At 35.9% G+C, this 125,840-nt stretch overlaps 14 protein-coding genes, 1 non-coding gene and 3 pseudogenes across 27 annotated transcripts; 7 read left to right on the plus strand and 11 right to left on the minus strand.

Annotated features, from left to right (window-relative positions):
• The first annotated feature begins 6,731 nt into the window (after nt 1-6,731).
• LOC125194242 lies at nt 6,732-10,468 on the plus strand (annotated as a pseudogene).
• Nucleotides 10,469-11,408: 940 nt separating this feature from the next.
• Nucleotides 11,409-13,133, minus strand: LOC125194243 (abscisic acid receptor PYL3-like). Its single transcript, XM_048092359.1, has 3 exons — nt 12,856-13,133; nt 12,082-12,297; nt 11,409-11,935 (listed from the first exon to the last, which is right to left on the minus strand). Exons 1-3 carry the CDS (start codon nt 12,952-12,954, stop codon nt 11,708-11,710), a joined length of 543 nt encoding a protein of 180 aa, XP_047948316.1. The 5' UTR covers nt 12,955-13,133; the 3' UTR covers nt 11,409-11,707.
• Nucleotides 13,134-24,363: 11,230 nt separating this feature from the next.
• Nucleotides 24,364-31,930, plus strand: LOC125193476. 3 transcript variants are annotated; one of them, XM_048091269.1, is made up of 9 exons: nt 24,364-25,248; nt 25,985-26,173; nt 26,751-26,843; nt 26,961-27,143; nt 27,231-27,333; nt 27,421-27,606; nt 28,042-30,461; nt 30,693-31,288; nt 31,369-31,520. In XM_048091269.1, exons 1-9 carry the CDS (start codon nt 25,021-25,023, stop codon nt 31,406-31,408), a joined length of 4,038 nt encoding a protein of 1,345 aa, XP_047947226.1. In that variant the 5' UTR covers nt 24,364-25,020; the 3' UTR covers nt 31,409-31,520. The 3 variants fall into 3 exon arrangements, with proteins under 3 accessions (XP_047947226.1, XP_047947225.1, XP_047947227.1); XM_048091268.1 differs by having other exon boundaries at nt 24,365-25,248; nt 30,690-31,288; nt 31,369-31,519; XM_048091270.1 differs by lacking the exon at nt 31,369-31,520 and adding an exon at nt 31,530-31,930 and having other exon boundaries at nt 24,367-25,248; nt 30,690-31,288.
• Nucleotides 31,931-32,310: 380 nt separating this feature from the next.
• LOC125196127 (DEAD-box ATP-dependent RNA helicase 31-like) lies at nt 32,311-38,072 on the minus strand. Its single transcript, XM_048094505.1, has 11 exons — nt 37,936-38,072; nt 37,073-37,831; nt 36,458-36,564; nt 36,087-36,142; nt 35,670-35,894; nt 35,299-35,505; nt 35,145-35,231; nt 34,129-34,224; nt 33,159-33,374; nt 32,877-33,059; nt 32,311-32,775 (listed from the first exon to the last, which is right to left on the minus strand). Exons 2-11 carry the CDS (start codon nt 37,714-37,716, stop codon nt 32,548-32,550), a joined length of 2,049 nt encoding a protein of 682 aa, XP_047950462.1. The 5' UTR covers nt 37,717-37,831; nt 37,936-38,072; the 3' UTR covers nt 32,311-32,547.
• Nucleotides 38,073-46,117: 8,045 nt separating this feature from the next.
• Nucleotides 46,118-50,411, plus strand: LOC125196332. 4 transcript variants are annotated; one of them, XM_048094811.1, is made up of 9 exons: nt 46,118-46,493; nt 47,480-47,609; nt 47,901-48,059; nt 48,172-48,277; nt 48,420-48,602; nt 48,870-49,035; nt 49,143-49,459; nt 49,566-49,655; nt 50,001-50,411. In XM_048094811.1, exons 2-9 carry the CDS (start codon nt 47,595-47,597, stop codon nt 50,069-50,071), a joined length of 1,107 nt encoding a protein of 368 aa, XP_047950768.1. In that variant the 5' UTR covers nt 46,118-46,493; nt 47,480-47,594; the 3' UTR covers nt 50,072-50,411. The 4 variants fall into 4 exon arrangements, with proteins under 4 accessions (XP_047950768.1, XP_047950769.1, XP_047950767.1 ...); XM_048094812.1 differs by having other exon boundaries at nt 46,118-46,413; XM_048094810.1 differs by having other exon boundaries at nt 46,118-46,339.
• A 10-nt stretch (nt 50,412-50,421) lies between these two features.
• LOC125196331 (long chain acyl-CoA synthetase 4-like) lies at nt 50,422-54,824 on the minus strand. 3 transcript variants are annotated; one of them, XM_048094809.1, is made up of 18 exons: nt 54,647-54,816; nt 53,841-54,173; nt 53,589-53,652; nt 53,402-53,491; nt 53,165-53,270; nt 52,923-52,999; nt 52,801-52,840; nt 52,630-52,724; nt 52,379-52,546; nt 52,188-52,298; nt 51,998-52,085; nt 51,846-51,912; nt 51,674-51,749; nt 51,478-51,595; nt 51,150-51,395; nt 50,907-51,046; nt 50,657-50,839; nt 50,422-50,577 (listed from the first exon to the last, which is right to left on the minus strand). In XM_048094809.1, exons 2-18 carry the CDS (start codon nt 53,993-53,995, stop codon nt 50,422-50,424), a joined length of 1,980 nt encoding a protein of 659 aa, XP_047950766.1. In that variant the 5' UTR covers nt 53,996-54,173; nt 54,647-54,816. The 3 variants fall into 3 exon arrangements, 2 of the variants coding, with proteins under 2 accessions (XP_047950766.1, XP_047950765.1); XM_048094808.1 differs by having other exon boundaries at nt 54,627-54,816; XR_007171881.1 differs by having other exon boundaries at nt 50,437-50,577; nt 50,969-51,046; nt 54,627-54,824.
• A 972-nt stretch (nt 54,825-55,796) lies between these two features.
• On the minus strand, nt 55,797-60,201 carry LOC125196334 (annotated as a pseudogene).
• A 371-nt stretch (nt 60,202-60,572) lies between these two features.
• On the plus strand, nt 60,573-65,793 carry LOC125196333 (annotated as a pseudogene).
• On the minus strand, nt 63,050-65,514 carry LOC125196330. 2 transcript variants are annotated; one of them, XM_048094807.1, is made up of 2 exons: nt 64,920-65,514; nt 63,050-64,590 (listed from the first exon to the last, which is right to left on the minus strand). In XM_048094807.1, the coding sequence occupies exons 1-2, from the start codon at nt 65,512-65,514 to the stop codon at nt 63,182-63,184; spliced, it is 2,004 nt and encodes a 667-aa protein (XP_047950764.1). In that variant the 3' UTR covers nt 63,050-63,181. The 2 variants fall into 2 exon arrangements, with proteins under 2 accessions (XP_047950764.1, XP_047950763.1); XM_048094806.1 differs by having other exon boundaries at nt 64,908-65,514.
• Nucleotides 65,794-66,270: 477 nt separating the features above from the next.
• Nucleotides 66,271-68,311, minus strand: LOC125197148 (putative RING-H2 finger protein ATL21A). Its single transcript, XM_048095858.1, has 2 exons — nt 67,633-68,311; nt 66,271-66,862 (listed from the first exon to the last, which is right to left on the minus strand). Exons 1-2 carry the CDS (start codon nt 68,309-68,311, stop codon nt 66,453-66,455), a joined length of 1,089 nt encoding a protein of 362 aa, XP_047951815.1. The 3' UTR covers nt 66,271-66,452.
• Nucleotides 68,312-69,010: 699 nt separating this feature from the next.
• Nucleotides 69,011-71,281, minus strand: LOC125192358 (probable F-box protein At3g61730). The gene is made up of 8 exons (XM_048089898.1): nt 71,193-71,281; nt 70,444-70,643; nt 70,318-70,362; nt 69,897-70,061; nt 69,766-69,813; nt 69,451-69,621; nt 69,235-69,342; nt 69,011-69,093 (listed from the first exon to the last, which is right to left on the minus strand). The coding sequence occupies exons 1-8, from the start codon at nt 71,279-71,281 to the stop codon at nt 69,011-69,013; spliced, it is 909 nt and encodes a 302-aa protein (XP_047945855.1).
• A 2,048-nt stretch (nt 71,282-73,329) lies between these two features.
• LOC125192235 (probable F-box protein At3g61730) lies at nt 73,330-75,655 on the minus strand. The gene is made up of 8 exons (XM_048089748.1): nt 75,567-75,655; nt 74,880-75,079; nt 74,753-74,797; nt 74,374-74,538; nt 74,224-74,271; nt 73,835-74,005; nt 73,609-73,716; nt 73,330-73,488 (listed from the first exon to the last, which is right to left on the minus strand). The coding sequence occupies exons 1-8, from the start codon at nt 75,653-75,655 to the stop codon at nt 73,406-73,408; spliced, it is 909 nt and encodes a 302-aa protein (XP_047945705.1). The 3' UTR covers nt 73,330-73,405.
• A 7,508-nt stretch (nt 75,656-83,163) lies between these two features.
• On the plus strand, nt 83,164-95,668 carry LOC125193768 (protein REDUCED CHLOROPLAST COVERAGE 1-like). 3 transcript variants are annotated; one of them, XM_048091642.1, is made up of 26 exons: nt 83,164-83,295; nt 83,585-83,674; nt 83,756-83,817; nt 84,372-84,464; nt 85,191-85,263; nt 85,375-85,746; nt 86,262-86,332; nt 86,417-86,548; nt 86,957-86,998; nt 87,085-87,609; nt 87,703-87,860; nt 88,094-88,622; nt 88,702-88,764; nt 88,846-88,947; nt 89,168-89,485; nt 90,044-90,136; nt 90,239-90,340; nt 90,592-90,696; nt 90,845-90,978; nt 91,398-91,581; nt 91,877-92,008; nt 92,198-92,310; nt 92,529-92,619; nt 92,803-95,098; nt 95,204-95,281; nt 95,438-95,668. In XM_048091642.1, exons 2-24 carry the CDS (start codon nt 83,614-83,616, stop codon nt 94,924-94,926), a joined length of 5,679 nt encoding a protein of 1,892 aa, XP_047947599.1. In that variant the 5' UTR covers nt 83,164-83,295; nt 83,585-83,613; the 3' UTR covers nt 94,927-95,098; nt 95,204-95,281; nt 95,438-95,668. The 3 variants fall into 3 exon arrangements, with proteins under 3 accessions (XP_047947599.1, XP_047947597.1, XP_047947598.1); XM_048091640.1 differs by lacking the exon at nt 95,204-95,281; XM_048091641.1 differs by lacking the exon at nt 95,204-95,281 and having other exon boundaries at nt 83,177-83,295; nt 83,607-83,674.
• A 664-nt stretch (nt 95,669-96,332) lies between these two features.
• On the plus strand, nt 96,333-96,405 carry TRNAA-CGC. Its single transcript has one exon. It is a non-coding gene; the product is annotated as a tRNA-Ala (tRNA).
• A 347-nt stretch (nt 96,406-96,752) lies between these two features.
• On the minus strand, nt 96,753-102,273 carry LOC125195780 (dynamin-related protein 5A-like). The gene is made up of 16 exons (XM_048094011.1): nt 101,978-102,273; nt 101,245-101,308; nt 101,036-101,140; nt 100,662-100,766; nt 100,349-100,399; nt 100,174-100,235; nt 99,865-99,955; nt 99,581-99,645; nt 99,199-99,393; nt 98,952-99,071; nt 98,718-98,788; nt 98,392-98,617; nt 97,930-97,980; nt 97,475-97,703; nt 97,249-97,388; nt 96,753-97,084 (listed from the first exon to the last, which is right to left on the minus strand). The coding sequence occupies exons 1-16, from the start codon at nt 102,104-102,106 to the stop codon at nt 96,956-96,958; spliced, it is 1,833 nt and encodes a 610-aa protein (XP_047949968.1). The 5' UTR covers nt 102,107-102,273; the 3' UTR covers nt 96,753-96,955.
• Nucleotides 102,274-103,591: 1,318 nt separating this feature from the next.
• Nucleotides 103,592-110,103, plus strand: LOC125196155 (sucrose nonfermenting 4-like protein). 3 transcript variants are annotated; one of them, XM_048094550.1, is made up of 14 exons: nt 103,598-103,976; nt 104,075-104,392; nt 104,492-104,579; nt 104,833-105,006; nt 105,342-105,449; nt 105,552-105,611; nt 106,430-106,519; nt 106,910-107,044; nt 107,864-108,008; nt 108,082-108,255; nt 108,678-108,741; nt 108,846-108,915; nt 109,484-109,601; nt 109,899-110,103. In XM_048094550.1, exons 2-14 carry the CDS (start codon nt 104,268-104,270, stop codon nt 109,988-109,990), a joined length of 1,443 nt encoding a protein of 480 aa, XP_047950507.1. In that variant the 5' UTR covers nt 103,598-103,976; nt 104,075-104,267; the 3' UTR covers nt 109,991-110,103. The 3 variants fall into 3 exon arrangements, with proteins under 3 accessions (XP_047950509.1, XP_047950507.1, XP_047950508.1); XM_048094551.1 differs by having other exon boundaries at nt 103,598-103,972; XM_048094552.1 differs by lacking the exon at nt 108,846-108,915 and having other exon boundaries at nt 103,592-104,392.
• Nucleotides 110,104-110,694: 591 nt separating this feature from the next.
• LOC125197298 (probable linoleate 9S-lipoxygenase 5) lies at nt 110,695-117,119 on the minus strand. The gene is made up of 8 exons (XM_048096025.1): nt 116,752-117,119; nt 113,599-114,141; nt 112,788-113,129; nt 112,631-112,716; nt 112,448-112,555; nt 112,066-112,370; nt 111,689-111,952; nt 110,695-111,611 (listed from the first exon to the last, which is right to left on the minus strand). The coding sequence occupies exons 1-8, from the start codon at nt 116,948-116,950 to the stop codon at nt 110,858-110,860; spliced, it is 2,601 nt and encodes an 866-aa protein (XP_047951982.1). The 5' UTR covers nt 116,951-117,119; the 3' UTR covers nt 110,695-110,857.
• A 2,938-nt stretch (nt 117,120-120,057) lies between these two features.
• On the minus strand, nt 120,058-122,885 carry LOC125196001 (protein AUXIN RESPONSE 4). Its single transcript, XM_048094335.1, has 2 exons — nt 121,605-122,885; nt 120,058-120,436 (listed from the first exon to the last, which is right to left on the minus strand). Exons 1-2 carry the CDS (start codon nt 122,808-122,810, stop codon nt 120,185-120,187), a joined length of 1,458 nt encoding a protein of 485 aa, XP_047950292.1. The 5' UTR covers nt 122,811-122,885; the 3' UTR covers nt 120,058-120,184.
• Nucleotides 122,886-125,840: the final 2,955 nt, after the last annotated feature.

Here is a 125,840-nt window from a genome sequence, read left to right on the forward strand (position 1 = left end):
AATTCTATTTTTTTGGAAATGGACTAAAAAAGAAAGAGTTTCTATTTTTGAGGACGTAGGGATAATTAACAAACTTGAGAAATAAATACTAGTACTACTACTAATAAATAAATAGTAGTACTACTTATTTAGTAAAGTTTCTATTAATATTTTATAATCTAAATTTTTAGTCCAAATTTTATTCATCAATGACTTACTTTTTCAGATGTGAAATTCAATGTAAAAATAAAAATATTTCGACAATACATTTCTAATAATATGTGAGATAAAAATTCTACTTCCGCTAACAAAAGGCAAAAGTAAAGTTTTATAACAACAATTATCATTCTTTTCAGAGATATTTTTAAATTTTACATCAGACTTAAGTGAATTTAGTTGTTAGGTAACAAAATTTGGACTATGCTATGTCGAACTCTGGAGAACCGAATTATTAGCTATTGAAATTTGGGCAATTTCAAATTCCAAACCTTCTAAAAAATAGTAATGTTTAGTTTATACTACACATAAGTTAATTTTTCAAATTCTCAAATATTAGTATTGTTAAACATTAATCATGAAAATATAAAATTATACAATAATGTACTTAAATGTTATCAAAGAGATCATAGGCCCAAAGGTCTGAATGTGGGGTCGTTTCCTGATAATAATATGCAGTATAATTTCGAAGGTGTATCTATTTATAATAGAGATTAATAGGGCCCATTTCCTATCATATTAATATTGATATAGACGAGGAAATAGACGTTGAACATATCTTCTTTCAACCAGTCATTTTTGGATTTGTGCTTGCAATTAAAAACAGAGATAAAACGTAGTACAAATTTTATACTCGTCATGTTATTTCAGATCCACGCAATTACTACTTATCATCTTACTATTTTATTTAAATATTTAGATGTGTTGGTTGTCATGTAACTAATTAAAGGTTTCCTAATGGTCAAAATTGGATAGATATGAATATGATCATTGATTTGATTTATAGTCATGACCCACTTCATTTATTGGTAATTTTATAAAATTAAAAACCCAAATTGTACGAGCTTGAAATAAAACAATTAAATGTACCGCTGATGTGGAGACATACATATGTACTGTTTTTTTTTTTTTGGTCAGAGTTTTTTGTTGTGATGCGGCTACTTGGGTGAGTCTAGAATATTGTTGGTTTATTATGGTGTGCTGTTATTGTTGTTTTGGATATCTGCTCGTCACTGCTTCTTCCTACTATACACTTCGCTCTAGGTAATTTTTAAGTGGACATAAATTTTAATACATAATTATTAAAGTAAGATATAAACAAAAACAAGTAATTGAAATATTTTAAGTAGAGAATGAGTTTCACCTTATTAGAGAAAAACGAATATCTTATTAGAGAAAAACGAATATCTTATTAGAGAAAAACGAATGTCCAAATTTATAACGTATATATTTTCAGGGATAGACTAAAATAGAAAAAAGTACATATTCTTATAGGACGGGAGAGTAGTAAAATTTATTCAAGTTGTAAAACTTAGATGTTATTGTTAGAAGAGATTTTGGGTTCAAACCATCTACTCACTCCGTTACATAGTAATAGAGTCATTTCCTTCTTTAGTAAAAGTCAACACATTTTTTCACACATATTTTACTCTCTCTTACTTTTTTCTCTCTTCATCTTTCTACTTTTTTTCATTTTTCAATTTATTCTCCATTTACTTAACTCGCCTAACAATTTTTCTTAATCTTCGTGCCGAAAAAAAACGCCTTCATTACTATGAAACGAGGCTAAATTCTATAAATATGTGATTCTGAAAAACTGCTTCATGGATATGTGGTTTTTTTTCTCTTTCTATCACTGGGTGTTACGCATTCTAACTTATAATATTTTGAATGAACAATCTGACATACGAGCAAAAATTCCATGGTCTTGACATACCCAGTGGCAATATGACTTGGTATGTCCAACTAATAATATTTTGAGAAATGGAATTATGAAAGTATTATGTGAATTAGAAACTAATTAGTGTATATATAAATAGATTCATTACTTTTTAATATGGAAATTTCTCCCAAAATTGCCGGAACTTATACAATTTTTATACTGATATGCAATTATAGTACACACTCTAAATTTGGGATCTTATGCATACCTTTATATATTTTTATTATGTTTTACATATGAACGAAAAATCTTGAAATATACTTAGGTACAAGTTTTTTTTATATTAAAATTACGTACTCCAACAAGTTATCAAACCATCCATCTCATCATTATCAATCAAATTAATTATTTGTATTACAAAGACTTTATGAATATTTCATAACTTCGATGATTTTATTTTCTTGTTTTGAATATTTTTTGAAATTTTGACACGCTACTGAAAATGCATAAAACAAGTTAAAATCTGAAATCAATTAATAAATATTAAAACTGTATAAAATTTAATTTACGGTCATATTTTATTAATTGTGTAGATTTTTAGTTTATATATAATGTGTAGAGGAGGATGTAATTATATACGTGTATGTATATATTAATGCAGATGAGGAAGGTTTAGAAAATTGTGGAGAAATTTCCATATTTTAAAACAATGGATCTAATTAGCTTCACAACCATGCACATGAAATATAATAGACTAAAGTCTTTTTTTGGTCCTTAACATATTGCGATTTTTTTATTTTGGTCCAGAACATTAACTTTTGAATTATTCGGTCCTTCACAAATAAAAACGGGTCACATTTGGTCCGAATTTGACGGAACTGTTAAAATTTAACGGTCAATGGATTTTAATTACATTTTAACTGAATTAAGAGTTAATATTAGAATTTTAAATTTTTTTTAAAAAAATGAGGAAAATGCAGCAGGAAATTGCTCTCAAATCGGCGTGGATTTCTTCGCTGAGGGAAAATTTGATGAATGCTCCGTTCCAGCATGGCGATTCCGTTCACAATTAACAAAATTATTAATACAGCAAGGAGATCTAGCACATTGAAGCCTTAACGAAGGAATTAACCCTAAATCAGAGGAAATCGGGATTACTACTGAAGATGCTAGCGAGATAGGAGGACCAAGTTCGCCCTAATCCGGCGGCGCCGATGAGTCCTTCGAGCAAAACGTTACCGGTGGCATGAACGCGATGAAATCCCCTAATTCGAGGCGGAGGAAGGAGGAGGATCCACCACCGACGGGGATCTCGACGGCGAATTCGGTCTAGCAGAAGACGAAGAGGAGAGCGGAGAGGCCGGAGACTGCGTAGGAGGCGACGATCGCGGGGCAGGCAGTGTCGCGCATCTCCAATTCGGTAATGCTAAAGATGCCGGAGCCGAAGACGGAGCCAGATCAGGTCCTACCAGGCGAGGCACTTCTTCATCTCGTGCTCGGATTGCTTCTTCGCCTCGATGAGCTCGTCGGATTCGGAGGCGCGGCCGAGGAGGCGGTCGCGGAGGCAGCGGTGGGGTAGCGGAGAGGTAGGCGGAGAAGCTCTGGAAGGAAGGCTCCGGGAAGAAGTCGTGCTTGCTGAATCGCGATTTTTCTCTGGCGGTGAGGGGAGAGATGTGAGGTCGTCGTGATTTTGATTTTGGTTTGATTAGTGTATCCCATTTGTGGAAAGTGATTGAGATTTCTTGTAACACAAGAGTAACTGGAGGAATTGGTGGATTTGGTGAAGAATTGGTGGATTTGGAGAGGAATTGAGTTATGGATTTGCATATTTGGATGAATCTTTTTTTCTTTTCTTTTTTTAAATAATTAAAATTCTAATTAGATATTAGACATTAATTAAACATAATTATTAACTTAATCCGGCCAACATCGAATTAAAATTCGTTGACCGTTAAATTTTAACAGTTCCGTCAAATTCGGATCAAATGTGACCCATTTTTATTTGTGAAGGGCCAAATAATTCAAAAGATAATGTTCTGGACCAAAATCAAAAAATCGCAATATGTTAAGGACCAAAAAGGGACTTTAGTCAATATAATATTTTTAGAGTTCTAGTTGTCAAAATGTTATTAGTAAGTCATATTGCCACTTGGTATGTCAAGATTATAGAATTTTGGGTTGAATAGACTTATACACATGAGATATAGTATATAGTATATGAATGAATGCTAATTACTCCCTCCATCCCCGAATAAGAGTTACTAATTTTCATTTTGGTCTGTCCCCAATTAAGAGTAGCACTTCATTTTTACCATAAATGGTAAGTAGGTCTCACATTCCACTAACTCACTTCACTCACATTTTATTATAAAACCAATACAAAAAAGTGGATCCCACATTCCACTAACTTTTTCAACCAACTTTTCTTTACATTTCTTAAAACTCGTGTCCGATCAAAGTGTTACTCCTAATGGGGGACGGAGGGAGTAATATACTGCCAAAAATACATTGATTTAGCAAAGTGAACTTAGTAGTAAGATGAACTATGTTCAAACGCATGACCTAAGTAATCACAAAGGTAGTGTAGTGGGGTAGTCATATAGTACTCCTTCCGTCCTAAAGTAAGAGTCACTCTTATTGTGGACACGAGTTTTAAAAAATGTAAACAATAGTGGGTTGAAAAAAATAGTGGAATATGAGACCCAGTTTTTAATAGTGGTTTTATAATAAAATGTGAGTGAAGTGAGTTAGTGGAATGTGGAAATATGGTAAAAATGAAGTATGACTCTTATTGTGGGACGGACCAAAATGGCGAAGTGTGACTCTTATTGTGAGACGGATGGAGTAGTACTACTAAATGTTTGAAGGGGTTCATGGATCTAGAGATGCCCAAGGTTTTCGGTTTCGGCGGTTAACCACGGAACTGTAACCGCCGATTCCAGTTTCGAACCGGAACCGTGACATTTTTTACGAACCGGAACCGCGGGCCTGTTTCGGTTCAAGATTTTACTAACCGAAACCGTCACCGAACCGCGGGTTAACCGGCAGTTTCACGGTTCCGGCAAGGTATTCGAGGCGTTAGCCGTTGGCAGCCAAGGAACAGCTTTTTCAGACGGTTTTTTGACCGGAACCGGCGGTTAACCGCGAAAAACCGTCGGATTTGTTCGAAATTCAATTATTTATTTATTTATTATTTTTTTTAATCCCAATTTTTAATTCAAATTGATCCATCCCCCCCCCCCCCACCCATTTTTATCTATAAATACCCCCTCCTATCCTCATTTACATTCACCCCATTTCATGTTTTTTTATTAATATTCCGACGACACTTGTTAATTATACACATTGTTGTACTCTCTCCGTCCCAAGATAAGTGACTTGTATTCCTTTTTGGGGTGTCCCACTATAAGTGACCTATTTCCATTTTTAGCAAAAAGTCATCTCTCTTACTTTATTCTCCACCTACTTTATTCTCTCTTCTCTCCTCTACTTTTCCCTCTCTCATACTTTACTCTCTCCACTTTAATTTATTTAAATACCATTCCTTAAATCCTGTGCCCAAAAGAAGTAGGTCACTTATCTTGGGACGGAGGGAGTATATGTTTTGAAAATTGTATTGTATTGTTGTCCGTTACCATTCAAATTCAATAAAATTGATATAATTTTCACCTTATTCGTCTTATTTCAATTTAAATTATCCATTGTCTTGTTCCAATTTATTGTATAAGTCCAAAATTCAAATTACATAGCAAAAAAATATATATATATTTGAAAAACCGCCAAACCGAACCAAAACCGCGAGGAACTGTCCGAAAACCGGCGGTTCGGACCGAAACCGCCGGTTTTTTACCAAAACCGGAACCGTGAAATAGCCTCAAGGTTCGGTTCCGATTCCACATTTCCCGAAACCGAAACCACCGGTTTACGAATCGTGGGCATGTCTACATGGATCCACTAATTCGAATTTTGGGAAGATTTTTATATAGAATTAATTGAGTCTTTACATTGACGGTTTGATTTGTTAGAGAAAATAATTATGAAATGTAGTCAGAGTTGTAAGATTATTTTAGTTAGAGGGAGTGACTGAGACTAATTATCACATACTCTCTCCGTCGGTGAATAGGAGTCTCATTTCTTTCTGGCACGGGTTTTAAGAAATGTTAAAAAAAGTGGGTGGAACCGTGGAAGAAAGTTAGTGGAATAAGTGTTTCATTTGTGTATATAGTAGTATTAATTAAAATGATATGTGAGTGAAATGAGTTAGTGAAATGTGGGGCCTCTTTATCATTTATAGTAATTATGAACCGAGACAACTATTCGCGGATGGACCAAAATGAAAAAGTGGGACTCCTCACATATAGAGGGAGTAATTATCTATTTAGGATTGACCTACGAGATTTAATTTCATAAACCAAACAGAATAATGTACATATTTAATTATGATATAGTATAATTTTGCAAACGGAATAATGTTACAATTAATTAATCAATCAATCCTAGTATTTGATAAAAGTTGGTTCTTTCCAATAAAATCGAATTTCACTAGACCATGTATATTAATATAGGTAGTGATTAATGTAATGATTGAAGCAAACCAACATTATTGGAAGATGCACCTGACCAGACCAAACCAAACCAAACTAAACAAAACTCAGATCATCCTTTGTCCAATAATCGACAAGCAGAAGATAAAATGGATAACTCTAATTCGATTAAGGCTAATTGCTGATGTGAATTCTAACTCTAAGAGGGTTTGCCAGACCTTCACAGTTTTATGAACAAATTCGATTAGGGCTAATTGCTGATGTGAATTCTTGCGCTCTATTGATATAGAGTAAATTACAGTGCCTTACTTGATTGTTTTAAATTGATTATGGAGCCTAAATTCTTGATTACCTTGCACAAATTGCCGCCATCAGCCTGTTCTATTCCATTTTTTCTGTTCGGTTCTTCACCCCCGCGCCAGAAATGTAAATCCTATGCAAATTTCGGTTTATCAACTGGCTGTGGAAATTTGAGCAAGACTCCATTTTTGGGCCACAATTTAATGAATATCGCACAAATTAGGGCTGCAGAAAAAGAGGCGTTTTATGGCGTTGCTGAAGAAGGTGTTTATTCACTTGGTTTCAGGTAGACTCCCGAGGCTGAGATACTTTACCTCGAGGAGATGAAGATGGAAATTGTTGGTGATGTCGATTGATAAGCGGATTCTGCTGGAGAAGATTGCTCATTTGAAGAGTGATTTGGGGCTTCCATTGGAGTTTAGTTTAGGGATACTATTAGTTTCAGGGCCTGCACATTTGGATACTGATCTTGCAGTGTCTGAAGTAGAGCTTGCACAAGAGGAGAATAGATTGTGAGAGGTGGAAGAGAGAGATTTGTTTATTGATCGGGTGCCTAGGTTCAATACAGTTATGCCTTGCATTTTGCCTTATTCTGATTTGAGGTCTGTTTGCCCAGGAAAGGAAAAACATGCTTGTGGTGTTGTTCTTGAGATCTTGACAAGAGAACACCTTTTAACCCATTTCCGGGAGGAATTTAGATTCTCCCAACAGCTAAGAGGCATGTTGATATGTTCTACATTTCTCTCAAGGGGGATAGGTGAAGCTTATCGTGATTCTGTATAGATAGAGAAGGCCAAGATGCTGCTTATCAAGGAGAAGCTTCGCGCACTTGTTAATGTTCCAAGATTCCCCAAGAGAAATGCTGCCAAGGACCGCCTCAGGTGAAGATGAAGGAACAGGGCAAGAAGACATATCAGATGAAGAGTGATGATGATGAAGACGTGCCATTGCCTAGAATAGAAAGGAGTATACCAACTGGTACACTTAATGGCACCACGAAGAAGAGTGACGATAAAGTTCTTGCTCCTGTTTTACCAGATGGAACACCAAGAGAATGCCGGTAAATATGATGTTATTATTTCCACATATCAAGAGACCTAACTCAAGGTGCTATATCAAACAATAGCCTTGTTAAAATTTACTGTTGAGGACTCATTATCTTTTAGAAGGATCAATATTCATCAGGCATTCCAGTACTGCTCAAGAATATGAGAAATTATAACACGGTTACTGCTTGTTTTGATCTCGTTATATATCCCTTCCAATTAGTTTTTTTTTTATGAATTGTATTATGTATAACTTCTTATCCATGTGAAAATGCATCTTATTTTTAATACACATAATCATATAATCTTGAAATTTATCAGTTTACCTACTTGCTCAAACCAGTGCATTACATTTCATTGTTCAAATAACTATTCTTATTCTAAAGTAAATGTCCACCTCATTATTCTCCATATGCTATAATGGGCCAAAGTCGTACAAACGCAGATATATGGTTTGCACTTTTGTTAAAAGAATCAGAAAGTGTATCTTGTTAGTGGAATTTCATTGATTGAGGATATGGTTCGATAAATGCTTTAGTTGACATTTGAAAGGGCAAGCTATTTTCCTGGTAGATGATTGATACTTGATATGGAAGTTTCTGCAAGATTTCATGCTAACTCAAGATGACCATGCTAACAAACATATATTCCTCTGATGCTCTACCTTAGCTTTGATCTCAATGAGTCATCTTATCCGACTGATTATTGCTGTTGGTTTTTCTATTTGCTCCGCACAAAATGGATACGATCTTGTAAAAAAAAACAGATTATCCTGTGTTGGCTAGTTTAATGGCTTGTTCTGTTGCTCAACTTTATATACTTTATTTCAAAAGTAGACAATAACATCCATTCAGAATAAGATATGGAGTAAAATGTTTACATGATTATAAGCTACATCTGGCACCAATAATGCGCATACCTTTGGAAAAAAGTGCTATCTATTTGTTTAGGCTATTAGTTAATTTTAAATTGGGGGACCTCAGAATTTGATAACATGGTTTTTTGTCAGTACCTAACACGGATTATCGGTCTTTTAATTTCCCATATTATCTTGCTTTTCTATTGGCTGCTCCGTTGTACGGAAATCATAAATTATAAACTGATGAGCAACCATGCATATTTTGGCACTGTATATTATTTCTTCTTGTTGAATTGATATCAAACATACTTCTATGGATTATATATGAACTATTTCCTCAATACCATGTGATTCCCGTGTTACTGATATCTGTAAGGAGCACTGTAACCTTTTTGTTTGTGAAAGTGCGGGGACCTCAAGATTTTGGAAAAGGGAGAATACTTTGGAAAGGAAATAACCTACTTTATCTTTTGTTTTTCTTTTTCCACAGTGCTGGTTATGTTTGTTTCAGGAAGAGTTTTTTTCTAAGTGAAAGGGAGTGCCATGCAGACGAGGTATTCCACGTATTATTTGACAGAACACAGATTTAGCAACCAGATTTGATAAGATTTTAGTGCTGCATAGTTTAACATATCTGTTTCTTTCAACAGCAGGCAAAAGTATGAGACGCGGCACATCTGAAGTTTCTCACAGATCTTTGAGCTCTAGACACATATAATATGTAGGTAAAAGCAAATTATTTTGAATGTATCCATCCACTCATGCAAGATCAAAGGGTCGAAAGGAATCGAACGTGATAAATAATTGAGATAGATGCCTGAGATGCTTCATTCTTGGCTTTTGAGGGTTGACTTCTGTGTCTGAGGGCCATATCTTTTCTCCTGCTCAGATTAGGAACAATATCATGAATCAGACGAATCTGTTTCGGCCATTCATGTCTAGTGCCTAAGATATTGAGGCCCCACCACAGTTTCTTTTTCGAGCCCTAGCAATTTCTCTCGACCTTGTGGCTATAAATAGGCTTCTCCATCGTTGTATAATGCTTATACCCTCATCCATAGCTTACTTCACTTCCATTGCATTAGTCATTAGATATAAGATTCCAAAGCTATGATTGCTATTCTCCCTCAAGGGCTTCTGGCCCTTTGCATGCTTAGTTTCTTAGATTCTAAAAGAATGTTAGTGATGGAAGATGGCCAGGGGGCAATTGGGGGAGAAGTAACAATCTGTGGCTTTGCAGCTTTGCTCGTGGGTTTTTTCACTTGTCTACACCACTGGAGCTTTTGTTGTCTCTCTCCCTCGAGGGTTTCTGGTGTAGTCATAATCAAATTATGCCCAGGATCCTCAGGGTGGGGGACAACAGAATCTTGCTGTGGTTCTCTGCAGCCTAGGAGATGAAGTTTTAGCTCTCATCTCTGTGTGTGTGTTGTCTGCATGCCTGCTTTTCTGATGGATGTTTGAACAACTGTCTTTTAAGAACTGACTGTTGTTTGCAGGAAACGTCGCTGTTCTCGTGGAAGAAGACAAGCAAGCACAAAATGTTGGACCGATTGCAGGATTCATGTATGATCAAGAATGGGGAATTTCTGAAGTGAAGTGAGAAAGATCTAGCTGACCTAGTCTCTGTTGATTCTTTTTTTTTTCTTGATTTTCTTGTTATACAGAAAGGTTAAAGAAGCTGGAATTTGGAATTTTGTAGCTTTTGCAGATTTTGTATAGCATCCCTAAAAAGGACGTGCCCCATTTGTTTTATACTCCCTCCATCTCCGAGTAGAAGTTCCAACTGGTTTTGCCACGGGTTTCAAAATCTGGCTGACTGCGTTATGTATAGAATAATTTAGTGAAATTCAAGTTTCACTGATATAGTAGTTTTACAACAGACACGATGCGAGTGAAATAAGTTATCGGAGTGTAAATAGATAGAATTGGTAGAATATGGATCCTGAGAATATAACTTCAAATAACAAAGATGATACTTTTATTATGGGGCAAGGAGAGAAAGTAGTTACTATTTGTTTATTAAGTACTGCCTTGGTCTATGAAATATAGTCCTGTTTTATAATTTCATTTTGGAAAGAGTTAACATTAGCTTCTGGAACTCCATGGTAATGGGATTTTCTCCGAAGAAACTCCATCCAGATGGCTTTGGTTGATGAAGGGTGGAGATTCAAATCTTCTCGCAAGGGCGGGATATCTAGATGAAGCATGGGATTTCATGTGTCAGATGCCAATAGAGCCTGATTCAACGGGGCGCTATTATTGGATCTTGTTGAACCCATGGTAGCCTCACCAGGGAGAGATTGCTGCAAAACAACTCTTCAAGTTGGAACGAGAGTATGTGTTGCTGATGAACATGTTATCATCTAGCATCTGAAAACAAATCATGGGATGCTTACCAAACACCAATTGTTGTTACCAAATCAGAAAGCATCAAAAGATCACATTTCGTATATGAATAAAATATATAAAAAAATTAAAGTTAAATATTTGAATTTCAAACTGTATAAAATTAATCAGAATTTAATTAAACTTAAATCAATATTTATCCTATTCTATTGAAGTCTATATATAGGAGTACTATGTTTTTTAGAGTATATATTTGAGTTTGTTTCACTATGGTTATTCTTAAGGGCTTCAGTTCAGCTATTAATTATTTCAAATTATTAACAAAATAAACAAAGTATTGCTTTCGATCTATTTTCTGAAGAATTCTAAATCCATATTTATAAATTTGTTAGTGGTCAAACGATAAAGTAGTTCTTAAACAATGGATAACCCAAAAATGAAGAAACAAGACAAACTAGTCAAAGAAAACGATACTAATAGTAATAGTTGATCCAAGCATTTCATCTCCACCTACAAGTTTACAACTAAATGAAAGTGCAAATTCGACAAAACTCACCTCTAAATAGAAGCACAAAACATGTACTCCACATAACACATATATACATATACATCTACCCAGCCATTTGCAAATAGCAGGAGATGCTTTGTACATGGATGCATTCTTCATCTGCTAACAATAACTTGCTCCATCAAAAAAACATACAGAGGCACAACAAGAAGGCCTTCTTGAAATGGCGCCGTCTGCATTTTATTATCAACGAAGACTGGGTGGCTGGCTGGTTGAAACTAATCCTCTCATCGCCATTCTCTCTGAGACATCAGCCAAAGACTTGAGGTTGCAGTTGATCAGGGCTTTCACAAAGTAGCATGTTTCGTCTTGAGTATTCCCATCCGGCACATCCACAACAAAAGATTCGATCACTTTTGTCCCCACCCTCCCATCAATTACATCGGGATGGACTGTGATTATCGATGAGTAGTTCTGCAATATCCCGCAGTTTTTAAGCATTTTGATCAATCTACTAATCTCCGAATATTGAAGGTTCTTATCGATCGAGCTACTATCAAACTACCCTTGGGTCACATACTCCAAAACATGATAAATAAAAAAAAGAACAAGATTGTTACCTTAAGTCTGTGATCACCACCAACAAACTTGACCCCAAGTATGTGTTCTTGATCATCGAGCATTTCCAACCTCTCGGTGCTCGTCGTTGCAGGGAGTCCCGACTTCACATTTACCTCTCGAACACTTCCAATCTTCAGATCACCTTGCACAATGCACCGGCTAACAAAGGGCTTGTACTTTTGTGGCTGATCGAATCTCCTAACCAACGACCAAACCTAAACGAATACATAGAAGTCATACCTAATTCAATTTGGAAGCCGTCTAACTATGTACAAGATGAATTGCATCTATTCACATAAAAATAAAGAGCTGAGGCTATTTTCACCCTTTTTCTTCCCATTCTAAACATAAAGGATTCAAATAGCCAACAAAACCAAATCCCTAAATTTTAAATTAAGATAATCTAACACCCAAACAGAGACCCCCTCCCCCCACTAAAAATTTGAGCTTTTCACCTTAAATTCATCATCAAAGCTAAAATTACAGTCAAACCATAAGTTTTGATCAAATCCCACATATCTCCTTAAAGATTTGACCTTTTCCCCTTATAATCTTGAGAATTGACAATGGAAGATCTAAATTCACCATCAAAGCTAAAATTCCATAAGTTTTGATCAAAGCCCACATCTTTGATCTCACTCAAATCTTTTCACATCAAATAATAGTAAATTTCAAGAAAAAAGAAATCCAAAGACAAAAGCAAATTCACAGCTAAAAGTCTAAAACAATCCCCAAAAACACACACACCAACACGTGCTAGGTGAGAAAATTACAATGTCAACTGGCGCCTTGATGTGGTTCATCACGCAAGAAGAGCACTGATGGTCGCTGGGCTGGTGGCTGTGGTACCTACTCACACACACTGCATCCATTTTTCCCAAATTCAAGAATCAAGAAACTCAATCAACAAAAAAAGTTGAAGAATCGATTTTGGGGGTTGGAAAAAGGGATTAGCAAAGAGGTGAGAGTGCATGCATCTAACTCTAATATTTAATGGGAGTCTTCGTCAGCTAGCACCGACCCGCCCCACCACCACTTGATCACCAAAAGCGCTCTACATTCACTAAACTAAATTTAACTAAATTATCTTTACAAAATGTTTTTATCTCAACCATTTGACATTTATGGATCGTGACACTGACACCACCTTTATTCAACAAAATTATTTGGATGGACGAACAATCGGATTCTCTTATTGGTTAATGGATGGCTTTTCTAGTCACTTCCACATAATTACAAAAGATTTTTATCACATACTGGAATTTTATGTTATAAGTATTTAAAGAAAAATATTACTACTGGTATTTCTTGTGAGATACCGATCGATATCTTAAAACTCCATTTACAACGATTCTTTTGACCATTGACTTCACTTATTTTAATAATTACTCGTCCAAAAAAAAATATGGGCCTTGAAAACTGCATAATTATTAATGTAAATTGGTAAAATAAAAGAAATGTAGAAAGAAAAGATAATTGAAATTTTGTTCATGCAGAATGGGGCTCACATTTTGAAAAATAAAAACATAGTAATAACAAATATAGATATGGACTAATTTTATGGGATGGATTAAAATAAAAAAAAATTAAATTTTTTTTATGATGAATGAAGTTGTATAAAATTAGTAAATTATACTAATAAAATAGAAATAGACGAAAAATTATAATATTATTAATACAAGAATGGGTCTAACATCGTTATAGTAATTTATGAAAAACATAATATAGCAAATTTCTGTGGATGAAACGAAAATGACAAAAACATGCCTATTAATAGTAGATGGTAATATGTAGATTATTAGATTTGGCATCATATGCAAAATATCGAGTTATGTCCCGACAAATTACAAAAATAAAACTTGACCCCATTCGTTCACATGACTCATAATAAAATTACAAAATATAAAAATCATCCAAATCTAGTGGTGGCAAAATGAGTAGCGGGTAATGGGTAATTCCCATTTCGATCCGCTACCCGCCGGGTATTGGGTACTCACTACCCGACGATAACGGGAAACGGGGCGGGATCGGGTAATGCGTTTTAGAGTTTTACGGGTAGCGGGTATACCCACTACCCGCGTGGGTATACCCGTTAGTCCCGATAATACCCGTTATTAATAGTATTAGCATATTCCATCTTTTAATACTCTCTCCGTTCCATATTAATAGACGTGTTTCAAATAGTTAAAGTGGAGAAAAAAACAAGTAAATAGTTAAATAATAATAGCCTTATACGCACTCATTTTGAAAAATTAAAAATATATAGTTAGAATGGAGGAAAAATAAAGTAAGAGAGATAATAATGTAGAGAAGAGTATTTCTATTATTATTTTTTCAAAATGAGTGAGAAAATGAAATGCCTTTATTAAGGTGGAACAATGGAAGTACTTTATCTAAGAGTTCTTTTGAAACATTTATATATTCCAACGAACATACAATTGAAAACTCACCGAACTAGCTATAGAGTGTTCCCTAACTTTTATTCTCAATCTATTCAACGTTTACCATCGATATTAATAAAGTAAATTAGGGAACATTGACGCGGTTGTTATGGTTTTCAAATTTTTTATTAGGATTTCGGGTCGGGTACGGGATACCCGACACGGGTATCGGGTAATCCCGGTATGTCGCGGGGCAGGTATCAAGACAACAATTTGGCTAAAATCGGGTACTGATACCCGCGGGTAACCCGTTTCGCCACCCCTATCCAAATCGAATCCTGGACAAGGGGCAAAACAAAATAAGAAAGGCAACTAAGACAATAATTCACCGAGGCATTCTAGTATTGGTACAAAGGGTTTGAGGATAAGGAATCAAGAACCACAAATGATGATAGAATTGATTATTATGCGCCCTAGCTCTTTTCCTTTGGCCAATTGCATTACTTTGTTTATCAAGAAAGTTAGGTTTCATGTGATTTGGGCAAGCCTTTTGCATTCATGGGGCCTAATGTAGTTTGTCTCTTTACTTTGGTTGTTGAGTGTAGTTGCAATCCTTGCATGGAACACTTGTCACTCGTCGTGGGGTTGCTCCAACTTGGGAAGTATATTTGACCAAGTCTATAGGACACTTGTCGCCCTCTTGGTTTTTTGGTGAATTTTATTTAATTATCATATTGTTTAGTGACCAATGCAAGAAAAAAATATTAATAGGGACGCCCTTCCTCTCTAGTGAGGGATTAAAGTTCCACTCATCGTTATGTTTGTATTATGACTGATACCACAATACTTGAGGTGTGGCTGTCGATTTGTTAAACAAAATAATTACGGGATGTAGTTCAAGATTGAGTTTTGAGATTATTTTAGTTAGATAGAATGGCGATGACTAATTATGATATGATTATTCATTTAGTATTGAGTTGTGAGATTCAATCTCATGAACCAAACACAATATATACATATTTACCTGATATATATAATCTTGCAAACCAGACAGTTTCCGTGAGTATTGTTTTGTGCAATATATATGTAAGCGCGTATGTATGAATTTAACTATTAGGAGTATATGATAAACTTGACGATGTTATAACGGCATTTATGAAAAAAAAAATATTCTATCCATCCACAAAAAATAGTCTCACTTTGTCATTTTTGGATGTCCACAAAAAAAAAATAGTCCATTTCTAAAAATGGAAAGTTTCTCTCTCATACTTTGCCCACTTCACCTCTCTTCCATATTTTATTCATTTTTTTTCCATGTCTCTCTTACATTACCAATTTTCATTAAAACCCGTGTATGTGTCGTCCACAAATAAGACTATTTTTTTATTAATGACATTTATAAAAAAAATAAATACTTAAAAGTTGATAAATGAGTTCCATGGCATATTTTTCTAATGACAGATTCGACATGATCATATGATTATGTTAAATAGGTAAAAGCATATTACTACTATGTATGGGTTGTGTGTTACAATATCATAATTGCATATTAGTTGTCATTTTTCTATATATGTACTTAGAAGAATATATCTCAAATTTGCTTTGTTTAAATATGGTGATTTTTGTTAGATGGATTAAACAGTTTATAGTTGCAGATATTTTCCACTTGAGATTGAGATTTGACTAATGTTGGCTTACTTAGTTGACTGTAGAAAATTTTCTAGATCTATAGCAAATACATCCACGTCATAACACGTGTAAAGGTTTAGCACATATGAAAGTATATGCTTTTATTCTTTTGGTATATATTTGTTATTTAGATTTGAACTTTAGTTTAATGCCATTCATAATTTATCGTGTCGTTAGGGCATCTCCAACCATTCCACTAAACTCAAACTCATTTTAGTGTAAATCTCACACTAAATATTGATTTTACTCCAATCATTTACACTAAACTTAAACTTAAAAGAATATTCTCTATATTATGTCTTTTTTACTCACAAAAATTTTGAGTTTTGGTTTAGTGTAAACCAAAAGATAGGTAATTTTTTCTCAAAAACTAAAAATAGGATTGGTTTTTGAGTACTATTGGAGCTAAATACCTATCTCATTTTAGGTTTTAGTGTTTAAGAGCATCTCCAACAGTACTGCAAAACCTAAAATGCAGTAGGATAATCTCTCCAACAGTACTGCAAAACCAATCCCATTATAGGTTTTTGAAGAAAGAATACCTATCTTTAGGTTTGCACTAAAAGTATACCAAAAACACTTTTCATAGTTTGAGTAATTGCATTCAAGTCTAAATCAATTCATATTTAACAAAATAGAAGAAAAGAATGATAGAAGAAGATAAGGAAGAAAAATTAAAATATAGAGAAAAAAAAACTTACACATTGCAGAAAGTGGCGTGGAGAAGATGAAAATGTGAATTAACCTAATTTAATCTTATTAATATTTGATTTAGTTATTAAATGGGCTGGCCCATATTAATATTGTATTATTCAATATATTGGAAAAAAACAATCTATTATTTATATAAGAGCGTCCCTTTTTTCCTACGGAACCCAATTTTATTATATAGTTTAATTACTAACGGTACATATAGTATGAAAATAATTATTTTATTAGTTAATTAAATACTATACCGACATTAATATATTCAAATAAAATATGCTATCAAATATAACAAAAATAGTTAAACATTAGTAATTAAAACAATACATAAAATAAAAATAGAAGACTAATAATTAAAATTGCAACAACTAATAAAAACATAATCTAATAATAACCCGGTAAATCTTATATTATATTATTATTTAATTTAATTTAAGATATTGACAAAGTGTCATGGGGTTAGTGTGTAATTTAGATAAAAATATATAGCTATGATTGAAAAGTTTAAAAAGTTAGTGGGTGAAGAATATTCTTTTGGGTTTGATTTTAGTGTAAATGGTTGGAGCAAAATCAATATTTAGTGTGAGATTTACACTAAAATAGGTTTGAGTTTAGTGGAATGGTTGGAGATGGTCTAAGCAACACCACTATAAAGTATACATTGTAAAGTATATTTTTCATAGCTATAAAATTATCAATATTTGTGAGGACGAAAGCCCGTACCATCAAGTGCGCAATAAAATTAATTTTTTGAAATCTCAAATCTTAGAGACAACAAATATACATTAAATGAAGGTGATTTTGACTTTTGAGTGGAGAAATATCATTACACTGTATCAAGTAAAAAAGAAGAGACATTTCATATCATGCTTTATTAAGGAATTAACCCAAGTTACAGAGCATATCTATTAGGCATGAGAAAACGTGTCGATATGTTACTACCCTCAAAGGAATTTCACATGGATGAAGAATATATTGTCGCCATATTATGATAGTATTAGGTAAAATGTAAATCCTTAATTTACCAAACTTGCAAAAGTTATCCATCTTCGTTTTAAGGCCTTTAATGTGCTGACAAATTCCAAATGTGAGTCTCAATTGGTTGACTTTGAAAATATGATATTGAGGTAAATGGATTTTTTAGAATAAGATTTTTTTTTTGGTTTTTCTCCATTTATCAACTTCTTTTCTTATTTACTTTCAAAATATATAAATGGATCAAACTTCCCCACCTAAGATTTAAAACTCATATTAAAACACTAGTCGCATATCTTCTGAAACTTGCCCCGCCCTACTCCTTCTCCCCTTTGTCGAACGCAAATAATTCTCAAATTAACGAAAGTAAAGAAGCAAAAGATACAAGAATTTAAAGAAACGCAATAGACTTACGACTAGTATGGTGATGCTAGCTCCAATTAATCACAAAGCTACAATATCCCATAGCCTCATCTCCTCATCTTTATCCTGGTAGCTTGCTTTTGGTTGCTACCACGGATTATTATCTTTGTTCAGTTTATCAACCTCCTCTTTGCTCATTTTCAACATAATTATTAGATTTGGCTTATGGAACATGTCAATCTATAGTAACAATTGAGTGTTTTTTAAGCTCCAACTGATTCAATTGACAAAATTAGAACCATTTTCACCCTTAATAGTCTTCACTGTGGACGTCACAGGCTGTTAGTAAAAAATGGAATCAACCTCATTAGAGATAAAAAAAAAACTACTTTACATTGATATAGACTAATTTCGGTGGACAACTCAAAATGAATAAATATGACTATTTTATGTGGACTATATTCATCGCTCCCCCAAAATTTGATACTCGTATATATCTGTCAATTTTCAATTTACAAAACCTCTAAGGCTGCATTTGGTACACGGAATTGGAGGTGTGGAATTGGAATTGAAGCCTTCAATTCCAAATCCAGTGTTTGGTATTATAAAATTTCATGGATTTGGAATTGAATTCCAATTCAATTCAATTCCAAATCCTCCAATTCCACAATTTGAATTTCATATCAAAAGTAGTGGAATTCTAAATATTCACACACACACACGCACACACACACACACATTTCACACACGACACAATTTCACATACTACACACATTTCACATATTTCACACACCACACACACTACACACATTTCACACACTACACATTTTCACACACTACACACATTTCACACACTACACTTTTTTCACACACTACATACATTTCACACACTACACACATTTCACACACTGCACACACTACACTTTTTTCACACACTACATACATTTCACACACTACACACATTTCACACACTACACACACTACACTTTTTTCACACACTACATACATTTCACACACTACACACATTTCACACACTACACATTTTTCACACACTACACACATTTCACATATTTCACACACTACACACACTTCACACATTTGACTCAACTTTATTTTACCCAAATAATACCCGCAAGTGTACAGGGTTATCGTAGAAAACAACAAGCAAGATTATATCGTATCCCACAGAGACAATTTAGTGTAAACCTAAGTACCATGAACAAATTTCAACTACTATCCAGACGATCCAGATTTTTGGTTTGAAACTAACACTACTAAAAGCATATAAATCAAAGATTAAAAAGAAAAACACTTAAACAAGAGAACAAAGAAGCAGGTTGCAGACATAGATGAAGAAATATGCAGAATTCAAGGATCTGATACACAACTCATAGCCTAACTCAACTGACATTCAATTACCATTTAAAGTCTCCAGAATTGTTGAATCAATCACATATATGAATTTAACCCTTTCCCAAGGTGAGAAATCCGCAGATTAAATGTAACAATTGAAGTCCCCTTCTAATTCTTAGACTTAACTCCCAACAGATCGATTAGATTAATGAACCCACTCAGAATCTCAACTCTCCCGAGTTTTATTTAATTAAGGTGTGAATTATTCCTATTTCCAGATTAATTATTTCACCTCCCGATTACTCTAAGAAACCCTACACTACCAATTGGTGATCAAGCAATTGACATGAAAAAACACAGGAATAAACCAAACAATTACAAGAGCTAGATAAAAATGAAATTAATTGGATTAAAACTATGAATCAATGCATCTTCACCAAGAATTCTACATAAAAGAAGTTTAGCTACTCATATTCATGGAAGAAAACAAGTCTAAACTAAAGAAAACAATGGAAAACATGATACGGAGTACAATTGGCGGAGGCTTGAATCTTCAATCTTCTTCCAAGAGTGCTTGAGAGAGATGGGTTGTGTGTTTCACGGCGGTAGAGAATGCGTAGAGTTGCCCTAGCTTTTCTTTCTTATTCTCCTCTTTCAGAAAATCGCATTTCACAATAAAAAAAATCGCCAGAAATACGTACCCGGCCGGGTGGGATTGTTGTACTGGAAAATCACCCGGCCGGGTGGGACTCTTTCGGTACTCTCTGGAATTGCGCAGGCCAAATTGTGCCACCTGGCCGGGTGGGACTTCTTCCGAGCTCTCTGGAATTGCGCAGGCTTTTAAATTCCACCCGGCTGGGTGGCTTTTCTGCACAAAACCTCACCCGGTCGGGTGAGACCCTCTTGCACCCCATTTTTGCCCATTTTGTCTAAGACACTCAACAAACACGTGAACTCCAAAACATATAGTAATTAGCTGGAAATAACCATTTTGAGCACAAAAACTCAACAATTAAGCATATCAACACACCAATCATGACACTAAAATGCGAGTTTGTCAACATTTCACACACTACACTTTTTTCACACATTACATACATTTCACACACTATACACATTTCACACACTACACATTTTTAACACACTACACACGCTACACTTTTTTCACACATTACACACATTTCACACACTACACATTTTTCACACATTTCACACATTTCACACACTACACACATTTCACACACTACAAATTTTTCACACACTACACACACTACACATATTGGAGGGCAGAATGGTAATATCATGGTATATTTTATTCAATAAATATTTTTTTTTTAATTTTTAATTTAATATTTATTTTTTATTTTTTTTATTTTTATAATTTTTTTTAATTTTTTTTAAAAAAATATAATTTTTTTAATTTTTCAACTACATATACAATTCATGTCAACTACACACGTATAATGTCAACTTTGTGTACAATCCATGTCAACTACATACACAATTCATGTCAACTACACACGTATAATGTCAACTATGTGTACAATCCATGTCAACTACATACACAATTCATGTCAACTACACACTTATAATGTCAACTATGGGTAGTTGTGTACAATCCATGTCAACTATATATACAATTCATGTCAACTATATGTACAATTCATGTCAAAAAATATTTATTGCATAAAGTTGTTGACATTTGATGTGTAGTTGACATGAATTGTATATGTAGTTGACAAAAAAAATTAAAAGAATAAATTTTTTTTAAAAAAATTAAAAAAGTTTTTAAAAAATTTAAAAAAATTTAATTAAAAAAATGTGTGAAATGTGTGTATATGTAAAGTGTGTGTAGTGTGTGTAGTGAAATGTGTGTGCAATGTACCTAGACGACCCCAATGTATGAAATGTGTGTAGTGTGTGAAATGTATGAAGTGTGTGTAGTGTGTGTAGTGAAATGTGTGTGAAATGTACTTAGACGACCCCAATGTGTGAAATGTGTGTAATGAAATGTGTGTGAAATGTGTGTAGACGACCCAAATGTGTGAAATGTGTGTAGTGTGTGTAGTGTGTAAAATGTGTGTAGTGTGTGAAATGTGTGTAGTGTGTGAAAATTTTGAAATGTGTGTTGTGTGTATATTTATCAAACATGTCGATTCTTATTTTACCAAACATAGAATTTGGAATTGAATTATAATTCAATTCCTTCCAATTCAATTCCATAGAATTCCAATTCCAATTCCGTGTACCAAACGGAGCCTAAATTCTTAGGACCCCTACTATATACTACATTGGGAGTACTATAGTAAGTTAATGAACTATGACAACTTAACAATAGGCCCAAATTCATATAATCTGTTGCATATTAACAATAGGCCCAATATCATATATTATGTTGTACAAAATTCAACATTTAAATGGCATAAATCTATTTTTGTTAATTTCTAAAATCAATTGTGCGACGAAATTGTATCTTGTAGCACAACAATAAGATACTAGATTATAAGACAATATTTTCTGATATTCTTTGAATTATGTGGATCTATTGATCTATCCACATATAAATTTAAATGAATCCAAGATCCAAGTCTGATATAAAAAATGCAAAAGGAAATGTATAAGATTATGCAATTTGTAAAATATACAATTTAGAGAGAGCAAAAATAATTATAAATGCAAAAACAATGCACGTAAAAAATCATTGAAGTTTTAATGCATAACTTCAAGCTTTATTAATATTTTGAAAATCAGATAGATAAGTGATTCGGTGAAAGTGAAACTATCGATTTAAGCCACTAGTCGTATCGGAAAATAAAAAATAACACATTAGAAAACCCTAGTATTGGATCTTAACAACATTAAATGACAATAGGTCAAACAATTTTTTTTATCAAAATAAAATTAATATAACAACAAATCAAAGTTATAAGACAAAAACATGAATTAAAAAGATGATTTACTGCACTATGTTGTGGCTATACGAGAACCACACTTTGCAATGATCCAATAATTAAAACATTTGATAATGTTAAAAGAGCATATGGTTTTAAAAATTATATTAAAATACTAACATAATATTCATTCATCTGATCATTTTAAATATGAAGGAAACAAACACACCATTAAGTGTTCCCCAATATATTATCTAGTTATGCTCTGAAAATACATGTAGTTTGTAGTCAAAGGGAGGAGTACTTGCTAGACAATGATATCATTTTAAATTTTTCTAAGAGTATATAATGTATTAAATTGAGTATTAAGTAGCATTTGTCATTGACCTACTTAATGAAATGTAGCATTTGTTAATGAAGAGCACCACGATTCATATCTTATCTAGAAGTAGGATGTCAATCGGGCCAGCCGGTCGGATTTTGAGCCAATCCTATTCGGATTGCGGGTCAATCAGGTGCGGGCTAATCAGGTTGTGATTTCTTTCGGGTTAAAAAGGTTCGACCCTAACTCTAAAAGCTCGGGTTTCGGGCTAGCCCAGCGAGTTAATCGGGTTGCTACCGATAATATTAATATGCGATCAATCCAATAAATAAGGATTAAAATTACTAATATTCATACAATGTAAAATATTTAATTATGATATATTTGAGATATATGCTTAAACTCAATCATAAACATGATCAAATACTAATATCTGAGATATTTCGTGGAATTTTAATGTATGTTTTAGAAATTTAAATATATTTTTTTAGTGAATTTGAAGTTTTTAATTTATTTATCAATTATTATATTAATAAAAATTCAATATATAATTTGTATATTTAATTATAAAATTGAAAGTTATATTTTTAATTAAAATTAATTGATGAAGTGTCGAATTATGAGTAAAAAAAATAGAATAATAGAATTTTTTTCGGGTTTCCGGACCAGCCCATCGAGTTTTCGGGTCTGGCCCTAGCGAGTTGCGGGTTAATCGGATGCGGGCTAATCGGGTTTTGATTTTATCGGGCTATAAATTTTCGGCCCTAACCCTATAAATTTAGTGGGCTATTCGGGCCAGCCCACGAGTTACGGGCTACATTGACATCCCTATCTAGAAGTCATATGTTGAATATTATAGTATCAACGATAATTTCTAACTACAAATTTAGGTGCAACCTTAAAAGGAAAGAAAACAGAATACCTAACAATACAATTTTACGCAATTAAGAACCATAATATAGGTACCACTCAAGCCATCTTATTGATTGAAATGTGATGATATAAATATTACTCCTATAAAAAAAAATGTACTCCCTATAGTATTTTAAAAGGCTAGGCCCAAAGCAGCAAAACTCTCAGTCCGCATACAACTAGGGCTTCTCCCAACTTTTATAAATTACTAGTAGTACCAAGTACTCCACTAAATCAAGGAATTTTTTATAAAGACTGTTATCAACTTCCTCCGGTCTTATAATAAAAGTCCTATTTATTTTGGGTATGATTTAAAGAAATGTGAAAAAAATTAAATGAATAAATTAGTAAAATATGAGAGACACTTATATAAAAGTATATTAAATTTATAATAAAATAAAGTAAAAATAAATTAGTGGAATATAAAATTTATATATTTTATAGTGATAAAAATGGACTAAGACTCTTAGTCTGAGATAAAACAAAAAGTGTAAAATAGAGAAGGAGAGAGTATTATATTTATAAAGGTAGTTATTAAAAAGTGTAAAATAGAGAAGGAGAGAGTATTATATTTATAAAGGTAGTTATTTATTGGCACAATTAATTTTACTATTTCCGAGTGTGGGAATAACATATCTCCAATCATATTATTAATTCTTGTTTCTATCTTTAGTTCTCTTCTCGTCATCATTTTACCAAAAAATTGCTCCCCCATTTCCACACACTCAAAAATTAAATCAAATTCCTCACAACGTCAAATAAGGTTCAACATCTTCTCCTCCTGAAAAAATCCCAATTTTTTCACACACTTCACGCACTTCGCCAGAATAGAAACTAATACCCCCAATCATTTTTCATCCGTCTTCTATAAATTGACGATCTTGTACTTCCTTTTTTTCTGGAAAGGAATATTGATTGGTGTAATTGGAATTATCCTCGGCATTGCCGGATTTTTTTTAGAAACCGGGTTTCAATTAGGGTTTGGTTTCAGATTAGTTGATCAATTTTTGTCCCCTTTTTAGCTTTTAGGGTTGGGTCTTGGGTGTTTCTTTAAGTAATAGTATATCTTTCGGGGAAGAACGGTATTGAATTTCTTGTTTAATCATACCATTTATTGCAATTTTTCTGAGTATTATCAGTATATGTATCATAAAGTTGACGCCTACTGGTGCTTCTTTCCACATTAGGGTTAGATTCAGGAGAAAAGGTCCGTTTTTGTTGCTTCAAGTTGCATTTTTGTTGGTGGGTTGAGTAAGTTTGGCGCAATATATATCTGAAAAGAAATTGGTGGTCCTTGTTTTGTTGGTATAAGTATTATTAGTTCTGGTTTAGAGAAGGTGATAGTGTATGGGAGAACAGGAAGGATGGGCAGAGACAGTTGAGCCATTGCCCAATGGGCTCTTACCTGGGGCAGGGCCCGTCATGCGTGCCCTGGATACAGAGCGGTGGATGATAGCGGAGAAGCGGACTGCAGAGCTCATTGCCTGCATTCAACCCAACCAGCTATCTGAGGAGCGAAGGAATGCTGTCGCAGATTATGTGCAGCGGCTCATCATGACATGCTTCCCATGTCAGGTTGTTGGAATATGCAGAGTTCTTTTTGTAGTCTTGCTATATTCAATTTTAAAGTGGTGCTATAAATGAGGTTGCTTTTGCAAAATTACATAATACTCAGTTCATATAATGATGGAGCTCTTTTCCAGAATGGTTTTGTATGCAGCTAGACTTTATCTTGCAATGTTTTCTATTTTGTATTTTCTCCTGGTGCACAATTATTGACACAAAACCGATCAAGTACTGGTGAACTTGCAAATTCATGTTGGTGTTGGTTCAAGTATTTGCTGATATATTATTTGATACAAGTTCTCTGGAACTAGGATATAGTATGAGTGAGCCCATGGTGATCATACGAGGCAACTGATATATAACATGAATCAGTTATCTTACTGAGTGGCTCTCTGCTGAAGAAAATAAGCTCAGGTAGAATTACAGCACAGGGTGAAACTAACTTCATCTTATCATTCAAATGAATGGCTTTTCTAGATGGGAAAAGCAACAATATCTGATACTGAATGGATAGAGATGAGGGGTATAAGATATCAGAAACTCAGGGTGATTTTTATGTGTGTCCGAGAACCATAAACTGTCGAGTGAAATGCAATTTTTTTTTTATGATTCTGACAAGTATCATCCTTGGAGTGTGTTTTATGATTCTGCCATAGTATCATTCTCGGAATGCCTATGTTCTATAAGGACATTTTTAGTGTTTTGTTTGTTAAACCTTTTTTTTAACCCTTTGTCTACTCCACAGGTGTGCACATTTGGTTCTGTCCCCTTGAAGACGTATCTGCCTGATGGAGACATCGATCTGACAGCTTTCACTCAGAATCAGAATTTGAAGGATACGTGGGCCAATCTGGTTAAGGATATTCTGGAGAGAGAGGAAAAGAATGAAAATGCCGAGTTTCGTGTGAAGGAGGTTCAATATATTCAAGCTGAAGTATACTCTCTTTCTTATCCCTATATACTTTTGACATTTTATTTTTGGTCTCTGCTTTTGATAGTAAATTTCTTTCCCTTATCTAAAACAAATTATAAGAGTATTTAAGTTTTTTCTCGTTTGGATATCTTTTCTAGTTCTTTCTAAATATCCAAATATTGCTTGTTATGTTTGAGCGCCTTTATCATGCATGTAATGAAGGAGCAGCGCCACACACATTGATTTGGGGGTTGGGGATTGATTATCTAAACTTTCCTGGATGGTCTTGTGATCTTTGTGGTGCATCCAAAGTTCTTGATTCACTCTTCCTTTGTTGTTGGGGAATTGTCACCATTTATATAATGCAGTGTGCCGTATGAGCAGTTAATAGGTATAAACTTTGCATTGACCTGAGATGCACCAATTTAATACGTGGCATATGACGATGATGAATGTTATCTCAGTGTAGTAGGTTTATCAAGATGGAGCTGGTTATGGATTATGATATTGTGATGAAGGATTTCATGTCAATGTTGTCTTAAGTTAGTGCTATTTTGCACTGATAAATAACCTTTTGTTTTATTTCTCCTATTCTCAGGTAAAGATAATTAAATGTCTTGTTGAAAACATTGTTGTGGACATATCTTTTAATCAAGTTAGTGGCTTATGTACACTCTGCTTCCTTGATGAAGTAAGTATTTTCCTATTTACTAACAGAATTTTTACAGCTCAAGTTATAGTGCCATCTGTGAATCAAGGCAAATAACTTGTTGTCTCACACCACATTATTCCATGTTTGGTTCCGTAGATCGATAATCTGATAAGTCAGAATCATCTGTTCAAGCGTAGTATTATATTGATCAAGGCATGGTGCTATTATGAAAGCCGCATATTGGGTGCTCATCATGGACTCATATCTACTTATGCCCTGGAGACTTTAGTTCTTTACATCTTTCATGTGTTCAACAATTCCTTTCATGGACCACTTGAGGTGACTTATTTCTTTTGTTTGTCTGTAGCCCGCCGGATTGTTTTCTTTGTCAATTGTTCTCCTGAGCACTTACGTAAAACTTTGCAGGTCCTGTATCGTTTTCTGGAGTTCTTTAGCAATTTTGACTGGGAGAACTTTTGTGTTAGCTTATGGGGACCTGTAGCTATTAATTGCCTACCTGACGTAACTGGTATTAAAAAAAATAGTAGTTTTTTGTTTATAATTAATGCCTATATGCAGTTTCTTTCCTTGATATGCTGTCTTTATTTGCTTGTAGCACAACCTCCTAGGAAGGATAGTCGGGAGCTGCTACTTAGCAAGTTGTTTCTTGAAGCTTGTAGCTCTGTGTATGCTGTTTTCCCTGGTGGCCAGGAGAGTAATGGACAGAAATTCTCTTCCAAGCATTTTAATGTTATTGATCCTTTAAGAGTGAGCAATAACCTTGGACGAAGTGTTAGTAAAGGTAAGTATGAAGTAGTTAGGTTAATATTTGTTTTTCACGATGAGGTGTTGAAACATAGAGTACAGCGAGTTTGGAATGTGACCATTGCAGTTGCAAAGAACATGATACTTAAAAATATCTTTCTAGTAATATTTCCTTTGGCCAAGGTTGAATCTGTTTGTAACCTTTACCCAAGGGAGCTGTACCTGATACATAAGAAATTCTGCTGGATGATTTGATTTTATTCTTGATAAGTGTAAGCTGCTAGATCTACTGGATCAGGGTACTTTTTCATATAAATCAGTTTTCTGATACAAATTTTCTTTAACGTGGTATTTAACTCTTAACTTCTTTCATTGCACAATGATGGCCTGTAACAGTGGGCAGTGTATTGATACTTGTTTTCCTGATCTCGTTATAAATTCATGGAAATGTTAATATGTTATCTGTGTCCAGGAAATTTTTACCGTATACGAAGTGCGTTTGCTTTTGGAGCTAAAAGACTGGCACGGTTGCTTGACTGTCCGAAAGAAAACTTAAATTTTGAAGTCAATCAGTTCTTTATGAACACGTGGGAGAGACATGGAAGTGGTCATCGCCCTGATGCTCCAGGAGTTGACTCATGGCGCTTGAGATTGTCCACTCAAGATAGCCCTCATGAGGTTCAGAATTCCAATAATGGGAAGAAGGTGAAAGAAAGCTCCAATACTCATGTGGTAGAGGTTCGGGGCACTCAGACTCAAGGTGTTCCCTATCAACTTGGTGAAAACTCTTATAGAATGTTGCCCATGACAAGTGAGCTGTCTTCAGCTTCTCGCTCACACAGCTTAAAAAGTCAATTCAATTTGAACAGCTTGCATGTCACTGATCAAATTGGAAGAGATACTGTCCCTGATCAGTCTGTACCTAATGATAAGATTCAGAGAGATCTGAGTGCAGATCACTCGGTAAATGACACCGAGGGAAGACTTCTTTTTGCCCGAACACACTCCAGTCCTGAACTGACTGATAACTATAGTGATGTCTCATCACAAGTACAATGTAGCAGACAGGGTGAAGCTACAGATGCTCGTGCTACACATTCTAGGTTGGATTCTGGTTATTGGAGGAAGGATCTTAGACCAGAGACTTTGGTTAGCCACAGCAATCATACTTCAGTTGTAGATACAGTGGCAAGATCGCATCAAAGTCTTGATGCTGCCGACTCCAATCACGTTTCAAATAGCTATGACTTAGGTGAAGAATTTTCAACCACCTCTGGGACACAGCTGATGCACCCAGAAGATCAAGATATTGTGAATATGATGGCGTCTGCTTCACTTCAAGGGTTCAATGGTCAAGTTCAAGTTCCACTTAATTTGACGACGGGTCATCTACCTTACTCTATCCCTCCATCCTTAATTGCTTCTATGGGGTACACTCAACAGAATTTTCCAGGATTTGTCCCTGTCAATATCCCTCTGATGGACCCATCATTCTCACACTTACAATTTCCTCGCAGTTTGGTATCACCCCAAATGACTCAATATTTCCCCGGCATTGGAATCAATCCATCTGACGAGTCAATAGACAGAATTAATGAGAATTTTGGTCGTATGGACTCTGGAGAGGGCAATAATGATTTTTGGCAGGAGCAAGATTCTAGATCCTCTTGTAGGTATGATCTTGAGAATGGAAATGTAGACAACCTCCAAACTGACGAAAAACCATCATTATCACCATCTGGTTTAAAGTATATTCCTCCACAATCTCGAGTAACTGCCTCAAGCAGTGCGAGAGCTCAGCAAAGGCATCTGAGGGAGAAACGTGGAGTAGTAAGGGATAATATTGATAGTTCTCTGGACAATGATATTAATGTTAGTGAGGTTCACCCAGAAGAAAAATCAGGCAATATAAGGTTCTCATCAGCTGCTCATAGTAATTCTTTGAGAAGTAGGACTTCTTCAGAGAGCTCCTGGGATGGATCATCATCGGTGAAGGCACCTAAATCTTCGAAAGAGAAAAGGGGGAAGAAAGTTACGACAGATATAACTATCAGCCATGGAAAAGGTAAAGTTATGTCTGATCACGTGTCAAATGACACAGATCATGACCAGGAACAGGCTTCACTAGTAAATTTGGGGACTGAAATCATTGAAAGAAACCCTGGTTCTGAGCCAGATGTTCATTCGCATGTTCCTAGGCACCATATGCTCGACTTTGAGGTTGCTCAGACTAGTGGATCAGACTCAGTGATGCCCTTTGCCCCAGTACTAATAGGTCCTGGCTCAAGGCATAGAATGGGTGAGAATTCTGGGGTAATTGCATTCTACCCAACCGGTCCACCAATCCCTTTCCTTGCAATGCTTCCACTTTATAACAATGCACCTGAAGCAGGTACACCGAATGCATTAAGTGGCCAATTTGGAGGTCATGGGACTGTAAATGATGGTGAATCTGTAATGAACTTTAATCCTAAGGGATTTGGTCAATCAGAGGAGTCGCATTCCTCAAGTTCTTCACTAGGAATGTCAACTAATGAGACATCCAAAGATCGGAAGGCTGATATTCTTAATAGTGACTTTGTTAGTCACTGGCAAAGCTTACAATTCGGAAGGGTCTGTCAGAATCCTCGGTACCAAGGGCCTTCTGTATTTCCTTCACCTATCATGGTTCCACCTGCGTTTGTACAGGGTCGACTTCCACACGATAGTCCAGGTAGACCGCTTTCGACCAATGCAAACCTGTTCTCTCAGCTTATGACGAATTATGGCCACCATATGGTTCCCGTTGCTCCCCTCCAGTCGGTTTCTGGGCGACATCCCAATATATATCAAAGCTATATGGATGATGTGCCAAGATATCGTAGTGGGACCGGAACATACTTGCCTAATCATGTAAAAACCACTTCTTGTGATTCTAATTTTCTTCTTTGCTTAGAATTTTCACTGAATATGTGCTGTCATTACAGGAATTAATATTATGATTGTAGGTACTATTTTCGGTCCTTTGTTTGGCTTGCTCGATAATTTCTCTTTGGCCAAGAGTTACCCTAGTCATGTTCTATGTTTTAATACTTCCCATTCTGTATAGTATTTTAACAGTTTATGTTCTCATTGTTTCAGAAGGTTTTGAATAGGGAACGCCACCCGTCAGGCAGCAGAAGGGGGAACTATAACCATGACAGAAATGACAGAAATGATAGCTTCAGTGACAGAGAGGTGAACTGGAATGCTAACTCAAAATCAAGGGCTGCTACGCGTAGTCATGGCAGAAACCAGACTGAGAAAGCAAACTCTCGGCCTGAACGTTTCTCTCAGGGGGACGGTCGAGGTGACCGTGCTTGGAACTCCTACAGGCATAACTCAATCCCGTCTTACCAGTCTCAGAATGGTCCTTTGCGCTCAAATTTTGGTCAAGATGGTCCTCAGAATGTAGCATATAACATGTACCCTTTGGCAGCCATGAATCCTAATGGAGTTTCAGACGGACCTTCAGTTCCACCAGTCATGATGCTGTATCCATATGATCATGATGCTGCCTATGTTTCTAATAACGAACAGCTTGAGTTCTGCTCTCTTGGTCAGCCAGGCTTACCCGATGTAAATGAGCAATCCCAGCTAGATGATGGAACTCGAGCCAGAGCATCTGAGGACCGTAGAGTGCATGGGAGCTCTGCACACTGTTCCTCGCCAGATCAACCATCTTCACCAAACCATCATAGGTATGCTGCATAGTTTTTGGTGTTATTTAAGTCCAGAAGCATACGGGTTTGAATCACTGCTAAACAAGCAAAATAAACAGGTTAACATCATCTATTATCCATGTAAGTGGGGATGATTAAAACACTTACCACTAACTGAGAAATGCCACTTTAGAATGTTAACATGTAAGATTTTGCATTGATTCATAAATTTTACTGCACTATGTTGTGTTGTGGTTATGAATCTTTCCTCTCCTAACAGGAGGGTTCGATAATACGCCCAGCTACATCGGTCTTTAAGGAGCATCGTATGTTGAAGGATGAGACTGATATTCCTCATTCCAACTTTGGGACTGACAGTAATGGCTGGAAAGGGTACAGCTAATGGCTGGAAAGGGTACAGCTACCCTATTTTTGCTCGGCTACAGAATGCAGCTCGGCCTGTACGTCATGTCTCGATAATGGCCCTCGTCTCTCCTGACGTGGTTCTTGTATGTAGAATAGCTAGCCAATTCTGACCCTGGCCAATTTGGAAACCTGGAAACTGGAGTTCTAGTTTCCAAGACTTTTTTCCTATGTTGTGATCTTCTTCTGTCATTAGCCTAACACATTATAATTTCTTATACCAGTGATCTGGAATTAGTGTTCCATTTACAGACGAAATTTTGTTATCTTCCCTTAGATTTTGTCATAAGGTTTTTAATCATAACATCTTGCATCAGCTTCAAATGCATTACAGTGTCAAATAGAGCATTAAATTTTGAATGACATTTTCCCTTAATTCCCATCTTAGCTACGGGTGAGCATCTGGTTTAATTTGTTTTTTATATATCCAAACCGAATAAAAAAAAATCAAAGTCTTCTAAAAATTAAAAATGAACCAAATTCAAAAATCGAACCAAATTTTAAAATTCAATTTGGTTTGGTTTAGATATTAGGTTTACGAGATTTTGCTCATCCCAAATCTCAGCGCAGATGAATTCCTCTTTCTTGGGCAGTTTCTTGTTTTGCTTAGTAAATCAACACAAAATATGAAGCTCAAATTTGATCAAATATTTCTGTATATTTCCTCGAAAGAATAAGCATTCGAAATGTTTCTCTACAAAGAAATGGACTAGAAATTTCCTAATGAGATCAAAATTACATTTTATGACATCCTATAATTGTTACCAATATAACTCACAAGTTATGACACAAAAATTGAGGTTGTAGGTGGCCGGTCTCCTTAAAATTCTACTAATAAAACTTATAATGTAAAATGAGAATTCATTGCTCATTATCTACTTGGACCTTAATCCAGGTATGTTCTTCAGACCCATCTTTCCGAGGACTTGCTTTGGAATGGCCGGAGGGGTGTCGAGACACATGCTTCGACTAAACTCGTTTGCGAGCTCCACGAGTCTAGATTTGTTTCGACCAATACTTTTGTTTGAGTTGTAGTACCCGAGCCATGCCTGGTATGCTGATTCTTTGCTCTTTATCACGACCTGGGATACAGCGCGTTCGACCTGCGACATAAATGTTATCTTTAGTAACTTGTTCTATCTTCAGTTAGAAATTTATGTTTTAAAAGGCAACATAAAATTTATGCAATGGTTGGTTTATTTACCCTTTTCGTAGCATCTGAATCTACCAATGGTTCAGTTGCCTTTGATATAGGTAAGTCTTTGATAGTGTTCAAGAAGAACTCTTCCCAAGGTGCCAACACCAACACACCTTCCCCTTCTTTTCCTTTTCGGCCAGTTCGACCCAATCTGTGGATATACTGCTGTTTATCCGCTGGAATACCAATCTAAACAGAGCAACGACAAATCAGTCCTTAAATGATCATACACATAAATAATGGTAACCAGAGATTGTAACTGAAGAACCAGGATGAGTAATGAATAACCTGTATAACAAGGGTCACGTCAGGATAATCAACACCACGTGCAGACACATCAGATGTTACGAGAATAAGACCAGTTGACTTCCTAAACTCATCCGAGACTTTTGTCCTGTAACTTTGAGGTTTTCGAGAATGTATCTCCCTGACATTCAAGTTAAGCTTGTTGAGAAGCTCAGCAACAAGCTTGGTCATCATTGCAGTTGTGCAAAATACAATAACCTGTTGCATAGGAAAGGATGGATCATACAGACACAGAATATTTTCCATGGATTCACATGGAATTACAAAAAAAATGCTACTCCCTCTGTCCAATTACATGTGACACATTTCTTGGGCACGGGTTGTTAGATAGTGGTGTTTAGTGGTTAAATGAAAAGAGAATAAAGTAGGAGTGAGAAAATAAGTAGAGAGAAAAAGTAGGAGAGAGGATAAAGTAAGAGAGAGATAGAGTGTTCAGTGTTGCTTATTTGCCATAAAATGAAATGTCTCACTTATAATGGGACGAAACAAAAAGGAATGTGCCTCACTTATGGTGGGACGGAGGGAGTATTTGGCTTCAAATGTGAAAATTGAGCTTAGTCAGTTTGAATATGGCATGCCTACCAATCTTACTAAGCAACGCATCTTGTAATATTCACCTAATACACATCTCGACTAGTTTTCTCTTGCAGTCATTGTATCTATAATGAGCATACCAATCACAGAGATACAAATAGATGCTGTGGACAGATACAAATAAATGCTATTCCACAGAATCCATTTTCTTAGAGTTGTCAGACATCTCCATTTCATAAGGATTCTAGAGTTATTCTATTTGATGCAGAAGTGATTTTTCTTTCACAATTGGACCTCCAAAGAATTCCCCTAAACTGTCACACTCCATTTCTATGATCGTTCTTATAATTGGTAATGTGATTTCGGTAGTACTTAAAGCAGATTAAGGATGACTAATGAAACTGATGAAAATGGCTACCTTGTAGTTAACATCATTTGCAATATGCCCTTTTAGCATGGTGTAAAGAAGCGAAAAGTGTTTGTCCAAAGGAGCAATCAGGTATGTCTGCCTGACCTGAAAAGGTTGGATGTTAATAATCATAACCACTCTGCATTAACGGTGAGAAGAATAGCTCACAACAACAAACCTGTGAATAGGGGTGTAAATTCGGGTACCCGCGGGTACCCGAACCTGAAATCTCAAAAATATCATACCCAATACCCGACCCGTATGTGAATTCGGGTACTCTAATACCCGATGCGGGTACCCGAACGCAACTATTCGGGTACCCATAAACCCAGAATTATTATATTTAAAATTTATTCTTTTATAATAAATTAAATTGTGATGAGAATATAAATTATTAAAATCACACAATATTTATACTATTTATTGACTATGATTCTATATTATATAAATGGACATTAGACAAATAGACACTACTTAATTTTAAAATTAATTTTTTTTTGGTATAAATTGAAACATAAAAGAGATTAAAATAATTTTTCAAGACATTAAATGAACATGTAAATAAAATGGAGAAAGCATAACTAATTAATTATATATTTTCAAAAGATAACAAGTAAGAACATAGATAATACAACATGGACCGTACACGAATGTAAAGAAGAGAGCAAACGGCCAAAAGAGAGCTGCATCAATGGCGTGAAGGAAACTTGAAAAAGTGAAGCACACGAAAAATTTATAAATCTACATGTGATTAAATAAAGTTGCCCTAGATTTACCCTATGGGCCATAGGCCCTATACTAAATAAAAATATTTATCACAAATGCATAATTAATCGGGTTTAATCGGGTATTATTTGGGTACCCTAATACGGGTTTCGGGTACCCTAAACCCGAAAAATCCTAACATTAACTACACAAACCCGTACCCGAACCCATAATTTCGGGTTTCGGGTACCCAAAACCCGTCGGGTATTGGGACTGGGTCGGGAATACCCGAAACCCGCGGATTAAATTTTCAGGCCTACCTGTGAATGTGTATCTTCACTTCCTTCCTCTACTGTGTTTATGTTTTCATGGTCCTGTTTTAGGGCAACATGGCAGATTTGACGAACCTGCAGTGCGAATAAGTTCAGAATTCTCCAATTCACAAGGTATCACATGGTCAACGATAAATATTACCGCTTGCGGAACTGTTGCAGAAAATAGAAGTGTCTGTCGCTGTTTTGGTACAGCAGCTATTATTTTCTCTATTTCTTTGCGGAATCCCATGTCTAATAAAAGATCGGCTTCGTCAAGGACCAAGACTTTAACTCCCATCAGTCGAGTTGCGAATCCGGCTGTATTCTCTACATGATCCCTTAGCCTTCCAGGTGTTGCCACGAGTATCTGCATTTTAAAACAGAAAAGTTGATTGAGCCAGACCTAACTAGATCAGAACCTTATCATCTCTCATGCATTACATGACCTCTTAAAGACCAACGGGCTCATATAATATTAAAACCATAATAATTAAACCAGAGGATAAAGCACATCGTAACATATATAATTACCTGGCATGCATTGACTTGCATCTTTTTTTGCTCCATACCTAAGCGGGTACCTCCAATGACAACTTGAACACCAATAGAAGAATGATACTTCAACAATTTGTTGGCCTCAGCAGCAGCCTGAGTAGCAAGTTCTCTGGTTGGGCATATAACAAGCACGTATATGGGGGATCTTTTTTTATCACGATCAGAAGGAGGTAATTTTGCTATGATTTCAATTGCAGGGAGCTGCAATCATAAGAATTGGGAAAATTTAATCATCATCTACCAGCACTATAAAATGATAAAAGTTTAAAACTTTAAATTCGATATCATCATACTGAACTTTACATATACCAATGAAAATGAACACCAAATTCACTTTTTAAAATCACTATCATAATTATAGAGAAACTGGAATGAAAAGCCAAAACTATTTACCAAAAAAGCTACAGTTTTCCCTGTGCCAGTTCTTGCCTTGGCCAGGACGTCCTTACCTAGAAACAGGTCATCATTAGAGATTCGCAACAAAAATAGTAGAATATGATACAACGGCCAACCTATAAACTGTATAGTTTTCTTATAAATCTGTAATATGAGTATGCACATATATCTGCTAAAACCACAAAATAGTTATAATTAGAATAATTTTCCTAAATGAAGTAGCATCCTTGCTTGGGTTTCAACTTGAAAATTATATATGTAAACAGAATAGGCAACCCTTCTGTTTCTCAAAGAACAGAGTTTCGGTCTGTGGGTGCTTCCGGTGCATGTCAGAATCACAACAAAGTAACTTCTGAAGCTTTATCTACCTTTAAGAATGATAGGAAGAGTTGCCTCTTGCACCAGAGTCATCCTTTCATAACCAGCATCTTTGATTGCTTTAAGTGATAAGGGTGATATGGGACATTTATCGAACCTGTAAAGCATACCGATTCAAAACTGTTACAAGAATATACACATATTATCAAAAATCTACAGACACTACATAAAAAGTGTGAAAGTTAATGCAAGGCTCTTAGGAAATATTCTATTGCTAACTATTTTGAGAAAACCAAGATATTGCAATTCCATGTTCCTGCATTTTAACCTCCCAACTGATGCCCATACCCCATTTCCATTACATTTCAGAATGCCGAAAGATAAGCAACTAAGCTTGTGGGATTTCAATACAATGAATCACTATTAACTCAAATGTACTTACGCAACACTATCCTTTATGATTCAAATTTCCCAACTAACAACATTTTTTTACATGATCCATGCTCAGTGTACATTAGAACAGCTACACTACAGTCCTACTGGTACAAGCATTATATACTTATTTACATCAAATTACTGTGTGAGTGTGTTCCCAATTCCAATTCTCATAAAGATCATCGGACATAGGAAATGAGTATGTACACCTGGGAGGCTATAAAATTCACCTGCTTTCACTAAGGTGTGAATCACTACTTTGGAGTGAGCTTTTATGAATGCTTCCTTTCTCGAGTTCGGCTCTTACCACTTCCACTTCTTCGCCCTCCACCTCCTCATCTTCATCATCATCTGCTTCGTCGTTATCAATTAATTCCTTAAAATTTGTATACCCCTTATCACTTTCCTCCTCCACAGCCTCATCATCTGTAACAACAAACCCTTGTCTTTCCATCCTTCTCCCTGCTCCTTTCTTCACCGAATTACCCTGATCACCACTTCTTCCCCCTCTATTTCCGTATGTCATTCCTGAACCTCTCCCACTCTGTCCCTTCTCTTTCCACTCTCCCCCACCTCTGCCACCATACGAACTACCACCACCCCTACTAAATTTACTAGTTTCACGCCCCTCGCCGCTCCCAACATACGTACTACTACCACGCGAAACACGCCCCCCACCTCTCCCCCTAAACGAACCACCGCCACCCCTGATAAATCTACCCGAATCACCTCTCCCACCACCCCTACCACCAGAGCGCCCTCCACCACCTCGTCTGCCGCTGAAGTCAGAATCTTTATCAAATGCAACCTCTCTTCTTCTCTTCCTAACTCGACCTCTTCCGCTCCCCTTACCATCACCACCATCCTGCCCCATGCCTGAACTCAACCTCTCCCGGCACGAATGAGTTGAGAATCTGATATTGCCGAGTGGGACCAGCCTAATAGCTTGAACCGGAGCTAACAGCAATCTCCTCTGCAAATTTTCGGACCTGAAAAAAAATGAAACTGCAGCTTGTGAGGGAAAACATCGAAAAAATTGGGGCTCAAAATGGGGTGTAATGGCGCAATTCTGGATGTCATGATATGAAATTACGTGCTGATGAGAGGGGTGGATTGGGAATCTGCAAATGATTTCAGGTGATATGAACCGAGATAGGGTTTAAGCCACCCCCAAATCTGAATGATTGAAGAATTAGGGTTTAAGCATTTAAGGAGCCCTGTATTAAATGACGTCGTTTAACAAAGCATGAGTGTTGTTTTGGCTTGGGCCTATACTATAGGGAATATGCCTGTTTCTCAGTTTATGGGCTTCTATAATTATATTAAACTTCAAAAGAGTATGTAACTACTTCGATAATTTTATTTTTTATGGCTTTCTATTTCTCTAAGATATGTTAGTGTGTTTTAAATTAATGTGTATCCAATTGGAAAATAATTAAGGAAAAGTCGAATGATAAGACAAAAAGATGTTTTTTAAATGAAACTAAAGATGATTCCGAATTTCCAACTCCGAAAGCGATTGAAATAAAACATCAGTCAGAATTACAAAATTGACTATAATTATTATTTTTAAGATAAATTTTATTTATATAAATATATTTTCAAATATTTAGTTGGGTTGAAAAATATAGTTGTCCCTGTCTCAAGTTGGGTACAGTTGTGCGGCTAAACATTAAACTCGCATTTGATTGGGACAAATTGAACTCTAATTAATTTAATTTCATTTCTCAATGTGTGATATCTTATACATTTTGTATATTGATTACTTTTGTCCAAAACCTATTTTAAATTATCATTTTTAAGTGATTTAACTCGAGAAAAAGTGCCTTAACAAATGGAAACTAGTTGAATCCCTTTTTAAGTACTTACAAAAACTATACTACTAGTATCTCTTAATAGACATGTTCAAACTTTTTAATGGTCCAATTTGGAAAAGTGCATTAATAAATGGAATCTCAAGAGTCAAGGCTATAAGTAAAAGCATAACATTTTTGCCTTTGGTAGAGTTAGGGGTGGCAAAATGGGTAGCGGGTAATGGGTAATTCCCATCTCGACCCGCTACCCGTCGGGTATCAGGTACTCGATACCCGATGATAATGGGAAATGGGGCGAGATCGGGTAGTGTGTTTTAGAGTTTTGCGGGTAGCGGGTACCTGTTAGTCCCATTAATACCCGTTATTATTAGTATCAGAGTCATATATCATTTTTAATACTCCCTCCATTCCATATTAATAGAGGCGTTTCAAATAGTTAAATTAGAGAAAAAAATAAATAGTTAAATAATAATAGACATATACACATTCATTTTGAAAAATTAAAAATAAATACTCCGTTAGAATGGAGAAAAAATAAAGTAAGAGAGATAATAATATAGAGAAGAGTATTTATATTATTATTTTTTCCAAAATGAGTGAAGAAAATGAAATGTTTCTAAGAGTTATTTTGAAACATTTTTATATTCCGACGAACATACAATTGAAAACTCATCGGAACTAGCTATAGAGTCTCCTCACTTTTATTCTTAATCTATTCAAAGTTTACCATCAATAGTAATTAAATAAATTAGGGAACATTGACGATTATTATGGTTTTCAAAATTTTTATTCGAATTTCGGGTCGGGTACGGGATACCCGACACGGGTATCGGGTAATCCCGGTATATCACGGGGCGGGTATTGGGACAACCAATTTAGCTAAAATCGGGTACAGGTACCCGACTTGTCGGGTGCGGGTACCCGCGGGTAACCCGTTTCGCCACCCCTGGGTAGAGTGTAAAAGGATATTTTTAACTCACAATTTACGTATATAATTATTTATATTTTTATCTCTTAATTAATTCGAAATGTTTTCAATTTATATTTCTAGGTCCACTTGTAAACCTAATCTTTCATCAAAGTCTATTCCATTTAATGATCTTGAATTCTTGACCCTATGTCACATGCAAGTCAAATCTTATTTTATTTTAACATATCTCCCATGCCTATCAATGACAAATACATTACTCTCAACATGTTTGTGCCTTCACGCCACTTTACAATTTAATTGAAATCCGAGTTTGGTGAAAATTCCCATCCTTATCGCATTTAGTATAATGTTTTGATCATTTGTACGACTTTCATTAATTTACCATTTATTTCCCATGTTCTAAAACTCGCTTTATTTGAATTATATGGTATCATACTATCATTAATCATTTCCCTTAGGCTTTACAAAAGGCTCGCATCATAGCTAGTGGAGTATGGAGTATGGAATTGAACATAATATGCTTGATTTTGACCTTTTGTTACTATATACTATGATATTTGTAGTATTTTGTTTGTTGTGTTGTAATCATATAGCGGTTGTATATATTCTTGTTTGATACACATATATTCGAATTATCTAGTAGTACAATTTATTATTCCTTGTTATTTTTAAAATTTATACAATGAGGTGAATAGGGGCGAGCATTTGGATTTTGTATTGGAATTATTTTTAATTCAATCCAATCCAAAAATTTAATTTTGATGTGAAAATGTATCTAATCCGATTCAAATTGTCTGAAAATCCGAATCTGAAAATCCAAAACCCGAACTATGAAATCTGATCCAAAAAACTCCAAAATTGCATAAAAGTTTATACAAATCAAAAATCTAAAATACAAATATTTTATATTTGATAAAGTAACAATTACAATAATATTTTTTTATTAATATATTTACATGTATTTCGGATTTCAAAAATTACTTAAGATTTTAAAATATTCAATCCGAACATCCGAAAATTTTAAAACTCCTATCCGATCCGATCCGATCCAAATAAAAAATTTGACCAAACTTTAATTTTTCAATTTGGTTCGATTGAATTTTTGGATATCGAATATTTTCCACCCCTCGCGGACTTAGTCCGAAGACAAGTTTATATTACTCTCCCCGTTCCTAAAAATAGACTAGGTTTAACAATTTGGGTTTTCCTTTAAAATTAGACAAAGTCTATATATAGAAAGTTTTTAACCAATTATAATCCACTAATAATGTGGATCCCACAATCCATTAATACTATTTTAATTACTTTTTTTTTCTCTATCACTTTCCTACTCTTTTTTCGTCTATTTCTTATTTTACCAATACACATTAAAAAAATCTGTGCTATATACAATTTTGTCTATTTTTCTTTTGGGACGGGGGAGTATTTTATATTACAAATTTCTATAGAAATAAAAATAAAAATAATCATTACGGAGTTTGACTTGAGAAACTGACGAAACGGCCCATGATGCGAGTGGGGTCCAGTTAACTCCCTTGGACTTGTGGGCGAAAGTGAGGCCCAGAACGATAGATGGCAAATGCGGTCAGCTGCAAGCCACGCCTTACTACTCAGGGATTGACACGTGTGTGGTAAAGCCCGGTCGTAACGGGTCGGGTGGATGGTAACCCGGCTTTCTATATTGACATTTGTACATTATTTATGAGTTGTGTCATTAAACTAGTCAATAAATTAATTAGGAGTTACTGCACCCATGGAAAATTTGAAATAAATAGCTAAGGTACTTAGTTACGTAATTACTTATATGCATTATTTTTAAATTGATGTAAAGTGAAAGTAAAACATTTCTTTTTTTCTTAAGCAAAATGACTTCGATTGAAGTGGATGCATGTGTCTGAAGTCGGAACTCAGCTGCTGCAATTCCTCCTCCATCTTCTAATACACACATTGTTGATGGATCCACCATCATTTATTATAATTTTGTATGTGTATTAGGTGATAGAAGAGGAATTGTGGTAGGTGATCCATTCCGGCCTGAACTTGACTTTTGTTTATTAGTACTAGTATTACTATTTATACTCCCTCCATCCATGAATAAAAGTCTCATTTCATTTCGACATGAGTTTTAAGAAATGCTAAGAAAAGTGGGTGGAAAAAAGTTAGTGGAATATGAGTCTCACTTGTATATATATTAGTTTAAAATGATATGTGAAGGGAATGAGTTGGTGGAATGTGGGGTCTCTTTACCATTTATAGTGATAATGAACCGGGACTCCTATTCGCGGACGGACAAAAATAGAAAAACGGGACTCCTATTCGCGGACAGAGGGAGTAACCTATAAATTTTTTTCCCTCCATTCCAGTTTAAGAGTAAGATTTAGTTATGGTACAGATTTTAAGAAATTGTTGGAGTGTGTAATAATTGAAGTGATGTATTGGTTGTTGGAGTGTGTAGTAATTGAAGTGAGGTAGTGGAAAATGAGATCCTTTTGATTTTTTGTATCTTTAGAATTTTATTTTGTTTTAATTTTACGTAAATAATGATATTTGGGTGTAAATTTGATGAATAATAGGGATAAATTTTATGTCTAAATATAATAGATTCTAAATATGACTCTTAAACCGGGACGGAGGAAGTAATTCATTGTTAACTCCATTTTAAAATGTTTTAATCATGCTCTAAGTTGAATTGAGGAATAAGCTTTTTACATTATTACCAATTTACCACTGATCACGTAAATGTTGACATATACTTCATTCTCAATAAAAAGTTATACTCTCTCGGTCTCATTAGTGTACTTTTTTTATATAGGATTTTATGCAGCGTTGTGTCGTGAGTTACTCTCTCTGTCCTGCTTTAGGAGTCCCGGTTGAGTCGGGCACATGTTTTAAGAAAAACGTGTTTGAGTGTGTAATAAATAAATATTGTAGTGAATGTTAGGACCCACTTTTAATTGAGTGTCCAATAAATAAATATTTTAGTGGAGATTGTGACCCACTTTTAACACAATAAATATTGTAGGATTTAATGTAGCGTTGTGTCGTATTGGATGTAGGGACCCACTTTTAACACTTTATAGTCATTTTTTATTAATTTATCTCAACCGGGACTCCTAAAGCGGGACGTCCAAAATTGATCAACCGGGACTTCTAAAGCGGGACGGAAGGAGTAATAAAGAGAAAATAAGTAAGAGATATGATAAAGTAGAGAGAGTGTTATTTCTAAATTATGAAACTTTTCATTTTTAATGGGACATCCCACGAAGAAAAACATTTTACTTTTAATGAGACAGATGATTATTTATTTTCAGCACGAGTTTTTTAGTGGGATACATGTCTCACTTATGCTCTATGAGTATATTAATTTTAAATAAAATATGAGTGAAATGAGTTAGTGAAATGTGAGAGTATTTATACTTATAGTAAAAATAAACTGAAACTTCTATTCGTGGATGGACTAAAATAAAAAAGGGAAACTCTTATTCTCGTACGAAAGAAATGTTAAATATAAGTCTTATTTTTTTATTATAATTTCTTGGTATTAATTTTTGGAGCAAAGAGAAATCTCAGACATAAGAGTTATGTAGAGTGGGGTCTAAGCTCCAATAAAATAAATTTCCAAACTCTCAAAAACTAACTACTAGTACTAATTTGATAGGAGTATTATTTTTAAATGTATTAATCATATAAAATTATAAAGAAAATTTCCAAAATTTATTGCGTGCATGGTTTTCTATTGTCGCTTTGTCGATGTGTTTGTATATGTATTTAGAGCATCCGCAATGGTCGGCTAGCGACCGGCTAGCCGATTTGCGGCGCTGGCCGATTGGCTAGCCGAACCATTGGAGGCGGCCAGCGCGAAATCGGCGAGCCGATCGGCGTGGGCTGGCCGATCGCTTCGGCGCTGGCCGATGCGCTGGCCGCCATTGTGGCCGCCATTGTGGCGGCTGACTGGCTCAGCGCCGAATTTTATTTTATTTTTAATTCTTTTTTTTAATTCTTTTTTTAAAAAAAATTAATTCTTTTAATTTTTGAAAAACTATATAAACGCGATTTTCTCTATCTCTAAATTTATGTACAAGAGCAACATCCAATGCGAGACCCCGTTCACCTAGCGGCAAACTAACACAAATTCAAGGCATACTAACATTTTTTTAATGTATTTTTTTAATAAATTAGTGAGGAGTAGAGTGGGGTGGTGGCTCGTGTGTGGAAGCTCGGATTTTTTTTATTATGTAATTTTTTTGATTTTTAGTCAATGTACTTTTTTTAATGGAATGGATTAATTTTCCCGTATATGTGTCGTAAATTTAATTCCGTATTTTAATCGTAATTTTAATTCCGTAAATGTAGTATATTTTGAATTATTTTTATTGCGGCTATAGCCTATGGCTGGCCTAAATCCGATGTGGCAGGTGGATTTTTTTGTGTTGTTGACGTGGCAGGGGAGAGAATGGCTGGCCTATTGCTGGCCTATTGCTGACCTAAGCACCATTGCTGATGCTCTTAACTTAATAAAAAAATTTTAATTTTAAAAAAGAGATTATATAGTGATAAAGAATATAGCAGTACAGTATTTTATTAACTGAAGATTAATGTTTTCTCATTTCATTTTTGCTGGCCAAACCCAATCAGAAATGCCAATTTGGGCCAATAGCATATAGGCTTTCAACAAGTAAATGTTTTTATATACTCAAAAAAAAATTACGGTATAGTTATTTGAGAACAATTTTCAATATTTTTACTTTTTTAAACACAATAAATATTGTCTATTATTAGAGAAAGTGGTCCATCCTGCTGCATGTCACAACTTAGGATCTCTTACTCAAAATATCAATTTGATGGGTAATGAGATATAGGAAGTGGGACCACACCCAAATAATATTACAAAATGCATTTTACTTATATTAACAAGAATATTATAAAATGCCAAGAATATCATTGGCAAAACAAACAAACAAAAAACAATTTGGGATTTTGTATTTACAAAACTGAAATAATTATTAACTTTATGAAAATAAAAATAAAAAAATTAATTAATAAACAAATAAATTTGTTGAAATATAGGAACCAAATTAGTTGCAAATAAAGATTAGAAAGAGCTGGTGGTTTCCAAATAAATTTTGTATTTATATGGCCCACATCTAGTATTCTTCGCCCACAGCTTTTCTTTTCCTCTTCTTTTGTTCAAATCTAATAAAACAAGAGAAAAAAGTGACAAAAAAGTTTTGGACATTTATTTTTCTTTCCCTTTTTTAACACACAAACAACTTTCCATCAACAATAAGTGATTCACCTAAATTTGAGTTACTTTATTCCAACAACTTTGTATATTTCGATTTGGTGTGTTTATGTGAAATGCATGCGCGAATCATTTCATAATTTTTATCAGTACTAAAATTTAATGATTCATAATTAATTGTTAGAACTTAGAAGTGCAATAGCTTGTGTATTGCTCAGAAATTACTTCAACAACAAAATAAGTTCTACTACTACTACTATAGTACTTCTCATTACAAAATGATCACTTCGTTACAAGACTAAAGTGTATGTTGTTGAATAAACAGAGAGATAAATGTACTTGAATATATTAACTTGGTGACAAAATAAATACTCTTAAATGTGAAAAAATAAAATATCTAGTTGACATAAACTAATAAGCAAAAAGTTAACATTTTAAATGAGATGGATGAATACCAAAATTTATTGATACGTAGACGAAATCGAATTTATTAGAAAAATGCAATGATTTGCCACTTAAATAAGTACACATAGCAATCAAAAATCATTCATGGATTATGCTTTCTTTTTGCAGTAAAAGAAGTTCAGTCAAGTGTTGCCATTTACGAATACTAGTATCAGATTTCATTTTTCACTGTTTTCGTTTTTAATTAATTTAAATAACTCTAAAATAAGTTCTCAATCCATAATCCATTCCACGATAATTCGGTCGTATTTCTTTTTTTGGATCGTCTTAAAATTATTGAGTTGTTTCTTTTTAAAAAATTATTTTCTGTTGTAAATTTCTCTTTCTTTCTCTCTCTTATTTTATTACTCATTTTTTACTTTTTGCTCTATATACTTAATCTCTAAAAGTAGTATATTATTCCCTCCGTCCCACAATAATTGTCAACAAGACTTTCATTATGGACACGAGTTTTAAAAAATGTAAAGTAAAATTGATTGGAATAGTTAGTGGAATGTGAGATTCATTTTTTTATATTGATTTTATAATAAAATATGAGTGAAATGAGTTAGTGGAACATGAGATCTACTTACTATTTACTGTAAAAATGAAATGTGACAATTATTATGGGATGTAATAAAATAAAAAGAGTAATAATTTTTATAGAACAGAGGAAATACTAATTTCTTAATATTTTGTATCAAGAGAAATGCTACAATTAGAATAGAAAGGTTGAGGTTAAAAATTTTAGAGGACTTACTCCATTTAGAATAGAAAGGATGACGAGGACTTGACTATATTCCAATTTACTATAGGTTCCAAAGGAAAATTAATTTCAGACAAAATAAACTACAGATTTTTTTCCCCTCTCACAAATTTTCTTCCTGCCTTCTTGGTTATCAATGGTCTCTCTCTTCATTTCAGAACAACAACGGAATCACTATAAGAAACCACTCTCAAGAATGCAACTTTTTTACTTATCTCCTTAAATAATCAATTCAACTTCTCTGCAAGAATGCAACTTTCTTGAAATTTTAGCTTTTGATTTTGAATTGTAAACTTATCGGTGAGTCTGTGACCTCCTTGCTCATCATCTATAGCCTTCTTGGTTTAGCTATTGGGATTTTTTTTATTGTCCGGGTAAAATCTCTTGTTTTTCTCACCTGGGCTTTCTTAATTTGTCGAAATAATCATAAACAAGTCCAAAGTTTCTTCAAAAGGTATTTCACTTCTATTATAGTAAGTACTACTGTATTTTCTATGACTCGGTGATGACACACGCCTCTTAGATTCTGTGGATCTTTTGTAAGAGTTGATTTATTGTGCATATGAAAAAGCTAGTTAATTTTATGTATTTTCATTCACAAACACCATTGTTTTATAATCGAATTTGAAAATATTATTTTGCTCCATTTTTTGCTATGGAAGAATAACCTAATTCAGTTGCTTATTTTTGCTGGTTGAATTATTGGAGTTATGGCCTTTTCATTTTGAAGTTCGAATCTTGGTTTAAAATGTGTCGAATCTTTGTTGAGTTTGGCCAAAAGTAATAAACTGAGGCCAATGCATATTCTTTTTAGGATGAGAATATTTGAACTTTAGGAAGTGGCCTGGAAGTTTTGATGTAGAAGTTTCTGTTTAACTAGGTAGTGCTTTCAGCAGTGATTTAGCTCTTCGCATACATAGTTCATTTGCTTTTTTCCTTCCTCAGGTTCGTGTTTGGTTCTAATTTGTGTGGTTGAAGGAAGTCATGTTGTTTTGATATTGGGATTTTAGATGCAAGGCACTAGTTTATTTCTTTTGTATACTACATTGGATAAACATCTTGTGCACTTTGTATGCTATAGTTGTTCGAAATTAAGCATTATGGAACAACTCTACTAAGAGAATGAAGGCCAAGAGTGTTTTCTATTATTGACGAGAATTTCCGACTTTCTTGTTGAAGATGTCATTAGTGAGGTTTTTATACTATAGAAGTTGTACACGTTGGCACTGTATCCCAAACTCAATACATACTAGTGGATTGCTTGAATGTACTTGTCTTACCTTAGCATGTTGGCATTTTCATATTATCCCGAACTGTGTTTTGATCAAGTAAGTCTTAAAAGAATCTGTGCTGACCAAGATGTGGTAATAATGCATTTCTTTATCGGCTGCATGTGACAACAATGTAAAAGCTATGTAACACTTGATTTTTCTGTTTCAGGTAGAGGCGTGCTCAGCTTTCATTGTTCCTTTATTTAGTAGTTCAGAGTGGAGAATTACCACCATAAGACAATACAGCTTCATGGAGAACTGCTCCCGGCTAGCTTGTTGTTAAAATGAAGAACGTGCAGGTTGAACTCCTAGATTTGAATAGTTTTTTTCTGCTTTCTGAAGGATGTATAAGTAGTACGTTATTACTGTTCGAGTTTCAGATTATTACGTCGTGTAATGCTTGTTACGTGTTGTCTAGGTTTTCACTTTTTACATTTCAGATATTTTTGTTCCAAATTATGCATGATCTTCCACAAGATGGCGCCTACTTGATTTTATACTGTTTATATTCAGATTATGACTGAATCTGATTTTTCTCTTTTTGTCATCTCTCAATAAAAAAAATGATGAAATCCTCGAACATTTCTCAGGATCAACAGAAATTACAGGACATAAAGCCTAATATTATTTCACATGATTCCCGAACTGAGCCACCAACTAATGCCACCGAGGCAGCTATACCAGACTCAGGTTCCGTCTCGGCATCAAGTAATGACAACAGAAAAGTATCCCGTGGGGATATCGAACTTGTAAGGCTATAATATTTCTCCTATTCTTTTTTCCGTCTCCCCCACCTCTCTGAGGGCTTTAACAATTAATATCAAGCTGCATATTGATTTTAAATGTTTTATTTTGCTGTAGGTTCAGAATTTGATAGAGCGATGTCTACAGCTGTATATGAATAAAGATGAGGTTGTAAAGACCCTTGTCAACCGTGCTAAAATTGATCCCGCTTTCACAACATTAGGTAGGTATTTCTACATTATTAAGGCTACTTTCCACTGTTACTACTGTATTTATTAAATGTATCGTTGATGAGACATTAAACCATTGTTATAATGCTTAACTTTATTTGCTTGTTTACCTGTAACTTTTTTCTCTGTCGACAGTGTGGCAGAAGTTAGAGGAAGAAAATGCCGACTTCTTCCGGGCCTACTACATAAGGCTTAAGTTGAAGAAACAAATTATCTTATTTAACAACTTGCTAGAGCATCAGTATCATCTAATGAAATATCCCATGCCTTCAAAGGTTCCGTTAGCTCCCATGCAGAACGGGATTCATCCAATGCCTGGTAAACCTTATCTTCCTATTCAAAGCATCAAAGCCTCAATCTTGTGTCAGTTTTCGCTTAACATGTGAAGTTTTATGTTAAAGTTAAGCTGTTGTGTTTTGCCTGTACCAGCAATTATGGTTTTTAGTGCATTTCTAATTTTGTGCTTTGCTGTATGTTCAATATACGAACAACTAATCGGAACAATGGTCTCTGTGTATTATACACACATCTCTATTCCTTTATTATATCGTCATCATTATTCAGCGTCGCTTCTTTGCAGTGCAGCCAACAACCTACCAATGGGATACCCCGTTATACAGCATCCCCCTGTTCCAGCTAATGGTCAACCTCATATTGATCCTATGGGCTATTCGACATCTAGCTGTCACATTGTCAATGGCGTTCCTGCCCCAGGAAATTTTCATCCTATGCGAATGAATTCTGGAAACGAGTGAGTCCTTGTTCCCAACTTCATTTTTTTGTTTGGCGTTTCAAATATAGGAATAGTTCTGAAGTGTTTCCTTAAGTTGACTTCTTGTGCTCGTCCTTTCTTTGCAGTATGGTGATCGGCACAAATACAGCCGATGTATCCCCCATGATGCCACCAAACAATGCAATGTCGTCCATTTCGGATATACCCGTAAGCCCAACCTCAGTGGCATCGAGCGGCCATTTCCCATTTAGTGCATCGGACATGGGGGTCGACGCTTCCGCACTTGACACAGCTTTTACATCTGATGTTGCAAGTTCAGTAGGACTACAGCTTCCTCCGGATAATGGGGTTGGAAACTCTAGAGATTCCCTCAGATCCTTGGCTCAGATTCCGTGGAATTTTAGCCTTTCAGACCTAACAGCAGATTTATCGAACTTGGGAGGTAATTTCTGTTTAGATTGAAATCTGATTCTTCAATACAAAACTTTTGTGATCCTGATTTTTCATATTTAATGTGATTCTTGTTTCTAAAAAATAATATAAAGCAGATTTAGGAGCGCTCGGAAACTATCCCGGTTCTCCATTTTTGCCTTCTGATTCTGATATTCTGCTTGATTCTCCAGAACAAGAGGATATAGGTGAGAACCAAAATTACCCTTTTCTCGACTACCTTTTGCTGATCGAAAATTTTGGTGTTGGAAGACATAGAAGTGTGACTTGATGATGCTTATTGTGATAAACCTTAATGATCTTGAAAACTTATAAAATCATAGACAATAACTTTTTTTCGTGTTTCCAACTGCATGATCTTACCTTTCTCGTTGTTTCTTTTGTCACCATTCACAAGCTGCAACTTATTCAAATTTCCAACATAGAAAGTCTATATTTAGGCACATTCCTAGTCTTGCAGACATTTGGTTTTGCTAAATGTTTGCTCGAAACTTTTACCACCATTTCCTTACTCGTGTCCACCTTTGTTTCAGCAGAGGAGTTCTTTGTCGATTCTGATTCTGTGCCAGGGCAATGCCTGCCAGCAGATGAGGAGAAGTCGTAGCCAGGGGAGCTAAGGCGAGGCAGTTTGATTCAAGTTTCGAAACTTAGTCTAGGTTGAGGTGGTGCACAATAAAGCATTAAAGAAACAACATAAGTAGCTTTATCTATATTAGGATACAGTGTTGAGGGCCTAGTTTATAACAACGTTTAGACACCACCAGAGGTATCAGATAGCCTTAGCCGCTCATGTTGTAGAAGCAGTTATTTTGGTTCCCTACCATTTTGTCGTTGTCGTTACTATTGTTGTCGTATGAGGATTTTTGCACCGTGATAACAGTCATATAAACCAAGTTTTTATCACAGTATGTTGTTTAATCAACCATAAGAAATGGTTGTGAATCTCTCTCCCTCTCATTTGGTGCTATTGTACATATCTTCAATGGACTTCTGATAATACTTGAGAAAGTTGTTCCTCTTCTTCTTGAAAGTGGGAGTTATAAGATCACGTTCCATGTCAAATGGCACAGGGTCTAGATATACACCTTTGATGAACTCAAATCCCTTCAACTGCAAACAAAGAGAAAAACAAAATCTTCATCCACAAAACAAATCTTAATATATTAACCAGTGATGGATGGAAACAAACCTTGTTATCTTTCCCAATCTTTGTTAGCTCTCCTAGAATGTAGGCTCTAGCTCTTGCATCTCTGCATATGGTGCCAACGTCCCCATCAACCTCGTTCTCTTCAGCCCAATGCTTAAGGGAATCAAGGTTGGGGTTGACAACACCAACAAGGAATGACTCGTAGCTGCTGCCATAGATCCATACCTGCCAACAAAAACACATCAGAATGATCTGATCATGCAAAACCATAGCGGTGTAGCAGGAAGCTCACCGAGTCTATGGCGAAGGCGAGGGAGTAGATGCCTTCCAAGTTCTCGACTGACACGTACTCACCCTGTGAGAGCTTGAATATGTTCTTCTTCCTGTCAATGATCTTCATGCTCCCATCTGGCTGCCACTCACCAATATCCCCTGTGGCATATAGGCGTTGGCTTATTGGTACTAAAACAACAAGGCGCTGTTGCAAGAATCTTGAAAGCTGTAAACCTATGGTGTGATGATTCTGTCTACCTACCTGTGTGGAACCACTCATCAGTCATGACCTCTTTGGTGAGATCCTCGCGTTTGTAGTAGCCCGAGAACAAGCGTTTCCCTCTGATGCATATCTCTCCACGTGGTGTTGAAGAAAGCGCGTTGTATTCCATATCAGGAACAGATTCTAGGCATACGTCTACAACTGGGAGGGGAGGGCCAACTGTGGCAACCATGCTTAGCTCGTCTGGCCTTGCAACAAACGATCCTGCACATGTTTCTGTCAAACCTGCGTCACATCACAACAGTTCTGTTACAAGTCTTGAAAACATTCTTCCTTTTTTTTTTTCAAATAATAATGTCCAATTTACCATATCCTTGCAAGACATGAGAACAGGTAGCAACGCGTAGATATGTCTCCACACTGGGAGAAAGAGGTGCTGCTCCAGATAGGATAAGGCGCAGTTTTCCTCCTAGGCCTTCTTTGACCTGCAGATTAGGAAGTAGTGAGGTTTGTAGAATCTGAAGGCAACTAACAAGCTTCACATCGTTGTACATTTCTATCACCTTCTTGAACACAAGTTTGTCGATTTTTGGAGCTGCCTCAGCATGCTTGTACCCTTTCCTCATATGATGTAGCTTGCTGCATTTTAATGAAATGCAGGGTTACATGTGTGAACTATACAAGTCTTGCTCAAATTATTTTAGTGGATGAGTGGAGCGAACGTTGAATACTTACTAGGCATATGCCGCGTTGAAGATTGTCTGTCTGATTATACCAGCAGAAGAAATCTTCTCCACCAAACCTATTAAATCATTGTAAAAAAAGACCTATTAAATCATTGTAACTGAGCCCCTATTTCAAGATTTTTAGGACATGATTTTTTATACCTGCGTAGATCTTGTCTAAGACGCGCGGAACAGCACATAGGACCGTTGGTCTGAGCTCTTGAATGTCATCTAGAAGCTTCTTGATATCCTGGTGAAACCACTCACTAACATCAGATTTTGAATCAGTTCAACAGTTCATGTATGCTGCTGCATAGAGTCTAGTTTAACTTTTCTATTTTCCAAAACTTACCTTGTGCCAGAATCCAATCGATGCACCCTTTGAGATGAAGAGTTCTTCGATAACACGGTCAAATATATGAGCCAGTGGGAGATAGGAAATGTACACATCTGCCTCACTGAACTGTGAATGCAAGAGAAGCATGTAAAGAAACAGATGAAGAAATGATAATGTCTTATAAAATGGCATAAATGTAAACATACCTCTTCATTCATGCTCTCTAAATGGTGATTTACTCCAGAAATGATTGACAGAATGCTCTCGTTCGAGATCATCACTCCCTTTGGGTCGCCTGTTGTTCCACTAGTGTACATTATTGTGCAGATATCGGTCTTCTTCTTCATTGGGATGTCGTATTTCTTGCTCTTTCCCTGCAGAGGAGACACGTCGTATTACTATAAATCTCTTGTTTGGAAATCAAGTAAAAAGTTTATTAGGCCTAGAGGAATTGTACCAGAAGCAAAAATTCACTCCAAGAATATATATTCGAGCTAAAATTTCCAGCAACCTGCCTTTGTTCCTGAGTCACCTCTCCAAAGCTTACAATAACTGTAGGATTTTGTGAGTTTCGGGGGATGTATCGTTCAAAAACCACACACTCACTAACTATGGAAGAAAAACTTACTTTTTATGTATTTTCCAGAGCTGGGAAATGTTTTCAACAGCTGAAGTATTGATGGTTGAGAATGGTCATTGCCACAAGAAAAAGAAATAGATGTTGCAGAATTTGATGAAGTGAACCATTACCTCGGAGATTTTGTTTTCTTCTACGAAGGCAATTGAGATCTCAGCGTGGCAGATGATGTATTCCACTGCACCGGCACCTGGTATCAGAAGCAGAAGAGGTGGGAGAACCAAAATTAGTCGAAAACTCATGCTGCCTAGTCTGTAGTGATTATGAATCCATTAATGAATCGCCATATGCAGCTACTTTTCTGTGTTGATTTTGGATGATGAGAGACGAGTGAAGGAAATAGCACGGAGCTTACCCAGAGTGTCGTATAGTGGTACACAGTAGAGACCATGCGCATTGCATGCCTGCATGCTTACAACCCAACGTGTGCAGTTTGCACCGTATATGCCACATTTGTCACCCTGCATATGTTTAGAACCTTCTGTCATAATTCAGCAGAAAATTTCTAAACATGAACAAAATGAATGTTGAACCAAAAACTAGGCTAAATCAAGATATTTTATAATGTAATATACTATGTGAAAAGTTTTACTTGAGTAACACCGAAGGAACGAATGGAGGCACCGACTGCTAGGACTAAATCGTACACTTGTTTGTAAGTTAACCAGACGTATCGGCCCACCTGGAAACACTCAGAAAGACAAACATGCTTAAACAAAGTGTAACAAGTGAGATGCAACATTTTTTTTTTCAAATAGATCAAAATCTCTTTGTGATACCTTTCCATCCACCATTTCTCTTTCACCTAGCATTGGGCTATCAGGATATTTCTCCACAGATTGGCTGCAAAATTTGCGTATGTTATCAAGAAATTATTGCTAGTTTTTGGAAGACTCAACATTTGGCTTATAATGTCTGTTTTAAAATCTTGTATGTCCTTCAAAGGAAGGTTGAACATAAAATTGACAAAATTTGGCAATATTTTTCATATGAAGTCACTGTTATATTTTGTTTACTGATAAACTCCTCACCAGAAACTATCCCAGCAGCTCTCAAGGCCTCGGGGCAGCAGCCTGAATCCATCTCTGACAATCGCGTTTCTGTAAACCGGCCCAACTGATGGCTTTCCATCTTTAGCTTCCCTTGCCTTCTCAATCTCTACGATGAACTTCTTGCTTTCTGCCATTTCTCTTCCTCTAGTTTTTTTGTACACAGAAGTTGAGTATTCAAACTGCCTTATTATAGGGTGATGAACTGAAACTTTCTATGGAGCCTTTTCAAGATTCTTGGTGGCCAAAACATAAGTTTCTGTTTTTATTTGTGTCAAAGCCACCCACCCACCAATTAGCTGACTGTAGAGTTTGCTTTAAGAGGAAGGAAACAGTTAATTCATCCATGCATAGGAATAACCAATTAGGCTCACATGAAACAATTGAAAATAAGAATTAAAACTAAAATACTGCAGTCATAAATTTGATTCAGTTCCATAAAATGTTAGGTAACCTCATCAACCATTCAACCCCTTAAACATACATGTAAAACAAGAAACAAAAGCAAGTACCTACTTTTTATCCAAATTAATGTTTATTCTATCTCTACAAGATTCAAATTCTGATTACATCAATCATGTAACAATTTGTTCAACTTATTCCTTTTTTATACTAACAACTAAAGATTCGTCTTGTCCACCAAATCAAATCTGCACCTTCGCAATAAGCACTGTATTAATCCATCCAAACAAAACACAGTCAAAAGTGAAATGTTTAACACAGTAAAAAAAACAAACAAACACAAGAGGGATAAGCATGAGATCATACTTGTAGGGAAAAAGAGCCACCTTGAAACAGTTACAAATGTCGGTTCGATCTTCTTTGGTTTTGGCTAGGCCACTAAGGGGAGGCAGGTAGTTGAGACAAGGTGCTACGATCTTGTGAAGGAAGGCACGACGAGGGTGCAGAGACGAAGTATTTTGAGATGAAGGCGACTCATTTTTGGACAAGTCTAAGTTAAGAGTTAGTAAGAAGCTGCAGATGTTTGTTAAGTTGGTTAATTGAGTTTGTTTAGTGCTTATATGTTTCTTGTCCGGCTTTGTTGGTGTGCTATTTGCATGATTTTCTGTTTATGTTTTCTCACAAAATGTGTGTTTCAACACACACACAGAAAACAAAATTTGGTATTGATAAACTAATACCAAATACTAGTAAACTTAAATACTACTCTCAGACACTTGTGTTCACTACGATTAATTTTAGAAAATTTTCTTATATTTGAATTTATCTTATTTATAATTTTAAAAAACAAATCAGTGATATTGATGTTTCATACTCAAGATTTGTGTAAAGTTTACAGGGTTTATGTCTTGATTTTTTTTAGTTCACTTTGATTGATTGCAAGATTGCACAAATCGTCTCAGTTCAGCGTACTTAACTCATAATAAACACACAAAAAAGAATGCATTAAGATATTTTAATATACGCTTCAGGAGTGCGTTATATTCCTAACTATTTAAGTTGCTAACTCTGCGAACTCATCAATACAATGTATTAAAAATGTCAACACGATGATATCAAAATGTCAACACATAATATCAACACATTATATTGGAGTTCAACAAAAGTATGGGTTGACATTTTAATGTCATCGTGTTGACATTTTTAATGTACTACGTTGAGGAGTTAACAAGTTAGCAACTTAAGAAAGTTAACAATTGATCACACCCCATATGCTTCAATAATCTAATACGTACTGTATAATTTTTGTTGACAACTAAATTATAAAAAAACATGAAAATTCAAGATACTATTAAAATACTATGCTTCAATATTTTTAAGTAATTTTTGTTGGCAACTCAAACATAAACATTGATTGTGGGCGTATTGAGTTTTTTTTTCTTCCTTTTATCGGAACATGAATCCTCAATCCTCATAAAATTCTCAAATCCTAGAGTTCAGATTAAAGTGGCTCAAACTCATACAGTTAAGCTCGAGGTCAAAAGTCGAATCAGATTATTGAGTTTGCAAGTGACTGAACAATCTATTTAGTAAGTTGGATCCATGCCTATATATCACAGCAGTATAAAGAAACTGTGCACTGTACAAGCATTCCTAGTCTCTAATATCTTTTCTACGACTGTAACCTGGTATCTACCGGTTGTTTACTGCAGATTGATCGTGCTCTGGAGACGTCGGCATGAGGTGCAACAGAGGCAGTGGGTGGCTGGAAGTTTTCCCAACAAACCAGTAGAGAGCCCATTTGAGATCACAAAGGGTGCATTTGAGAGCTTTGGTCCACATCTCCGGCCTCTTGAAGCTCTGAAATACGGAGTAATTTTCGACTTTGTCATTTTCGATTCTGTAAATACATCATCAAAGTCAGAAAACCAGAGTAGATCGCTTAGTGTTGTGGCAACACATCGTCACTCTCATTGAGCTTTTAAAGTAAATTTATGAATCAACAGTTAAATGATAGTACTACCAATGAAATGCATATTGTAGATGTAAATCAACTTACTTGTATGGAAGCTTGAAACATTTCTCAGGAGCAACGTTGCTTTCCTTATCCTTTGAGTTTGCAAACTCTGCAAACTCCTTTAGACACGTTATGAATAACACCATGGCGTCGTCATAACGAGAGCTCCAGAGTATGTTCACAGGACCAAAGCTGAGACATAATTAACATTAGCTGCAAGTAAGAACATACCACTGTGCTTGATTAGATAGACATCAAAGTTCAAACAAGATATGAAGACATCCAATTAAAAATTAAGAGCAGCAGAGTGTTCGAAAATGGCAGGCTACCCCAGCAAGGTTGTAGAAAGAAAAGCATATACCTAGAGATGGTCAAATAAATGGAATGAAAGGCATGATCCATTTATTTTATAACAATGGAACAATCAGAGCTGAGGTCCAGAGAAGGTCATGGGATATCGATGCAATTGGTTTCTGACAGTGTGGATCATTATGATAGATGCAAGAATTAATCCCATTAGAATGTACCATCAGTGGTTTACTTTCCTTTGGATGTGGCTAATTAATAATACCAAATCTGGTAAACTGAATTATTTTGGGCATTGTTTTCAACTTACAGATCATACGTATTGTTGCTGCTGTCCATTATGCGAGGATAACTTCCCATTGGAAGGATTTTAATGCGATATCTGAAAGCTTGAACTAAGGAATGACAGTTGAAAAGGAAAAGCACGTTCAGTCCAATATCAGCTCTACAAAAATGACATTCAGACATGCTTGAGCAGAAAAAAGAGGATAAACCAGAAAGGTAACACTGAGGTTTGAACACAAGTTCACCGCGAGATAATTTTTAAAATTACAGATATATGCTATTATAAAAGGATACAGGAACTTTGGCCTGAAGTATTGAGCCATCGTATGAAGGAGAAGGCAAGCTTGCCCCCAAGCAGCATTTAGCTCATCCCACTCAACCTAACACGATTCCACAGGGAAGTATAAAAACGGTAGATATTCAAAGAAACAAATAACATCATCAGTTACACAATTAATATACCTGGACTTTAGGAAGTCTTCCCAGACGAAAGTTGTTGATAGTTCCAAAAGCTCCATCAAACCCAATAGGAAAGGCGTCATTAAGCACATTGATGTGCTTCAACTGCTCTAAGTGAGCTTGTGAGATTTCAATCTTTGCCAGAATAGCATCCCGCTCGTCCTACCGACCATACATTCGAAGCTAAATATATTTACATAACATTCTTCTAAGGAAAAAAAAGGGACAGATAGGAGAAATGGATCTTTTATTTTAAAGCATTTCTATCTTTTAATCTTAATGAAGCATAGCTCGTATGATGCCCGTAGGAGTGGCTCCAAGGAAGAGAATGGACAGAAAACTAAAGCTCCAGAGGGGGGACTGAAAAACCTGATGAGAGATCAACTGAAACTGGAAGTTATTGAACTCCTGCCAGTATCTGGAAAGACAGAACACAATATGAATTATCTAAGGAATTGCAAAGAAATATGAGAATAGAAATGGAAAGCAAAGAAGAATAAATGAACAAAATCAGTATATTTTTCTCAGACATCAACGTATAAACAACTCAAAGTTACAGGTCCCAGAATAAAATAATGAAGTTTATTGAGGATTACCTCTCTTCTAACTCCTTGAACCGGTTGGACTTCAACTCCAGCTCCTTTAGTTCCGCAGTTACTTCACCGCATTTTGTCTCAGTTTCTGCAATTGCTGCTTCGAGCTTCCGTTTTACTTCTTCAATCTTATAAGTTACCAAATATGGCAAAATCAATCTGTTAATTCCTCATTAGATACTAAAGGGGACACTTGTTGCTCAATGCTGATAGATCAGCATAAAGTGATTCGCGATTTCCTCTTTTGACTGAATATAGAATATCTAGAGATCATGCGCAAGCAATATGAAGCTTGATCTACATTGAATTTCCATCATGAGATTTAACACCAACAAACAACTTGAACATACTGCTAGATGAAAGACAAACCAGCAAACAAACTTAGCAATGTGCTTCATATAATTCATATATCCAAAACTACGTCGAATATAATATGAGCGTAAGATAAGCATCTTCAATTTCTCCTTAAGAAACTCTGTTTCACTAAGCACAGGTTTAGCTTCCCCTTCCAATCTTTGAAGACATGTTTCATATGATTTGATGTCCATATTCACATCTTCAACCTCCTTATCAAGTTTATCGAACAAAACACGCATGCACTCCAGACACATAGGCTGCTCAACCTGCACATAAGATTAACAGAAGATAAAGGAGTTAGAAAAATGTCAATTTGATCTTTGGCTATTTGAATCTCAGGCAATGTGGCACAATCTTTGGCAATAAACATGGATTTCACAGATTATGTGCACCTGAGTTTGTGTAGTGGCTATATCAAATGCACGATTATCATGGAGTGGAAGCCTGAATTATTAAGGGAGCTAGCGGGTCCACCCTCAGGCGCTGGCAAGTTGGTCCCACCTTCATCAGCTCCAAGCTCCGATTTATACACTGAAGCAGCTGGCGGAGGTAACACAACGAATGATTCATCTATTGCCTTCCCAGACCGAGGACGAGGAGGAATACCAGATGTCTGATCTCTTTGCTTTGGCAACACAACAAATGAGTGGTCCATCCGTGTTGAACCAGAAATACTACCCGTTCCAAGGAATGAAGAACCTTGCACACCTGCACAACACACCATAAATCTCAATGCGAAAGACTAATACTTATCAACTTGCACCTATATAAAACTCTCACTTCCACAGTTTCACTTGAAGAGGGCGTCATCTACATAATCGGCAATAATCAAACAGGGATATATAAATAATGCTAAATTCAAATACTCCCTCCGTCCCACAAAGATAGTCCTACTTTGACCTGACACGGGTTTTAAGAAATGTAATGAAAAGTGAGTTGAAAAAGTTGGTGGGATTTGGGTCCTACTTTTAAAGTATTAGTTTTATAAAATGTGAGTAAGAATAAGTTAGTGGAATATGGGGTCCACTACCAAAAATGGTAAAAAGGAAATGGGACAAACGTTGTGGGACGGACGAAAATGGAAAAATGGGACAATCTTTGTGGGACGGAGGGAGTATGAGCTAAAGCAACTACACATTATAGCTATGCATATTATTAGAAATGGGCCACTCACCCCTTAATCCATCTTTATATAGAAGAGATAGGATCATCACCAAGCCGATGTGGGACAAGATATTAGAATTTTAACACGCCCCCTCACGTAGCATATTAGAAATGAGCCACTCACCCCTTAAAATGTCTCATAAGGGGGAGGGTTATCCACACTTATATAGATTAGATTGGATCATCACCAAGTCGATGTGGGATAGAATTTAAAGAATTTAACACATATAAACACAATAATACAAATACTTTTACAAGCAATGCAGCAAACTACACACTTGTCAGTCAATCCGGCTGAAACAAAATCTCGATTACTCAAACTATAAATAACTGAAATAGCATTTCCCCCATAAATCCCGTTTATCTACCACAATTTCAACAACAATCAGCTTGAGTAATAAAGGCATATAAAAGAGGAACGGAAACTGAAACTGAAACGCGGGAATCATAAAATTGAAACCTGAGGCAAGGAATTTACCGGCATGCGAATCGACGCCGACGATGCAGAGGCTCTGGCGGCAATTCTGGCAGAGAAACCGCGGGAGATTGGGGTCGACCGCTATGATCCGTCCCTTATCGGAAGCATTGATCGAGCTTCCGTGTCTCTCCATATCAAATTCAATCCATTTCACTCGATCAATTTGATTGTGCGTCACCAGCACAATTTCTTCATTGCAAAGCAACAACTGACAAAAAATATAGTATATGAAATCTGGGTGATTGGCATATTCGTAGAGTGATTCATACCTAAATCCCATATATGTTGGATTCTTCAAATTAGAATCACTTTTAAAACATTTTAAATAGATGGAGTGAATTTTATAAAAGAAGATTATCCATAATCCACACTTTTATTCCCCATTTCATACTTGAACACACACTTTTAAAACATCATTTATTCAAATTCAATGTCAGATCACAATTCCTATAATATCATAAATCTACTCAAGTTTATTTACATTAATTAATATATCATCACTTTTATTTTTATAAAATTAAAAGTAATAAAATCAGTCCATAAAAATTTAAAAGGTAACCATGCATAGTTAAAAGGGATGTTGTATTTATTGGAATTATATAAAGTTGGTTAGGAATTATCCTCAAATTCTAATCAGATTTGACGATTATAAATTAGTCCATAATGTAATTCGGTTTGAAGCGCGCGCACACGATAGCAGAGTAGAACAAGCGTTATCTTCAAGCAACCGGACCCCATCCAAGATCGTCCATCACAAGTTGTTCAATGGATGCGTTCGACTCCGACATTCACCAAGTGTTTCTCAAATTGCTACATGGGAACCACCGAATCTTAAATTTCGACGTAACCTCCATCCCTTCCGGCCTCCAGCTTGATGATCACCAAACGCTAATCATCACCCAATCCGGCCGGAAGTCTCAATTTTCTGAAACCCTATTTTGCGATTCCAGTATCGAATTGGAGCAAGATCGAGGCTTCACTCGATGCCGTTCGGATGGATTTGGGAAGTTTCCTGTTGGGGTGGGAAAGGCGGGTTCGGGTCGTTGCTGAGAGGGGCGGGGCAGAAGAAAACGAACAATTTTGATGCTTGCAGGGATATGAGTGGGCGGAGGCGTAGGAGAGGAAGTTGGAGAAGATAGGCAGATGAGTTCCTTAAGAAGAAGGCGAAAGAGATCAAATAGAGTGACAAGGGAAATGTGGCTAAGTCTAGGGAGGATTCCGAGAAATGTAGGGAAGAGGTGGAGAGGTCAGTGCGCGAGTCGGTGAAGGGGTTGGTGAGCTCGAAGAGGAAGAGTCGGGATGAGGGGAATGCGTCTACGTCCAAGAAATTTAAGATATGGTATGGTATTTCTGAAACTCTGCACTGTGACGCATTTGCTTTGTGATGGTGTGCATTGAGTTGGTATCTCAAATTATAGTAATCATAGGGCGATTAGTTATAGTAGATTTTTTTTTTAATTATGTGCTGCCACTGAGTGTTTTATATGATTAAGGGTTGTTGGTGAAGACACTGAATTTTTTTTATTTCATTGCATCTTAGTTTTATTCTTTGTTGGTATTGTGAAAGATATGGTCCTCAAGCTTGTTATTTTGTACTTAAAGTTTCTAATTTAATTTTCAATATCATTTGTTTATGACCAATGCTTTTCTGGTAGTTTGAGAATATACATATGTTATGTAAACATAATTATAAACTGTGGAGAACCGTGCCCCAAATCTCAGTCTGTTTGTTGGCTCTGTGTCCACAAGATTGGTCATAATTGTTTAATGTACTTCACACTTTGTTCCTTAGGTTCGGAAAGAGAAAACTGGGTGAGAGTGACAGTGAAGAAGATGAGGATGAGGATGAGGATGATACATCCGTAGAAGAAGAGCAAAATGAGGGATCTGTGGTCATAGATGATGGGAGTCATTCAGATTCAAGGAGAGGGGTAGTAGATGCAAGTTCAGATTCAGTTACTGGTGGGGAACTTGGTGCTGGATCTATCGGGCAAGGTTCCTCAGGGAATGGTTCAGAGGAAGAAGGCACCGAGGAGTCTTTAAAATCAGTAAAAAGTCTGATGGATGTGGTGAAGATGGCAATAGTAAACACAGGGATACTCTCGTGATAGTGATAGATAGCCCCGATGGAAGTAAAGACGGTGATATAGTCGTTTCTCCCAGCAAATCTCATCCGAGTGAGGTACACGAAGTAGTTAGCCAACACCCTGATACCTCTGTTTCAGAGGTGAAGTGGTTTCAGCTTCAGAAACAAGAGACATTTCTGCAATTGAATCAGCGTCTGCAGCTGTGAGTGTTGAAAATGTAGAGAAGCCTCTCAACTTTGATGATTATCATTCGCCTTCTGAAATGGAGGTACGTCTCATATTCTTCTGCCGATGCTATATTTCAACTTCATGTCCATGCCTAGTTGTGAGTACTAATGTTGTTGGAAACTTATCCGTCGTATCATTGACCTGTTATAGGTTCTTGGCTTGGAACGGTTAAAATCAGAACTTCAAGCTCGTGGATTCAAGTGTGGCGGCACTCTGAAAGAACGCGCAGAGAGGATTTTCCTTCTCAAAACTACCCCGTTGGAGATGCTTCCTAAGAAACTGTTCGCCAAGAAATGAAACGCCTAGTACTCCTCTTCTTACTATTTTGGGGAGCTATTTTGGTTGTAGTAAATGATGAAATCTTCAGTTTTTACTGATTATGCATGTGAAATATTTTCAGCTGCTAACTTGCTATGCAAATTGTATGCTGATTTGAGCAGTTCAAGAAATGCACATATGCGTCATATACTCATATATCTGTCTTACTCTTACAATCTAAACTTTATTCTGCTGATTTTTTTAATTTTAATTTTCTTTTACATATGACACTGGCTTGCTCAAATGAGTCTGTCTTGTTGTGAATCATCTTTAACATAATATTTGAGTTAACTTGTGTTAAACGTATGTGCAGCTGTGCTGTCATCATTAATATTAATCATAATCTAATCAAATCAAAAGCAGAAAGTAGTTAATAATTTCCATCAAAAGCACCTGAAATAATGATTATTTTCCAAGTTTTATAGCTAGGAAAGTCGTTTCAGGAGCTGTTTTTTGAACTTTTCTTACTTGCAATAAACAATTCTGCACTCCACAACTGAACTTGTAGCATGCATCATTTTTAATTTGTTAGCCTCATAAAGATTTACCTTTTTCCAGGAATAATTCACCTCTGAACTTAAATGTTCTATTTTTGAATGTTTCTACGTTTCCAATAATCCAATGATGACTTAACTTACATTAGTTCTGCAAATAGGGCAGGTGCTTTTCCTCTGCAACCATAGGTCCAAGCAATCTGAATGGAAGCAGTGGTTGCAATTTCTGATGACCCTCAGCCTCTCTGATGCCTTGTAATTTTCCAAACATATAGGGCAAGAATCGCCATTAGGCCCTGAAATGCACTCACTCCCACCTATTATTATGTCTTCTGTTGGCAGCTCCTCTAAGTTGTCATGGACTTCATCTTCGAGAGGCGAAGGTATAAACGACAAGTCACCTGTCACGCTTGGACTCGAAGGAGTGGATGAAAGTTCGCTTGGACTTGGAGGAATGGATGAAAGTTCATGAACGGAGGAGACTGCATTCCCCCTCCTGAAATGAGCTGAAAGCAATGACAAGAAGTAATCCAAGGGGCGGCCTTCACCTACACTTGGAGGTGGAGGTGGAGGCGGAAGGGCAGATGAAGAATCATCCAGGGGCGCTGCAGCTCCCCCTTGGACTTGAGGTGAAGATATGACCGAGGAGTCATCAATGAAGAATCCATCCTCACGAGTTGCAAGCATGCTCCATAGCTCAGGCGAAGGAATGACTGAGACAAAACCATCAACGTCGTCTGCAGCTACACTCGGACTCGAGAGGTTGGATTGGACTTCATCAAGGGGGGCTGAAGCACCCCTTAGGCCTTGAGGTGAAGCAGCGGGGGAGAGGAAGTAACTAAAGGGGTTGACTTCAGAAACACTTGGAGTCTGAAGAGATACGTCTGGGGAGTCATGAAGGGGGGTTGAAGCCCCCATTGGTAATTGGGTGAGAGACCTGTATGTAGAGTCACCAGGAGGGGTTGCCTCGATAAAGACCTCACGATCACCAGCTGCAGGCATGCTTGAGACTTGAGGTGACGACATGAATGTGGCGAAGCCATCGGGGGCTTCTACAGCCACATTTGGACTCAAAGAAGTGGATGGAAGTTCATCAAGGGGGCCTAGAGCCTCCCTTGGGACTTGAGGCGAAGAAGGCATGAACGAGAGGTAGTAGCCAAAAGGGTGGACTGCAGCAATTCTTGGAGGTGGAGATGGGGGTGGAACTGGAGGTGGAAGCGTGGACGATGATTCATTCAAGGGGGCTGCAGCTCCTCTGGGAACAGCCGATTGGGGCTGCTGTGAAGCTGTAGACATGAATGAAACTTCATCAAGGGGGCCTGCAGTCCCATTCGAAGCTCTAGATAATCTGAATCTCGCCCTTTCCCATACTCTTGTACTGCAACTCCAAGATCCTTGATTGTTTGCCTCTTCAATATCAAGCATCACTACAACGACTGTCAGACCGCATCCTAGGCAGAGCATTGCGACTAGTAAGGCAGTCAAAATTGTGATGGCACATATTAGGATGATGGTTAGAGCTCCAGGTTTGCTTGATGTTATGCCTGCATAAATTAATTTTTAACTGTCTGTATGCTAGGCTTTACAGAGAGAGTAATAAAGTTTGTTTAGGAAAATAGTGCAATGAAAGTGAGACGTTAGGAACTTTATCTGAAAAAGGTATGAAATGCTGACAGTTGAGCATAAAAAAAAGCTCATTTTCAAATGTTTTTTTAAGGAATCACTGTTGAAAAAGCTGTTGTTGGATTAACTTTTTCTTCATTTTCTTTTTTCTTTCACAGAAGAAAATAGACATAACTTCCTGATTAAGAATCTACCAAATTGCATGCTGAAACTTATCAAGCAATGAAATATCACTAACCTCTGCTGTTACCTTTAGAACTTGGATCAATCCATGCCAACTGAAGATCACCATCAATGCCATTATACGCATACTCAAAAACCTGCGAAACTGGGACTTGAAGACTATACAACACTTTGCAAGCTGTCAAGTTCTTGATCCCATCCATCATAGAAGTCTCTGAAGCAGCCACGACTGAGGCTGTCGAGTTGCTCAAGCAGCGTATCGCAGTGAGATTACGAGAACTTGGGCTTCCAAGAGGGCAGCTGAAGAAGGTATAATTCTGATAGCTCACAGCCATAAATGGAGAAGATGGGAGGCTCAAGTTCTTCAGCCTCTTTGGAAGGCAGTTGCTTGGATCATAGAGCTGTATCTTTTGCTGAAAATAGTTGATGTCTCGAACGTAGAACTCCCCAGAGAAAGGAAGGTTCAGGGCTACTAGCTTCTGTCGATTGCATTTCAGATTATAGGGGGTTGTGTGATGAGGATTTTGGCCTTCTTGAAGCAATGTGAAAGGGTATTGTATGAAGAATGTGTTGTTACCACAAGTTGGGGTTTGGACAGAAATCTTGGAACAGACAGCAGAAATGAGAAGAACCATAAACAACTTGAGTTGCAATGAGGCCATATTGCTTAGGCATTGATCACTTTGGAGAAAGAGCAGAATATGAAGGTTTATAGGTAGCTGGCTAAGTATTCACAGATTTTGATTATTTTAAGAAGAATCTGTACAATGTTTCCACTAATCTTACGTACATTTGACGCGGTTGATGACTAGAAGATAAGAGGTTTCTGCATCAGCTGATGTGTTTTTGTTTTATTTTTCCATATTCATCCAAGGATGTGAATAAAAAGTTCCTTTGATAAAGTTGTAAGCTTTGGTGGAAATAAAGTTACTTTCACTCTCTTTAGTGGCTTTGCTTTTCAAGACCTGATCTTGGAATTCAAGAAAAAACTTTCCATTCAAATGACAATTTGACATTTATATATGAACATATATACTTACACTTACACACATATATAAAGAAACACATATACTCACTCAGAAAACAGAAAGGGTACTTGTACAGATCTGGCAACTATTGCTTTCCTGTAGCCGTTGATTCAGCATGAAAAAGGGGCCCACATTGCCCAAACTTCTTAATTCTCACCCTATCTTTGCCATTGTATTCTTCAAGGAATATTAACACATCTATGCACTTGTTAGAAACTCTCCACTTTAGAGGCCTCGTTGTTGGTGAGGCCACCTGCAGTGGCTGCTGGTTGTGGTGCTATGTTGATCGTGGTGGTGGTGCCTCTAACTATGAGCTTTAAAAGGCGAATATACGTCGAAGATTGTTGTGAGCATAACTATTAGTTTGAGTTTTAACAGAAAGAAACATACTTTAAAGACAAAATCAGATCTTTCTTTATTCTGTTCTTTTTTCTTAAATCAGAATATTACTGTATCTGGTGTTTAAAGCATTTATCAACACAAAAATAATTTACAAATTGGATAGTACTACTAAAGGAACATCCCACCCTCCTAAAAAACATATACAATTAGGATATCGCTAAACAAACATCTCATACTTGTTCTAAAGAATTCGAAGGCGAATTTCGACAAAGAGGGCACGAGCTATTCAATCTCAACCACTCATCAACGCATTCGGAATGAAAGCAATGTTGACATTCGGGTATGCATCGGAGTATGTCTTTTGGACAATAATCAACTAGGCATATAGGACATGTGACACCATTAGGTCCAGGAAGGCGCTTGCTTTCGCCCAGTACAACTTTCTCGTACGACTCGATGGTCGAGTCATCGAGCCCCACGGTAGCCGGTGGATGCAGTGACGGGGCCGCCACAGCGGCTGCCCTACTCCGAACTGCCTTCCATTCCACTATGCATACAAAGCATGAAATGCATATGGAGCATATGATGGCTGGTATCACTATTGATAGTGCTATGGTTTTGAAAACCTCTAGGCCTCGACCTGTGGGTTAGTACAATTTGTTACAACTCTTGGATGAAGGAATCAACAAAGAATTAATAGAAGCATAAAGTATAAAGTTGACGATGGGATTCAATTAAATAAAAACGTTCTTGTTTACCAGAATTTTATTATATAGTAATTACGAAAGGGTGGCTCATATGGTTTGACTAATTGTGTGGCTAAAATTTAGTTGAACTAAATATTAAATAGCTAGAAAATAATACAAATGATAAAGAAAAAACTAAAATCGGCACTAATTACATTAGTTTCTCGTGAACAGTTAAAAACATAAGGTTCATAAAAATGACACATATCTAAAAGCATCTTGATTAGGTAAGTTTCATTAATACTACTGCACAAAAAGGAAGAAATAATGAAACAGATCTTAACAAAATTAAAAAATTAAACCAGAAATACCATTAAGTTTGAATTTATTCGCGTTCATTAATATCAAAATGTAATATTCCTTTCGTCTCAAGGTATCGAGTCACTTTCTTTTTGCACATATTTATCATTTTTCAAAAATACATGAAAAAAAAGAAATTACTCGACTGCGGAGAAGTTCTGCTACTTCTCAACTAAATGAAGCTGGTTTCTTTATATTTACTATATATTTAATATATATTTCTTTGTTGTCATGTGTACAATATAACCAAAACAATTTAACGTGAAATGATTTTCTTTACAGTTCAACGCAAATAAATCCAAATTTTAAGATTTTTCCAACTGATTTTAAAGTTGCGTTTCTTACTATTAATTCAATAGTATACCTGTCCCATGATCAGAATAGCAAGTAATCTCTCCGACCACACCACTCCGATTCCGACCAAGCCCACAAACCCCACCACCCACCTCACACCCCTGGCATTCAGGTAAGCTCCACGTCAGCCTAAGATCCTCCGTCACCCAATCACCTCCGCCGCCGCTGCCATCCCACGGCACCGCGATCGGCACCGTGAACATAGTCCTGCACACGCCCATCGCCCCGGAGAGCCTCCCCGCGGGGCCCGCCAGCACCGCCGACGTGGCGTTCCTGAGGCACTCCACCTCAGCGAGCCCCGCGCCGCGGGGGCAGCTGAGGAAGGTGAGCTCCTCCGTGAGCGCGGCGGCGAAGGGGGAGGAGGTGAGGTTGAGGGAGATGAGGCGGCTCGGGAGGCAGCCGGCCGGGTCGTAGAGGTGGATCTCCTGCATGAGGTAGTTTATGTGGCGGACGGAGAAGCTTCCGGAATGCGGGAGGTGCAGGAGAGGGACGTCTCCTCTTCCTTCATCCACGGAGCATGTGAAGGTCAAGCCCGGGAAGCCGGTGCAGTTTCCGGGATGCTGCTGCAGCGTGAAGGGGAAACGGATGGGTAAGGGGTTGGTGCCGCAGTATTGAGGTGGGCACGGGTTTTTTGCAGCGTGGGAGAGGAGGGAAGTGGTTAAGATGAGGAAGAGTTTGACAAGTTCCATTACACATTTCATTTCATTTCATTTAGTTTAAGTAGGCAGATATTATGCATATATGTGTAGCTTTGATAAATTAAAATAAACAAGTCAGATGCTTTGCTTCCTTGGTGGGCTAACCAAATCATCAAATTCAACTGGAATATAGAATGTCATTCATTATCTCACAAAATTGGTGATTGCTTAATTCATATGGGTGACATGGATTAATCAAGTCATAATCAAGAAATGAAACATGGCTTGGACGCTTGGTTATACTCTTAGTTTCCAATAATGATTTTTTTTGTGTTTATTTAAAAAATACATGCGCTGATGGTATATTTTGACTTTTGGAAAGAAAAAAAAAAGTAGTATTGATTTTACCTTTTCAAATGCAGCCATGGAGTTGACATGAACAGTTGGCGTTGCTGGGACTATTTGGCCATTTCAGTTAAGAAACAGATTCAAAGGTTTAAGAAATAGTAGGGTAGAGCTATATAAGTAAACTAAACATAGCTATGGATATTTCAGTCAAAACTAGACATAGTTTCGGATAGTTTGTCTTTGCACCGATGAAAGAACTTCTGGATCATATTTTGGTGTGCAGGAATGAATTACAGGGCTATCTTGCTTTAAGATAGGCCTAAAAATGGTTACATTTGTGGTGACATTTATGAGCTAAAGATGAAAACTCTTATTCCATAAATGGATAGGCTAAGAGCAAAATTAGAGCAGCTGCTGAGATATACGAATTGATATGACTTCACCGCCTTTCCCGGCCCTCATTGCATGGTATTTGATCTGAAGACCTGAGTTAATCAGAAATAGTATTCTTATCACTTCATATTTTTTTGAGCTCTGAAAACTTAATCTTTCTGTTTGTTTTTTTGTTTCAAAATTATGATGCAGTACTGCTACTACTTCAGAGAGTAAAAATATGGGAATGGTACCTTCATTCTCTTGCAAATTAGTGTTTACTGCAACCGCATGAAGAGTTATCTTAGTTTTTGGTTGCCGGTCCATTCGTTTTCCCACCCATGATTTGTAATCAAAGATATCTGGAAAAGTTTATTCAGAATGACACAGGCTAACATAATATTCAATGTAGTAGTAAACAGAATGTAGTTTATGAATATAAAGAGGATTGGATTTGATATGATATATACCAGAGGTTGATTCATCATTGATATGTTTGAGGTCGAAAATCCCACCAGAAGCCCCATCAGCCTGCTTGTTGATGTTACGGGATCCTACAAGATAGTAATCCCAGATCCCACTACGGTATTCTTCAGTCAGGAAGAGTTCAATATGCCTCGCGTCCAATGTCTGCATAGTTCCTGCATCAAATGATCAAACACCTGTCAAGTTTAGGAACTGATCTTTGGCGAGCATATCAAATGACCACTATTTTGCTTGTGTGTTTGTTATATCTCAAATTTCTGGATATCTAACAGAATGTGCTGAGCAAAGTTTTTACTCACCATCGCATGTGTCAAGGTCACAAACAGGACACCGGACAAGCTGCAAGTCTTCAAACAGAAAAGCAGTTGAACAGAAGGAGGTAAGGATACTCAGAATCAAAGGAAGTAAGGATACAATTTGATTGAATTACCAGCAATCCAGATTCCAGTTTTAATATTGCTTAACAAACAGAAGCTTTCTTTGTGCCCCATCTTTTCCATTGTCTCCACTTTGGGAATTTTTATGCTTTCTATTAAACTCTCAGTCAGGAGAGCGTTGGGTGAGTCAAACAAGAATGCTCCAATTCGCATCCAATCTATGCCAGGCAAATGTAAAATGAGATTTGAAAGGAGGCTGTTTATTGTCCTCAAAAGCATGAAAGTGCATGAACAATCAAAAAATATAACTGATAGATGTCAAGTTATTACTTGAGCAGAAATCATAACTTATCATGCTATTTTGCAAATAACTATCCTAGGTAACATAAATTCTTCTTTTATCTTTTTTTCAGGTCATGACATTATCAGCTATCAAAATTCTCAAACGTTTAAATGTTAAACAAAATGCATTACCAATATGCTTCTCCTGCTGACGAAACATGTAAGTGTGACTTCCATCTGCAAATGTGAACCTTATATATTAGTGGAAAGAATTCTCTGTTTCGACAATTGTACAAAAGTCTAAGATACTGATAATACCAAAAGCTGTGGTATAGAGTTCGATCCATTTGAATGGGATGTTTCCAGGGTCAGGAATTCGAAGGTCACGCAAGCATGCATATTTCCACACACTGTCTTCCATCATAATGCGATGAAACCATTTGCAAGTTACAGCAAGCATCACTAGAGATTTCCCATCCAAATATTTGGCAACCTCTGTCCATACATCCTCTTCATACCTATTCATGTTGAGTTAAGAAGGAATTCAATTAAAACACCTTCAACATCAAAGACATGCGCTACTGCATAATTAGTCGTAGTTCAAATTATGGACAAGCTTGGTGCAAATGTGCAATCTCGGAAATCTGAATCATTCCAAGTGACCTCAGCACTATTTGAAGTTGATACTGAAGGTGGAAAACCAGATCTCAAGACAAAAATCAATGGAAAAGTCCAATAGCTAAAATCAAATGATACTGATTGAGGAAGAGCAAATATATCTCCCGAGAGCATAAAACCAGATGTAATCTGCCTCAAAATTGAATTCAAATGTCATCTAAATATAATAACGGTGTTTCTGTAAACTCGGATCACGTTCCACACACACCTTCATCAGTGCGAAACACAGCATAAACATTCAACCACAATTCAGATCCTCGTATCTCACATGATCGAAAACACACTCAAGCAAAACAATCTCACGTACAGAATATGAATCAACAATCGCGACATTAAATAAATCAAAGTTCGTAGAAAAACATTGGAAAGAAACAAAATGAGGTCCATACCAGCTGAAAATCGCATGAGGAGTCCGGTGCGATGAGCGTGGGGAGGCGCAGCAGCATATTGATCGCGCTTCCCTCAATCTCTTCCCCATTTTCAACTTGAATTTCTTCCGTTTGCCTGATTCGAACTCTCCAAATTTGAAGTCTGCTCCGATCTTTTATATCTCGTCGAGTTATAGCGCATGGATTGCGTGTGAGCTGAAAGCTAAGACGGATATAAAATTATATTTTGAATTTCTATATATAAGCGCGAGAGATAAAAATTATTTCAAATTTTTGCGGGCATTTGTTTGTAAGCCCATTTTATGAATATACATATTGAATTGGGCTTGTAAGTTCAAACAACGGTTGGGCTTTAAGCCCATTTTATGAATATACATATTGTTTTAGCCCATTAATTGTTAAAAAGAGTTAATTTCATGATTACTAATGCTTGTGTTAAATTAGTTACTAAATTAAAATTCATTTAAAAATGAATACTATTAAACTTTTATTTATACTCCTTTCGTCCCTGAAAAATATGTCCCTAAAAAATAACATTATAATTTTGGAATAGTTAAACAACACTTGCCTACATATCATTTTATTTACAACTTATGTCATTACACTACACTACTAATGATGTGGAGCTCACTCTCCACTTGCAATATCTTTTCTTTCTCTCTTACTTTAATAATTATATAATAAAATCCGTGTCTACCAAATTTTCAAATATTTTAGAGACGGGGGAGTAGTATTTAAGAATATAACTTTTTTTGATTAGTTTTATCACCATAAATATTTTACATAGGAGTATGTTTTTTCTATTTTTAAGTCTACTCATAACTCACTACAATATTTGTCACATTCCCTATTATTTTAATACATCTGGGATCGATGTTGATGTTGATGTTGAAATAATTTCCTACAGATTGAAAAGAGAGAGATTAAAATTTTGAATATGCAAAATACAGAGTTAGTATTTATTTTAAAATTAATTAAAATTTAATAATCAATTTAATACAAAAGAAATAATTTATTAACTATATATGAACTACTAACTCTTATTAAAAGTATAAATGTTTGGTATGTTGTATCCATCGTAATCAAAACATTCGATTTGTATCCTTTCTGGTGAGTTAATATAAATTAGGGGTTCAAATCTCTTTACATTTTATATTGAAAAAAATCCTAAAAGATATGTATCTCAATTGTACAGTAATATTTTATTTCACTTTTCCTCTTTTCAAATTGGACATGAATGCGACACCCTACCCTGTCAAGAATAGAATAAGACGATCCTAGTCAAATGTGAATCATTATAAAAAAACGGAATGATTTTGTATGTATAAGGCGCACACTCAGTGGAATCTATACACTAATACACCTAAATTGTTTCCTCCATTGGTGAATGTTTTCCAACCTTGAAATTAGAATAAATTTTGGTATGATATGGGTGAAATGGACTACAGTAGAATTTAGAGCTAATTAATATAGAAAATGAATGATAATCTATTGTTTGATAGACATATGGAATAAAAATGTTATTCTTAGATTGATTTTACTCATATAGTAGTAGTAGTACTTAATAACTACATAAAAATATATTTGAATAAAATAAAATTATTTTTATTAATTAAATTAATAACCAAGTAAAGTTTGCTTTGCATCTCATATAGGGGTTGATTGTCGCATAAATTTGGTTCCCTACGCTGGCTTTACTTTCTTAAAAAAAAGACTAATTGCCATATAAGTTTGGTTGGTGTTGAGATTTACTTCTGTTCTTGATCACTTTCATTTTTTTTTTCTTTACCTTTTCTACATTTTGCATGCAAAATGATTAACTAGAGTTTGTGGTTTGTTTACTTCCTCATTTGACATGATTTGAGGCTTTGAAGATTTTGCTTATTGTTAAATAAATCCTTCTCACTATTCTCTGTCTCTCATCACACACATACTTCAAATGGTTAAGAAATAAGGTAGAGCTAAATGCTAATATTAAGGTAAACTAAACACTAGTTATGGACATTTCAATCAAAACTAAACACTTCTGAAAAAAAATTATCTTTGCATCGATAAAAGAATTTCTGGATCATATTTTGGTGTGCAAGAATGAAGTTAAAGTACATGGCTAGCCTGCTTTATGATAAGCCTTAAAAATGGTTGTATATGTTGAGACATTTATAAGCTAAAAGACGAAAATTCTTATTCAGAAAATGGATAGGCTAAGGGCAAAATTAGCGCAGCTGTTGAGATATACGAATTGATACGACTTCACCGCCTTTCCCAGCCCTCATTGCATGGTATTTGATCTGAAGACCTGAATCATGTTAATCAGAAATAGTATTCTTATCACTTCATATTTTTGAGCTGTGGCAACTTAATCATTCTGTGATGCAGTACTGTTACTGTTTCAGAGAGTCAAAAATGGGAATGGTACCTTCATTCTCTTGCAAATTAGTGTTTACTGCTACCGCGTGAAGAGTTATCTTTGTTTTTGGTTGCCAGTCAATTCGTTTTCCCACCCATGTTTTGTAATCAAAGATATCTGAAGAAGTTTATTCAGAATGACACATGATAACATAAGGATGATTGTAGAGGTAAACAGAGTGTAGTATTTGAGAGTTGATGAAGATAAAAAGGATTGGATTTGATATGATATATACCAGAGGTTGATTCATCGTTGATATGTTTGAGGTCGAAAATCCCACCAGAAGCCCCATCAGCCTGCTTGTTGATGTTATGGGATCCTAAAAGATAGTAGTCCCAGATCCCACTATGATATTCCTCACTCAAAAAGAGTTCAATATGCCTTGCATCCAGTGTCTGCATTGTTCCTGCATCAAATGATAAAATACTTGTCCAGTTTAGTGACCGATCTTTTTCATTGTCGAGCATGTCAAATGAGATAATGACTATGACTTTGCTTGTTTTATTTTTGGATATCTATAAGTGAAATGTGCTAATGAAGCTGAGCAAATATTTTGGCATGTGGTCTGAATCAAACCACAGAAAGGCAGTTAGAAATGTAAACTTTCCAAAGTTTTTGACTCACCATCACATGTGTCAAGGTCACAGACAGGACACCGGACTAGCTGCAAGTCTTCAAACAGAAACGCAGTTGAATAGAAGGCAGTATGGATACTCATATTATATCGTACATGATTGAATCAAAGGCAGTAACTGTACAATACGATTGAATTACCAGCAATCCAGATTCCAGTTTTAATATTGTTTAACAAACAGAAGCCTTCTTTGTGAAACAACTTTTCCGTTGTCTCCTCTTTGGGAGTTTTTATGCTTTCTATTAGACTCTCAGTAAGGAGAGCGTCGGGTGAGTCAAACAAGAAAGCTCCAATTCGCATCCAATCTATACCAGGTAAATGTAAAATGAGTTTTGACAGAAGACTGTTTATTGAACTCAAAAACAGAAAGAAGCATGAACAATCAAAGAATAGCTCATAATGCCATTCTAGAAATAACTATCCTAAGTAACTTAAATTTTCTCTATTACATATTTTCAGGTCATGACATTAACAGCTATCAACATTCTCAAACGTTTAAATGTTAACAAAATGCATTACCAATATGCTTCTCCTGCTGACGAAACATGTAAGTGTGACTTCCATCTGCAAATGTGAACTCTATATATCAGCGGAAAGAAATTCTTTATTTCAACAATTGGACAAATGTCTAAGGTACTGATAATACCGAAAGCTGTGGTGTAGAGTTCGATCCATTTGAATGGGACGTTTCCAGGGTCAGGAACTTGAAGGTCGCGCAAGCATGCATATTTCCACACACTGTCTTCCATCATAATGCGATGAAACCATTTGCAAGTTACAGCAAGCATCACTAGAGATCTCCCATCCAAATATTTGGCAACCTCAGTCCATACATCCTCTTCATACCTTTCATGTTAAATATTAACAGAATTAAGAAGGAATTAATATCTTTCAGATCATAAACATGCTACTGCATAAATAGTCATATATCAAAGTATGGAGAAGCTTGGTGCAATCTCTTAATCATTCGTGGTGAGCTCAAAAATCAATGGGAAAGTTCAATAACTAAAATCAGTGAGACTGATTGAGGAACAGCATATACAGAAAAAACAGATGTAATCCACCTCAAAATTGATTCCAAATGTCAGCTGAATAACAGTGTTTCTGTAAACTCGGATCACGCCACACAACACTTTCATGAATTCGAAACACAACAAAAACATTCAACCACAAATTAGATCCTTATTTCTCACTCGATCGAAACCACAGTCAAGCGAAACAGTCTCACGTACAGAATATAGATCAGCAATATTATTCATCTTCGCACATTTCGACACTAAAAAAACTAAAGTTCGTAGACAAACATTGGAAGGAAACAAACTCAGATCCATACCAGCTGAAAATCGCATGAGGAGTCCGGTGCGATGAGCGTGGGGAGGCGCAGCAGCATATTGATCGCGATCTCCTCAATCTCTTCCCCATTTTCAACTTGAGTTTGCTGATTCGAACTCTCTAAATTTGAAGTCTGCTCCGATCTTTTGTATCTCGTCGAGCTATAGCGCATGGATTGTGTGTGAGCTGAAAGCTAAGACGGATTTGAAAGCATAGTATATTTTGAATTTCTGAGATTGTATATATAGGCGCGAGATAAAAAGGAATTCAAATATTTGCGGGTATTCGGTCTAAGTCGGGTAACTTTTTCTGATTCTGATATGTCACTTGGGCTTGCAAGTAAGAAAGACATATTGGGCTTTAAGCCCATATTATGAATATACATATTGTTTTAGCCATTTTTCATTAATACTAAAAGGGGTTAATTATAGGTTACTATAAATTATAATGCTTCTATCAAATTAGTTACTAAATTTAAATTTATTAAAAAATTAATACTAAACTTATATTTATAGTATTTAAGAATTTAACCTTTTTTGGTTAGTTTATCACCACAAATATTTTACATATGTTTTTTTCTATTTAAGTCTACTCATTAAAATATTTGCCACATTCCCTCTTACTTCCTTTATCCCACAAAATTTGTCCCAGTTTGATCCGACACAGATTTTAAGAAATTATTTGACTTTGTATTAAATGGAGGTGTATAGTGGAATGAGGGTCCCACATTGGAAGAAATGTCCCGGTCTATTTTTAATGTTGTTTTCTAGTAGATTCCAAGTGGAACAAATTTCGTGGAACGAACCGAAATGGTAAAAAAATGGAACAAATTTTATAGGACAGAGGAAGTATTTTATGACATCCGGGATCGATGTTAATGTTGAAAATTGAAATGGTTTCCTACTAATGAAAAAGATATTAAAATTTTGAATGATGCAAAATACATACTCCCTCCGTCCCACATAATTTTACACACTTTGATCCGGCACGAGTTTTAAGAAATGTAATGGAAAGTGAGTTGAAATAGTTGGTGGGATGTGGGTCCTACTTTTAAAGTATTAGTTTTATAATAAAATGTGAGTAGGAATGAGTTAGTGGAATATGGGGTCCACTACCAAAAATGGTAAAAGTGAAATGGGTAAAATTATGTGGGACGTTTCAAAATGAAATATTAGATAAAATTATGTGGGACGGAGGGAGTAACTAATATTTGTCACATCTCTTGTACGTCAAAAAATAATAGGGAATGTGACAGATATTTGAATGAGTAGACTTAAATATTAAAATTTTGAATGATGCAAAATAAAGAACTATGAGTTTTTTTTATAATTTGATTAAAATTTATTAATCAATTTAATACAAATAAAATAATTTATTAACTCCTTTTGAACTAGTAACTCTTAATAAAAGTATAAATGTTTGGTATGTTCCATCGTAATCAAAACATTCAGTTTTTATCATTTCTGGTTGGTTAATAGTACTCCATAAAATTAGGAGTTCAAATCTCTTTACATCTTAAATTAAAAAGGTCCTAAAATATTGTATCTCAATTGTACAGTAATATTTTCTTATTTTATTTTTTCTCTTTTTAAATTGGACAGGAGTGCGACACCGTATCAAGAATTAAGTGGAATAAGACGAACCCAGAAAAAGTCAATGATTATAAAAAACAGAAATTATTTTGTATGTATAAGGCGCACACTCAGTGGAAACTGTACACCTAAATTGTTTCCTCTATTGGTGAATGTTTTCCAACCTTCAGATTAGAATAAATTTTATAGAATGTTTTCCAACCTTCAGATTAGAATAAATTTTATAGTATGATATGCAATGGAAGATCCAGAAATCGAAATTCGTGGGGTCGTACATAGTGAATGATAATTTTATTATTTTTCGATTTTCATGGCGTCCTTTTTGTTGCTTCCTCATTCGCCATTCTCCTCATAAATCCTATAAAAGTAATTAAACAACGTGTTGTAATATCATCGTCTTCGTAAATACATTTTCATGCTTGAATACGTTGTTGAAATAAGTAGCTCAAAAATCACAATTCGCCTTAAACAATATGCATCTCTTTTTTGACTTCATTTACAAAAATTAAATTGTTAAATTCCATAATTCGACACTAAGTCTTTTGGATAAAAGTAATAAAATAGATAAATAGATATTTGAAATTTAATTAAAATTAGATAAAAATACTACTTCTGGTGGTCTCATGATTAATTACTTAAAAGAATTGGAAATTATTGAACACAACTTTTTTTATATTTTTGAAATTATCTATTTTTATTATTTTTTATTAAAATAAGATAGATATGTATATAATTACCAATCCATTACTTTTGGAAAAAAAAATAGTTACAGTATTTAATTTTATAGGTATTAATTTAATATTGTGTCATTAAGTTACTTAATTAATTTAATTTCTAGTACTAGCATTCATTATTAGTGATCACACTTTGAAAAGTTAATTAAGTGAATTATTAAAATTGAAAATTAAAACTATTATATTAATTTCCATTAATTTAATATGCAATTATCAAAACATATAAAAGTGATTCAAATAACCAAACGTGTGGGTCCCACAATAAGTATTTTTTCCTTTTCATCTTCTTCTTTCCCTCTTCTCGCCTGTAACTCCAATTTCATTCTCTACATTTTAATTTTTTCAAATTCTTCCCCTCATTTATTTAACTATTTCATTAAGAAGAGTGACAACTCTCTTTCCCGCTCCGGTGCACTGTGTGGTCTATGGTGACTTCAAAGGGTGGAACTAATGGAGTTCTGTTGGCCAGAGGTGAGGACTGACCCCGCTCGATCCCACCTGGATCCGCCACTGATGATATGGATGAACCGTGAAATGAACTAAAATAGAAAGCTACTGATAATTCTATTGTTTGATAGACATATTGGAATAAAAATGTTATTCCTAGATTATTTTATTCGTCTACTTAATAACTACATAAAAATATATTTGAATGAAATCAAATTATTTTTATTATCACTAAATTATCTTTTATAATAAGTTTGGTTTGCATCTTATATAGGTTGATTGTCGCATAAATTTGGTTGGTACTAGGGCTGACAATTTTTGGCACGACACGATAACACTACACGAACCCGCACGAAATTAATGGGTATGTGTCAAAGCTTATTGGGTTCGTGTCGACACGATAACGACACGAAAATTTCATGTCGTGTTCGTGTTACACGTTAAGTATATTATAATATTATTTCGTGTCATGTTCGTGTCGTGTTCGTATTACACATTAAGTATATTATAATATTATTTTTATTTTTATTTATTTTAAAAAATTTAAAATTTAAAATTTCATATTAAAAATAATATAATATATTATAATATTATTATTATAGTGTCGTTATTGTGTTGTGTCATATATGTGTTGTTATTGTGTCGTGTTGACCCGAAGTGGTTCGTGTCGTGTTAGTGTCGTGTTCGTGTCTGAGGGTAGCAGGTCGTGTTCGTGTTCGTGTTCGTGTTTGGAGTTTTCTTAACGGGTCGTGTTCGTGTTTGTTGTTATCGTGTCGACACGATAACGACACAACACGCACGATTTGTCACCCCTAGTTGGTACGCTGGCTTAATTTTCTTAGAGCATCCACAATGGATGCCCGATCTCACGCCCGATCAGCCGAGATCGGGCTCGGGCATGATCGGGCATCCATTGCAAGTCTCGGACATGCCCGAGGACGACCAAGAGTTCGGTCGCGCCCCATCTCTCGCCCGATCCATCGGGCGTGAGATCGGGCGCCCATTGCAGGCCAATGCTCGAGACCGATCATTTTCCATTTTTTTTTAATTTTAAATTATTTAAACACTAATTAAACCACTACAAATACTCTATTTTTCTTCACTTTTCACACACCAAATCTTTCACTTTCTCTTCTCTATTCCCTCAATATCCACACTTTCAACAATGGATCTGAGTCAATTCCCAAACCCCCATAATGTCGACAACCGTTTCCACATTTTTTTTTGCGTTTGTGCTGTTTTATATAATATATTTTAGTATTTTAGTTTAATTAAAAAAATTAAAAAACAATAATTTAAAATGAAAATGAAAAGTAGATAAGAGATAAGGTATCCACTAAAACTTCACTATTGCAGAAAGATAGGACATACTGATATGGCAACTACTAGGACTCTTGTTAGGGCTTTTGCTAAGGCATCCACTCTGGATGGATGCTCTTATAAAAAGGGTAATTGCCATATAAATTTAGTTGGTATTGAGATTTTCTGGATGGATGCTCTTATAAAAAGGGTAATTACCATATAAATTTAGTTGGTATTGAGATTTTCTGGATGGATGCTCTTATAAAAAGGGTAATTGCCATATAAATTTAGTTGGTATTGAGATTTACTTATATTCTTGATTTGCTATTGGGATATCTTTTACCTACTTTTGATTGTCACTAGTAACTCTAAATAAAAGTATAAATGTTGTGGCTTGTTTACTTTCGCATTTTTAACCTCTAACTAATCATTTGACATTATTTGAGGCTTTGAGCATTTTGCTTATTGTTAAAAAAATCCCTTTCACTATTTTCTCTCACACACAGTCACACACATACTTCATATAGTAAATAAACAAGAATGCATTTTCTCATGATGCTCACCAATTTTTTTTAAAACCATCTTACTGAGAATATAGTAGAAGAATTGCAAAGTCATCAACCAAATCAAATACTCCATTTTAATATCATATTCATTGCACGGAGATTAATTAGTTTCATAAAAATTATTTTGGAATGATTATCTATCACAAATGAATAATTAAATAAAACAATTGTATAATTTGTTTTCGGTATTCGTGAGACTAGAGAAAGAACTCATTTTGGATTACTAACATAAACGAATAAAAACTTTAAAAAATGGATAAAAACGAAATGAATCTAAAAGAAATAGACATATATTATTATATTAGCCCGTCCATATAAAATAGACATTTTTCACAAAACTAATTTTAATGTGAGATTTATGACTCATTCTCCATTCATTTTTTTCAATTCCTAGTATACTTTTTGATACTCCTAGTATACTTTTTAATTAGTAAATATTGTTCAGTTTATACACAACTCTACGTACCTTTTAAGTCTTTGACTATTTTAAATGAAATTTGTGCCCCATTTGATGGTGATTTATTTTTTAGTGGATGGCTGAAATTAAAATTTTAGTCGATTTTCTCATTCTCACACAATTTTCAAATATTGCACTTACCACATCTTTAATATTTTAACAATATGAAGTTCAACAGAGTGAAATTGATTATGTAAACTAATGTCCTATTTTAGTATGAACGAATAAATTAGTAAGTTGGGGTTTCTACTTTCTACCGCACCACTAATTATCGTAATCATGTTCTATTCGCTAATTACTTAGTGATCATTGCTCGTTAATTGGCTTATTCCAATGCTACAGGTCTAAACTATGAGATTGACATATAGGGAGTACTATATTAGCCCGTCCATATAAAATAGACACATTTCACAAAACTAATTTTAATGTGAGATTTAATGAAAATTACTAATCAAACTAATTATGAGTTAACTTTCAAATCATAATATTTGTTATTGGTTTCCTAGACTTTTTGCGGAGAAACAATTTTGTGAAGAATGATCCATCCGTCCCTCAAAAGAATAAACTATTTTCTTTTTACTCCGTCTTTGAAAAGTATAAACTTTCTAATTTTGAAAATTCATTTATCTTTAACGAGGTGAGACTCATTCTCCAACAACAATATTTTTAAAATTTTTTCTTTCTGTCTCTCTTACTTTTCTAATTATTCATTAAAATATGTGACGAACCAAATATTCATAATTCTTGGGTACGGAGGGAGTACAATTTTGCATATTTATTATTGTAATTTGTAAATTAAATCGTTAGTAGTATTAAAATGAGGTTAGAAAAACATGAAAAGACATGCGTGCAATATAATAATACTTGATTGCACCACAAAAAAATTGTCTGTATTGTTTATTCATCCTTTTTGGTCGATTTCCGAAAATTGACTATTTTTTTTCTAAATTCAGAAACTCGCTAAATGCAAAATACTTGTGGTGCCAACTGTGTTATCCCATAGAGTCACAGACGCAAATAGAAATACTATATAGTAACTCATAGTAATAAAATTCTTAAAGCAATTAAATCTAATTCCAGGTCAGAATAATTTGATGGGAAATTGGAATGGTTTTTTTTACAAAAATAAATACGTGTATATATGAATTTCACCTAGTCATTTAAAAAGATGAGGAAAAACATGTACGCGGATTGATCACATCATATAAATTCCTTCCACTTTGCTTTTTTTTCGTATTGTTAAAAAGGTCATTTTTCCATTAAACTCTTTTAACATTTCGAAGATGAATAAGAAAAATAATTAAAACAAGCACAAGATGGTCAAGATTGATGAAAATTGCGCAACAAAATTTATTGAATAATCAATATTGGAACTCGACATCCGTGCTACAAAATAAAACTCTAAAATGAGTTTTAATATAATCCAAGAGTCATGACCGTTTGGAATTTCAACTCCTCTTATTCCACATTTTATTTTATTTTATTTTATAGTTTTACATAAGCTTAATATTTCGAACCTTAATTATATAGAAAATTGAAAAACAAATGCAAAAAATATTGTTCTCATTATTATAGTAGTATTTGTGATTTGAGTTGCTTTCAATAAGATTATAAAAAGTCTTGCAGTTTACTATAGTATAATTATTTTTTTATAGAAATCATATTATAATTAATTACATGTGCAGTTGATGAAATGCATGGCTGTATACAATATACACGCCGATAGTTTTTCTTTTGTTACATATATAAGATAAAGTCATTTTTCAATAACAATACTTCAACAATTTTTTTTTCTTTCTCTATATGCACTACAACAAAAATATCCACTAATAACCTTTTTTAATGCAATTAAGGATAATTTGTGTTTCTAAATAGACCAAAAACGTCCTTATTATCTGTGTTCCAACAAAAACTAAAGAATGCAAATAAAAAAGTCATAAAAAATAAAAAAAATTAAATTAATTTGTTCTTAATTTTTGCGTCATAAATTGTTGCTATTTTGTTAAACATTTTCAACGCAATTATGTCTTTCAAAAATTCTAAGCTTTTTGTAATGATATAAAAATTTGTGTAGTCCACAATTAAAATTACTTTTTGGTACAAAATTAGTAGTATAAATTTTGATATAATAATAATATAGTACCGTTTTTAAACCAAATATATTGCCACGTAGATATTGGTGTTAAAGAAGTGGTTGGATATATTATACTAAACATTCTCAATATGAAAGGAACAAAATTTCATAGCGCAAAAATGCGACTAATGATACAGTTTCTATGCCGAACTCGAATCATTGCTCGACATATATATAGTAGTATATAAAAATGATCTATTTATTCGAAATAATATTTGTGAATACAAATTTTGTAATTTATAAGAAAAGAATATAGGTTTAAAATCAGAAAATCTAATCAATTCTGACTCTTAAATCTCAACCCTTCCTTCCTTATCACACCCCACCTCTCTCTATATCTCTTTCTCTAGCTCTTCTTCCATTCTCTCTCTCTCTAGTACTTGAAAAGCTTCAACACTTAAGTCTTTGATGCTGCACTTTTTTTTCATTACTATTTAAACTTTAAAGTACAACCTTCTGCAGCAGCTCTACACAGCAGGGTACAACCTTCTACTACAGGTTAGTATTTCTCACCTTAAAAAAGTCGCATTAAATCACCATTTCAACTAATTCCTGGATTCTAGCTTGTCAGATTCTCATTCTACTATTGACACTTCTGTATTTCATTACTATCTTCAATTTGTTGTTTTCTGTAAATTGTTAAAATTAAATACAGTAAATAACAAGAATCTTGTAGCTAATACCCATCTGTACTAACCAGCAAAAATTTAATGCGGTATCATAGGTTCTTCAATCTTATTTATATAACATGAAGCATATATGATTAATATAAACGTATAATCTTCAGAGTCTTCATTCTATCAATCTAGTTTTGCAATGGCACCGAAGAGTGGTCGCGGCAAGACCAAGGGAGACAAGAAGAAGAAGGAAGAAAAGGGTATTTATTTTTTAACTATATATATACGAATTATTTTTAAGTTTACGATTAATGGTAGTAATTTATTTTATATTTTTGCAGTTCTTCCAGTTGTTGTGGATATTAAAGTGAATCTGCCGGATGAGACTCATGTTATTTTGAAGGTTTGTGATTGTTTATTACGTAAATGTATTCGAATACAAAAACATGATGAGCAGATTAAATAAAATGAAATGTAGATATGCTGCAAATTCGAATGGCCAATGGAGTAGTAGTAGGAGTATTTAATTAGGATAAAAGTTTTTATATTTGTCTGCTCAAACTAAAGTGTTAATCTGAATTTTATTTATTTTTTCTAAACACTGCAATCACCAGTACATTTTTCTCTTGAAGGAATTTTAGGTGCAAACAAGCGTGAGTTTCTTCCCCCATAATTTATTATTGGAAAATATTGGAGATGGTAGAAATTTTTTCACTCAGAAATATATTAAATATAGACTGCCCACAAATTGATCTCAAAATGTTGCCTACACAACGTGGTTGAAAAAAGAAAATGGAAAAAATACTAAAGAAGAGAGAGAGACTTGAGCTTCCATTTGAATGTGAGATCTTGAATGGAGGGAATATTAATAATCAAATTGCGAATTCAATAAAATGGATATGTTATTTTGTTGTTGCATATGCATAATTTAAAATTTTGGATTTGAATTTAATGCAGGGAATTTCTACCGACCGAATCATAGATGTTCGTCGATTATTGTCGGTCAATACCGTAACGAGCAACATCACTAACTACTCGTTATCTCATGAGGTAATTAGGTGGCATTTAACGTTTTCGATCACCCTTCATTAATTGTCAAAGATATTTTAAATAATATCCAAAAAATTTATTTTATTCAAAAGTAAGTTAATGCCTAAATTCTTTTTAAAAATAGTGTCATTTGATCAATATTCAATAATTCTCCTGCAGTTGTCTATTTCAAAGATTTTCTCCAACATTTGACATCACTATATTATTTTATTTTAAATCACAGAATATATTTAATCGATGATATTATCATGAGTGTAATTTTTAATTGGATTTTCTCTAACATTTGACATCACTATTATTTTATTTTAAATTACGAATATATTTTATCGAGGATATTATCATGAGTAGTACTCTCTCTGGTTTTTATTAAATGTCACATATTTTTTTATTTATACGGTTCAATATATGTCTCATTTCATTTTTACCATTTTTAATAAAGGATTTCACATTCCACTAATTCATTCTCATTCACAATTTATTACTATAAAACTATTATATAAAAGTATGAATCAAATTCCATTATCTTTTTTACCCACTTTTCTCCACCGAGTATAACAATTTCTTAAAACACGAATAAGTCAAATATGATATATTTAATGAGTGACAGGAGAGAGTATAATTTTTAATTAGTTAAAAATGTAGTGTCATTCCATTTCCCAAAGCAGATTTGGAGTACAAACAATAATCATTTACCCACTTTCTTATATTGTTGTCATTCAAAAACAGGTGAGGGGCCCACGATTAAAAGATACGGTGGACGTGTCCGCACTGAAACCCTGCACCGTCACGCTAGTGGAAGGTAAGTAACAAAGAAAATGCAAAAATTAAAAACTCTATGAATTTACCAATACGGTGTCGTAAGAACTAAAAGGTGTAAATTCCATTTATGCCCTCCGTTATCTCAATGCAGAGGACTACGATGAAGATAGCGCCACGGCGCACGTTAGACGGCTGCTGGACATCGTCGCCTGCACGACGTCGTTTGGACCGTCACCGGAAAAGGTAACCTCTCCTAAGGCGGCCTCCGCGGATTCGAAGGGCGGAGAAGAGGCCAAAGATGGCCGTGGAACTCAGGACGGAAAGGCTTCTAAGAAAGCAAGCAAGTCTCTCCGCGCGAAGAATAAGAAAGACAGTTCTCCGCCGCCGCTGCCGGTGGAGTCAAATCCGAAGGACGGGTCTGCAGCTGCAATTGATAGAGAAGGAGAGATGAGCAACACTTCTCCGAAGCTTGGGAGCTTCTACGAGTTCTTCTCTCTCTCTCACCTCACGCCTCCTCTTCAATGTAATGTCTGCCGCTTTTTTTTACATCGTCTCTTTGCATCTATTAGCTGGAATTACCTTTCCCAGCTCTGTAGTTTTTTCCGATTTCGTTGGAACAGTTGAACTTAATAGTATAATGAAATTGGCGCCAGAAATTGAAACTGATACTATGATTTACAATTCGGCGGAAATCTGTTTGGAGGTGCATAATCATACTGCATAGGATAGGAGGAATCGATGTGCAAATCATGATAGATAACATAGATAAACAGTAGGTGGTGATATCACGATAGAGAACTGTTTGTTGGTGTATTTCATACTTATTATCTAACGCATATGTTAAGATGTGTGAAACGATTGCAAGTTCTACTATGCATAGCTGATGCATTGTTCCATTTTCGTTAGATTTAACACAGATTTTAACTGATAATGTTGGTTTACGTGTGTCCGGTTTCTTAGTTTCTTGCTTTGTCGTAGACTTTTCCTTAGGGATTTCTATGAGAAAATAAGGTGTACACTTATAAATCCTTTCTGCAGTTATAAGGAGGGCGGAGAGGAAAAGCATCGATGACCTTTCTGGTGATGATGATCATCTTTTCCTTCTTGAGGTCAGACCTGTTTCTATCTCTTGAACGAATGTTCTGAGCTTTGACTTTACAATAATGCATGAATTTGAGCAACTTTTTTTGCAGGTGAAATTGTGCAATGGCAAATTGATTTTTATAGAGGCTTCCAGGAAAGGTTTCTATGGCACTGGAAAGCAGCAGATATTTTGTCACAATCTGGTTGACCTGCTGAGACAGCTCAGCAGAGCCTTCGATAACGTAAGCACTCCAACCTTGATTGCAGGGACTTAAACTAGCCATGCATATTTAATAGTATCCATTTTTGCTATGCACAGATCTTTTAAGTGTCATCGCTCCTGTTAAATTTTAAATTTCAATGGATACAAATCTTTATATTCCATTTCATCATGTTGAGCTGTGTAGACTGTACTTTCTTACATCTGAGGTACTTGGGATTCTAAACAAAATCTAGTGCACTACTGAGCTGCAGTTCCAAGAATCGTTGTAAGAATTCTGCTAGATAGTGCTTTCTTTCCAGGTTGACAGCTCAAGATAGCTAAACATATGTTGCTGGTCAACAATGTTGCACTTTTTTTTTGTGATTGTTCCCTTTCAAAGGCTGTAAATATTTATGAGATTTGACATACCTTAATTTATGCATTTCAGGCTTATGATGAACTCATGAAAGCATTCTCAGAAAGGAATAAGGTAGAGGAATACTACTACTCTTTTTGCTGCAGCTTCACTGATAAACTGTCATTTTATATACCTGACCTGGTATTTTCTTACTGCAGTTCGGAAACCTTCCTTTTGGCTTCAGAGCCAACACATGGCTTATCCCACCTGCAGCGGCGCAGTCACCATCTACATTTCCCCCTCTGCCCACAGAAGACGAAAAATGGGGTGGGAATGGAGGTGGTCTAGGCAGAGATGGCAAAAGTGACCTGCTACCTTATGCAAATGAACTTTTGTTTCTTGCATCCATGCCATGCAAAACTGCTGAGGAGAGGCAAATTAGAGATAGAAAAGCTTTTCTGCTTCACAGTTTATTTGTCGACGTTGCAATTTTCAGGGCCATTGCATCTATGAAACATGTAATGCAAACTCCAGAATATTCTAATTCTTCTTCAAAAAGTCAAATTATCTATACAGAGAAAGTTGGGGACTTGAGCATAACTGTCATGAAAGATGCATCTAATGCTAGTTGCAAGATCGATACTAAGATTGATGGAGAACAAGCTATAGGATTGGATGACAAGAAACTGGTTGAAAGAAACCTGCTTAAGGGGATCACAGCTGATGAAAATACGGCTGCTCATGTAAGAAACTTAGGGGAATTAGAAAAGTACTGCTGTTGTCCATTATTATCTTGCTCCATTTTGATAGAACTTTTATTAAATAAATATTTGCAGGATATTGTCACTTTAGGTGTTGTAAATGTGAGGCATTGTGGATATATTGCATGTGTGAAAGTCCAAGGGATAGACAATGCAAGTGCAAATACTCCACTGCGAAGCCAATTGCTTCTTGAACAGCCTGACGGTGGTGCTAATGCCCTAAATATTGATAGGTTTGTGGGATCTACTTTTTCTAGTAATTATGCTTAGTAGCATATTAATTACTATTGATTCTTCTTTGTTTACACAATTTGTTCCTTTACCTCCAAATTGATTCACAAAAGAAGTTGCTTGTGCAACCATGCATGTCTGCTCTTAACCAATATCTAATCTTATGTCTTATTAGGATTTTCTAGCTTTCTGTCATTAATTCAATTAGTTCTTACTTTGACCTCATGTTTTGCAGTTTAAGGGTATTACTACATGAAAATGCTACAACTGAACAAAATAAAGCATCTGCACATTCTCAAACATTGGAATCTGAGAAACTTGAATATTCCCAAGCATTTGTTGAGAGACTGTTGCAAGACAGTCTGGGTGAGCTTTGTGAAGAAAAACGTGATCTGGATGCTTTTGTGAGATGGGAACTTGGAGCCTGCTGGATACAACATTTACAAGATCAGAAGAAAACAGAAAAAGAGAAGAAACTGTCTAATGAGAAAACCAAAAATGAAATGAAGGTTGAGGGACTAGGAACACCGCTTAAATCCCTTAAAAGTAGAAAGAAGACATTAGATGGAATTGCGGTAGACCAACAAAATGAGATCGTTAAATCTGCTGCTGATGATGTGAAGGATGAAGCTGAAAAAACATTGAATGTGGCAGAATCTCAGATTGATAATGGTGCAATTGAAAATGAGATTATGTTAAAATCATTGTTGTCTCATGCTGCATTCTCTCGATTAAAAGAGTCAGAGACTGGACTTCATGCAAAGGTAGCATTTCATATATGTGGTTTCAGTATCTGTACTTCCAATGTTAAAACAGGTTTTTGACTGCTATTAATCTTGACAGTCACTGCACGAACTGATTGAGTTATCCCAAAAATATTATGATGATGTAGCACTGCCGAAACTGGTAACTATATATATTGGCTTTAATATAAATCAGATTGGAAGTATCATTTCTATTACATGTGACATTTATCATGGATAACAGGTTGCAGATTTTGGTTCTTTAGAGCTCTCGCCAGTAGATGGTCGGACATTGACAGATTTCATGCATACTAGAGGTCTTCGGATGCGATCACTTGGACAAGTTGTAGGTTTTTGCAGTTCCTGTGACTGATATGTTTTTCATGCATTCTAGGATATTTTCTATTCGGCTCACCATCACACCATACTTGGGTGCATGAGTTGTCCTGCTGTAGTATGTAGATGTTGTTAACGCCACTTGCTATTTGAATGGGGAATAGCCTCCCATATTATCTTCCTTGAGTACAACATAATGATTAATGCATAATGTTTCTTCCTTTTACCAGGTTAAGCTTTCAGAGAAGTTATCACATGTGCAATCTCTTTGCATACATGAGATGATAGTACGCGCTTTTAAGCATATCCTGCAGGCAGTAATATCAGCAGTTGAGAAGCCTGAGAAAATGGCAGCAGCAATTGCAGCAGCATTGAATTTAATGCTTGGAGTTCCTGAAAGTAAACAACCTGATCAGCCATCTGGTGTCAATTCTCTTGTGTGGAATTGGCTTGAAGTGTTCCTTATGAAGCGCTACGAATGGAATATAAAGAATTTCAACTACGAAGACATTAGAAAATTTGCGATCCTTCGTGGTTTATGCCATAAGGTATATTAGATTTAAGCTTCAAGAGATGAAATATGAATGGAACTTCTTTTGGAATGTGCAACTTTTTTTTCTTTCACGTGATGTTTGTTTAACTAATTACAGGAACATACTGGAAAGTTACTCTAGCATGAGGTTATCAAATATGCATACATGTAATTGGCAGACTTACAATTTCTTGCTACCTAAATTTTTTTTGCCTCCCCAAGTTATTTCAACTGGCATATTGTTCTGAATCCAAGATCGATATTCTACACCTATGTGTACCTGCTAAATCTGTAGGGTTCAAATAAAGCAAGATATCTTTTTATGCATATGCTTTTCAAAGCACGATGTTTGCGTGCCAAATACTTGTATGTAGATAGTTTTTGCATCTCTCAGTTAGATTTCTTATTAAGAACACTGGCCCAAAATCAAGATGTAAATTTTTTGCTGTTTGGTTAGATCAACATCACAAACTAATTACGTAGTCAGCCTCTCTAGTAGTTGTCAGAAAGAATGATATAGGCAAGAGTTCACATCATGGTAATGCTTTGAAGGTCTGCCTTTATCTGTTCCTAGGTGGGTATTGAGCTTGTACCAAGAGACTTTGATATGAAATCTGCAAGCCCTTTTCAGAAGGAAGATATAGTCAGCCTTGTACCAGTGCATAAGGTGAGCTTGGATCCTTATCCACCATAATGAAGTAGATTTTGTAATTTCACCTTTCCATATTGAATTCTTCACCTAAAAGGAAATGTGATATTTGTACTGTAGCAAGCGGCATGCTCATCCGCTGATGGACGGCAACTCTTGGAATCCTCTAAAACTGCCTTGGATAAAGGAAAACTTGAAGAAGCTGTTAGCTATGGAACAAAGGTATTTCATATGCAATGTGCCTACATATCTTTTGGAGATGATAAGTTTGTGGGGCTTCCTTAAAATGTTTTCTACTTGGAGATCCAGCAGTTGGGTCAAAAACTGCGCATTGGATTTTTTCTTCTCCTTTCTTGTAGATTAACTCCAGAAAGACATTCAGATAAAACAATCTGTAAAAAGCTGAATTAATCTAATGCTACTGCCTTGATTTTTGGCTACTGAACAGCTGTACTTTTTATCAATGACTTTAGGCCCTCGCAAAGTTGGTAGCAGTATGTGGTCCTTATCACCGCATGACAGCTGGTGCTTACAGCCTTCTTGCAGTTGTTTTATATCACACTGGAGATTTCAACCAGGTCCTTGCTAAATCTTTTGTACTATCTCACATTTGCATATTGGGGAAACTATGGAAGTTTATTTCTCAACTGAATTTATACATACTATATCTGCATTTTACATGTCTATTTCAGTACTGAAGTCTGTTTATTTGTTCATTATATACAGGCCACTATCTATCAGCAAAAAGCGTTGGATATCAATGAGCGAGAGCTAGGTCTTGATCATCCTGATACTATGAAAAGTTATGGGGATCTTGCTGTTTTTTATTACAGGCTACAGCACACGGAATTGGCTCTCAAGTATGTTCATTGCTCACTGCCTTTAGCACTCTGAAATTATTCCACAAATTCCTACCTGTGAATTTTCCTTTTTAAAATATGGAAGAACTTTCTGCTTTTTTCTTACAAAGATGAACCTTTTGCATTTCCAACTTTATATATGGAGTATTAGTTTCTTTACAAAGATGAACCTTTTGCATTTTCCAACTTTATATATGGAGTATTAGCTTCCAGTTATCATACTACTAAGACACTATGATTACAGGGACTGTTCCCTTTTATTCAATTATCTTTGTGTGTGATTTTACTCCAGTGCATTTCACCCTTTTGGTTATTATAATTCTGAGATATTGATCTTTTCTAGGTTTGAAATATACTTTCTGTCCTTGTTTTATGATTGATACGATATTATAATAATCCTTTGATTTTCCGTCATCTAGATACGTGAAGCGAGCATTATATCTTTTACATCTCACTTGTGGCCCATCACATCCGAATACTGCGGCAACATACATAAATGTGGCTATGATGGAGGAAGGCCTGGGTAATGTGCACGTTGCACTAAGATATCTTCATAAAGCGCTGAAATGCAACCAAAAACTTCTTGGCCCAGACCATATTCAGGTTGCGTGCTAATAGAGCTAATAATTAGCATTCTTACTACTGCCTTATTCATGTATTCTTATGTGATTTTATTTATTTATCAATTGATTTCTTTCCTTCCAATGGAATGATGAAGATATGCTAGATTCTCTCATTACTGAATTTTTTTGAACGTCCATCCTCTCTACTATAGCCTTTGGGTGCTTTGTCTTTTACTTGAAAATGAGTACCTAAATGAACAGTACTTCGATAATCTTTGTAAGCTTGGGTTCGCATGTTTCAGATAAACATATGCTTATTTCTTAATTCATTTCAGACAGCTGCAAGTTATCATGCCATTGCAATAGCCCTCTCATTGATGGAAGCATACGCTCTAAGTGTTCAGCATGAACAGACAACATTACAAATACTTAGGGCAAAGCTGGGACCAGATGACCTCCGAACTCAGGTATTAGTGTCTTTCTTATTCCTCAAAATGCAATAAAGTTGAAGCCAGTTCTTTTGCACTCTTTTTTCTTTAAGTTCCTGAGATTCTTGATCCATGTACTATATAGTCTCTGGTTGTGAATATTTCTGCCACAAACTTTTTGGAGAGTGTGGTTGAACAATTCATGATTTTTATTTGTATATGCTACAGGATGCAGCTGCGTGGCTTGAATACTTTGAATCAAAGGCTTTTGAGCAGCAAGAAGCTACTCGAAATGGGACACGAAAGCCCGATGCTTCTATAGCCAGCAAGGGCCACCTAAGGTAAATCACTTTTTGGGGATCTGGCGATTCATGCATGTAAATTTCCACTTTAAATTTAGCAACTTTCTCTTAATGTGTTGTGCATTCTCTAACCACTTCAAATTTAACAAGGCTTCTTTTTTTAAGAAAAAAACAAATCAGCAAGGCTTCGTGTATTGGATAATGATCAAATCAGCAATCTAGATTGGTACTAAGTTACTCACAATTGTTATTGCCAGTGTATCAGATTTGCTTGACTACATAAATCCCAGTCAGGATGCTAAAGGGAAAGAAGCCATGGGATCAAAGAGACGAAATCACATTGCAAAGGTTTTTCTTGTTTTTCTCATGTTGCTCATGTTCCTACTTAGATAACCAAATAGCCATTCCGACTGAAGGAAAATTCAGCTTTTCTCTTAACGCAACAAATAAATATGCTTTTCATATTAAGTGCTCAACTCAAATTTCTATATGATAATCTGAATTCCGTGTTCTTTTATGTTTGATTTATAGGCTAAGGAGAAAGTTATTCATGATAATCCAGCCACCTCAGATACTGAAGTTCCCCCAAAAGTTTCCCTTACAATGGAGTCAAAGGAAGATGAACAAGTCCACAGCTCTGATGCTGAGGCAGCTGTGAACAATGCTTCATTTTCTCGGCCAGTTCAGTCCGAAGATACTGTGAAAGAATCTCATGATGAAAAACTTGTCCAGCCTGAACAGCCATTAATAAGGGAACCTCAAATCAGAACTCCTGATTCCAATGATGTATCACATGAAACACTTGCTGAAGGAGAAGATGGGTGGCAGCCAGTTCAAAAACCAAGATCATCTGGCTTGTTTGGAAAACGACTATGGCAGCGACGTCAGCATGGAACTAAGGTTTTTAATCAACAGAAGAATGATCTTGTTGCTGAATTGGAACATGCCACACTGAAGAATAACCACCAAAGTGGAAAAATTTATGTTTTAAAGAAACGTGCAGTTCCTGCAGGAAGCATAGCAGAATATTATGTAGCGAAGACTTCATCCCCAGGGGCTAAGTATGGACGGAAAACTGTGAAAACTGTGGCATATAGGGTGAAGTCCGTTTCATCAACCAACATAGATGGTTCGGGGGAGAACTCCAAAAATGAAGATGAGACATTATGCTCTCCAACAGACTCAAGGCCGGTATCTGCACAGAAAGAGGTTGGAGCTGTTGCCAAGAGAAGTTCAATAGTAAGTCTGGGTAAATCGCCTTCATATAAGGAAGTAGCTCTGGCACCACCTGGTACCATATCTATGTTGCAGGTGAGACATCCCGAGGATGAGGAACCTGAAGAACAGGACAAACAAGCCCTGGAAAAATCTGTGTCCACAGCAGAAAGTTCACAGAATGATCAAGAAGGCAACATCCAGGATTCAGTCATGGGTTCCAAAGATCAACTGAGAAATGAAAACAAAGCTCTTGAAGAGAAAGAGGAAATGCACCCCGATAGTGCAAAGAATCATGAAGAATTGGTGGTTGTATCTGAGTGTATGGAAGAAGTGCAGTCCAACCATAATGAGTCCAGTCAAAATGAAGAGTTTGGTACTCACACAGATAATGTGTCAAATTGTGCTCACTCTTCGTCGGAAACTGGTACTTGTACTGAAGATCTATTGGTCTGTAAATCCAATAATGATTCGGAAACCACTTTGCAAGGGGTAGAAGAACAGAAATTAGAACTTCCAGTTACATGTCAAGGTGACTCTAGAGAAGTTTCTAACAAGAAGTTGTCAGCTTTAGCAGCTCCATACAATCCATCAGTCGTTAGTCCACGTGTTGCACCATTGCCTATGAATATTGCTCTCTCTTCAGGTCCAGGAGCCGTTCAACCTGTTGGTCCTTGGCCAATAAATATGGGACTTCATCAAGGACATGCTACTCTTTTGCCCAGTCCAATTTCCTCTCCTCACCACCCGTATCCTTCGCCCCCAACAACACCAAACATGCTCCACCCCTTACCATTTGTGTACCCTCCTTACACACAGGGCCCCGCCCCATCGCTACCACCTAGCACTTTTCAATTAACCAGCAACCAGTTTCATCATGGTCAATTTGCTTGGCAATGCAATGTACGTGCTAACACACAAGAATACATTCCTGTCACACTTTGGCCTGGCTGCCATCCATTAGAATTTCCCTCACCAACAGTGGTTGAACCAATTGCTAAACCTATTTTGGAGGAAAAGGAACAAACTATCAACTCAGAGAACCTAAATCTGTCATTACCATTGGATCTTGACTCCGGGAATGAGTCTAAGAAAGAAACAGATCTTCCAGCATCAGAGGCAGTGGAGAACTTACGTGATAATGTGGTTCAATCAGGTAATGGGGAGGAAATCAGTGAATCCAAGTTCCATGGTCTGCCCTTTGCTGTTAACCTTTTACATAGCAGTAATGGTCCAACTGAAGAATCCGAGAGGTGCAATGATTATCATGTTCAGAGACAGCAGTGTAAGCCTGACAGTGAGAAAACAATCAATGTTTTAGTTAGAGGGAAAAGGAACAAAAAGCATATGTTGAGAATGCCATTAAGTTTACTCAAACGACCATATAGTTCACAGCCATTCAAAGTTGTATATAGTAGAGTTGTCAGGGAAACTTCCTAGTTCTCCGAGATTTGATTCCAAAGAGACCAGCTAAGCAAATGCTACATGAGGAGATTACAGAAAGATAGCTGAGAAGAGACTGGATTACATTTCAGTAATGCGAAAGTGATGATACCTAGATCAATTTGTTGGATGTTTGATACAGGCTGAGCACGTTGATCAGCTGATAAAGGTTAGTCCTAAATATACCTTTTATTTCTAACTTTCCAGCAACTGATCTGTCTTGATATTTTCCCCTTTGAAACTTCGATAGCATATTTTCTTATCATCATATCAGGAGTTTAAATAGATTATTCCCATACCTTTGTTAAGTGCTGAAAGCTGCTCCTATTGAGATGGTGCATGCATTGCCTGTGTAAGATTTTGTTTCTTTTAGTTGTTTTCTGCTTTCAGTCACTAGCACAACTGTTCAATACAGATGAGCAACTTTTCAAAAGAAGTGAAATTTTTTTTCAAATATATTCCGAGAACTTTGTTCATGCGCTGATCAGTGTGATCTTTAAACGTGCAGGTTCTCTTTGGAAATTCTTCTAGGTCTTCAAGGATGTGGTGATCCTGGTATTGCCTTCTTCAACCATTCAGTAAAGGAGTTCGGGCATATTGATACATTCTTTCCTTTATTTTGAGACAAATTTTGACAGTGCGTAATGGATATTTTTGAAGTCCTGATTAATTCTTTCATAGAAAGCAATTCTGATATCAATATTTTGGATAATATAATGTGACAATTTTTTTTGATTCAGTGCTTGATATCTCCCTTGTTTAATGTTTCTGTTTGCTATGTTTTTCTGTCATGTGTGATCAAAATTAAAAATTTCAGAACTTCTCCTTGTCCTTTTATGAACCCTTCATGAAATCACAGTCAACGGATTTCGGGTAGTGTCGTGCCAAGGGCCCCTTCCCAAAAATCACTTGGATGATTTGTGACACTAAATTGTAGTCCATTTTTTCACGGAACAAATGGGCAGTTACCGATCTGAAAATTCATAGAAAAATCAAGATTTGAGTGTTATATAGTACTACTACAAGGTTTTCTACGCCTAACACAAACAAATTTCTCAAAAGCTTTTTTGAACAATATAGCATAATAACACAAACAAAATTTGTCAATATGTATCAAACTGTTAGGAAAATGATATTGAGATAGAAAAAGAAAAAGATGATAAGCAAGGCGATAATGAAAAATGTTTGTAGCCTGGAGATGTGAATTTCACTAGAAGGCTGCAAAGTCATTCAAAATGACATCAATATGTGGTCAATTTATTTCACTGGTAGATATATAATCATATAAGAAAGATGTAGCACCTCAATAATGGTAGAGAAAACATACATCGCTACTCTGATTTTTAGCCTCTTATCTCAATTATCTCATATTTTATAAGCTTTAAGGGCCTCTAAATCAACCTGGGGGTGTAGCTCATATGGTAGAGCGCTCGCTTCGCATGCGAGAGGCACGGGGTTCGATTCCCCGCACCTCCATATTTTATTTTATTAATTTTATTCATTACCGTTCAATTTGTCTTGTACAATACACACATTGCATATTCAATTATTTTTTAGCCAAATTTAGTTTAATTCATTACCGCTCAATTGGTCTTGCACAATACACACATTGCATATTCAACTCACAAGTTTATTACGCAAAAATTTTGTTCAAGAACTGTCAAATTTTCAAGCTTTAATCTTCTGTTTACATTGTACTATTAGATTGCACTTTTTGAAAATAACAAAATATTTACCTTCAATGTATGTTAAATCAAAACTTCTCTCAAAAATCCTAAACCTCGAATTCTGGGGGGGAAAAGAAACAAAAAAAGATTGCCAGATTTGCCAAGAATCACAACTTGCAATATCAAAATTAGATGACATAATTATACAACAAAACTGGAGTGCACATAATACCTAAATATCTGTTGAGTTGAGCATACAAAGAATAATGGTCACACATAATGAAAGCACTATATATAGGTAGTAATGAAGGGTTGGGAGGGAGGGGCAAAAGGCGCAAGCAACATGATCCATCGAATCTCTATTTCGACCATGCGACTGAATCGATCTCTGCTTGAGCAGCTCTGTACAACTCCAGTCTCTTGGCAAGGGAGATGCGCCGCTGCATGATAGCCGGATCCTCATCCAACAATTTTCCCAACTGCTTCCCCTGTTCAACCAAGTAGCTCATTTGTTTCAGTAACTGTTTCCCTTTTTGATTTTCATATTTTTTCTATACATAATGTATCACTTTCTAGATGATTCTTCTAGGAGAAGGTGATTCACACAAAGGTACTCCATTTCAGATTGTTTTGGGAGGGAGGGAGGGTTTACCTCTTTTTTGCCTAAATCAGTGAAGAAGTGGTCAAGCAAGCTCCGTTTCGCCTCACGGACTTGGCAATATACGATAGACTTTGGAATGGAGTTTCTCAAGCTTCCACACACCATATTGACATAAGACAGCACAGTTGTTCCTGATGAAGTAAAAGACACCATTAGGTAAAAGAGGACTGTTGAGATCTGAACATGCTGTAATAACTGAGGGGTGATTCTCACTCACCAATTCTGCGAAGATATGAATCATTGTATCTGTCGAAGATTGAGTGCGTCGGATTGCCACCCTTCTCGACATCCTGGGGAAGCTTCCTAAAGAAATCTACAGTCAAGTAACTATTTTCCATTTCAACAAGCTGTATAGTTGCTTTCCTGCTCTCTTCCTTCATCCTATCCAATGATTCAATAGCAGCATTCCCGACCTCTACTCTGAGAGAAGGGTATTGCTTTAACTCCTACAAATAACAGATAAGTATCGAGCAGTTATCAGACACCATCATATGCAAAACGATTCTATCGTAGCATAATTTCCTGTTTCAATCAAGTCATCGCACTTCTTTTTTGCATTATGAGGTAGAAGGAAAATATGGTAGAAGACTGTTGCGACAAGTCACTTATAACTTGGTACAAGTATATACCAGCATATCATAACATAGACTACAATGAAGTTGGATGACTTACTACAGTCTCATTAATTGCCTTGTGAACCAGTTCCTTGAGTACTCCATGAACCTTATGAGAGAAAAGAGAGAAAATTATATAATTATTGTGCAATTAAATATGCTTCATACAAAAAGAAATATCGTAACAAATACTAGATGGGAAGACTTCGGATATGACTTCTTGGCATGAAGATATATATGTACATATATGGAGAAAATTAGTAGTAATTGGTTATTAATGAGTCCCCAAGTCCCCTCCTTATTGATGCACCATATGTATAAAATTAATGAATCCGCTGTACTATAATTTATTGAACTAAAAAAAATATCTGGTGCAGTAATAAAAAGGGGACTCACTGACTCACGGTATTAAGGGGGACTCATTTAAACGGGTGATCCCCCCCCCTATAAAAAAATCCTCTATAATTCCACCAACATCAATGGAATCTGGATATAGACAACCCGTAGTTAAAATGCATACCGCATCCACAGCAGCTTCTGCAGGACCTTTGATAAGGATCAAAGCAGTTTCAATGAGACGGCGATAACCCTGCTCAGGTGCTATGAGATGAGGCTGATACCCATCAGCTTCAGTGATTAACTTGCGTACATTTTCCATGGCAAGATGCTTATCAAACTGTAAGCGCTTCAACGCCGCAGGCAATTGGTTGTCAAAAACATTGTATATTTTATCACCACCAGGTCGACTGAAAAAATAAGGCATGACATGAATAAGGATTAATTCAAAAGTAAAATACATCTAATTATACATCCTAATGAGAACAAGTAGAGAGCATAAATACATACACTCCATCAAGATGCTCTTTGAAGATTCCATCAAATGTACGGCAGATTTCCATGATCATGTACAATTTTCCCTGGATTAGCAATCCAGATTTATAAAATTTCAGATCATCAACGGAACCATAAATGGATGGTCCTACTTTAAAAGGAAGTGCAAGGTAGAATACAAGGTCTACCAAGAAAACCTTTATAATAAGAGAGATATATTAGTGGCAAATGTAATAAGGTAATATTTACCCCAGCATCAGTTGCAATGGGCTTTCCAAGACGACTCAACTCAGATTCCAGCTCAATTACAGTTTTGTTGATTAGCGACTGAAGTCCTGGAATTCGTGATTTGATGACAGCTTCCAAATGCTAGAAAACAGCAGCAGGGAATTAAATATATACAGTAAAGATACATGCATTGTATGCATATAGAAAACTTTGAATATCTCCTTAAGCTAAAAATAAGTCAGTAAGGTTTAAGACGAGTTGTGCTCACTTTAGATAATATTTTCCCTAAATGCTCTGAGCCCATACGGTGAGCAAGATGTTTGTATTCTGGAGTTTGAGCAAAATACTCCCGCTCTCTACGCCTAGCAGCGATCATGTCAACATTTTTGTTGATGTCTTGTTGAGAGCGATTAACAACACCAATCCATGGAAACTGCAGCCTGTATGCTTTCCCTTCCAAGATCTACATATCCAAATAAATAACAATCAGAATGTTTAGGGCAGGCAGGCAGGCACACACACATTCACACACTAAAGAAAGATTACAAAGACAAGATGATTTAATATAGTAATATACTCAGTATCAAAACTAATGTACTGTTACTTGTTTTCTTAAAATATAAGATCAATATCCTTAGTTGTAAACTTACATCTACAGCATCAGTACCCTTGTCCATAAGATCAATCTTCGTCAGAACTCCAAATGTTCTCTCCCCTGAAATATGATTTGATGAGTGTCAAAATATTAGTACAAATTTATTATAAACAATAAAGACGTGTCAGAAAATTGATAATTTGGTCATTCGAATAATTTGGTAAAAACAGTGCAACTCACAGACAGTGAGACTAATCCCATTGTCTTTCTGAAAACGACAATCACATGCAAGAATATGACACAGTCAAATAGCTTTGCAACAGTACCAACATATTATACCTTTAGGGTCCACTTCACGAGAAATTTTAATTGCATCTGACGTTGCAAGGTCTTGGTTGGCAGGAGAAATAGCCAAAATAATACAGTTGGGCTGAAAAAAGAAATCACATAGGCATGGATCTGTCAGTAAAACCAAGTAGAGGCTAATCATATCCTTAATAGTAATATCAAGCATCAGAAGTGAACAGAGGATTTAATAGTTTTTCATAAGTTTGTTTGTAATGTTTTTGATAAATTTATATCATGTGCCTAAACATTCTAAAATTGATTGAATCCAATGACCAAACAATTATAAAAATTGTACAATACCTTCTCAATGTAAGACCTGACCATGTTTTCAATATCCATCACAATGCTATCTGGCTGACCATCTATGAAAACAAACAAACAATCATTTGTTAAAACTGGAAGGAAAGGATGTTATGCTTGAACTAACATTAGCTATAAGAAAATAAAGAAGTAACATGAAAAATGACAAACTCACCAACAGCCACTTTTGTAAGTCCAGGAAGATCAATCAAAGTAAGATTTACCACTGCAATAAGAAAATTTGTCAAACTTAATTGTTCCACTCTGAACATCAAATTAGAAAGAAAAAAAAAAGGCATCATCTTATTTCTGTAATTTTCTTAGAAAAATAGATATTATGAGAGTGTAGAAAAGTAGAGCAAAAGCTTCTGTGCAATTCCTCTCAAAACTAATAAACTATGGACCCAGCGGCCATAAATATTGTTATTTATTAAAGTCAAGTAATGCATTGTCCTCACGAAAAATAATCATGATTAAATTTGCCTTACCATTTGGCGAATAAATGCTAAGATATATTGGAACAGTGGAAATTTGCTTAGTAGAACGCCCAGTCTCTCTGTCAGTTTCATCAGCAATCTCCTTTCTGACAGCAGCTGTGCATGATAGGACAGATAAAGCAGAAAAAGATAATGTCAAGGCATCAAGCTTTCAAGGAGAAGTATACCCAAAACAATTACGTAAGAAGTGTCGAACAAATGCAAGGGAAATTTGTATAAATCCATTAGAATTTTTTCCTTGTTAGTTGGGTGGTTTCAGTATCTCGTAAAAAACCAATGTGTTGGAACAATCAAAGAGAAGTTTGAACATAGATCTCATATCATAGTAACATCCACATTTGAGCACCAGCAATAAAGAAACTTACCAAAATCAGTGAATTTCCTCCTAGGGAGATGTCCAAATTCTGCATATTCTCTGCCTTCATCAAGCCGATGAAGCTGCAGAACAAGAGGGCGTCTAGTAACAATACCTGTTTGTATCAAGGCCATCAAATTGTTAAAGAAAAGTGATTTCATGATTATTATTTTTATTATTATTATTATTATAACTTTAAAATGAATGCACAGTCATTACCGGATCCACGAGGTAAAAAGTCTTTCCCAACAACACTTTCAAGCACTGATGACTTTCCAGAACTCTACAACAGTTGGATCAAATCAACCAAAATGCAAATGGGTAAGTAAGAAAGTATAAAAAACATAAGTGGTGAGGTGCAATTGATAGTAGCAATATCACATTAACATATGAAAAAGATCCGAATGCTTAAGAATCCATTCGGAAGGTGCAAACAGACAAGTTTTATGGATTTTCTTGTAGAAAGTTAAATCAGATAGAAATACAAAAACACATGCTAGCATTTCCAGTTAATTCTCTATGCAGATTTATCTCCAAGAAGTTCGGGTATGGGAAAAAGTTATTCTTGCAACAAGTTTTATCAAATAATTATATCCATTTTCCTCTATATACAGCAATTAACCCATATACTAACATTTTTTAAAAGCGCAAAAAACCATATAAGCAAATAGCACAACTGAATATGAAATCAAAAATCATCCAACAAGCATGTAAAGGAAACGAATTCAAATCGACAACAGCTGCGAAGCAGATCTAACTCCGATCCCCAAAGAAATCGAATCAAAATACTAACTCAATCAACATTAACCACGATCTATAGAAACAAGAAGTAGACGCGCTTGAAATCATAAACCTTATTTCCGCTCAGATCAAGTCAAAAACAATAATTCCAAGATTAATCCAACAGAAAAAAGAGAAAGAAAAATGGCGAATTAAAAGCAAAAAATCAGACCTGACCGCCGACAACGGCGATAGAAGGCAAGGCGTCCCAGAGAGTAGGCAGCGCGGTCTCTTCGCCGTGATCTCCGAGAGCGGTGCAAGCTCTCTGCAACCGGTTAACCAATGAAATCAGATTCTCCATAGCTTCGAGTCAATGATCCTTGGACTTGACTCGGCGAAGACTGCACTTGAGAATTTGCGCAGTTGTATAGCTAGAGAGAGAGGCAGCCTTATCACAATCTACTGTTCGATCTCGGAGTTGTGGAGAGAGAGATTAGCAGGTGAAGAAATTGAATTTGAAAATGAATGGACACACACACACAGGTGAGATTAAACGGCGTCGTCAGTGGGTGACGCCGGCCTGTGCTTTGGCTTTTTTTGCTTTTCAAATTTCGTAGCTCAATTGAAGAATGGGCCAAGCATCGGCCCATATTAGCTTCATCTCAAGGCCCACACACCTATGCATTAAATTATGGTACGAATGTGTAATTAATAATTATAATTGTTTAAATTTTTATGATCAATTCATAAATTCATGGTACATTTTTTTAATTACACATTTTCACATTTTTTATATCGTCGAATTTTTTTCCTTTTGGTGTGATTAAAAGTAAAATCAAGCAAATTTATTTTTCTTCGTTTTTCTCCAATTCATGATGATAATATCATCATACGGTTTATTTTTTCTTATTTTTAAAGAATAAAAAGCATTGAACAAACATATGAATTTAAAGTTCAATGATTCTACAAACAATCAAGCTAAGATTCGAGTGGCTTATGATGTCATTAGGAGCATCCGCAATGGATGCCTAATCTGGAATCCGATCGCGCGAGATCATGTCGGTCGTCCTCGGGCATCCATTGCAGGCACCCTCCATCGGGCGCCCATTGTAACACTCAGCCCGAGCCCGATCGCGACGTTTTTTGCAAATTTTTTTTTTTTTTTTTATTCTTTATTAAACTACTATAAATATTAAATACCATAATCCTCATTCACTTTTCACACACCAACACTCTCTACTCTACTCTCTTTCTCTTCTCTTTTCTCATTTTCACACTTTCAAGAATGGAACCGAGTTAATTTAGTAATGTAGTTTTTTTAAAAGCTTTTTAAAAGCAATTTAGTAATTAGTAATGTTTTTTTAGTTAAGTATGATGTAGTTTTTTTTTAATTAAATAATGTAGTTGTTTTTTCAAATCTGTAGTGTTTAATATAATATATTTAGATATTTTAATAATTAAAAATTAAATGCAAATTGAGTTTAATTGATAGGACTCACACTACGGGCAACTATTGCAGAAAGAAAAGGCACCCTAAAAATTGATGATGTGGTATGACTTTTAGTTTTGTTCTTTTTTTTAATTGTGCCTAAAAAATTAATTTAGCGGTAGAATGTTAATGATTGATGTCAAAATATTAAGATTTGACATACGGTCTTAAAAATTTCATTTATTTTTCCTTAGAAAATGGTCAATTCAGTTTTAGAAAGAAAAAGAAAAGTAAATGGGAGAGTATTAAACAATAATAAAAGCTGGAGGGCTAAATCGATATTAACGGAATATAAATTCTCTAAGCCAATCACTTTAACCATAAAATTTGTCGTTTATCAGGTGACAACTGCCCACATTTACAGTTTTACTTCTATTATGAATTAATCAATGATTCTTCTCTCTCAATTGTCTAATCTTGCTCAAGCCGCATGGAGATCTGCCGAATACTTCCATTTATAGCCGATATTGTCGCTCTTTTCCCTAATTCACCATTCTCTTTCTCATTTTATTGTTTTGTTTCTCTTGTTTGAGATTTTTTTCATTTGTCGTCAAATTTGATTCCAAAAAAGATACAGGACAGATTCTTCCTATAGGGTTTCTTTTGCGGTTGAGATCAAGTGGATAAGAAGCCGAGGTCTGATCACAGATCGGCACTCTAATTGCAAGTTTCAGTTGATAATCCGTGGGAACTGAACAGCGTCTCAATTATATCGAAAAGCAGCTCACAGTCGTATTAGTAGGTGCTGCTAGCTTGGACTCGGCTTATATTTGCTGCATTTCGTGTTTTTAGTTGTTGGAGATTTTAATTTGTGTTGGATTTTTCATGAGTGAATTGTAGAGGGGTCCTCTGCTGGATTTGGGGAGGATCCCAAAGTAGTGCTGTTTTATCGACATTTAGCTGTGGAAAGATATCTCAGCAATGCACACAAGGAGTTTTCGTAGCCTTCGGAATCTCGATTGATTGAGTAGTGTTGGAGAAAGAGTTGCAGTTTGGTTTGGATTGGATATTCCTAGACAGTCTAGAGCTACCAATGCAAGGAAGCATGCTTGGCGGTGCGAATAGTGAGACGAACAAGCATGGGACTGTAGTGATGCCTACTCGATTTGTCTGGCCTTATGGGGGAAGAAGAGTGTTGCTTAGTGGCTCTTTCACCAGGTGACTTGTGATTAATTTGAGTGTTAGGATCTTTTTGCTATTTATAGTGCCTCTTTTTCTTTAGTGTGTTTTCTAAGTGTGTGATTATCGGCATTGGAGGTGGCAAGATCACGTTCCTATGTCGCCGATGGAGGGTTGCCCCACCGTATTTCAGGTTATCTACCCCTTGACGCCCGGTCACCACCAGGTTAAGACTTCATCCGCCTACATTGGTTTATTTCATTTATTCCTTTGTCTAGAGGTGTTTTATGCTATTTTGATGTCCATATATGTTGTGTCTTGGATAACCAGAGAAAGAGAGTTCTTTTTTATACATATGCTAATATTGTGGGGAGGGAGGAAGAAAATACATTTTTATTAGAACTAGCTTGAGATCAGTGCCTCGAAGTTATGTGATAGACAAGTATGTTTACAAAAGTTTGTTTGCCTCATCTATACAGTACAAGTTTTTTGTTGATGGTGAATGGCGGCATGATGAACACCAACCATATGTAAGCGGAAATTATGGAGTGGTGAACACCATTTTCTTATCCAGAGAATCTGATACGATTCCTCCAATTTTGGGCTCTGATACAGCTGGTAGGATGGAAGTTGATGGTGATCCTTCTCCGCCGGTTCGTCCTCTCGTGCTTTGCTTATACACTTACGAGTTTTAGCAGCATCATTTGTGTATATTGTAGTATGAAATTATGTCCAACTGCTTTTGAAATTTTCCCTTTCCATCACAACTTACTTGAAATGTGTATAGAATCTGATTTTTACTGAAGTAGAAAAATGCATAAGTCATTTCCTAATGGTCACTTGTTTAGTGGCATGTGTAAAAGATTATTGTTTTAACACAGTCACACAACAACAATCTCTGGGGCAATCCAACTCAATATCCCTTTCTTTGCTCACTGGATTATTTTCGCAATTCATAAAAACAAGCATGTTGCATGACAACTTTCAGGAGGCGATTTTGAGTGCATCGCAGGCAGAAGTGGATCTATCTCGCGATCGTGTGTCTGCATTTTTGTCCTCACATACTGCTTATGAGTTGCTCCCGGAATCTGGAAAGGTATTCATTGTATGATTTTCACTAGGTGCATTATAAAAAAGTGAAGGGATATACTTTACTAGTTGTCCACATTGTAATTATGTAGCTAAACTTCTTTGGCAGGTGATCGCCTTGGATGTAAATTTACCAGTGAAACAGGCATTTCACATTCTTTATGAACAGGTATATTTCATGCCAATTACTCTTGTCCTCAAGATGTGCAGAAGTTTCAACCAGATTGTGCTGGGCTCCCTAGCCATTTTCATCATGAGCTAATAGCTATAGACTTTTTTTAAGAAAGAATACTGGCATAAAAAGTATACAGAACTTCCTAATACAGAAACATCATTACCTTCACTCTTCTCTTAAATTCTTGCTCAACTTTATTGCTCCAGACCATAGGAGCATGAGGTTTTTATTGCTAGGTACATGGCAGCATATAATACTATTAGAATTGATCCCTAGCCAGCATCAAACTATTGACATCAAGTTGAGACTAAGTTTTTAGTTTTTAGCATTTGGCAGTGAGTGGAGTACTTAAGTTTTTGGTATTTTTTCTTTTTTCCATACACGTTATGTCATCAGATATTTTTTTTCAGCGAACTACCAAGTGACAACTTTGAACATTCAGACTACTCCACTTTGCTCGTTTCTCTCCGGCTATCTGCTTCCGTTTGTTCCATTATCTGGAATGTTGTATCTGAGTTATAGTAAATTCATTTGAACCTGTAATTCAAAATGATATTGAATGCCACTATCAAATACTATGAGTAAAATATTACAAGCATTTAGTGTGTCAATTAAGCATTTAGTGTGTCAATTGAGAATTTATTCTTACTGTTCCAGGCACAAATTCCTTGAAAATGAGTACATTACTTACTATTGACATGTCTACCACTATATACCTGCACACATATGTAAACACATATGCACGAGACATTTTTTTTACTTCGGTTATTAGCTCAGATGCAATCTCAATAGCAAAAGATATTTATTTGCAGGGAATTTCTGTTGCTCCTTTGTGGGACTTTTGCAAGAGTCAGTTTGTTGGAGTTCTCAGTGCATCAGATTTTATTTTGATACTCAGAGAGGTACTCTGAACTCAACATTTTTGCATATCATGTTTGAAATTCAAGACTATAACATTATTGAAATAAAACTGCAAACTTAATTTTTTGCCAAAATTGGTTTCTTAAGCTCATTGTGACTCTTCTTTGTTTTTTTCCCTGAGCCTCATTACTCAGACTTGATTTGATTTTCACTCCCACTTATTTTCTGTTGCACCCCTTCCCCCTTAGTACCAGGAATAGTTTCTGCTAGTTTCCTATCCTCTAATGGTCTTCCTGAGAATTTTTTTCATGGAGTATAGAGTATATGAAATGCAGTGTATCAAATTCTTTGATGGACGTGCCTTTTTGTTCTACATACTAAAATTTATGTTTAGTGAAGTCATGGAATTATGTTCAATTGTTCAAATCCAGCTTGGGAATCATGGATCTAACTTGACTGAGGAAGAACTTGAGACACATACGATATCCGCCTGGAAAGAAGGGAAAGCGCATCTTACTCAACAGATTTCTGCATCATATGATTCATATTTGAATCGTCTTGTCCGTGTAAGCAATTTTTTTGTTGATAGAAGCACCACACACAATTTATGGTCCATATTTTTATTGTTTTCCATGTACTTTCCGATCTGGTTATGTTCGTATTTGACATTTGAGTTGCTTGCATGTTATGGAGACTACTTTGACACATATTTTTTATAAATGCCAGAAATAGATGGCAAAAGCTTGCAAGTCCAAGTTTGGCTCTCATTTATGCTAAAGATGAAATTTAATATGTAAAGGAATCAACACTCCACTTGTGTATGTAGAGCATTTTTTGTGAGATGGCTAGACCAAAACGAATATGTGCATAACACCAGCAGACACTAGTTGTGCCTTGAAAAGGGACATGAGAGTTCCTTGGCTGGAAGAAGTGCATTGACTAGTGGCATGTTCAGCAGATTGAGCAGGAGTGTGAATAAACTTAGGATTAAGACAAGTAATATGTGGCTTCAAAAATAGTGATGTTCCTTGAACAACTGAACATGTTTTATGAGAGTAATACGGGGATGCGGTTTACTTGGTTCCTAACAAATATGACAAGTTGTTTGCTACTACTCTACGAATACACTTTTGTCAAAACCATAACAGAGTCAGTTCAGCTCTTTCATTTTAATGTTATCTTGGAATTCTCTGATTAAATTTTGTTCCATGCGAGTGCGACCATATATTTTTCCAACAATATTCTTGCATAAGATGATTCATGTAGTGATTTTGCATTCTTAACTGTCTAATCTTCTTTTTTTCTTAGTATATATTCTTGGAACTAGTCACTGTTTTGAGTTGCATTTAGTGTAATTATTTGACATTGATGTTCAATAAATGCAGGCTGGGGCTTACGATTCGTTGAAGGATGTTGCGCTGAAACTTCTGCAATCTAAATTCTCCACAGTTCCTATTATTCACTCCTCATCACAGGATGGGTCATGTCCTCATCTCCTACACCTCGCTTCCCTTTCTGGAATACTTAAATGTGAGAAACATATTTTCGTTAATTTGCGCATTTGTTTAACTTCATGACTTGACTAACTTGGTTCAATATCCAGGCATATGCCGTCATTTCAAGTATTCTTCGAGCTCCTTGCCCATTCTTCAGAAACCAATATGTTCATTTCCTTTGGGTACTTGGGTTCCAAAAATTGGGGAGACTAATGGAAAGCCAATTGCAATGCTAAGACCAAATGCCTTGTTAAGTGCTGCTCTTTCTTTGTTAATCCAAGGTATAAACTCTTTGTCCTGGTATATTTATATTCATTTCTCTAATTGGGGTTAAATGATCTTCAGTTTCTTCACTGTCTCTATCACCTGATGCTTTTCTATTAGGTGTCAGTTTGATCTTTCCTTTTTAAAAGCCTATCACAGACTGATACTGATCAATCCTTATAGTTCTCTTGAACATCTTTTGATATATATATATGTATTTTATTTTTCTAGACAATTATCCTTATAATTCCCTTTCTTATTTTTTTAGTATTTCTTGTTTAATAGTCTTAGAGCTTATCATTCTGCCTTAACTGAGCTGGCCATTGTGAAATTCTAAAATAAGTGAAGTCTTTCCTTCTATGAAGGTGGCTTGATGTCAAGAATCTATTATGTGTTTTGTATATTGTATCCTCTAACTTCACAATCATTGATATATCAGCTGATGTTAGCTCCATACCTATCGTGGATGAGAATGATTCTTTGGTGGATATATATTGCCGCAGGTACATATTTACTTGTTTCTGAGATAGCTGTAGGAAAACATATCCTTTCTTTGATTTCACTGGCACCCTTTTATTAAACATCTATGTATCTAATATGATGGCAGTGATATCACTGCTTTGGCAAAAGATAGAGTGTATGCACAGGTTCATCTTGATGACTTGAGTGTTCATCAGGTACAGTCAGTTGATCATAACATTCTTCCACTTACCTCAGATATATTAAAGTCTTGTCATGTGGCTCTAGAACATTTATATAAATTCTTGCTTCAGGAATATGTTTGATGCATTTACCCTGCTCTCTGAAAGTCTGATTTTTGCTGTATAGATGGATATAGAGTTCTAAGTTTTTTTTATCATATAAAAGTTTCATGACTTCATTTAAACACTAACTTTATCCAGTAGAGAAACTAGTGAATAATGATAGTTTTCTGAATATGATTTCTTCTGATAAACCCTGAATTATAAAAAATCCTGTGAAACAAATTTTTTGTTCTGTGCTACGACACCCTGGGAAGAAAAGGTAGCATTGAAAAAAACATGTTATCTCCTAAGTTTCCTTTGTAATACTGGATCATATTTAGCAAGTAGAAATGCATGGTAATTTTCCCCATCTCAGCCAGTTTTCTTTTCTGTGGTTGGAAGGTTGTGTTAGTAGTAATTATAACCTCAAACTGGGTGGGTCTCACAAAAAAAAGGATATGACCAGAGAGTTATAGTTACGATATTGTTCTTTGATCTGTAGGCCATACAGCTGGGACAAGATGCTACCTCTCCTCGTGGCCTCTTTAATGGTCAGAGATGTCAGATGTGCTTAAGGTCTGATCCTTTGCACAAAGTGATGGAGCGACTGTCTGTTCCTGGTAATTACATCTGAACGTTGACTTTCGATTCATACTTTTGGTGCAATTTTTAGGGATGGTCATTAATTACAAAAGAAACAACCATTGAAGATATTACATATGAAGCTTCACCAAGCTTCTACAAAGTCTGTCACATCTTCCCCTCACCTCTCTCTCTCTCTCATATAGATTGCTGTGCTCATGTTTCCCAACCATTTTACTTAAAATGATTATTAGTGGCATTAGTATGTGCTCATCTTGTCTGCATTGAAAAGAGTATTTTCTCATTGTACTACGGAACTGTGGCTCGTTTTCCAGGGGTGAGAAGAGTCATAATAGTGGAAGCTGGGAGTAAGCGCGTTGAAGGTATCATTTCACTGAGTGACGTGTTCAGATTCTTGCTTGGCTAGATGAGAAGGGGTCTGCCTGTTCATTATGCTCCCACAAAATGAGGAAAAAATTATGTGTAAATTAGGACGATTTCACTTGATTTTTCACTATATATTGACTTTTTAGTTGTCCATCTGCTGCCGGCATAGCCACAAAATTTGCTATTTCCATCGACTGAATGCATTCAGCGGGAATAAATTTGTAGCACCTGATGATGATGGTCGTGCACGTGCAGTAATGTCCATGAAAAAAGATTGTAGCATGTACATTTAGTCATGGAAAAAGATTAAGAATCTTCCGATTCAATACTCATTGGAGTCTTGCAGGTATAAATTGTGAAAGCAAAATTTAGTAATATCTTTGTATAGATTGTGTACTAATTTCTGTAGATAAACCTGCATTTTGTGTACTCATTATATCTATGCTCACCTGTGGTTAGTTTGAGGATGGTTAGATAATCGAAATTATTGAACAAAATATTCATCTCTGAATGTTAGTTTTATTTAGTTTTTGGAATTGAAAGTCATTTATATACAATTAACAAAAACTTTTGTGAGTTTTCGTTCACTATAATGGTAGAGTTCGGAGGCCAAAGGTCTTAGATTCGATTCCTGCACTCACACTGTGGGAGAAAACCTGCTTGAATGGATCTCCACAGGAAACCAATAGATAAACAAACCACCAACATTCGAAAATTTGAAGAAATTTCACTCTCCCATCATCATTGTTATAGTACTTTTCTTGAGCAAATTATTATTCATAGCAATACGTGACAAGAACAAAGTTACGTCACACAAATCCCTACACAATCTACAATCCATTTATTTAACAACTCACAACTATGAGCGAGAAGAAAGCCTAGAACTCCATGAGTGAAATAAAAGACTTCAAATAGAGGTACTATTAGGAATCCCTCTACCAGTCATTCCCTCTTCACTCGTAGGATACATCAACGTGTAAGGCAGCTTCGTAGGCCCAACTCTATTCTTCCACTTCTCATCTCCATTCATCTCCATGATCTTCCTCTCCACCCCACCCAACTCCTTCCCAAACCTCTCAAACGCCGCCAGCGCCTCCGCATCCTTGGTCCACACCGGGGTGTCCCTCTGCCCGAGATATAACTCATCCGAGGAATGCCTCGACAGGAGCTCAATCAGCGCAACGCCCAGCAGCGTCTGCAGCCTTGCGGTGATGGTCTTGAAGAACACCCTGTCGGGGTCTGTCTTCAGCAACTCGTAGTCCTCGCTGCCAGGCTCGGGCATGAACTGCCGGCTCACAGTGGGACGGTTGGGCATGTACCCGCCGTACGCGTACTGCCCGAAGTTGAGCGCCGCGTGCAACGCTGATGCTATCCATATTATGATGGTGCAGCTGTCGATGAGGTCTTTGCGCGTCTGCATTTTGGGCCACCATGGCGCGTCCTTCTTGTCGCCATGCCCTTCCTCCCGGAGCTCCTTCCACCATGATTGTAGCTCTGTGTCGTCCACCACAGCCTCGTCTGATGGATAGTACAGGTTACAGTAGTCATCGACCCACGTGTTTATGGCGGACCAGATTTGGAGGCCATCTACCGCGTATGGATAGTCCTCCATCACAAGGCGGATCCCGTGCGGGGAGTCTGGATCCTCCACAGCCATGCCTCTGTAGAGTTTAAGACACAAGATACACATTAAATGGAAACACGAAACATATCAATGAAGGTGTTTGATCACTACTACCTCTTGAGTAGATCAGCTGGGAGTGCCTGATCGGGGAAATTCCAGTCCTTGTAGATAAAGGAAGACAACTCCATGGCGTATCGAGCAGGGAAGACAGTTGCCTCAAGAATTCCTCCGGCGTTGATCAAGATTTGTCGCGCGAAAGCATTGATGTTCATCGTGGAGCGGAAGTGAGGATACAAAAGCTTATGAATGGGGTGCATCACGCTCAGTTGTCTATTTGTTGCAATCACCACTGGCTCTATCACAGCATGTGTATGCAACCTGCAGATAAACCATATGCAAATACCAGTCAAATAAAACTCGATTAGAATTTAATAATCACAATTGATATATCATAAGAAAATGAAGCACTGTTTTTTGGTAGCTTAAGTTACCAATGGCTGATGAGCTGATGAACTCCCGAATCACTAACTCCAACATAGGCCTTAGCCAGCTGCCAAATCGAACCCTCAATACCGTCTTGAGCAGGAGTATACACCTGACTCACGGCTCCGTGCTCATCCCCATCAGGATGTGGGAGGCTGAGCTCAATCGCCAAAGGCCTCAAACTCCCATCGTTTTGCAAGAAAAGTAGAGTCCTCGTGGCGTACATTTTCGTGGTGGTGCTGTTGATCCTCCTCAGATACGGCATCAACGAGTCGTGATGGCTCAGTATGAACAACCGATTCTTCTCCAACACCTGCAATTCAGTCAGAATCATTGCATGTCAGACATGGCATCTTCCCTGCTACCATAAATTGATACAACCATCCACACCTTTTCAAGTGTGAGCCCGTCCACTCCATTCTTGATATGATCCCACGTTATCATACTACTCTGGTTCCCGTAAAGTTGAGGGTCAAGATTGCTCTTGGGAGGAAACTCCTACAAAGTTCACATGTTGATACAACAAACATCAAAATTAAGACCTACAGAGGCATTGATGGGATCCGAACATACCTGCAGACGACTAATTATGACAGGGTTCATCCCTGCTACCATCTCTCGTGCAAACTCTTCATCAGTTCTCCACGCAGTCTTGTCCTCTGCAACAACATTTTGTCACTAGTCAATCAACAGACTCTGGCAGTGGTTGGTGAATGTGATAGGAAGGTACCTTTGATGATATCGGGCACCGGATACTTGAAGAGGCCCTCATCATCTCTAGGAAGAATCTGCTTGAGCAGCTCCAAAGGGACATTATCATATAGGTTCTTGAGCAGAGGCCCCTCTGGCAGCTTGAAGCCTCCCTCATAGATTTCAAGAGCGTCTTCAAAACTCTCGAACTCGTTGCTGAGGCTGGCACACAAGTCCGTAAACTCAGGCAGAAGGAACTGGAAGATAGATTTGAGGCCATAACCAAGAAAATCAGACAGCTTCAGATGCCCAAAACGCTCGTCTCTTGGAACGTAGATGTTCAAGCTCATAAGCAATGGTATCCTACTCTCCGTATTGGGATCTGCACATCACAAAGACTAACTCCATCGTCCCAAATACTTACACGATTCATACAAAAAGTTTCATCATTGTTTCATGTTGGCTCAAAAAGGTTCTAGTTGACATAATTGATAGTACAATATATTTTGTCAACGGACGTTCGATCAAGCCAATTTTTGCCTATGTGGCATCCGAGTCATCAACTTAAATGCTTCAATTTTCCTATGTAGCATCCAAGTAATCGCAATCGGGGGAGATCACCTAAAAGCCAATTTTACGGTAAATCCTTAACCCTAATATATTGTTTTAATCGAAAATTGACATTTAAGTCAAAATGTATCACAATGTCACAATGAGACCGAATGAACTGTTTTCTATCAATTACTCCAGCTTAATTGTTTTTTATCAATATAAAACAATGATCACATATTTAATTGCAAATATAAATCAATTCAAAATATGGGATAGTAATTACTAGCATAAGTGATCACCTGTTTTAGTAGGAGGCCTTCCCGTTCTCCCTCTACGCGGATACGGATATCGCGAGGATCCGCCAAGAACGGGCCGGGCAGAATCCTGGCCGCTATCCGGATCCGCCAAATCATTATAATAAGCATAGTCATACACTCTATCCCACTCCCGCAACTCGCGGGTCCCATCTCCACCTCCACGCAGGATAGCGAGCTCCTCCTCTCGGTACGGCACGAGCGGGGGCGGGGTTTGCGAGGGGAGATAGGGCTGATTGGCGAAGAAGACGCGGGCGGAGTCGTACTTGTGGGAAGGGTAGACCCAGGAGTTGCAGACGAAGTGGATGGGGGCGTGTTCGTGGCCGGGGACGGCCTCGAGGGTTAGGGTTTTGAGGAAGAATTCGGTGTGGTGGGAGTTGGTGATGAGGAATGCGCCCGGGATTCCGATGTCTTCTTCGTAGTCGAATGTGACGTCGTATGCTGAATCTTCTGGTGTCAGAGATGTGATTGTTGTGATCCATCTTTCTAGCTCTGCTCCTTTTCCCACCTTCCCCTTCAGCTTGTTTCCTGCATTTTCATTTCATCATCAGCTTATACTACAACTCTGTGGATTTTTCATTTTAATTTTCATCATATATTCATAGGACCCAAGCCAGATATTTATATTATATGTTGGTTTAGACATGCACATGCATTTCACATTTTTTTTATTAAATTTTTTAATCAAACCCAATTTATGAAAATAGTGTTGTAATGTTGACTTTTTAAATGAATAAAAGGAATATTGGTCTCTAAAACCATCAACTTTAGCAAAATTTGGTATAGGGAGTGTTATATTGTTAACTCATAACTTAATAATAGTCATTAGATATTTAAATTAAGGGCTTAGATCATTAATCCTAAATGTTAATACGATCAGCGAAAAACGTCAATAATGCCATAAGATTAATTCCAAAAAATATCAATAGGGGTATTAATGTCAATTAACTACATGTTTAGTTATAACTAACTTTTAAAAGAAATCCCAAAACTTAAAATTCATATAACATATATCAAATTAAAGATAATTTCATAAGGATTCCAACGATATCATACATGCATATGTTCCGACGTCAAAATTTGAAAACAAATTCGAAAATTTTTAATCTTTTCGTACAAGCAGAAATGTCAACAAACTATATAAAATATGTCAATATAATACATGTAGAATGTCAATATAAGCAATGGGTTAACATTCTTAAAGCATTGTGTTGACATTCTCAAAGCATTGTGTTGATATTTTCGAAACACTATATTGACATTTTCATCCAAAACCCTAATTTGGAGTTTTTTTTTATCTTTTTCTATTTAATTAATAAAAAACGAAAATTACATGTGGCAAATTGTAGACCACACGTTTTCTAAAATCTTATGCCCTTAAATTAGTTGTAGTTAGCAATTAAATGATAGTTAGCAATTGATCACTCCCCAATTTGGTATTTCTCAAGAACTTTAAAATTAGTCAAAAAAATCACAAACTTTATACTTTTGTTTGTTATATTTCATAACCCAGTCCAGACAAAATGTCTAATTTTAGACCACTTTTTATGTTCGAGACAAGTGTAATAAAAAATCACGTAGAAAACCATATTAATTTAGTGGGACTATCCAAAAAGAAATACGTCTCATTTATGATGGCCTCATTTATGATGGAATTGAGGGAATAGTACTAATAATGAGTGAATGGCAGTGTACCAATTTAGTGGAATTTTTATGAGAGTCTAACTTGTTTTTATAATAAGATATAAGTTTAGTAAATTAGATGAATGTAATCTCTATTTACTAGTAAAAGATAAATTGGATATGATAATGGGGGCTCATATTGTGAAGGACGAATGTTAATAGTACTATATCTATACTATAGTCAACTAAACTGTATCTAAGTTTAAAATTGGACGGACCCACCTGCCTTTATAAATTAAGAGAAACTATCAAAATCTAGGAGTATATCTCAATAAGTCATTGATCAAAGCTGAGAAGGACCATCAAATTTTGACGTATACACGTTAAGCATGGAAAATTATGATGATCTTCCTAAGTTTTTTTAGAAAAATAAAAGGCAGGCATATCTCCATTAGGAAATAAATATTCTGTATTGGGATAAAATATTGATCTCACTATTCACTATACTATATATATGACACAAACAAACAATAAGTTATCTATCACGTGGCTATTTTTTAATCTTTAATTAAATGTAGTAAGAGACTATTAAAACATCCCAGCTAGGACGTCTAACTATATTTTACCATTAATTAGTTGTTATCGATTCCGTGAGAATTGATTCGGCAACTACTCTAGTCAAAATCACATAATTTAAACTTGATCTTGATTAAATTAAATATTCGTGTTAGGTATTACTACGTGGTGTTTCAACTTTTTGGTTTTGGGTGATTGGTTCATGCACGACTCATTATTGTTTGCTGGGAAATTAATTGCTATTTGATGGGAAATTAATTTTGTTTAATTAAATTAAGCCTAACCTTTTTAGTTAGTTTAATTGTATGTATTCAAGGGGGAATTTCGATAAATATAAAGTAGAGTTTATTTTCTCTTATTACCTGTTATTTTTTGGTATATCGTGAAAGTTAATTCATGTTAACTTCTCTTTCAATTTACATTATTTTTACAATCATAAATACTAATATCATACACATATACACGTAAACGGCATTAATTGGAAATTTGGAGATGTGATGAATGCGACAAATCAAGCTAGAGGGAGAGTAGTATTTTTAATGCATTTAAATACATTAAATACGCACACAACAACTTTTTTTTTTTTACTTTGAAATTTTTTCTTCACACATTTAGATAGTACATAAAATAAATTCTTGTCCACCCAAACTTATTCATAAAACAGCCCATCTTAAAATCCTAGTTAGAAAGCTAAATTTGTATTTGATTCGACTCTTATATAAAGAGAAAAATACAAGCATATGATCTATATATGTTTGGACATATTGATACAAGCCAAAAACATACTCCATATTCCACAATCAAAGTTAGCACTACTAACTAAATTTCACCCACACATCACCATAAAGAAAAGTCATGCATAAACACCGATATACAAACAACCAAATACTATTAAATATATACATACAATTAAACATGAGAGAGAGAGAGAGAGAGGACCTGAAGAGTGAGAATGGAGGGAGCTGATGAGATGAAGAGTAACAGTTTTACCGACCAATTCGTGAAGACGATCGAGAAGAGATGCTCCTAAATCGTTGAAATCGAGAACATTCTTCTTCATCAACACTACTCTTCCTTTTATCTTCTTCTTCTCTTCCCCATTTTTCCCCCTCACCGTCTCCACCATGCCTTTCAACATCTCTCTCTCTATGGACTATGAATGAATGAAGTCGAATTGAAATGTGTATGTATTTATAGAGATAGGAATTCAGAAGCGCGACCACGTTTTCATCTCTTGATTCATACGTTTACGATAGCATTAGTAACATCAAATTGATAAAAGTGCGCGTGCGTGTCGATTGTGTCGAATTGTGTAATGACTACTGTTTGACTTCTAATAGTTATTACAATTTGAAGTTATAGTATAAAGGGGAATGCTGTACAATAATGTCTCAACTACTTTTTTTTAATAAATAAACTAAATATTATGCGTCTAATTTTTACTAAGCTACCAAAATGTGCATGTCATGTAGGATTAATTAATTACAATATATATTGTTGGTATATATTTCGTGGATTTTTAGGGTTTGGACTCGGAAAAATGGATTTGAGATATTTTCATTGTAAGAGATTGGGTGCTACTCCCTCCGTCCGCCATTAGGAGTCTCATTCATGGGTGGCACGGGTTTTAAGAAATGTTAAGAAAAGTGGGTGGAAAAAAGTTAGTGGAATAGAGAGCCCACTTGTATATATTAGTTTTAAATGAAATGTGAGTTGAATGAGTTAATGGAAGGTGAGACCCTATTACCATTTATGGTAAAAGTGAACCGGGACTCTTATTCGCGGACGGACTAAAATGGAAAAAACGAGACTCCTATTCGCGGACGGAGGGAGTCAAACGTTTGGGCGTTTTTTTTAAATTGTTAAAAATTGGGACATTTTAATATATATGGTCATGAATTTGTCCATTTTGAAAGATTCTAATTGCAATTAAATTTGAGTTCTATTAGTCCGATCAAATATTAGTCTCTACTGGCTCCCAAGTCATACTAAGAATTGAAAGAAATAGTATAAACTTGAGTAATGATGCATAACTTCATTCTTCAAAAGAAAATATATACAACTACATACAAGTAACTTGAGAAAATCTTATTCAATATATATCATTGGCGACGAAGAACATATTATATACATTGAGAGGATTTGCAAAGTAAAGTTTGAAACTAATTAGTAATTCAAGTACGAAGAAAGAGCATGTTCAATAGAGTACTGACTTTTGTAGAAAACAATAATCATATTTCAATTGATAAAATATTTTTCATCCAATTAATAAATCGAAGTTCGGTCACCAATTAATGTTTGTGTGTGTGGTTATTTGAGTTGTAACTCAAGAATATGGGAACTAACTAGCTAACTGAGAATTAATTGTAGTAGTAATTATTAATCTCTACTGTTAAATGATTTTTTTTAAAAGGGAAAAGATCCGTGTGATTTTTGTTTGAATTTTTACAATATTTAAATTGTACATAGCATAAAGTTATAAAATAATAGGCCGCAAGTACAGGTAGGATCGATGATCTTATTATAAATTTGGCCCATACCTAATCACAACTACCTTCTACATTAATTAACCTATTAATTAACATATTTATTCGAGCTAAAGTAATTATTTTAATGTATATATGTAGATATACCGTTGAATTCTTTATATTTTAATATTTATGGAAGGTTCAAAATGTTTTCTTATATTGTTATATTATGTCTATTGCTATGATTTTGCGTGTTTCAATAACCACCACTCAACGTTTTTTATTACTTATAAGGAGCACTATAATATTGACACAATATCTCACAGAATATGATAGCTCAATCTATTCAAAACGTGTTCATACAGTTATTGACTTTTTCCAACTTCCATAAATTTGAGTAAATATATTAGTATTATTTTTACATAAACTACTCATTTCATGAGTTTGTGAATTTCATTTTGCGTGACAAAATTCATTGTTCAATTACTAAGTCACTTCATGATTCATGATGAAAACCAAATTGCGTTACATTTGGTGTTAGTTAATTTTATTTGATTCATTTTACCCATATTTTTGTTGGCTCTAATTCGGTTATATTTATAGAGGCAGGCCACCACACAATTAATTATGACTAATAAATGCCAACAAACAACTTTTCTCATATCACCTCTGCAAAATCCATGTAGTTTCTTTTCTTTTTTTTTTAACCAAATTCTACATACTCCATCAAAATATATACACTTACTAAGCAAATAACAATTTTTTTTATCTTGGTGAATTGCTACTCCATAATATTTGCGTACATACAACTCATTATCAACTAAGAGAATGTATTAAAGGACAAAATTGAAAAAAATGTCATACTAATATTTTGTCCCTCTTGAGGTATTTGGATTGGACCATTTACTTTTCTGTTAGATATTAATATCTTGCCTGAAAACGATGGTCAATTTAATTGTTTGATTTCTTTTTTCATTTTCTCGAGGGGAAATTGTTTGGTTTTTATTTTATTTTTTGTTCAAAGGGAAAATAGTTAATAAATAATTTGCAATGTTTCTGTAATGCTCATCAATATCAGTATCTTGATTTGTATGGGTAATGTAATCTAGAGGCCCAAGTAATTTATAAAACATAGAACAATGGTTTTAATGTAAAAGAAGATTATACCTTGATAACAGTATCATTTAGTATTTTATAGTACTTTATGTACGAGTATATTTTTTCATATTCTGAAATTTTTGGATAACAATTTAAACGTAACAATTACATATACATTTTGATTTTGATAAGAGCTACTAAGATTGATAAAGTATGAATATTACGCCACAGCCCACATATGAAAATAGCTAATTACTAGTGATTTGTTTCACACAATTGTCTCACTAAATGTTCATTTAAAAGTAAATACAAAAAATATATGTCAATGAACCTTCATTTGAAAATGAATATTGTCTATGAATATAAATATAAATATAAATATAAATATAAATATAAATATAAATAAAGATAAAGTTACATCAGAAGGTACTATCAAACTACGTACATATTGTATAAAATACCTAAAAAGGAACTTATATGTTTGCTTTAAAAGGCAAAATAAATACTTTTGTACTATATAAATACCATTAACTTTTAAAAATATTCTACTAGGATGAAGTAGTCTCTTCTCTTCCCTCAACTCAAACAAAACAACAAAATACAAAACAAAAGTAGGGACAAATTCACAATGACTGATACACAATGGAGGTTGAGACCCACAAAAAAGATGCAAAATGTATAAAACAAGAAAATGAATAATTTATAGGCCAATTTGGCTAAAATTACAACAAACACTAATGCTACAAAGATCATTCTGTCCAAAATGCCACTATTGGGGGAGCATGAACGAGACCAACAAAATGAAATCACATGCCATATCCATGCCCCATACCATATGAATCCATGTAACCAGCATGCTCGTGGTGGCCGAGCCCGTGTCCATGACCATGGTGGCTGTGACCGTGCCCGTGGCCTTGGTCGTGTTGGTGGTTGCTTTTATCAGTATACTTGTCCTGGGAATGATTAGGGATCGTTTCTTGTACGACTTCTCTGGATGGTTTTGGTAACGAGGACACAAACTCGTAGATGCTCTCAGCTACCTCCTCTGAATTATGTTCCTATAACATCACACAGTTTTTGGTCAAAACTGAAATATCATCAGCAATCAACACAAATACCAAATAAAACAGCTGCAATGTCAAGAGATGGCATAGAAGAACTGGGGTTCATACTCCAACAAAATTCGAAGCTGCTAAATGTTCATATATATATGGCCATTGAGCAACAATGCTACAGTACACGAGATCAACATCAAAACGTGTCTCAAGTACATTTTGAAATGCATTCTAATAGTTCGACTAAATCATATAAGTAGAAATGCGAAGCAACATATGATCAAAAGGATGATACGCAAAATCCAAGCAAGGAAGAGTTAATCAAGGTAGATACATGACTACCAATTAAATCTAAAGGGAAGGTAATATAATAGCCCCTAGTTCGAGCTTCATTTGTATCAAACAAGGATAAACGCAGTCAGAGAGCAAGCCACAAAGAAGGTGGTTATGTAGTGTGATATGAAACATATGAATATGATTTGAGTCTATGACGGATTGGATTATCAAACAAGTTGTAAATTAATCAATCCATCAATAAATGCCCCCTAAGTGACTGTCGAAATCCGATTATGAAATCATTATTCACTGTGTTTTTGGAATTTAGAAAGGGTGTAATACAATAAAATTCGAATCATTGATAGCAACAGAAATATTGTAGCAGTAGAGAAAAAGAAGATGATAATAGGAACAATCATATGCTCTTGCAGAGGTAGTGGGAGAGATAATCTATATAAGGAAGCATTGGAAAGTCCAAGTCCAGATGACTAAACGCAACTAAGGGAATTTAATAGTCAGATATTATATGATTGCTGAAAGGATACATCTAAATGATAAGGTTTCAAGCCTATGCACATAACTGGCTGGATCTTTTTGGTTCTCATGCAGTGGCATTTTATCAAATGTCGACGAAGCACATGTTACAGTGATTATAGGAAAATCAGCATCTTTTCATGCCAACACAATGTTCAAATATGGTGAAAATTAGAGCTAAAGTAAAGGAAGACTCTCAGCTTCAAAAACATGACGGGATCAGAAGCGCCTTAAACAACAAACTTGTGCATACGTCTAAGAATCCATGAAACAAAAGGCACCAGTTTAAAACACCACAAAAACTGTCATAAGAGGTATGCAACAATTAGTATGAGAAGGCACAGTGATAATAATCTCCCACCTGCATCCATCGCCCGCCAGAATGAGTGACAAATTTAGCCTGAAGAAGAGCATCAGCCATTTGCCGCCCCTCAGAGGTCCATTCATCAGACCAGCCACCAGACCAAATCACTTGGAATGGCAGTCCTCTAACACTATCCCGACTACTCCATTCAGACAAATCAAAGCTACAATTCAGCTTCTTCCCCATCCCAACCACAGCACTTGCCCCATCCCTCCCCTTCAACAGAATCCTATGCGCCTCAGCCTCGGCTGCAACAACTGACTTCACACAACACTTTCCAAGAACCATCTCGAACACAGACCTAAATCCCAACACAATCTCCCTCACCACAGGTACTCCCACAGCCCAAAGAGGCAACGCCATCCCACTATGAGCACCATCAAGAACCACCACACTCCTAATCAATCCCCGGTTCTCGGATATCCAGTTGGCACTCAGCCCTAAGGCCGAATCGTGCAACACCAAATCCACAGGAGCCAGGTCCATCGAATCCACCACTTGCCCTAAAACTCTCCCCATTTCTTCACTCCCCAATTCTATAGGTTTAACTCTCTCCCTCTTCACAACCTTCACCTCATTCTCCACATACCCTTGCTCAACAAGCTGATCAAATCCCCAAAATAAACCTTTTTCCCTAATCTCCTGATACACATCCCACATCTTGCTAAAAGGATCACTCCCACCTAAACTCTCCTCCATCACAACAACCGATTTATCCGAGAAACCGGATCCCGGGAGATCAATCGCTACAGCGCGCACATTCTTCCTACTGCCTAACTCCCTAACAACATCTTGAAAAGAGAAGGAGCTACAACCTGCGCCGTGGACGATGAGGACGCGGCTTTCTGCGTCGATTGAGCCTTGCTGGATGGAAAAGACTTCAACTTGGGGGTGATTGAGGGCTGTTTGGACCTTGAGGGTTCGGCCATTGGAGTAGTGGCGGCGGAGGAGTGGGGGGAGGCTGAGGAACCAGGCCTTGGGGTCTTGATGGGAGAGGGAGGAGGAGATGAGGACGCAGGAGAGGGTGATTAGGGAGACGAGGAGGGTGAAGTAGAACCAGAAGTGAAATGGGTTCACGGTGGTTTCTGCGGATTTGGATGGTGGTGATGTGGAGGGCGGCGAGGCGGGGTTGGGTGGTTTTGGATTGGATTTGCGGTGGCGGAGCTGCGGCGGTGATTGTGGCTCCTCAGTTATGATGGCCATTGCTGGGCAGCAGGCATGGACTGACAGAGGTCTAGTGGAAGAAAATCTACACAATAAAATGAGGGATTTGTCATAGAATGTGCGACCACGAGATTCAAACACTTCCTCTTTTTGCACGCGCATAAAGTTTTTAATTTTTTATTGCTTTTTAATACTAGTAAAGTAGAGTACTCCGTTCATTCCATAATAATGCAGACGTTTCTTTTCGGTATGGAGATTAAGAAAAATTATGTTAGGTGAGTTAAGTAAAGGAAGAATAAAGTGGAAAATGAAAAAGGTAGAGAGATGAAGAGAGAAAAAAAGTAAGAGAGAGTAAAGCAGGTGTGAAAAAATGTATTGACTTTTACTAAAAAGAGAAATGACTATATTACTATGGAACATACTAAAATGGTAAAATGACTCTATTATTATAGAACGGATGGAGTAGATCATATGATGCGTTAAAATGCTAACTTTTCTTAAATTGCTAATTTGTTAACTCATCAACGTAATATATTAAAAATATCAACACGATCACATTAAAATGTCAACACATATTTGTGTTGACATTTTAATAAATTGCGTTGACATTTAAATATCAATGTCAACATAGTGTATTAAAATATCAACTTAAGTTTATGTCGACATTTCAGTATCATAGTGTTGACGTTTTTAATGCATTGCATTGATGAGTTAGCAAGTTGACAACTTATGAAAAGTTAGCAACGAATCACACCCATAAACCACATTATCCATTAAGTTTTAATCACTTACATTTTTATAAATTAATAAGAGTATATAAAGTATGGAAAGTGACTAATACAAAAATTGATCTAAGTAATCCTAATCATGAGATTTATCAATATAATATCAATAATTAATCGAAATAGAAAGATCATTATTAATCAGTTTTAAATTATTTTATAAAATTTGGATTTAAAATCATTTTTAGATCACTCTAGGTCGTCCTTACTTAAATAAACTAATAATGACCTCCGTATAAGTTCTGCATTTTATACTAAGATTGAGTTTTGCATAAATCACAACTCTATAAAATATAGCTCATCTTTTATTAACTTTTATTTGCTTTCATTTTCACAATTTAAAATATATACTGATAGGATTAATTTTTCACTTGCTTATGTTTCTTAAAAATTCTTGTATATTTATTCAACCAATAATCAAACCTCGCATATTATATCGAAACATGTTCACTTAAAAAACATAAGATTGCAGCACTCAATGCATGGATAGTAGTATATCAGAAAAGCATTAGAGCATCTCCAATGATCGGCTAGCGACCGGCTAGCCGATTCTTCGCGCTGGCCGATCGGTTAGCCGATCCATTGGAGCAGGCGAGCGGCTAACCGGCGAGCCGATCGACGTGGGCTGGCCGATTGGTGGGCGCTAGCCGATGCGCTGGCAGCCATTGTGGCGGCCCGATCGGCCAGCGCCGAATATATATATATATATTTTTTAAAAACCTATATAAACGCGATTTTAGTTTCATTTTCATTTGCACCACTTGTTTTAACGAGTTTTCTCTCTCTCTAACTTTCCGTACAAGAGCATCATCGAGCGATGAGTAACGCGGGTGGTAGCGGTGGTGGTAGTGGTGGTAGTGGTGGGGATGCTGAGGAGTACGAACGGATGATGAACGAGGCTATGAATGCCTACATGAACCGCGAGATGGAGCGGTACATGCATGGTGGAACAAAGCAGGCGATACCTCGCCCTCCACGGGGTTATCCACCGCCGAGCTGTTGATTGATCGGGGATCACGCCGCCGCACATCAGCCGTGACGACGACTACTTTTCGAAGAACTCCGCGGTTTCCCGCCAACATGTTCCGGCGGCAGGCGTTTTAGAATGCGCAGGAGGTTGTTTATGCGCATCGTTGGCGCATTGGAGCGTCAATATATGTGTTTCCGCTTCAGGCACGATGCGGTTGGTAGACCCGCCACACCCCTATTCAAAAGTGCACGGCGGCAATCAGGCAGTTGGCCTATGGAGACACGGCAGACATGTGGGATGAGTACCTCCACATCGGTGAGTCGATAGCCTGGAATGTCTGAAGAATTTCTGTGGGGGCGTGATAAACGTTTTTCGGTGAGCAGTACCTTCGAAGCCCTACTCCCGAAGATTGTCAGGATTTGATGCAGATGCACGGGGAGAAGCATGGGTTCCTCTGGGATGTTAGGCAAAGATAGATTGTATACATTGGGAGTGGAAGAACTGTCCGACTGCCTGGAAGGGGGCCTACACGACCGGCTACAAGTCAAAGAATCCCACGTTGATCCTCGAGACCGTAGCTGATTACCGGCTGTGGATCCGGCATGCGTATTTTGGGGTAGCCGGGTCGAACAACGACCTCAACGTCCCGAACTCGTCTCCCCTCTTCAACGAGAAGTGCTAGGGCGTCGGTCCAGCCGTCTCATTTGCGATCAGGCAAACAAGTGATGAAAGGAAGGCCTACTTTGCGGAACGACGGGAGTTGGCGCGCAAGGACGTGGAGCGCGCATTTGGTGTGCTCCAGTCTCGATGGGCGGCAATTAAAGGTCCAACGCGTTTGTGGGATGTCGGATGCGTTTCCCAAAGAGAGAGTTGTGAGCACGGAGGATTGCACGGCGGTGTTTTTCTTTATTATGTACCTTTTTAAATGTAATTTTTTTTTATCTATGTACCTTTTTAAATGCAATTAATAAATTTTCCGTATATGTCTCGTAAATTTAATTAGTAATTTAATCGTAATTTTAATTCCGTAAATGTAGTATATTTTGAATTATTTTTTTTGCGGCTTAATTTAATGCCTTAATTTAAATGCTCTGTATATGCCCTTTTAAATAATTAACGTAAATTTTTCCATGTATCTATTTTTTTTAATGTAAATTTTTCCATGTATTATTTCTTTTTTTTGATAGCGGCACGTTAGGAGGCACGGGTGTTGAGAAGTTAATATAAGAAAACCTCAACTTATACTTGTAGGTGATCCGCGTATAACCGTTGGAAACTCCGCCGGCCGAAGTAGCTCTCCATGGGGTGCAGCATGTG

The sequence above is a fragment of the Salvia hispanica genome, chromosome 6, assembly GCF_023119035.1.
Source record: "Salvia hispanica cultivar TCC Black 2014 chromosome 6, UniMelb_Shisp_WGS_1.0, whole genome shotgun sequence".
In the NCBI taxonomy this organism is placed as follows: Eukaryota; Viridiplantae; Streptophyta; class Magnoliopsida; order Lamiales; family Lamiaceae; genus Salvia; species Salvia hispanica.

What these genes read in the sequence shown, in the direction of transcription:
- LOC125196331 (XM_048094809.1), bottom strand. Translation starts at nt 53,995, where the DNA reads ATGGCAGAAAGCAAGAAGTTCATCGTAGAGATTGAGAAGGCAAGGGAA. An exon ending in AGCTGCTGGGATAGTTTCTG is followed by an intron (nt 53,653 to 53,840) that starts GTGAGGAGTTTA and finishes CAAATTTTGCAG; the next exon opens with CCAATCTGTGGAGAAATATC. An exon ending in TGATGAGTGGTTCCACACAG is followed by an intron (nt 51,047 to 51,149) that starts GTAGGTAGACAG and finishes TATATGCCACAG; the next exon opens with GGGATATTGGTGAGTGGCAG.
- LOC125193476 (XM_048091268.1), top strand. Translation starts at nt 25,021, where the DNA reads ATGGGAGAACAGGAAGGATGGGCAGAGACAGTTGAGCCATTGCCCAAT. An exon ending in TTGCCTACCTGACGTAACTG is followed by an intron (nt 27,334 to 27,420) that starts GTATTAAAAAAA and finishes ATTTGCTTGTAG; the next exon opens with CACAACCTCCTAGGAAGGAT. An exon ending in TCTTCACCAAACCATCATAG is followed by an intron (nt 31,289 to 31,368) that starts GTATGCTGCATA and finishes CAAAATAAACAG; the next exon opens with GTTAACATCATCTATTATCC.
- LOC125196330 (XM_048094806.1), bottom strand. Translation starts at nt 65,514, where the DNA reads ATGGCCTCATTGCAACTCAAGTTGTTTATGGTTCTTCTCATTTCTGCT. An exon ending in TTCTAAAGGTAACAGCAGAG is followed by an intron (nt 64,591 to 64,907) that starts GTTAGTGATATT and finishes TAATTTATGCAG; the next exon opens with GCATAACATCAAGCAAACCT.
- LOC125195780 (XM_048094011.1), bottom strand. Translation starts at nt 102,106, where the DNA reads ATGGAGAATCTGATTTCATTGGTTAACCGGTTGCAGAGAGCTTGCACC. An exon ending in TCGTGAAGTGGACCCTAAAG is followed by an intron (nt 99,646 to 99,864) that starts GTATAATATGTT and finishes ATCATATTTCAG; the next exon opens with GGGAGAGAACATTTGGAGTT. An exon ending in CAGAAGCTGCTGTGGATGCG is followed by an intron (nt 97,981 to 98,391) that starts GTATGCATTTTA and finishes TTCTCTCATAAG; the next exon opens with GTTCATGGAGTACTCAAGGA.
- LOC125197298 (XM_048096025.1), bottom strand. Translation starts at nt 116,950, where the DNA reads ATGTTGAAAGGCATGGTGGAGACGGTGAGGGGGAAAAATGGGGAAGAG. An exon ending in CCTCCATTCTCACTCTTCAG is followed by an intron (nt 114,142 to 116,751) that starts GTCCTCTCTCTC and finishes ATGAAAATGCAG; the next exon opens with GAAACAAGCTGAAGGGGAAG. An exon ending in TCATAATTAGTCGTCTGCAG is followed by an intron (nt 112,556 to 112,630) that starts GTATGTTCGGAT and finishes TGAACTTTGTAG; the next exon opens with GAGTTTCCTCCCAAGAGCAA.
- LOC125196155 (XM_048094550.1), top strand. Translation starts at nt 104,268, where the DNA reads ATGCAAGGAAGCATGCTTGGCGGTGCGAATAGTGAGACGAACAAGCAT. An exon ending in ATGGTGATCCTTCTCCGCCG is followed by an intron (nt 105,007 to 105,341) that starts GTTCGTCCTCTC and finishes GACAACTTTCAG; the next exon opens with GAGGCGATTTTGAGTGCATC. An exon ending in GTGGATATATATTGCCGCAG is followed by an intron (nt 108,742 to 108,845) that starts GTACATATTTAC and finishes ATATGATGGCAG; the next exon opens with TGATATCACTGCTTTGGCAA.
- LOC125194243 (XM_048092359.1), bottom strand. Translation starts at nt 12,954, where the DNA reads ATGGATGCAGTGTGTGTGAGTAGGTACCACAGCCACCAGCCCAGCGAC. An exon ending in TCAAGGCGCCAGTTGACATT is followed by an intron (nt 12,298 to 12,855) that starts GTAATTTTCTCA and finishes GTATTCGTTTAG; the next exon opens with GTTTGGTCGTTGGTTAGGAG. An exon ending in GTGGTGATCACAGACTTAAG is followed by an intron (nt 11,936 to 12,081) that starts GTAACAATCTTG and finishes GGGATATTGCAG; the next exon opens with AACTACTCATCGATAATCAC.
- LOC125192235 (XM_048089748.1), bottom strand. Translation starts at nt 75,655, where the DNA reads ATGGGGAAGAGATTGAGGAGATCGCGATCAATATGCTGCTGCGCCTCC. An exon ending in AACTGGAATCTGGATTGCTG is followed by an intron (nt 74,272 to 74,373) that starts GTAATTCAATCG and finishes TTCTGTTTGAAG; the next exon opens with ACTTGCAGCTAGTCCGGTGT. An exon ending in TGACCTTGACACATGTGATG is followed by an intron (nt 74,006 to 74,223) that starts GTGAGTCAAAAA and finishes CATTTGATGCAG; the next exon opens with GAACAATGCAGACACTGGAT.
- LOC125192358 (XM_048089898.1), bottom strand. Translation starts at nt 71,281, where the DNA reads ATGGGGAAGAGATTGAGGGAAGCGCGATCAATATGCTGCTGCGCCTCC. An exon ending in AACTGGAATCTGGATTGCTG is followed by an intron (nt 69,814 to 69,896) that starts GTAATTCAATCA and finishes TTCTGTTTGAAG; the next exon opens with ACTTGCAGCTTGTCCGGTGT. An exon ending in CAATGATGAATCAACCTCTG is followed by an intron (nt 69,343 to 69,450) that starts GTATATATCATA and finishes AAACTTTTCCAG; the next exon opens with ATATCTTTGATTACAAATCA.
- LOC125196001 (XM_048094335.1), bottom strand. Translation starts at nt 122,810, where the DNA reads ATGGCCATCATAACTGAGGAGCCACAATCACCGCCGCAGCTCCGCCAC. An exon ending in CTGGCGGGCGATGGATGCAG is followed by an intron (nt 120,437 to 121,604) that starts GTGGGAGATTAT and finishes GTGATGTTATAG; the next exon opens with GAACATAATTCAGAGGAGGT.
- LOC125197148 (XM_048095858.1), bottom strand. Translation starts at nt 68,311, where the DNA reads ATGGAACTTGTCAAACTCTTCCTCATCTTAACCACTTCCCTCCTCTCC. An exon ending in CTATTCTGATCATGGGACAG is followed by an intron (nt 66,863 to 67,632) that starts GTATACTATTGA and finishes ACTAACCCACAG; the next exon opens with GTCGAGGCCTAGAGGTTTTC.
- LOC125193768 (XM_048091642.1), top strand. Translation starts at nt 83,614, where the DNA reads ATGGCACCGAAGAGTGGTCGCGGCAAGACCAAGGGAGACAAGAAGAAG. An exon ending in TCAGCAGAGCCTTCGATAAC is followed by an intron (nt 86,549 to 86,956) that starts GTAAGCACTCCA and finishes TATGCATTTCAG; the next exon opens with GCTTATGATGAACTCATGAA. An exon ending in AGACTGGACTTCATGCAAAG is followed by an intron (nt 88,623 to 88,701) that starts GTAGCATTTCAT and finishes TAATCTTGACAG; the next exon opens with TCACTGCACGAACTGATTGA.
- LOC125196127 (XM_048094505.1), bottom strand. Translation starts at nt 37,716, where the DNA reads ATGGGGCAGGATGGTGGTGATGGTAAGGGGAGCGGAAGAGGTCGAGTT. An exon ending in GGAAAACTGTAGCTTTTTTG is followed by an intron (nt 35,895 to 36,086) that starts GTAAATAGTTTT and finishes TTATGATTGCAG; the next exon opens with CTCCCTGCAATTGAAATCAT. An exon ending in ATTCAGATGCTACGAAAAGG is followed by an intron (nt 32,776 to 32,876) that starts GTAAATAAACCA and finishes TTTATGTCGCAG; the next exon opens with GTCGAACGCGCTGTATCCCA.
- LOC125196332 (XM_048094811.1), top strand. An exon ending in TCCCGCTTTCACAACATTAG is followed by an intron (nt 48,278 to 48,419) that starts GTAGGTATTTCT and finishes CTCTGTCGACAG; the next exon opens with TGTGGCAGAAGTTAGAGGAA. An exon ending in TCCAGAACAAGAGGATATAG is followed by an intron (nt 49,656 to 50,000) that starts GTGAGAACCAAA and finishes CCTTTGTTTCAG; the next exon opens with CAGAGGAGTTCTTTGTCGAT.